General features: G+C 46.1%; 3 protein-coding genes across 8 annotated transcripts; 1 reads left to right on the top strand and 2 right to left on the bottom strand.

Annotated features, from left to right (window-relative positions):
• Positions 1-25,701: 25,701 nt before the first annotated feature.
• On the bottom strand, positions 25,702-62,205 carry Lemd1 (LEM domain containing 1). 4 transcript variants are annotated; one of them, XM_021636408.2, is made up of 7 exons: positions 62,066-62,205; positions 57,796-57,915; positions 57,142-57,264; positions 54,003-54,073; positions 46,355-46,438; positions 28,830-28,906; positions 25,702-27,454 (listed from the first exon to the last, which is right to left on the bottom strand). In XM_021636408.2, exons 2-7 carry the CDS (start codon positions 57,875-57,877, stop codon positions 27,220-27,222), a joined length of 672 nt encoding a protein of 223 aa, XP_021492083.1. In that variant the 5' UTR covers positions 57,878-57,915; positions 62,066-62,205; the 3' UTR covers positions 25,702-27,219. The 4 variants fall into 4 exon arrangements, with proteins under 4 accessions (XP_021492083.1, XP_060220247.1, XP_060220246.1 ...); XM_060364264.1 differs by lacking the exon at positions 62,066-62,205 and adding an exon at positions 60,705-60,785; XM_060364263.1 differs by lacking the exon at positions 62,066-62,205 and adding an exon at positions 59,012-59,135.
• On the top strand, positions 39,428-39,923 carry LOC110548249 (proteasome maturation protein-like). Its single transcript, XM_021636344.1, is given in 2 exon segments — positions 39,428-39,490; positions 39,492-39,923. Coding segments are annotated over 2 exon segments (495 nt in total).
• Positions 62,206-76,782: 14,577 nt separating the features above from the next.
• Positions 76,783-89,637, bottom strand: Blacat1 (BLACAT1 overlapping LEMD1 locus). 3 transcript variants are annotated; one of them, XM_060364267.1, is made up of 2 exons: positions 89,538-89,637; positions 76,783-76,926 (listed from the first exon to the last, which is right to left on the bottom strand). In XM_060364267.1, exon 2 carries the CDS (start codon positions 76,889-76,891, stop codon positions 76,790-76,792), a length of 102 nt encoding a protein of 33 aa, XP_060220250.1. In that variant the 5' UTR covers positions 76,892-76,926; positions 89,538-89,637; the 3' UTR covers positions 76,783-76,789. The 3 variants fall into 3 exon arrangements, with proteins under 3 accessions (XP_060220250.1, XP_060220251.1, XP_060220249.1); XM_060364268.1 differs by lacking the exon at positions 89,538-89,637 and adding an exon at positions 80,591-82,351; XM_060364266.1 differs by lacking the exon at positions 89,538-89,637 and adding an exon at positions 79,911-80,583.
• Between the last annotated feature and the right edge of the window lie 28,177 nt (positions 89,638-117,814).

Genomic DNA, 117,814 nt, shown 5'->3' with positions numbered 1-117,814 from the left:
AGAGGAAGGGGTAGGGGGGCGATGCATCATTGACAGGCTGTACGTGGGCTGTGCGAGCCTAAAAATAGATGGGCATCCAGAAAGGTGAGCAGCAGGCTGGAGTGTGGGTGGATCAAAAGGTCTGCCTCTCTTCATTAGCGGGCACTCCCAGGCCAGGCAGGTGTGCAGCTGAGGGATTTGAGGAAGCCCAAGGGACCTGAATTGCTCCTCAGATGGAGAGAGAGCAAGGCTAGAGCACGGGGTTTCCTGCTCAGAGCCTGTGAGTCCTCTGTCCTTATCCTGAATGTTGCTTAGATAGGATCGGAGTCACCCCTCTTCATGGCTGGTGTTCTAGACACTATCATCGAAGATCCTGCGTGTTCTTTGTTCCTCTAAAGTTCTAGTTCCCACCGCTTCTTTCCTTGGGTGATATCCCTTCCCCACAGTCCCAACCTCAGTTGAGAACCTAACATTCTTAGAGGTTGCTTAGCACAATTTCCCCACACCATGGTGGCCAGCACCCAGCGAACAAGGACTTGGTCTGTGCTGGCCTGGGACCATACAGCAGTCTTTATAGGAAAAAGAAACAAATGATGTTTCAGGATATATGAAAATGATATGACATTCACGTTTCTATAAATACAGTCATAAGTTATGTTGGAACATGGCCCCACATGTTATCTGCCATAGCCTTCTCACTACAACAATGTGAGGAAATCTAGCGGCATGAGGGCACACAGGCAGAAAATATTTCCCCTCTGGCCTTTTATGAACCTTCTCCTCACCCTCAGCTATTTTAAGGGGACATGAGTGATGCCCCTTTCTTCCTGACAACTTGTCCTACACTTACCTCATGGTAAGCTGGCACTTAAAAGGGGCAGCAGAAGGCTAATGAGCAGTGCCAGTGCTCATTGTTGGTCACTTACTGCCCATGGACACCCTTTCTCGTTGTCACATAATTTTCACAACAGTCTTGAAAGAAATAAATACTAGCTGCCTCATTTCCATGAGGAAGGCATGGTGACAAAGCAGGAACTCACCCTCACTCGAAGCCCCTTAGAAGAATGCCCTGGGGCTGAAGGTATAGCTTGCTGGCACAGCATGTGCAAGGCCTTGAGCACCAAAAACATCTTTGAAAAGAGCATCCTGGGCTGGCGGGATGGCTCAGCAGATAAAAGTGTTTGCCTGGCAGTCCTGATCACCTAATTTATATCCCTGGGACCCACACAGAGGAAGAAGAGACCTGGACAACTCCTGTAAGCTATCTTCTGACTTTCACATACGTGCAAAGATCAGTGTGCATGCATGTGGGGTGTGTGTGTGTGTGTGTGTGTGTGTGTGTGTGTGTGTGTGTGTGTGTTGAAGGGGGAGACAGAACACCCTAAATTTCAAGCCAGGTGTACCTGACTAGTGCCTATGTCTTCTCCAGGCCACCAATCGAAGATGACCTCCTTCAGGTAGACAACCGCCTGAACAGACATGGGAATAGGAATTTCGGTGCTGGGGACAAGGCCCTGCCCCAAACCCCTCAGCCTCAAAGCCTGGTGCTGAGGTGAGAGAAGTATAGGTCGCAGGTAGCAAAGTCAGTAGCAGTGACATAAGTGACAATTCTGATCAGCACCCTGCCTCCAGCCTGCTTCTTTACCCTCTGAGACTCCCCTTACTTATCAGCAGTCTTCTGGGAAGATTAATTTGCATGTAAATAGGAAAGGCCAGGAAGAGTCAGACTAGAGTTTGGGTGCTGATAAGAAATTCATTCCTCTTTAAATATTAAGGCACTTCCGTTCATCCCGGGGTCAGGGAAGGCACCAGGGATGTTTGGGATATCTGAGTGAAGCTTTTGGAGCTGTTGATGGCAAAGTATTTTCAGCTGCTCATCAGCAGAGGGCAGAGGGGTGTTCATGTATGCTGGACTTGAGGTCTTGATAGCCCAGCTCAACTCAGAAAGAACAGCAACAATCCTGGAGAAAAACTGGAAAGTGGCCAGTAGGGTAGATGTCTTCAGATTGCCAATTTTTCAAGTTGTTTAAAGATAACCCAAAGCAGGCTCCCAGCCATCTCTTTCATCACTTGCCCAAGTCTGGCAGTCAGTGGGCACAGGAGGAATATTTGCTGCATGAATGAGTAGAGTCAATTAATAAGTTATGAAGGAGCTCATTGGCCCTCTTCTGGAAGGAGGCAGGCGTTGTTCCCAATAGTTTATCTGAGTCTTCCTGTTTCTGCCTCTCTGTTTCTTCCAAAGCTTTGCAAACACCATGCTAAAACTTCTTGGTCTTGAAGAATAGTGCTTTGGCATTTAACAAACAACTTAACAGTCTCACATCTGCATGCTGTGTTTGATAATTGCAGTTACAGCTGGGAGGTGAGTCTGGTTTTATTACACCCCATTCAAAAGTAAGAACACAAAAACAGAGAGGTGAAGAGATGAGCCTTGTGACACCAGGTTCACTGTGAAACTCAGCGAGGATCCAAACTCTGCTCTTGATTGTCACACTCCCCCTTGTCCCTGTCCTGGGCTGGTTAGTAACATCTTGCCTTGAAACTGGCCCTGGCCTTCAAGTGCAGAGTACCCAAATGATGCAGGGAGCCCAAAGTACAGCTGAGCTTCCTGCCAGGCTTCATGCTGATGGTGGTCAAGGCCTTTCCATTTCATGGCTGTGTGCTGGGTCTCACATGCTCATCCCTGCTTGCTAAAAACCTCTTGTACCTTTCAGTGCTCAGCCCAAATACCACCTTCTCAAGGCTGGTGTGAGCCCTACAGACAAGAGTAATCTTTCCCGAGTTTCTCTGGGATGTGGCCTGGGACTGGTAAGGGTGTAAAGAGCCTCTCACAGTAATAACTACCCCTGATATTCAGGGCACCATGAGAAAACTTTTTATAGTCTATATAATTTTGCATTCATAAGAACCCTAGAATAAGTATATTCTACTTAATCTCCTAGTGCATATTCATGGTAGTGAATAAGTGTATATTACTCATTGTATGTAAAGAGCTGGCCCCAAATACTGTGAGTAACTTAGCTGGTAAGCTAGGCCCTGTTATTACTGCCATCCTACAGATGCAGAAATGGAGTCCTCCAGAGGGAAAACAACTTGCTTCTAGGTCCCAGAGCTAGAATGGTGTGTGAAATCCAGTTCATCTGGCCCAGAGTCTATATACCTGTCTATCTGGATGACCAGCAGTGGCACATTTAGGGCAGGAACCATGTGATGTGTCCGTCATTCTTATCAAGCATACCCCTTTCAAGCTTAGGCCAGCACCTACACATAGTAGGTTATCCAAAAGGTGAGCTGAATTGGACCAGAAACCTGTTCCGAATGTTGGCTGTTTGCTGTTGAGTCTGCACAATGATCTTTGGATGCAGTTAGTGGGTTAAAGCCAGAGAGGGTGCACACTGGAGCAGAAATGACAATCTTGTAGGGCCCCCGAAGATCCTTACTCCTTCCTGCCCGATGCCAGCCACCTGGCCTGGGTTCTCCTCTGCTCACTAACACCACCTCCCATCTCTGCCAGCAGCAGGCTCTCAGCATGCCAGGGTATGCCTGTGCACAAATGGCTGAGGGGCAAAGGACATCCGGAGCCCACTGTAGAAGAAGGGAGGGGCTGAAAAGGGTCTCCTGAGTGAGCTGGCTCACAGTCTTGCTCCTACTGTGGTGTGAGCAGGGTCCCCTGGGTTTTCTCTGCCAATAAACAATCTCCTACTGCAGTTTCCCTCTGATGACCTGAGAAGGGGCCATGCATGCCCCACATGTGCCCCTTGGGACAAGAGGGAACCCCTTGGGCCCAGCCCCATTCAAACAGCTGAGTGTCTCTCTCTGAGCCCAGCTGCCAGGGTGTGCTCTGCAGAGATGGCGAAGGGGTGGACATGCTCACACAGACAGTAACGGCAGTGGAAACTAACAACAAAGACAGGGAGCTAGGCTCCTCAGCAGATACAAAAAATGCAGGAAGAAAGAAGGGGCTATCTTCAGTAACGCTGCCAGCGAGTCAATGTCTCTGTCTCAATGCTAATCCAGCAAGGACCATTCTCCTCATCTCATGAGACTGAGGGGAAGGTGTTGCTTGTGTCTTTGTGTTCTGTGTACATATGGTCATCAGTGGTGAGTAAATGTGAAAAGACTAGATTCATCCTTAAAGTGGCAGTTTCACCAGGTCAAACTGAACTTTACAGAGCAATGGGCTACCTATTGAGCTTCTGCCTTCTGGTCCAGTGCAGCTCAGGGATGTCAGGGGGTCTCAGAACAGAAGGCCAGTTCCTCATGTTCTGCCCAGTTCACGAACCTCAAAAGACCAGGAATAAACAGACTCCGCTGTAAATACATGAGGTTCTTTTTATTGTAAATTTCAAGCTGCAGCTTGGGCCTACACAGCCCCACCGCCAAAGCGGTGGGAGCTGAGCGCCCTGTGCCCAGGTTAGTTGGGTGATTTAAAGATTCTGGTCCATCCCAGCATGCCCAAGGCAGGGGTGATTCCTACCTGGCAAGCATCTATTGATCAAAATTCTACATTTTTAATCGATTGGCTATAGGAAGGTTCCCAGACCATTAATGACCAGGTGTCCCTCCCTAGGGGGATGGTCCAGTTTCCTAGCAACTGTATCTCTAAGTGGGTGGGGAAAGAATGCAGTGAGGTGGCTCTTCCCCTTACAGTACCTACTTCAGGTCTTAATAATAGCTGTTAATTTATCTTTCGGTCTCTCACTCAGTGGGTGAGCTCCTTTTCTGTTTGCTTGTTTTTCGAGACAGGGTTTCTCTGTGTAGCCCTGGCTGTCCTGGAACTTGCTCTGAAGAGCAGGCTGGACTTGAACTGAGAGATCTGCCTACCTCTGCATCCTGAGTGCTGGAATTAAAGGTGTGCTCAGCTTCAACAGGTTGCTCCTTAAGCCTGCTTTTTCTACAAAAGACTTTAGAGTAGATGAACACAGCTAACTTGAGAGTGGGGCAGATGGCCATGCCTTCTGAGTGTGAGCCAGAGCCACACACTCCATTTTGGCCAAATTGTGACAATTTCAGCAACTAATTGGTTTCTAAATTAGTTTATAGATCCTTGATGCCCTGCCCTGTGGGCCTCCAAGTAATATCCACACAGGAAAGACATTTATGGGCCACCTGACATCCTTTAACAACTCACTGGCCAAAGGGAGACTTTTCAATCTCCCTCTCTGCCCTGTAACTGCCCAGCTTGTACATGGCTGGCCGCTGATTCTTACAAGGCTCCCTCTGTGGGAGCTTCCCAAATAAAAGCCTGTGGTGTCTGAAGTCACCTGTTTTTTCTTCTCACTGACCTTTCACCGAAGACTTTTAGTTCTGTTTCAGGGGATTTCTTTTTTTCCCTCTCTCTCTCTCTCTCTCTCTCTCTCTCTCTCGCTCTCTCTCTCTCTCGCTCTCTCTCTGGAGTGAATCTCTGAGGAGAAAAAAAGGTCAGGGAGAGAAAAAACCTGCACGCTGGAAATCCCTCTCCAACTAACTGATTGGTATGATGGCGGGAAGTTTTCCTCTGTGAAAGGGACCAGAGGAGTTCATGAAATGACATGACTAAGCTCTCTGACCAGGTAGGTTTAGAGTGTTTGCCATCTTTATGGCTGTGGTCCTTAACCCTTTCTTTCCCCAATTTCTGTAGCTATAAACTGATCAGGTCTCCCAACGGCACTGAACAGGAGGCTTCCTTAAGCAATTGTATTTGATGGGCTAGTGGTCACAGGGCATATGTCAAAACCATCTGATATTTATTCAAGCCTTTATTGTATGTACATTATGGCTCAGTGTATCTTTACAGTGCTGCAGATGGGACTCAATGCCCCGTGAGTGCTAGGCAAGCACTCTAACACTGAAAATACCCCGGCCTCTCCATCCTGATTTTTAAAAAAGGTAAGTTTATGTAACTAAGTAAATCAGCCCTACAGCATAGGAGCATTTGTTCCTTTCTTAGTCCCTGGTTTTCTGCCTAGGAAGAGAGGAAAGAGAATGCAATTCTAGGAGCAGAGAGGACATATGGTCACAAGCTGTGTTGATTTCACAAGCAATGGACCTCCTATGGAGACTCGGGCATTCTGGATGTTTCCTGGGCTTGCCCACTGGCCTGTCTGCTGCGGTGGGGGTGCCTGTGTAAGTGAGTTGCCTGCATCAGCCTCCCTCTAACATCATAATGCGCAGTGTGAGACTGACCTGCAGGATAGTTGCTGCTTGTCCCAGAAGACCTTTCCTCACTGTTGTGTCTACCACCACTACCCCTTTGTCTCTCAGCCTTCCTGCTGAGCTATGGTTTAGTCCCTGAGCAGAGTGGGCTGGTGGCTATTGGTCACAGACTGTCACTCTTAATGAAGCGCTGGCCCAGAGAGACAAGCCTAGAGAGACAACCGTCTATCACAGCGGCCCCAGGACGATCCGTGAGCTGCATGTTGGAAATGCCTAACAAGGATGGGCGACAGCTCAATTAAAGAGAAGTGTGTGTGCATGTGTGAGGGTGTGCATGAGCACTTACACACTGGAGGCCGGAGTGTAAGAATCAACTAAATCAAGTAAAACTGCTCCCAGAGGACTGGCCAGAAGCCAACAGCCTGCATGAATGTCAGCTTCCTGGGAGACATTAGAGGTTTGACTCTTGCTGCCAAGTGGCCCCCAAACCTGGGAAAGCTTGCAGGTTGCCATTTGTCTCATTCTATGGAATGATGAATATAAATTTAATAAGCCATGTATGAGGATAATTTTAACTCAATTTGGGACTATCTGATTTAATAAAAATAGTTCAGGGTGCCAGCCTTTTAGCTTTATTTGAGGGTATAAGATTTAATACCCTCAAATATTTTTTTGAGAGGGGCAGGGATGGAGGTCGGGGACAGGGCTCTCAACTATCACACACAAGGCCCTAAGATGGACAACCCCTTTTCTCCAAACTCCTTCCCCCACAGCTCTGGAGAAAAAGATGACAGGGCATGAGGCTAAGCCTTTTCCTTCACTTTCTCATTTTAATAGACTCTCATCTTTTTGTCCAGAGAAAGATTAAGGTTGTCTGTCTTTCTCCTAAATTGGAAGATTTCAGATCAAGACTCTTAAAAGCCAACAAAGGTGATGATGTTTCCAACGTGGCTTCCTTTCAGAATTCCTTCCCTCAGCTCCAAAGATGCTCCCATCTAGAAACAGGGAAGAGAAGGGGATGGGCTGAAGCTGTGACAATCAAGCCACTAAGACAACTGCCGCTTGGGTCTAGAGAGATGGTGGGCAGTTCACAACAGCTGAAAGCTCCAGCTCTGAGGGATCTGAAGCTCCCTTTCGTCCTCTTCAAGCATCTGCACACACACGCATACACACACGAATACACACACACATACAGGAGCATGCATATAAACAGATGAAAATAAAATAAATCTTTAGGATAACTGCAGCTCTGATCACAATTCCCCTATAACATCACAATGGTGAGCTGTCTAATGCTCAGCTCAGAACCTTTGCAGTAAGAACTAAGTGGCTGGTGCTTGGGGACAAAATAAAATCGATTCCAGCTGAAACTCAAAGGGTTGGAGCCAGGCTAAAATGCAAACACAGAGAGGTGGGGTGACAAGACACGGAGAGATAGGCAAGTGGGCTCTGCTGTGTGGGGGGTACTGATTAGTGCAGCGCAGGTTTCAGGGCTCCTTTCTCCCCCAAATCACAAGAGGCCAGAGTAGACATAAAGAACAAGGCTGGAGCTGACATCTTGCCTAATTTAAACTCTGCTCACAAAGAAGCCAGAGAACAGAGGGAGGGGTGGAAATCAAGTAAGTAAATGTCAACCCTTACAGTTGATCAGAAGCCATTAGCCAGGCAGAGGATCCAATTAGAAACCATTGAATTAGCACAGTGCAAGAGGAACGGAACAGGATCGGGCACAGCAGGGGAGGAACAGCGAAAGTGATCAATAGAGGATTACCATAGGACGTGCAAACGACAGGAGCTAGCAGATGCCTTCCACATAAGGAAGCATCCAGGGAACACATCCTTCTTGGCCTCTCAGATCCCGACTCAGGGAGCGAGACCATCCTGTGGACTATTTCGGAAGAGGTTTCTCCCTTTTGTTTTAACCCATAGGCAAATGGGCTGCTTTCAGCCACACGGTGGGTAGAGTGTTGGGAATCAATCAGACCGCACTGAGAAGGGAGTGACCAGTGCTGGGAGGTTTCATTCTGTTTTCCCTGTGAAGCTACTCAAATAGGTTGGAAATACCTCCGATCACAAGGTTGAGTCACACAGGGACTAATAATTATTTAATTTTGTATACAGTACTTGCCAAGGCTAAGCCTTTTCTTTCACTTTCTCATTTTAATAGACTCTCATCTTTTTGTCCAGAGAAAGATTAAGATTGTCTGTCTTTCTCCTAAATTGGAAGATTTCAGATCAAGACTCTTAAAAGCCAACTCATTTGCCTGTGATTGCCATATGCTCCTGATCCCAGATGTGGGACATAATATAATGGAAAAGAAAATGAAAGTCGCTCAAACTCAAGACAGTCAGGGCCCAGGGGCTCAACCTGAGACACACCCCTGACACTAGACACCCCTGCTATACTCACAGACAGGGGCCTAGCATAGCTGTCCTCTGAGAAGCTCTACCCAGCACCAGATCGAAACAGATGCTGAGACTCACAGCCAAACACTGGGCAAAGCATAGGGAGTCTTGTGGAAAAGTGGGGGGAAGGATGGAAGGACCTGGAGGGGACAGGAGTCCCACAAGAAGACCAACAGAGCCAACTAACCAGGACCCAGAAGGGCTTGCAGAGACTCAAGCACCCAGCCAAGGAACATGCATGGACTGGAACTAGGCCCCTACACAGATGAAGCTGACAGGCAGCTCAAGCTTTAAGTGGGCTTACTAGTAAGGGGAGCAGGGGCTGTCTCCAACGGAGACTCTATTGCCTGTTTTTTGATCACTTCCCCTTCGCAGGGCTGCCTGGCCAGACCAAACGGGAAGAGGATGCACTCAGTTCTGATGAGCTGAGGTGGGTTGGTGGGGAAGGCTCCCCTTTTTTAAGGAATAGGGGAGGGGGAGAGGAAGTAAGGGAGGGGAACAGGCTAACATCTTCCTGACTTTGAATTAGACAATGGTTTCTTAGCTATGAACTCAAAGCACAAGCAACAAAAGAAAAATTAGATATATTGCTGAATATGTCAGCCTAAATAATAACTAGAGAGGAATTCTGAGAAAAGCAATGATATGTATTTACATACTGGCAGAGTTACAATAGGAATGTGTGGCCATAGTAAACTATGGGCATAATGTAGGGATATGAGGCAACAAGTATTTAGAGTGAAAGATGAAAATGCTACCTGGACAGGAAGTGAACTGGTCTAGGAGATCAGAGGCAGAAGTCGGCTCAGCTCATTGAAAGTGGGGCTGTCCCCATGTTCTGTCAAGAGGAAGCAGTGAAAATTGTTGTGCTCTTAAAGAACATTAAAGATATGCTTTCTTGCAGAAATCTGTGCATACATGTAAACAAAGAGCATGTGAATTCAAACAACTATTTTCTGAGTCTCATAACCTCCATACTCCAGTTTCATTTGGATATCACAAGAATGATTTCATCTTTAAATCCTTAACTTTTACACATCTCACTACTTTATTTCATTTTGTTGCCTGATAATATTTCAGTTTATTCCTGTTTTGTTTATCCACTCATCAGTTAATAGACAGGGTTTCTCTTTGGATGACAGCTCTGCCTGCTGAAAGTGAAAAATTGTACACTTTAAGTGGTCAAATTGTATGGCATATGAATCAGCCATCCCATTAACGTCATCTTTAAAAGAAAAGCAAGCCAGGTGCAATGTTGTACAGTCACAGCGGGGCCAGCCTGGGCAACAAAGCAAGGCCCTATCTCAAAAATCAAATAATAGCTGGACTTGGTGGCAGACGCCTTTAATCCTGGCACTTGGAAGGCAGAGGCAAGCAGATCTCTGTGTGTTCAAGGCCAGCCTGGTCTACATAGCAAGCTCCAGGCGAGCCAAGGTTATACAATAAGGCTACGTCTCAACATAGATAGATAGATAGATAGATAGATAGATAGATAGATAGATAGATAGATAGATAGATAAGGTTTTGTTGTTTTTGTTGTTGTTGTTGTTGTTTTTGAAAGAATGAAGGCTGTAACATTATCTAGATAGAAGCCTGTATCCTCACTTAATAACAAACCAACCTTCTGATTCTAATTTTCTCATATATAAAATCAGTATTATTGTAATGCCTGTTTCACAAAATTGCTGAGAGGAGTAAATGAAATAATCCATGTGAAGTACTTAGCATAACGCCAGGCATATTGCAAGTTCTTTTTCTTTTAAAAGATTTATTTATTTATAATTTATATAGCATTCTGCTTACATGTGTGCCTGCTCACCAGAAGAGGGTACCAGATCTCATTATAGATGGTTATAAGCCATGATGTAGTTGCTAGGAACTGAACTCAGGACCTATTGGAAGAATAGCCTGTGCTCTTAACCTCTGAGCCATCTCTCCAGCCTCCATATTTCAAGTTCTTAGTTGAGGTTGCTTACACTACTGAGGTTGGACAAGTTTCAGCTTTTGCATGTAATCACAGACCATCCTTACTTCTAGCACCTTCAGTTACACAGGAGAGCTTCTGGACTTGTAAATGAGCAAGTACATAGTGTTTCCAGAAATACACCTGTCAGATGTACAAACACATGCTTCAGAGTGCCAAACCCCAGGCAGAAACTCTAACATCCTTGGAGCTCCGTGGAACACTCAGTAGCGGTATAGGTACAAAGACTCTATTTTTCTGGTAAATGTCCATGAAGATGTTTGGGTAGAAGTGTAACTTACTTCAGGCTTTGTAGTCTGGATCAGAGCAGCCAGGAGGTGTCAGGGTTTCTACCACTTCTACTTTGTTTTTTCTTCTTCTGTTTAAATGTGACCGTGGAAGCTCAATACTTATATTTACATAGGCAGCTCAGGCCGAGCAAGCACAGCTCCTTGTGAACCTGTGAGAAGACTTGGTAACCTGGTTGGATTGGAAGTTAATGTGAAAAGCTAACAGAAGAGGAGATCATAAGTAATGGCCTTCACAGTTTCCATTTCTTCTGCTAGTCCCCATCTTTTATTGATTGGTTGGTTGGTTGATTGATTGACTGAGTGATTGATTAGTTGGGAATCTCATATCATGTACCATGCTCACCTCCCAGTCCTCCCATGTGGGTCCCCTCCCTTGTGACTCCCTTCAAAAAGAAAAAAAAATCCATTTTGTGTTGTCCATATGCACACTGGAGGAGCATGGTCAAACTTCCAGTGGCCAGCCCCACAAGGGAAGGTGAGTTTTCTCTACTTGCACCACCAGAAGCCATCAGCTGCGGAGAGACTTTTGGTTGCCTGCGAGAGGCAGAGCCAGCTCTCCTGGCCCATGGCCATCAATACAGCTTAAAGTGGCAGCCCAGATCACAGACATCCACCTGGCCTTTGGTGGTAACATGGACCCCAGGTACCAACAAGTGCCCTGGCTGTATCTGGACCACTGACACACTCATGATCCTCAGCTGCTGCATGGGCCATGGGCCTCAACATGGCCTCAGGTGGCTACCCATGCAGCTCACATCAGCATGGCTCCCCCTGTAGCAAAGCCAGAGGACATCACCAAGGCATCAGGTGCACAGATGAGATCAGCACCACAGATCTCATAGGTCCACATGGATTTCAGGTTTTGTTGGGGCCTGGGGCAGCAGCATGGACCACAGATACCAACATGAGCTCTGGTTGACATCACAGACCATGGTGGTCCTTCAAGGAGGTCCAATCCAGAAAGTGGACCCTTCCTCACCTCGGATCTCTGGGTTGCCCAGACCCAGGGCGATCCTACAGCTGGGTGGCATGTTCAGGAGCTGAGCCTGTGTCTGCATAAGCTCAGGCTGGTGTACACCACCCTGCTTACAATGCAGTGTCGACTGCAATGACAGTGTCGACTGTAGCCCCCTCTCTCAGCTCTCACGGCCATTGTGTCTCCTGTTCCACTTCTCTCCACAGTGCACACACCACTCCATTTTTTTTCTGTCTTTCCCACCTCTCCATAACATATTTGTTCATCACAGTGGTGCCCACTGCCCTGCACCGAGTATGGGGGTGGGCTCTCGGTGTCTTCTGTACCTGGTCTTTTATTTTTTTGCAGTGGGGATCTTACTATGTAGCTCAGGCTGTCCTCAACTGGTGATTCTGTTGCCTCAGTTATCCAAGTGCTGGAATGACAGGCAAGTACCTCCATGCCCCGCCTCTGAATCCTTATGTCAGTTTAAGTGAGAAAAGACAAGCACAGAGAATACAAGCAAGCAAAGGAGCCTGACACTCAGAGAGGGGGAGTCCCAGTGCTGAGAATAATTTCAGGGAGCTGGGGAAGCAGAAGAAAGAGTATCTTTATGAGTTAAAATTTAAATAATAATTGCTTATTATTATTAACAGTTTCAACTCTTAAATACCCATTCTAAACATATCTTCTATGAACAAAATCCAGGACAGGGAGATATTTTAATCTGTGTTGTACAGATGAGCAAGTGAAAGCCCACAGCAACATTCTCAAAATCACAGAGGTAAAAAATGGCAACAGCAGAGCTGGAGCTGGAGTCAGATAGAAGGCTTCCACAGTTATGTTTGGCCTGGCTCACCAATGAAAAAAACCCCTTGAGGTCATGGTCTCTCCTGCTCTCTGGGCCCAGTTATATGAAATCTGTTCATCCTTGCTAGAGCAGAATTCATTGCTGACCTTGGTGGCACACTGCTGCCTGTGTCCTTCATATCCCAGATATGCTGATGCAATCAGTCTGGGGTGCAGCGTAGGCATCAGAGAGCATATCAAAGGGCTCCAGATGGATGACCCTCTAAGGCAACCAGGCTTTGGGACAAGGACAGTGTGGCAGTGCCCTGATGACCTCTGTTCTAACCAGTGCCTGGAAGCCTGAGAGGAGAGACTACCTCTGGTGGGCTTGGGCCAGACCAGATCTTCCTGGGAGCTGGACCTTGAAGTCATAGAAGGAAGACTCCCATAGCAAGCTTGAGGTAGCCCAGAGGAGCCTCTTGAATGCTGGGCCTTGTATCAGATGGATAAGGCGGACAAACCTGGACTCCAAGCAAGCCACCCCAGGGCTACAGATTGTTGGGCCAGTTTGTTTGTGACCCAAATGTACCCGTGTATCAATTTCTAGATTTAAACTTCAAAGGCTTAAAGCTGGCCCTGCCTGGTGGCAGCTGATCAAGTATTTGTAACGTCCTCATTTGGCTTTTGTCTGGCCTTCAACAGGAAAGGACATCTGAGAACACAGGATAAAAGAAAAAAATATTACAGGAGAGTAACAGATAGGCACTGCAAAGACAAACATTTGTGTGGCCTTTTCCTTGTGGTTTACTGTTTCTTATTGTCCTTAAACTTTGTATTACTAAATAATCTTGACCACTAGATTACGTAGAAAGAAAGCAAATTTTTAAAAATATTATTTTATGTGTGTTTTTCCTGCATATATGTCTGTGAGCCATTTATGTAGTTGGTGACCATCAAAGGCCAAAGGCCAAAAGAGCACTGGATTACCTGGAACTGTATTTACTGACAGTTGTGAAGCACATGTGGGGGTTATAGCTTAGTCTTGCTTCCTGTCCTTTGTCCGGCCCTCTCTTCCTGTACCCCTGAGATGTGAGAGGGAGAAGAGCCCTGCCATATATCCCTGCTGCCATGTTGTACCGCACCTCTTCAACTGTGCATGAATCAAAGCAGATCCAGACTCTTGTAAATTTGTTCTTACCATGTATTTGGTCACAGTAACCAATACAGATGTTTATGTCTCTGTTCACCAGCCATTTCCTGAACGCTGGATAAAGCAGTGGCTGGTCATTATACCCCATCTCCTAGGAGAGAGCATGGTACTGCATGTCCTCCATTAATGGGAACAGGATGGAATACAATTGAGGAAAATTGTTGCAGCATCTGAAGCAACAAACTGGAGCTATGAAAAAAAAAATTGCCAGCTGTGAGGTAGCACTAGGTAAATGGCCATGCTGGACCACAGAGGTGTAAGTCAGAGCTCAGTAAAAGCAAGCCACAACCTTCCCACCACTGCAGGGGTGTGGTGGTTTGCATGAAAATAGCCCCCATAGGCTCCTAAGGAGCGGCACTATTAGAAGGTGTGGCCTTGTTGGAGTGGGTGTGGTCTTGTTAGAGGAATGTGTCACATTCTAATCCTGCTGTCTCTGGATCAAGATGCAGAACTCTAACTCTTCCTCCAGTACAATTTCTGCCCACAAGCCAGCCACCATGTGATAATGGACTAAACCTCTGAAAATACTAGCCAGCCCCAATTAAATGTTTTGTTTTGTTTTGTTTTTAAGAGTTGCCTCTGGTCATGATTTCTCTTCACAGCAATAGAGCACTGACTAAGACAAGGGGTGACAAAAAGGCAGATCTGTTCATCTGAGTAACTTGTCCCCACATTGAGAGTGCATAACATATTTAAAGGGAACCTCCGACAGTTTCTTATGTGCATGGTTTCTTATGTGCAGGAGTTACACACTGTCACTGATGATTAGACCGTTAGAAGCCTAGCCTGGGGGGAAGTCCAGGTTTCTTCTTTCTGCTCCCAGGTTGGGGAAAGCCTACAGCTGACTGATAGATGATTAAAGACATGTTCCCAACGCTGTTCATGTGGCCTGCTTTTTCAAGTAATGTCTCTTATCCGGAGAGCTGCTAACAAATGCACACTGCTGCCTATGTCCTTTCACCAAGCAGGCTTATGAGGGAAACACAATACAGGCAACCTCTGGAATCAACATGCTGCCACCACACAAATAAAGGGAAATCCCCTCCCCTGGGAACTCTCCACTGAGATGTAGTCATCACACTTGTCAAAAATGAAGGAAGGGATCTTGCCTGACTTCTGAATTTGGTAGTGTGGACAGAAACGGGATATGGTGAGGCAAGCAAATGAGGCATTGAATGTCATGAACAAACAGCAAAGGATTTTCCTCCATGAGGAAATACTAGAAAAGAATACTGTTTAGTAGAAGTCTTGTGAAAATTAGTTTGGGGCTAGAAAATGCACACAAGCAACCCAGGATTCTGGTGGTCTCTACTGGAACAAGCAGGGCTGAGGCCACAGTGCCAAGTAAGTCAGCCCTGACCATTCTGGCACATTCTGGTTAGACAGTATAGAAAACAGGGCTGAAGGGCTTGCCCAGGTACAGTTTGTCTGTGTGTGTGTGTGTGTGTGTGTGTGTGTGTGTGTGTCTGTGTGTGTCTGTGTGTATCTGTGTATGTGTGTGTGTCTCTGTGTGGGGGGTGGGGGTGTATGGCCATGTGTGGAAGTCAGAAGACAACTTGTAAGAGTTGGTCCTTTCCTTCCCCCATGGGGGTCATGGGGATTAAACTCAGGTGGTCAGGCTTGGCAGCCTTTTTCCCCTGAGTTATCTTACCCTGTTTTAGGAGGTGCTGGGGCTCAAACCCAAGGCTTTGTATATGCTAGACAAGCAGACTGAGTTATAAAACTCAGCCTTCTTTTTGCTTAAAAAATTTTTTTTAATTTTTTTTGTTTTGTTTTTTTTTGTTTTATGCATGTGGGTGTCTTGCCTGAGTACATGTGTGAGCATCCATGTGTGCATGGTGCCCACAGAGTTCAGAAGAGAGCACCAGATCCCCTGGAGCCTGGAGTTGGGGATGGTTGAGAGCTACCACATGGTGCTGGGAACCAAACCTAGGTCCTCTGCAGGAGCCACAAGGGCTCTCAACCTTTGAGCCATCTCTCCAGCACCTTCTTTTTATTGTTTTGAGACAAGATCTCACTGAATCGCCCAGCGTGGCCCTGAACCTGTGAGTCTTCTGTCTCAACCTCCTGAGCAATTACAGGCCACCATCACCAGGCTCGGAGTTTCTTTTTAAATTTTGAGTTAATTGTCAATTTAAAAAAAGTCAAAATTGAAGCTTGGCACAGTGGCACACTCTTTTGATTTCAGCACTCAGGGAGGCAGAGGCAGGAAGATCTCTGTGAATTCAAGCTTATCCAGGTCTACAAAGTGAGTTCAGGACAACCAAGGAGACAAAAACCCTGTCTCAGAGGAGGAACAAAAGAAAAGAAAAAAGAAAAATTCAAAACTAAGAATTTGTATTTTATATAAATATCCCCAAAATTCTTTGTCTCTTGAAAAAAAAAAAAAAAACTATGTTCATTCCTGCACAGAACATACTGTTGAGGCTGGACTTTCTGCTTCCTCTAGAGTCACGTGTGTGCACTGCTTTGACTCAGGTTAGGTCTCATGTTCATGGACTCACAACATGTGGGTCCTCTTGTGACCGGCACTTTTCACCCATCATAGCCTCTCCCAAGTTTATCATGAGCTCGGTGTCACCTTTGAGAACCCGGGGCTCGTCCTGCACATAACAAAGCCCCTTCTTCCCACAAGAAGAGGGTGCAGTGAGGACTGGCACCTGGATCCCTAGATTCCCTGTCCAGAGCAGGCTGCCCCGCCTTGCACTCTTCGGACTCCGTAGAAAGGTCTTTGCTCTTCAGCAGTGTGCTCCCAAAAACAAAATCACCCTTGCTCACAAACATACCCAATGCCCTTCTCCCTGTGTCCCCATTTGAGGGTCTGCCCAACATTCCTCTTGTGAAAGGGAGCTAACCTCCAGTAAGAACAGTAATGGTTATGAATAAGCCGTTCCTAAGACACGTTCCTCCTGTCCCCTCCAAAGAGAATTTTAAGAACCACTCTCTAGGAACTGAAGCTGTCACACGAACCCTTGTTGCCAGGCAATGGAGAGCAACGTCGTCATCCACTCCTATGCCTGCTGAGTACCTAAAATACTTCTCCAGGGCTCTCTAGACATTGATGCATTAGCCTGGGCTGCATTAAGGTGACCCCGTGTGCAGGAACAATCTTAGGAGCTGTCTTTATGTCTTTCTTGTTGAGGAGCAGCAATGCCCCTGCTCTACTTTCTGCTCATGCACAAAGGACCGAGGAGGAACCAGCCCTGTGCTGTGTGCCCATCGGCAGGGAAGCCCCAGAGGACCCTCTTCACAGCTGCTTCTCTTACTCAGGCAGTGTTGCTCCACACAGACTGGTGGCTTTTCTTTCACTTGAGTATCTGTGGGGATCCTTCCTCCCAGACATGGAGGAGGGCTTACATGGTGTGTGTGTATGTGTGTGTGTACATGCAGGGATGTTCATGTTGGGGGTACACATCCCTCTGGATGTGTGTGTGTGTGAGTTTGTGTACATTTGTGTGAGGTATGCACTCCTGTGTGTACATGTGTGTACATGTGTCTGTGAACATGAGTGGGATATACATTCTTGTGTGTTTATGCGTGTGTGCATGTCTGTGTATATGTGTAAGTGTGTGCATGAAGATGTCAGAGGTTAGCCTGAGATGTATTTCTGTATTGCTTCTCAATCTCATGCTTTTGAGTCAGGGTCTCTCACTGAACCTGGAGCTGTTTGGCTAGACTAGCTGACCAGTGAGGCCCTGGGATCCCCTATCCCCTCATGCCCCAGTCCTGGAGTTACCAGTGGGCCCCACCACAACCAGCTTTTTATGTGGATGCTGGGACTTGGAACTCAGGTCCTCACGCTGGCACAGGAAGCATTTCACCTTACCCCCAAGGCGTCTCCCCACCCCGGCACATTTTTATTGTAGTCTTGGGATAAGGTCTGGCTTCAGAAAAAAATGAAGTTTAATTTTACTTCAGTTCCTCGAATCCTTTTTTTAGTTGCATTTTCTTTTCTTACAGTTGCTGGGATGGAAGCAAGCACCTTCACAAGCTCGGCAACACTCCGCCACCGAACCAATGCCCAGCCACTTAATAAGAGTTCCCTTTAGGAGGCTGGGGGGCTGCAGGTAGGGAAGGAAGAGGAGGAAGATTAAAAGAAAGACAGCCAGCGCTGCAAACACAAATAACCCTCTTAATTTTGAGACTCACCAGCAACCTCTATAGATCTGGACAATGTGGTCTGACGTGTCTCTATTTATGACTGGCAACAAAAATAACTTGGTTCTTTACTAATTATTTTGAGGGTGGCAGCACAGCATTTCTGTGAATGTCAAAAGAAAAGAAAAAAAAAAACAAAAATAGAGCCTTTAGGAATTTCTTCCATCTGCCAGCCTGCATGCACACTGGGTGAGTAGAGTCGGAAACAGCACACGCTGTGTAGAACAGGCCCCTCTGCTCTACGTGAAGGGCTCCTGCGTGACAGGCAATGACCTGGATTCTGCCGCTTCAGCCACTATTTCCTGCACCTGTTAACAATCATGGAAATCACTCTAACTGGGTGGCAGTTATGGCCCTGAGATAGGCAGTATCTGTGACCTTTAAAGACGTGAGCACAACCAAGGCCCTGGGGATAACAGCCTGCCCTAAGCTGAGGCTGCAGGGTACAGGCTACCAGAATACTCTTGCAAGCCATTTGCTCATTTAGAAACTTCTCTTCGAAGGAGCAAAAAAGAGGCAAGGTCTAGGTCATCATTTTGTGATTTCAAATGTCTATTTGGGTTGGAAAGTGCTCAGAAGGAAACAGGCATTTTCTGGAGTGAGTGTGGAGCTAGGTGTGAAAAGAGATGAGAGACCATCGAGACAGTGCTCCACCCCAGGAGCCCAAGGTTTGCAAGGAGACAATGGGGCAGTCAGAACTGGGAAAATAAGACCTTTCCATATTCGGGAGTTTGCTCTGAACAAGGAGAGAAGAAACTCTCGTGCTGCTTTTTTTCCTATTACTGAGAACAACCAGGGAGAAGGCCTGCCTTGGTATTTGATTTGGCCAAAGCTCAGAATCTCAATGCCATGGCTTCTTCAGGGTCACTGCGAAGCTGAAGTTGAGACTGGGGGTGCAGCAGGTATAGCTCTCTGGAAGCAAGGGGCACTGAAGTCCTACAGGTGTGCGTTAGGGAAGGGGACAGAGTTAAAAACACAGAGTGTTCAGGTCAGAAGCAGGAGGAAGCTTGGTGTGTTGTGTTGTTTGAGGTGAGGTAAATGCTTCTTTCTTACAGGGCTCCACCCGGAATCTGTGACACTGTGCACCCTCAGAAGGGCTAGATGCGACTGTGCAGAATCACTCTGAAAGTAATGTCCTCCAGAAGATCCCCAGGACAGGAAATTGAGGCTGGTGGCTGCTATGAATGCAGGAGGGGACTTTTCCTCTGCCCAGAATTCTGGGCATGACTTCTTTAGCATCTCATGTATGGTTCTCCCCACCACCACAATATTTGAATTTTTCTTTTCCTTTCAAAATATCAAGCAAATTAACAACTTCCACAAGGATAGCTGACACTGTTACAGTGTAGAGACAGGATGCCTGTGGAGGGAGTGGCATTCCCTGCATCAGCCTGGTGGCACCCAGGATGAAGAACGTGGATTCTAGGGTACCAATCTGCCTTATACTTACGCAGTTCTCCCACTCACTAGGGAAAACAGAGCCTGAAAAAGAGGATTAGAAAAGATGTGGGCACTTTGTAAATATCTGAGACAGGGTCATTCTTAGCATTCTCTAAGCTGGGGGGTGGGTGATACGTGTGCGCTCCCATTCATGCGCTCAACTGCAACACTGTTTCCTGCTGGCCCTGGGGTCCCTGGATCTGCCTCCTGCCTGCTCACCGCTAGTTGTCACAGCCACTGGACAGAATCCCTTGAGGCCTCACTTCCAATATGCTGAGTGAGCAGTTTCCGGACCCTGGCATTGTCCGGGGTGGAGGGCACATCTGACCCGCACTCCCCAAATCCCTCAGACTTTCAGCTACGCTCCTGGGGTTGCCCCCCCATCTGTCTCAGGGGTGGCAGTGGAAACTAACATGAAGACAACCAGAGAGGGGGAGACACTGTAACCTAGGTGGCCTTGAGTTCACTGCAATCCTCCTGTCTCTGCACTTGGGTTCTCAGACTATAACTGTAAGCTACTGCACCTGGTACTGTTGATCCTAGGAAGTGCTTCTTTTATGCTTTGGCAAGTCCCAACTTACTCTAATGTAGACCACGATGACCTTCAGAACTCTGTGATCTGAATCTTTCCTTCCTTGGTAGCAACATCACTCACTACTCCTTCACTCTTTTCCCTCCAAACCCTCAGGCACCATTGCATCCCTGGCAGGGCTACAGCAAAGCTGCCCTGTGCCGGGCTGGCTTTTCTTGTAGCCTCACCCACTTCCACCCCCTTCTTTGAACAGACTTTTGCCTTAGCCATGACATCATTTTCTCCAAGAAGTTCCCACACCCAGTGTCTGTGATGACTACCCCCAGGACAGACAGCCTATGCCATTGTCCAAAGACATTACTCAGCATCTGTAACTGTCTCTTGACTGCTCCATCCCAGCACCACACTATGTTCCTTGAGAGCAGGGACTGTGTCTGCTGTTGATTTTATTTGTCACTCAATCACAAGAGTACAGAAGTGTAGAGTACTTGCTGAATTTGTATCTATTAGGTGTCCTGCACAGACAGACTCTTCCCCCCGCCCACCCTCACCCCCGCACGGAAGCTAGTCTCAGCTTACTCAGGCTCCTGAGAGACTTATCCCCAACCTGCCTCTATCGTGAGTCCTGTCAGTGTCTATTAGAGGTAGGAAAAACCCAGAGAGTCTTTCTCTTCTGTCACAAACCATGCCTCTTCTGACACCTGATAAATGAGTTTCCTCCCCACATACCAAGTAGTTCTGATGCCACACTCCCCAGAAGACACGAGTTTAGTTCTGACACTCTCTCCCTGGAGAGAGGAAAAGATCCCACAGGTGAGGGCTCAGTCTGAGTACAACCTCTTCAGACAACCGGTAGTACAACCTGTGCTGACCTATTTGGCTCGGTAGCAAGGATTCGCACGGTGCTTTTGCTGACTCCTCACTTGGGCCTTCAGGTGGCCTATAGGAAACTAAAAGCAGGTTAAGAGCTTGGCATCTCTGCCTCCATTTTGCACCTGTCTTCTTTGTTCTGGCTATTTCTGTTCTGCAGTCACCTTAGGTTCCCAGAACAACAGGTCTGAGAAGCATCTGTGATTGGAGTGGACTGGAGTGGAGTCTACCTCCAGGTAGCATGGCTTTCTTCTTTCAACAATGCCCGCTTGACCAATTCTGAGATAATCATCATCCAGACTAAGGCTGATGTTTCTGTCTTATCCCTCTATGCTGATTTAAATCCCTTCACCATCACTTCTCATTTGTTTTTTGTTTGTTTGTTTTTTCTTTATAGATAAGGGTCTTACTCTGTGGCTGTGGCTGGCTTAGAACTTGCACCAATTATTTCCTTTTAGGCAAGTGGCTGAACCTGATTTTGGGGGACCTCAGGACAGTGGGTTAAGGTGAGGTGGGGTCTGAGCTGCTGCTGGTTATTGATGCAACCCTTGAGTGACAAATCATGAAACTAGGTTGTGTGCTTGTGTGCACTTCCTTTCAACTGATTCCAGGATTCTGATCTGTAAGAGCCAACTGGCAGGCACACACACACACACACACACACATACACACTCACATGCTGGCAGTTTCTTAGGGGTGTTTCCCTCATTGAGTATGCATAGGTGTTGTATGGATTCTTTATTTATTTATTTATTATTTATACAACATTCTGCCTGCGACAGAAGAGGACACCAGATCTCACTATAGATGGTTATGAGCCACCATGTGGTTGCTGGGAATTGAACTCAGGACGTTTGGAAGAACAGCCAGTGTTCTTAACCTCTGAGCCATCTCTCCAGCCCATGCAAATCCTTTTTATTCCTTGTCCAGTGTTGTTCTCCTTTGTCTGTGTAATATAGAGGCTGTTAAAGCCAAGAGCTCTTTTCTTCAGTCTCCCTGGACACTCTGGATTAAACATATAATACGGAGCTGCAGCTATCCCTTGATGCCTTGCCTTAAATGCTAGTCTGATAGGCTGAGCAGAGCTTGTTGCAGGAGTAGTGAGGCATCAAGTCAATGCCTGTGCCAAGTCAGTCTTCCTCCTCTTCTTTCTCCAAGACAGGGTTTCTCTGTGTAGCCTTGGCTGTCCTGGAACTTCCTCTGTAGACCAGATTGGCCTAACTCAGAGATCCTCCTGCCTCTTCCTCCCAAGTGCTGAGATTAAAGGTGTGCACCAACATGCTAGGCTTACACTTCTTTTAAAATTTATTTTTTTATGTGTACTGGTGTTTTGCCTGCTTGTGTATCTGTACACCATACATCTGTACACATGCATGTGGTGTCCATAGAGACCAGAGAATGGTGTCATATCTGAAACTGGAGTTGCAAACAGTTGTGAGCCACCATGTGGGTGCTGGAAGTCAAACCCAAGTCCTCTGGAAGATTGGCCAGTGCTCTAACCACTGAGTCAGCTCCTCAGCTCCTCTTTTCTATGTCTCACTTTATGGTCATAGACCAGCTGCAGCAACTCAATGAGACCAAGTGTCCCTCAATATTTTCAGTAATATAGTTATTTTCAAATGCACTTTTAATTTTTCAAGATTTATTTATGTGCATGTGTGTTTTGCCTGCATGAATGTCTGTATGCCGTGCATGTGCAGTGCCTGCAGGGGTAATGAAAGAGTGTTGGATCTCCTTGGGGCTGAAGTTACATATGTTTGTTAACCACCATGCATGCTGGGTATCAAACCCCAGACCTCTGCTAGGGCCCAGGTTAAACTGTGGAAAGCCATGGACACCTGAAGAGTTATTGTTTCACATTGCGAGAGGCAAGGTGAGGTCAATCTCTCATGTCCTCTTTCATAGAAGCAGTCTCTTATCTGTGCCTGGCTGGGACCACCTCTGTTCAGGATGCCATGAGACCACAGGAGTCAGGGACACTGCCTAGGTGATGGACTAACTAGTCATCCCTGTCATTTTGATTGGCACATGGATTGGTATATTTATTTATCTTATTATTTATCCTTCTCAGGTCTCTGATCACTTTGACGGCTAGGCTAAGCTTATGGTAACTTTGCAGCTAAAGAGCAGACAATTAGATCCACTGTTAGCTCACTGGCCAATTCATTAGTTAGCTAGAAATACTAGGTACTAGATCTCTTATTTAGAAAGAAAAACAGGTTTGCCCTGCCTCACAGGATTCATGTTAGTTGCCTGTGTCTTATGGTAAATAGCTAAATAAAAAGATATAAAGTTTATGTAGGGTCTGGGAATATAGGGGTTTAGGTTATAAAAAAATCTAGAGTGTCATTTGGTATGAAAAAATGTTTCAGGGTTGATAAATGCAAAAGATTGGAGCATTGACTGCTTATTATTCAGTCACCAGCTTGAGATTTTAATTTCCTTTGGTTGTCTTCTGGAGATAGGCTTAAATGTCCTTTTCATCATGTTAAACATCTATTTAATGTATATATCTGACCCAAAGTCACAGCTTTTAGTATGGTATTCTTAATATCTGCCATTTCTGGGGTAGACTTTGACAAAGCAATATCTTAAACCTCTTTCTTCTAGTTGCTTTGTTAAGGAAAGTCCAAGCATCCAGGGTTTAACAATAAATCCATGAATGCATTTCTGCCTAACTTTCCAGTGTAAACATGGAGATGAGGGCTAAAAGTAGATGCTAAGTGTACGAGAAATGGCCAAGCTCCATTGGTGGCTGATTACCAACAGCTATGCCCACAGAAGAAGTGTTAAAGTTCCAGACCTCGGACACACTTATGTTGTTTATAAAAGCTATAAAACAAACAGCTAAGTGATACTCATTCAGTGGGATGCAGTTTTACCTGTTACTCTCAGAATGTTATATTAGATTTGCTGAATATATATTTCCTTTTGTGTACCAAAAAAAAAATTCATATGAGTTTCAGGATGTGACCTGGATCTGGCATAGCTCAAAAGGATTGCAGATGAGATTTTCCCTGATCTTTCCCATTTAATAGACAAATTTTAACTTCTGTCTCCAGTCTGAATTTGTCTCAGCAGATTTTCACCTGTTTAACTCTGTTCCGGGATCAGCTATGGACTGCAAGCTGAAATCTGGACTTCCTGGAAATTGACATGGTTTCTCCCTGCCTCTTAGGGTGGGTCAACTAACCATGCTTGGGACTGCCCCATTGCCCAGCCTTTGACTGGCATTTCAGCCTCCCTAGCCCCTGATGTCAATGGTCCAATTGTCAGAACTGAAGAAACTCCAGAAGATGGATCTTTGTGCAAATCCCACCTAGCAGACTGAAATGCTAAGTCAAAAGGGGCTGGCTCCTTGACATTAGCTATTATCTTGGGCACCTGCTTAGCTGAAACGAGAACTAGTATTGCAGAAACTGGACTAAAAGCCTAGAGAGACACTAGAGACAAAGGATAATAGTTCTCTTTGGCTTACTACCCCTATATCCACCCTAAAGGAACCACTACTCATTTTGATTTTTATCTTTGGGCCTTGTATTTTAAATTGCTTGAGGATCTCATGAAAAAATGTTTGGGAGCAATACACTAATGGTACTCAGATCCCATTATAAAAAAGTAAATCTATAGGATACAAGGGGTCATATCTGGAAGACCCAAGATTGGGTCTTCAAATGATCATGGAAAAAGGGGAAATGAGAGACCAAAAGATTAAAAATCAGCAGTTATTAAAGTTTAAGGCCTGAACTAAGGCTAGCTGGGTGGAGAAGTCCAGTAATGCCCTGAGGGGAGGAGCCGCCTTACTGCATTCTTTCCCCACCCACTATATTCCTACAGTTGCTAGGAAACTGGCCCATCCCCCCAGGGAGGGACACCAGATCATTAATGGTCTGGGGACCTTCCTATAGCCAGTCAATTCAAAATGTAGCATTTTGACCAATAGATGCTTTGGCAGGAATCACCCCTGCCTTAGACATGCTGGGAGGGACCAGAATCTTTAAATCACTCAACTAATCTGAGCACGAGGCGCTCAGCTCTCTCTGCTTTGGCGGTGGGGGGTGTGGGCCCAAGCTGCAGCTTGTAATTTACAATAAAAAGAACCTCATGTATTTACAGCAGAGCCTGTTTATTCCTGATCTTTTGGGGTTTGCAAACTGGGCAGAACAGGACCCTCTTCTGATCCACTCAAAGAGCCCATTCACTCATAGGCATCTCACCTCTAGGAGGAGCCAATGTCTGGGTCTGAGTAATCCTAGCTACACCTGAGGTCCAGTTGCTGAATGACCCTCTGGTTGTCTGGCTCCCAAATGTTGTTCTAACAAAGGCAAGTAGCCTCAGTTATCCATCCTGATGGCGATGGCAGCTGTGGACAACTAAAGGAGCAGCTGAAAGTTCAACAGAGACCAAGAAAAAAAGGAGGGGAGGGGAGTGGAAGAGAGATGACAAGAAAGTAGAGAGCTGACAAAAACTGTAAAACTGTGAAGGAGGGGCTGGAGAGATGGCTTAGAGGTTAAGAGCACTGGCTGCTCTTCCAGAGGACCCAGGTTCAGTTCCCAGAACACATGGCAGCTCAAAACTATAATTCTTGTTCCAAGGGATCTGACATCCTCACACAGACATATATGCATAAGATAAAAACAAAATATTTAAAAAAAAAAGCTGTGAAGGAGTCAGAGAGGAAAACCTGCAGTCTTCAACTACAAGGGTTCCAGAGAACTGCCTCCAAGGGTCTTAGATTGGGCCGAAACGCTGGCTGCTGCTCTAAGCCAAGGGACCTGATGCTTGAGGCTGGCATATCAGTTGCTCCTTCCACCTGCTGCTGGAGGAGACATACGTTTTAGAGGTTAGCATCTGAACAGCTTTCTTCCCATCTACCCAAGATCCCTCTCCAGGCAGAGCAAAAGTTGTTAGCTAATCCATGACAATAATATTTTCTACAGCTGGTTTCGTTTGAATAAGATTTAATTTACTTGCTTTAAACAATATTACATATTTTAAACTCTAGACTTTTTATGAGAATAAAACTGTTTAGGCAAGCCCTAACAGAATATTGTGATCCCTGCAATACACACAGTCTGTACAGTATGCAATATTTTTGTGGGGATGTATGCTGATTATTTTTTGTCAATTTTACACAAAGAAGAATCATCTGTGAAACAGGAACCTTAGCTGAGGAATCGCCTCCATCGGAGTGGCTGTGGGCATGTCTGTGGGACATTTTCTTAGTTAGCAATTGATGCAAGAGGGTTCAGCACAGTGTGGACAGCACCACCCCTATGCAGATGGTCCTGGGTTAAGTAAGCAAGCAGACTGAGCAAGCCCTGGCAAGGCAGTGAGCAGCACTCTTCCATGGTCTCTGCTTCAGTTCCTGCTTCCATGTTCCTGCTTGAGTTCCTGCCCTGACTTCCCTCAGTAATGGATTGTGCTGGGGAAGGGGGCAGGGATGGGAACCAAATTAACCCTTTCTTCCCCAATGTGTTTTTGGTCAGTGTTTTATCACAGCAGTAGAAAACACACTTAAGACAGAAGGCAGCATCTCACTATGTTGCCCAGGCTGACTTAGAACCCCTGGGCTCCTGAGATCTCCTGCCTCCGTTCCCCTAGTAGTGAGACTGCATGCACACACTCTACATTAAAAATTTTGCAATCTATTTTCAATAACTCACAGGAAACCTACAAGGTTCCTGAGGCCCTTCTCTCTGTTCATAGACCAATAAACAACAGCAGGAGAGAAGGGACTCTCTCATGGAGCTTCCTGCACATTGTACAGGAGCTGCAGAAGCCAGCCTTCCTGAGTCCTCACCTGTGCTGGGAAAAGGACTCCCTTTTTGTCAATAATCACAAGAAACTCCGTTCGCCGAGTTAGACTGGATTCCTAGCTGTGTGTGTGTGTGTGTGTGTGTGTGTGTGTGTTTGTGTCCTCTGTGCCCTCTCTGGGATAAACAGACCTTTTTGTACGTATCACAGAGCGCCAACAGAAAACAGAGAAATCAAAGCTGGATTGCAGCTGAGGAGAAACAGGTTTATGCTATATCAAGGTCACTGTCATCACCATGCCAAACTGGAAATTTCACCACTGTCTGGACATTTGGACACATTTTATTAAGAATATAATTTTCTCTTTGTTTTTATGCTCTGTAGTAGCACATGGTCTCAGTCATAACAATGTGAAGCCTTTTTGTCTGGCAAGAGGAAACAGGGGAGGGAGGCCCAGGCAGTTTCTTTTACAGAAGAGCTCGCTGATTTATTAGCACCTGTAATGATGGTTTACTTGACGTACAGACCATCATGCACCTAGCATGCTGCCTGGTTCTGCCCTTGCTCCTCCACCTGGCTTAACTCAGATACAGCCATGAGAGCTAGCATATGCAGGGAGATGCTGCCTGGCTGTAGCCATGGCCCTTCTGCAGAGATCTGCGTTTCCAGCTAAAGGTCCGGGATGCTGCACATGCTGCTTTGCTCCTAAAGGATTTAACCCAAGAGCGGCTTCTTTTCCACAGTTATGTAGACAAACAACACGATGATGAAAATGCCAAGGATGGCCAGCTTCAAGCTCCATGGGAAGCTAGTCTGTAGGTTCTGGCATAGGAAGCTGTTCCAGGGGTTCTGGTATAGGAAGCTGCTCTTGGGGCTCTTGTCCTCTTGGCAGTAGTCCTCTTTGGCAACACACCTACACTTGATCTTCGGGCATGGTCTTGCAGCATACCTGTGGAGACATATCAGAGGCTCTTAAGATCGTAATCGGCTGTTTCCTGATCACCTCTTAGGGCAAATGTGTGCAACTCGGAGGCCCATGGGAGCAGCCCTAGACCCACTGAGAATCTATGTTAAGGAACATAACTATAAACCCATGGTGTGGTCAGGGCATGGGAGGGCTCTCGGTGCTACAGAATATTTCCTTCCACTGTTACCTGCCTCTGAAATACTAAGTGCTGGCAAAGTCTGGCTCCAGGTTTCTGAGTCCCCTTTGGAAAGCTGTATAAGTTTTGGTGGTAGAGCTGAGGCCCTGTGCTTGTCTCTGCACAGGCTCATCACTGCCTTCCTGGGGGATGTGGAAGTGCTTTACATCCCCCTTAACATCGGCATTTGAAAGAGTAGGAGGGTTTAGAGCTCAGTGGAAGCTGAACCATCTGGGTGACCTTTGACCTAATGACTCCACTACTCTAATCCTGTGAGACTAATTAAACTCTCCTCAGAAGTCAGAGAACGTTAGCCATGGAAGGCAAAAGGATCATAGGTTCAAAGTCATCCTTAAGGGCTGGAGAGATGGCCCAGAGGTCCTGAGTTCACTTCCCAGCAACCACATGATGATAGCTCACAACCATCTATAATGAGATCTAGTGCCCTCTTCTGACATAGAATGTACGTGCAGATAGAGCACTCATATACATAAAAATAAATGACAAATAAACATTAAAAGAAACAAACAAACAACACAAAGTCATCCTTAGCTAAAAAGCAAATTCAAGGCACCCAGGGTTATATATGACCCTGTCTTAAACAGGGTCAAAAAAAAAAAAGTTATGGAATTTTCTAGAACATTAGAAAGATTGTTGTTTGACTGAGTCATAGATTGGTATTTGGAGATTGAACCTAGGGCCTCATGCTCCACACTTTAAACTCTGCTTCTATGCAGTGAAATCACCTATTATCTGGCTTTTATCAAAGCCACGTCCCTTTTAAAAGATGAACTCTTATCCAGTTTCCAAACCACAAACAGTATCGAATCTTTCCAGATGACCACAAATGAGGATATGGGTTCTGGTCTGGGCTCCTAGAGACTTTAGCATCTGCTCTACATCCCCTGCCTTCCAATACCTGTCTTCTTATCTCCAAAAACGAATGACAAGATACAGACTTTGGCTATGAAATTTTCTGGTCTCACAAATATGTCTTCTTTCCAGTAGGTTCTCTTCAGGTTCAAGCCCTTCACAGACATCTGAATAATGATTTTACCTCCAATAATGTCTTTGTCTTTTTACACTACATAAGGTTTTACTTGAGACTGGGTATGTACTTTGGAGAACTCTTGGCTAGTATGCCCAAGGCCCTAAGACACAAGAACACCAGGCAGGGTTTACCTGACTCCCTTTGTGGGTTTCTGGCTCAGGCAGCAGGTGTCTACGACTCTTCTTTCACCAGGAGAAGCCTTGGGTCTCTGACATAAGCAGAAAGAAAATGCCAACAAGGATTTATTTGCAATGTCTTGTAATCTGGCTTTCGCTGCAGGGGGATCACACCAGGCACTTTAATATTCGTTGTGTTTGTATTTGTCTTTCCTTGGTGGTCAGCGAAAGCGTCCAGGACCATGAAGTGATGTTTTACTTCAGTGGCTCACGGAGGACAACAGACATGAGGGGGACTAGACTCACATGGTGAAAACAGCAATCTGTTACTAATCATTAATTCCATTTTCTGTCTTTTTATTATTTTTCTAATTTGTGGCTTGGCAATTGTTTTCTTTTTTCTTTCTTCCACTTTAAAAAATGTGGGGTGGGGGTGGGGGCTGAAGTGATGGCTCTTCCAGAGGTTCTGAGTTCAATTCCCAGCAACCACATGGTGGCTCACAACCATCTATACTGGAATCTGATGCTCTTCTGGCATCTAAGTGATCTACAGATAGATCACATTTACATGTAATTTAATTTATATATGTATTTTTTTTAAAGTGTGTGTGTAGGGTAGCAAAGCAGATGCTGAAGCTAATAGCCAAACTTTAGGCAGAGTGCAGGGAATCTTATGAAAGAAGGGGGAGACAAAAAGACCTGGAGGGGACAGACTCCATAAGGAGAGCAACAGAGCCAAAAAAAGTATACAACATCATGTGTGTGCCTTGCCCAAGGAGGCTAAAAGAAGGTGTTAGATCCCCTGGAACTACAGACAGTTGTGAGCCACCATGTGGGTGCTGGGAACTGAACCCAGGTTCCCTGGAAGAGAAGTGCTCTTAAACACAGAGCCATCTCTGCAATCTAATTTGTTGTGTTCTGCAGATACTGAGACCATCACACTATCCAAGCCACAGACCACTAAGCACGGAAGGATGCTGTGGAAGCACTCCATTAATTGGATATTAGTCAGTTGGCTCTCATGGGACTATATCCTGTTTCTCTTGTCCCCCTTGAATCCTGGGACTTGAGCAAGAGTAGGCCTTCCACCACCATTGTGCTGTTCGAGGCATGGGGCAAACAGTCAGTTACTGACTGAAGAGGGAGACTGGCTGCCTCAAAAAAACAATAGCTCAAGGCCAACCAAGGGGACATCTAACCACAAGACCAAGAGGCTGGGTGTGTGGAACATGGGACAATAGAGGGGACACTGGCATCTTAAGGTTACCAGAACAAAATGCCTTGGTCTCTGAATGTTGTCATGATCCTCACTTGAGCACCTAAGTCTGGTGACTAGGCTGTCACAGATCCATCAACAGATCTAAGAACTCTGGCCTGGTAGGAAAAGAAGGTATGACCACCCTACCTAGTTCTGAACACAGCCATGTGGCTGCAGTCATATGCCCTTCCTTCTCTGTCCTTCCCAGAGAGAAGCTCTCACTAGTGGCCTGGATGCCCAAACAGGGCCTGAAGCTGTGCCCTCTCCCCTCGTGGGCCTGCTGGTAGGTCCAGCCAGACCTCCTAAGCAAAGGTTCTCAGGCACAGTACTCCTCCAAAGCTCCCACAGCCCTGCATGCTCAGCAAGAGGTATTTTGTGCTGTTCCCAATGGTGCTGGAGAATCTTTTTATTGTGTAAGTTCTATTTAAAAGCCTTTGATTAAGATAAAAATTTAAAAATACACAAAAGTAGACAATAATGTAAAGAGCCTCTGCACATCTATCACATATATCACTTTTTCTCCTGAGGTTAGAAATAGGAATGTTAAATAAAGCGCTTAAGATAGAAGTCTATTGCAAAATAAAATTACAGGATTTCACGGCTCTTAGGCAATCAAATACTCCCTCCTTTCTCTTCCTGTCCTAAGTCGTGTTAGCTCCTTTATTCCTTTCCTTCCCATTTTGTTGAGATGACATCTTGCAGTGGTGCCCAGGATGGCCTGAATCCCTGGACTCAAGCCATCCTTGTACCTTAACATCTCCTGACAAGCTGGGCTGCAGATGTGGAACACCATACTTGCCTGGCCTAGTTTTTGTTTTGAGACAGGGTCTCTCTGTGTAGCCCTGGGTGTCCTGGAACTTGCCATGTAGACCAGGCTGGTCTCAAATTTAGAGATCCTGCCTCTAACTCCTGGTCTATCTTGTTTTTTTTAATAAATTGTTTCTATATATTGTTTATACATACATATGTATGTATATATCACAGAGTTCTTGTATAGCATATGTGAACAGTGGACTTTTTTTCTAATACAGAGTAATTATGGCCTGTCCATTTGACTGTGTAGCCATCACAACAACTACTAAACTACTAATAATGTTAGAAAGCTGTATCTCAGGAAAAGGGTCACCAATATGTCACCTGGTGACAGTAGAAAATCTTATACAAACAACAATGACAGCTGTGCATACTCTGGATCATCATAAAGATAAACCTAGAAAGAAACAACAACAAAAAAAAAAAAACAAAACAAAACCAGATTTTGCAACAGTTGGTGTCTGTAGCTGACTTATATTTCATCTTTTTTTTATTTTTATTTTTTTACTTTTTGATAAAGGGTTTCTCTGTGTAGCCCTAGAATTCACTTTGTAGACCAGACTGGTCTTGAACATGGAGATCTGCCTGCTTCTGTGTCCCAAGTGCTGAGATTAAAGGCACATGCCACCACTACCACCAAACTTTATATTTCATTTTTAAAAAATTCCTTTTAGTGTTATACTTTGATCTCCAACATAAATACCATTTACAGTGTAACAGAAATATACTGGAGTTCATTACAATAATGACTGAGCTGGGGTATACACCCTGGGGAGAGAGTGTCCTTGCTTCCTTTTCACCTTTTCTCATTTGAGAAGAGAACCCACCGCATATCCGTAGCTGGCCTGGAACACATTCTGTAGAGCAGGCTGGCCTCAGACTCATCTACTGCTACAACTAAAGAATCTATAACATGATCAGAACTTAGTACCTGGGCATAGTGGTGCACACTTGGGATGGTAGCGCATGAGAATCTGAGGCAAGAGGATCCCTTCAAATTTCAGACTAGACCAGACTACATATGGAGACTTTTTTTCTTTTCTTTTTTCTTTTTCTTTATTTCTTTCTTTTTCTTTTTTTTTTTTTTTTTTTTTTTTTTGACAGTATTTCTCTAAGTAGCCCTGGCTGTCCTAGAACTTGCTCTATGAGTTCCAGGTTCCAGGCTAGCCTAGAACTCACAGATACCCATCTACCTCTGCCTCTGAGCTAGGATTAAAGATGTGAGCCACAACCTTGCTGGAGATCTTAGTAAAACAGAATAATTAAAAAAAAAAAAGGTGTAGAGCAGAAGGAGTGTGCAGTCTCCCTTGCTCCTTCACTCTCTTCGTTACATGCCTGCATGCAAGTCAGAGAATCCTCTTTCTCAGTAGACTAGAGCTGACCATGGCTGCCATGATCAATACAAGAAGTCAGAGATGTACCAATACAATAACCCACATGCTCTCTCTGCATAATACTAGCTATGGAAATAAACTCAGTCTCAAAACTAGCCTATGAGAAAGGAGCTTCTACAAAGCTTGTTCATAGATGAGGAAACAGAAGCGTGGAGCATGTCAGCAGCTTGCTCTGGTGAGGGGACAGTGCTAGAAGGCAATGCTAGGAGGCAGCCCAAGATGTGAGTCCTTGCTCAGCACCAGACAGTACGTCACTGCGGCTCCATTAAGCACTTAGAAACAGTATGTTCTGAACACCTATTATCTTGGGCATGCAGTGCACCTCAATTCCCTGAGTTCTTTAAGATCCCAGGAACTAATTATGGACACTAATTTGCAGATGGAGAAATAGAAACTCAAGACGTTAACTGATTTGCTCTAATACAGTCAATAAAGGACTAGTTAAGTTTGGTTTTGTTCTTTTTTTTTTTTCTTCTTCTTCTTTTTTTTTTTTTTTCTTTTCTGTTTTTGCTTTCGTGGCACTGAAGATAGCTCTGAACATGATGGGAAAACTTTCTGACTGAGCTCAGCAGCCAAGCTCTGATACTTAACATCTTAAACCCAGATATTATGGCTTCACACCTTTAAAGATATTTTTTCTTGTTAGGAAAATTTGTCATTGAAAACATGTCAAATATTTCTTAAAACTTTCCATTAATTAATACATTATCAAATCATTATTTTACTGTGAAAGCAATATTTGCAGTCATTAGTTCCATTCCTAGGCATTTCTGGAATAGCTTTTTTCTTAAGACTCTTCCAGGTGGATTATTTTAGAGTAATTCCGCCTACTTAAGAATATATTGACTCTGAAAGTGGATTGTATATGAGATACTGAGTTACACTGTTATATTCTAATTAACTACAAAACATTGGGCTACCATCTAGGGCCAGAATAAACAACAATCACCGTGCAATCTCATTAAGTCATTTTGCAACTAAGAGCCACATTTGGGGCTGGAGAGATGACTTAGTGGTTAAGAGTAGGAACTGAGAGATGGACAGGAAGAGGAAGGAGGAGGAGGCCAGGATGTGTTCACCTGGAGAAAACATCACATGGGCAGAGGAAGGACTCCAATAATGGCATGAAAAGGCCCAGATGGAGAATATAAGCAAGTACCATGGGATTACGGATGAAAGGTGGGTTACCATGATGGGAGGTCAGGGTCCTTCCTGCCCTCCTAGATTGGTATGCCCTGGAGAATGGTGGCATGCCTGCCCAACTCAGCACCAGAAGTCACAATCCTAACCCTAGCTCAACTCAATGCACAACAGGAAACAAAGAGCCTTCAGTGGATCCTTTGTGGTTAAAATCACAAATCACAAAGGAAGACAACGTTTGTTTTTTCTATCAGAAGAGTTGAGCAGCTGTCTTGTAAAGGAGGCCCACATATGACCTCTTTCGGGTACTTGGGTATTGCAAAAAGTATACTTTCTGCTACAACATGATGTCATTGTGGTTAGCCTGTCTTGCTTGGCTCTCAAGATCTCCTTGGGTACTTGAAATTGTACTAGTACTACATAATCTGCTACAAAAGATTCATTTTTGGGTTTGTAGGAGGCTCTCAAGGGATCTCATGAGTTCCTGATATTGTACTACATTTCCTACTACAAAAGATTCATTGTGGGTAGCCCAACCCATCCTATCCTTCCTAATAAGGTTAATAAATATCACCTGGGTTGCATGAATTACAGTTACAGACCCTATACTGCACTCAGTGCGGTACAAGGTGGCTGATCTTCAGGGAACCCAGGATGCTGACTGGAAGGATCTGGTGTTCACGATGAATCACAGTCTCTTCTTCTTGGACATTTCTCCCTTCAGGCTGAGACTCCTTTGGTTCTCCAATACCAGGCTTTGGGAGACTATGGGCCATTGTGGTCACCACAGGAATGTTAGCAGCTGCATCTCTCTGGCTGTGCTCAGAGAGAATTGGGAACCAGAGATTACCAAGTGAGCAGGAACCACTGAGGCTCTATGAAGAGGATTCATGCCAAGGGCACAGCAGCCATCCTGAAGAACACAGGGACGAAAAGGTCCCCACAGGTTCCCCAGCAGGAAGAGACATCATCATTTACTAACATCATCAGAGACTACAGACTGCTGGGGCCACTGCAAAACCCTGCAAAGGGTGATCAGACTTGAAGCAGGCATTCTCAGGGATCATAGGCTCCAGTTTCCTTCCCCAGGCCATGGATGGATCCACTTGCCTCTGTCTACCAAGTGCCAAGCTTTGAACTGTGTGCCACAGTGCCTGGCTAGGAAGAACTCATTTTTATCAGGGACATAGTCACTGTCCTCTACCACATGTCTAGAAAATACTGAATAAATTGTTAAGACATCTGAAGCAGCTGGCAGTTCTCTTCTTTGGGAATCAGACTACTTGACAATAATGGAAGGGAGGTAAAGGACTGGAGGGGAGGTGTTGGCCAGCAGAGTGAGGAAAGGAGGGAAAGACAGAATAGTAGAAACTGAGTAAAGTGTTTGCAGGGTGGTGACACATCGGGGGAGGCCATGGTGCTGTGATTATCATGGAGCATGCCCACAAAACAGACCCCCAATCAGAAAGCTTGGATGGCTCAGTGGGGAAAGGCTTTTGCCACTAAGCCTGACTATGTGAGTTCCATTGCTGCAATCCACATGGTGGAAGGGGGAGTGGATTTCCCAGTGTTGAGGAGCTTACATGAACCATGCCAAAAAGTTAGTAAATGTAAAATGAAAGAAAAGAAAAGAAAAAAAAGTAGGAACTGAGAGGCCACCTGCTGCTATGCAGCACAGACAGGAAGGGTGGTGTTTCTGCAATGAACAAGTATGTGGTAGAGAGACAGGAGAAAAAGAGAAGCAGAAAGATTTGTGCACTGTGAAGTGAGGGTGGTGAGAGAAAAACCTGATGTGAGTAGTCTGCACTCTAACCTGAGGCCGTGTGGATGTCCCTGGACTGGGCTGCCTCCTGGGGCTATGTTGATGTCAAAGGCTGTACAGAGCTAGCACTGCCTCTCACTGGCTACAGAAGGCAGGAAAGCTGGCCATATCCTTCACCTAAGCAGTCAGCTGAGCTAGCTCTGGTGTGGGTGTCAAAGAGCTGACTGGATGAGAAACCTGGTCGGGCCTTTGCCAGCTGCCACAGGCAGGAGAGTTGGCCCCACCCCTTGCCTAGGCAAAGTAGAAGAGCTGGCCCTGGCATGGAGCAGGAGAGTGAGCAGGCTGGCCAGCACAGCTACCATGCAGGCCTAGGTCCAGGGGTTTAGCTGGACCCATCCCAACATCCACCCCATCTTTGAACTGCTGGAGCATATGAAGGGTCCAGTCCTGCAGATCTCTATGTCACAGGGCAACAATAGGATATCCGAGAAGAGCCTCAGTGAGGACCCAGTACTGATGGTGTAAGCAGAAGCCAGAGGCCCCGAACCAGACCAATGACTCATTGCAATGAACATCGGCAAGGAAAGTTGTATGGGCAAAAGTGTATGCTGTATGACACACTGCAACACACCATTGCTTCCATGGTGAGATTTTTGTTATTGTGGTTCTTTTCTTTTCTTTGGAGGGGAAGTTTCAAGGACAGAGAATGAATATGGAGAGAAGGAGAGATGAGTGAAATTGTGGTGCATGATGTGAAATTCACAAAAAAAAAAAAAAAAAAAAAAAAAAAAGAACTGCTCTACCGGAAGGCTAGGCTTTGATTCCTAGCACCCATGTTACAGCTATTTGAAACTAGCTCTAGGGGAGCCAAAGTCCCTAGTCTCCATGGGCACCACATGTACAACCCTCTCATGCCCCTGCACATACTTAAAAATAAAAATAACTCTCAAAAATAAAAGAATTATACTTGATTTTTTTTTTTTTGGTTGATACTGAATCTCGCTATGTGGTTCTGGCCATCCTGAAACTAGTCCAGGCTGGCCCCGTGTTTACCCACTTGCCTCTGCCTCCTTCATGCCATCACACCCAGATTACACTTGATTAAAAAAAAGTCTCCCTTGACTAGAGCCATCACTAAATGTCTACAGAGAAGCACATTGTTGCATTTTCAAATGCTTATTATACCTGGGATAGAAAGCTAACCAGAATCTCATGGGCTGACACCTCCAGTTACAGAAATGAAGAAAGGAGATGGACAAATGTCTGCCCTTCTTTGTTCCTGTTTTTTTTTTTTGGGGGGTGGAGGACTTCTTGCCCTTGGACTTGGGAGAGTCAGGGTGCTTTAGGACTTGAACATGGCAGTCTCCCCAGCTAAAACATGACACACTCCCTAGCCATTCTAATTCACTAATTGTGTGTGTGTGTGTGTGTGTGTGTGTGTGTGTGTTTGCATGTAGAACTGACTTTTCCACAGATGATGTAGTAAGCCTGAGGTTATGACCAGTTCTCAGGGAGAACAACAAAACACCCCTCTAGTTTAAAGCACTATAAACTGGGTTAATCCCAATCTGGCAGTGGTGGTGCACACTTTTAATCCCAGCCCTGGAGAGGCACAGGCATGCAGATCTCTGTGAAATGAGCCAGCCTGCTCTACTTAGTAAATTCCAGGGCAGCCAGAACTACATTATGAGCCCCTGTCTCAAATAAACAATAACAACAAAAACAAAACAAAAAAAAAAAAGGGTCAATCCCAAATCCCTTCTTCACTTAAATGATTTTAGCAAAAGTTCTCATAATAACATCACACTTGTACTTTACTGTTTTTTCCCTGAGTCTTTTAAAAAGCAAGTTCCATTGAGAACATAAAATCGAGCTTGTAATGGCAGCATTTGGGAGGTGGAGGCAAAAGGATGAGTTCAAAGAGCCAACCCATAGCAAAACTGATGCCAGCCAGGGCTACACAAGACTCTTCTACCAAAAACAAACCAAACAAAAACAAAAACAAACAAACAAACAAACAAAACAAGGTCTGGAGAGATTGGTCAGTGGTTAAAGTACCCAATTTGATTCCTAGCACCCATGTCAGAACCTACATAGAGGCCCACAACCATCTGTAACTCCAGTCTCAGGGGATCTGATGCCTGTTTTGGCCTTTGCCGGCACAAGGCATTATATATGCACAGGGTACACAGAGTACATACAACCAAAACATCCATGCACATAATAAAAACAACAACCACAACAAGGCGGAGAGATGGCTTGGCAGTTAAGAGCATGTATTGCTTTTCCACAGAATACAAGTTCAGGTCCCAGCACCTAGGCTGGGCAGCTCACAAACAGCCTGTAACTCCAGCTCCAAGGAATTCCTCTTCTGGATTCCACGGGTACCACATACACAAACACATGAATAAAAAAGCTAAGGGAACAAAACAAAGCCACCTATACTGGCATTCTTTTAACTTAAATAGTGATTTAAATTAATTTAAAATCTTTAAAAATAACTGCACTGCCTCAGCATGAAATCCCAATGAACATCACCTTTCAAGGTGATTCTGATGAGGACTGCCTTAGCTTGACCAAAACTCATGCCCCAAGGCAAAATAGCAGGATCATCAGGACCAAGAAAAGAGTGCTCACAGCTCTCATTTCTATTCAATATCGTAATAAAGAGGTCTTTGCCAGAGCAGTGAAGAGAAATAGAAGTTCAAGGTGAAAAACTAGATTACAGAAGAATCTACAGAAAAATAAATTAGGTAGATGGATGGATAGATAGATAGACAGATAGATAGAGAACTAGAGAGATGGCTTATCAGTTACTAGCACTGGCTCCTCTCCTGATGACCCAGGTTCAATTCCTAGAATCCACATGGAATCACACAATTGCCTGTAAACCCGGTTCCAGGGAAGCCACTACTCCCTTGTGGCCTCTGTGGGCATCGAGAGTGCACACGGTACACATAAATACATGCAGGCTGCCTTAGTTAGGGTTTCAACTGTTGTAATGAAATACCAGAAAGAAGCAAAAGCAATTTGTGGAGGGTTTATTTCAGCCTACACTTCCAGATAACAATTTGTTGCTGAGGGAAGTCAGGGAAGGAACTCAAGAAGGGCAGGAACTTAAAAGTCAGGAACTTGTGCAGAGGCTATGGAGGGGTACTGTTTACTGGTTTGTTCCTATGGTCTGCTTAGGCTGTTTTCTTAGCAAGCCGAGGACCACTGGCCCAGGCTGGGCCACCCCACATCATCACTAATTAAGAAAATGCTCTAAACGCTTGCCTGTACCCTGATCTTTCTGTTTTGTTTTTTGAGACAAGATTTCTCTATGTAGCCCTGGCTGTCCTGGAATTCACTCTGTAGACCAGGCTGGCCTCAAACTCACATAGATCCACCAGCCCCTGCCTCTAAGTGCTGGGATTAAAGGTGTGTGTCGCCATCACCTGGTCTCTATAGCCTGATCTAATGGAGGCATTTTCTCATTTGAGATTCCTCTATCTCACATGACTACAGCTTGGGTCAAGTTGACATAAAAATTAGTCAGCATGCAACCAAAACACTCATACACACAAAATAATAAAAAAATTAAAAATTAAAATTACAAAGAGTTCAGCTTTACAAGATCAATTAGCTTTACTTCCATACATCCACAAGGAACAATTCAAAAATTGTTATTTAAAAATATTATTCTCAGCAAGGCCTGGTGGCACAAGGCTGCCATTTCATCTGTATTGAAGTTTGAGTCAGAAGCATAGAAAAGCCAAAGCCTGAGTGAGCAAAATGGTTTGGTGGGCAAAGGCACTGACTCAGGTCATGAATTCAATCTCCAGGACCCACATGGTAGGGAGTAATGGACTCCCACAAGTTGTCCTCTGACCTCCACATGCACGCCACCATACATATCCACAAACATACCCACACATCAATTAATTGATTAATTTAAAAGATTTTTTTAAAAATTAAAGAAAGTTTAAAACCTGCTTGGATGACAGCAAGTTGAATGCCAGCCTGATGACTTGATGAGACCCAGTCTCAAAACAAAATGAGATAAGTGGGCAGATAGAGCTCAGTTGGTAGAGTTTTCTCCTGAAATGCATTCAAAAGCCTGTAATCCTAGCAACTCTGGAGATGGAGGCAGGTGGAGCAGAAGTTGAAGGCTATCCTCGGTACACACTGAGTTCAAGTCCACTCTGAATTACATGAGATCCTCTCTTCATCAATAACAACAAAAAAGTAGAAGGAAGTTTCCAAGATGAACGCCAGAGGCCTCAGGTTGCTGCTGAAGGGCAACATTCCAGTTACAGAGAGAGCCCTGGGCTAGTGGGTCTTTCAGGAGCCATGATCTGCTCCAGAAAGGATTTTGTTGTGTGAAAAATGGACTCTTGCCCAGTCACCATTTTGAATTACCAGAAAAAACAAACAAACAAACAAAAACAAAACAAAACAAACAAACAAAAACTTTTCAGTTCAACCAAGACAAGATGAACTTCTCCAGCACAAGAGGCCTCCAGGCTCTGTTTGCTCCCCTAAAGTTGCAGATGGAATTCAAGGCAGTGCAGCAGGTTCAGCGTCTTCTATTTCTTCCAGGCTCACACCTCTCACTGGATATTTTTAGGGGCAATGATGAGACCATTGGTTTTGAGGATGTTCTTAACAATCCATCCCAAAGTGAGCTGATGGGCGAGCCACACTTGGTGGGCTTGCTGTACTCCACGACTCTGCGCAGGGATGACAGGAGTGCTTCGTAGATACCTCCGCCGAAATATGATGTACGCAGCATTAAAGTTCTGACAAGATTGCCTGGTCATGTGGAAGTGTTTGGGGTCTTTAATTTTGGGTTGGGAGTTGGTTGAAAGCCTAGAGGTGGTTTCTAAGCGTTTAGGTTACACCAAGGCCCAACTTCTAAAAACATGTTTTTTTGTAAATGTTACAGACGCCACAACTTTCTCTTCTTCCTATAAACTTAATTTTAAATACCCCTCTCAAAAATTGGAAAGCTGAGGCCACAGCATGTAACTCACTGGCACAATGGCCATCTTGACTTCCCATGGCCACAGGTTCAATCCACAATACCATAAAAAATAAATAAATAAATAAATAAATAAATAAATAAATAAATAAAAATAAAAAGATACTGTTCAGCAACAAAAATTAATAGTTAACCTAGTAATGAAACTAGCCAGAGAGAAAGCATGACTTCTAGTGAGAAAATTATAAAATCTTACTGAAGGACATTAATATAAACTATACTACATGGGAAAATGTTAAAATACTCGCTAAGAATAACCAAGTAAGGCTGGAGAGCTGACTCAGTGGCTAGGCATTTGCTGTATAAGCATTAGGACAAGGTTCAGATCCGGGAATCCATGTAACAAGCCAGGCGTGGTCCCACACACGCCTGTATCCACAGGAGACAGAGACAGGAGGATTGCTGGGGCTTGCTGGCCTTCCACCTAGCCAAAAGAACTCAAACTCCAGGTTCAGGGAGAGACCTTACTTCAAAGAAACAAGGCAGGAATCAGTAGAGGAGGGTATCTGGCACCCTGCCCTCTGTGTGTGACCTGTGCACATACACCACACTCCCACACACGTACAATATAAATCAATAAGTAAGAATATTTTTTTTAAATGTAGCAAGCAACCAGATGTGATGGTGCATGCTGTAATCCTAGTACTTGGGAGGCAGAGCAGGTGGGTCAATAGTTCAAGGCCAGCTTTGTCTGTATAGCAAGTTCAAAGCCATCCTGAGTTAGTAAGACCCTGTGTCCTCAAAACCAGAAACTCATGTAGTAGTTTCTGATGAGTTTCTTGATGGTGCATGCCTGTAATCCCAGAACTCTGGAAGTGGAAGCAGGATAGCATTAAGACAGCCAGTTTAGTCTACATATTCAGATATCATCTCAGAAAACCAAAAGGAAGCTTCTTGGCTTGGACCTGGCATAATGGCTCATGAAAAGAAGGGACATTCTGCCATCAATGAGATGGTGACCCAAGAATATCCATGGAGTAGGCTTCCAGAAGTGTGCCCTCCTGGGCACTGAAGAAATCTAGTAATATTCCATGAAAGATACAGGGTTTCCAAATGGTACATTCATACCAGGCCCAGCAAAGCTGTCTGGGACAAAGAAATAAAGAATGTCTCATATATACCTGTGTGCATTCATACAGAAAACATCACAAGGATGAAGGTTCACCAGACAAGCTCTACACTGTGGTAACCTGCTACCATGGCCAAAAATCTGTATGCAGTCAATGTGTTTGAAAACTAACTCTGGGTGTCAAAGTTATAAACCTGTGTGGGCATTCAAACTATCTATGGAAAATTGACGTGTGATAGGCACAACACTACAGATGGACTGTTCCATGGTAGGGTAGATGGATGTCTTGGCCAGGGATAGGCCACATCTCCACATCTGCTGATATGAAAAGACATACGAAAGTCCTTCTGGAGAAAAGCCATTGGAAGGGAGACCACAGGAGCAGAGTGCTGACAGTCCTGTGGGCCTCTTTATCTCAAATATCCAGAAGAGCATGCTGGATAAATCCTCACCTTAGAGACGGCAATTGATGCAGTTCTCCCAAAGGGTCCTCAGAAAAGCCATGAGGAAAAGGACAGCCTAGTAAGAGAAAACTTTCTGATAGTTTTGGCTGGCCTCACCCCAGCCAAACAGCTCACAAGTCACAGTGAACAGAGCCTGAAATGTCACACGTGTGTGTGGGACCATCTGTGCACGCACACACACACATACATGCACACACACTCCAGGTGTCATCAGTGTTGAATCTGGACTTTACCCACATCTGGCAGTCCTCAAGGAGTCAGAAAGGTCTGCCAAGACAGAAGATTTATACGAGACTCAGAGTCAGCCAGGCAGGTGGCTCAGCAGAGAATTGAGAGCTTCTGGCATGGGCTACAGAGCCCTGTAAACACTGACTAAATAACCATCAGCACCAAGATGGTATAGACACCACAATTATCTCACCAGGGGTTTAAAGCAGCCATCATAATGTGCTTCGCTGAACATTTCCAAGACAAATAGAAAGACTGCAGAGAAACAGAACATATGAAAAAACAGCCAGGTATAGATTCTAGAAATGAATTAAAAGAAAAGAAAGCCTCTCACTAGATGAATCAACGAATTCCAAGACAGAAAAAGAAATCACCCCACAACAGAGTGAGAAACGTTGGTGGGGTCTCAGAGTCATAGGGAGCCTTAAGAAAATCTCTAACACTTGTCTCTTCCAAATCCCTGAAAGAGAAGGACGGAGTGAGACTGAAAGAAGCATTTGAAGAAATAATGGCTGAAAACAGCCCAAACTTGATAAATGACATTTAGATTTAAGAGGCTGAGGAAATCACAGAGGGGAGATGCCTAGAGAAATCCAGGCAAGAATCAGCATGTGCTGTCTGAAGACTTCTGCCTCAAAGGGTATCATGGAGAAGGGGAAGTGGCAGATTTGAGGGTGAGAAAGGGTACTCAAGAGTCATATTCTGACAAAGATTCACAGTACGTAAATAGTATTGACATCCCAACAATATAAGAAGAAAATCCCCTTTTAAAGATGAGCAAAGGATTTGGAAAGACTCTTTCTTTGGAAGAAAGAAAATATTCAGTATTTGGAAGATACTGAAACAGACAATTAGTCCATGAAGATACACTCAATATTACAAGTGTCCTTGTTTTTTTTTTTTTTTAATGTATTTAATTTTGTTTTATGTGTGAAGATGTCAGACCCCTTGGAATTGGCAGTACAGACAGTTGTGAGCTGCCATGTGGGTGCCTGGGAATTGAACCCGGGTCTTTTTGCAGAGGAGACAGTGTTCTTAACTACTGAGCCATCTCTCCAGCTCCCCTTGTGGTTTTTGATTCATTTGTTTTGTTTGATTCATTTGTTTTGTCATAAGGGAAATTTAAATCAAATGACCTTATCACTAGGAGATATATCTCTCTCCTGTATATATGTATATATAAAAACAGAGGAATTGGTAGAGTATTTACCTAGCATACACAAAATTAGGTTCATTCCAAAACAAGGCATGGTGGCACACATCTGTAATCCCAGCACTCAGGGATGGCGATAGGAGGTTCAGAAGTTTAAGGTCATCCAAAGCTATACAGTCAGGAAAAGGCTAGTCTTGGTTACTTGAAACTCTGTCTTTAAATGCAAGCAAACAGAAAACAAGACGAGAAAAGAGGGATTGGGTGTGATGGCACACACCTGCAATACCAACACTTGGGAGGCTGAGGCAGAAAATTTTCATGAGTTTGAGGCTAGCCTGTCTCTAATACAAAACAAATGAATCAAAAACCACAAGGGCACTCAAAGGATAAGAGGAGAAAAGATAGAAGGAAAGGAAACAGATATTATCAACATACAATGTACTAATTTATGGAAATATCACAACAAATCCCGAGAAAGTGAACAATTAACACCTGCTGCTAATTATAATATGAACAACAGAAAAGAAAATGACAAGTGTTGGCAAAGAAGTGGGGTCATCCATAGCTCACACGTTGCTGGTGGGAATGTGAACTAAGGCAGCAGCTAGAGAAAGGAGCTTGGAGACTCCTCTGAGATTTAAACATACAATTACCATGTGACCCAGCAAGTCCCCTGCCAGGTCCCAGTGCACTGCAGTCAAATGCTCAAACACTTGAGCAAGAAAGGTCATAGCAGCACAATTTGCAATGGCCCAACAGAATATTCCAAGCAAGCAGGTGCAGAGGGAAATACATGTAGCAGTGGACGGATCTCAGAAATCCTGTATAAAGTTTTAAAATGTCACACACTGAAAGGTTCAATTTATATGAAATATCCAGAAGAGCTAAAGCCACCAAAACAAAAGGCAGGTTGTAGCCACAACATGGGCAGGAAGAAGCCAGGGGCACGGGCTTCACTGTGGGGGGTATTTTAACTCAGGGTGTTGGTTGCACATTCTGAATGCATTCACTGCCTATGAACTATGAACTGTAAAGCATCTGATTTTGTGTTGTTTGAGTTTCATCATAATAAAACATTCCTGTTTGGGGGTTGATGTTGGGGAGATGTTCTTTGAGTGTCTTAGTTACTTTTCCATAGCATTTATTTGGGGCTTACAAAAGGGTTAACTCATGACCACTGTGGCAGGAAGCATGGCAGCAGGCAGGGATGGCACTGCAACAGTAGCTGAGATCCACATCTTGATCCAAAAACACAAGGCATAGAGAAAAGCTGGGAATGGCATGGGCTTTTGAAACCTCAAAGCCTGTCTCCAGTAACAGGCTTCACCCAACAAGGCCACACCTCTTGATCATTTTCAAACAGTTTGGCCAAGTGGAAATCAAAGTACTCAAACATATGAACCTATGGGAGCCTCATTGAAACCACAACAGTGGGCAAAGCATGAGGGCCTAAGTCCAGATCCCTAGCGCCTGTGTAAAAAGCCAGGTGCAGAGAGCAGAGGAAAAGCAGATCCCTGGAGCTCCCTGAGAGCTGCTGTGGACAAATGGTGAGCCCTAGGTTTAGTAAGACCCTGTCTCAAAAAACAAAGGCCCAGGGGGCTAGAGAGATGGCTCAGGGGACTGACTGACTGTTCTTCCAAAGATCCTGAGTTCAATTCCCAGCAACCACCAGGTGGCTCACAACCATCTGTAATAAGATCTGGTGCCCCCTTCTGGCATATAGGCATACATACAGACACACTGTATGAATAATAAATGTTAAAAAAAAAGGCCCAGAATAACTGAGAAAAACAAAACAAAAAACAAAAACAACATCAACCTCTATCTCTGTCTCTCTCTCTCTCCCCACTTCCTTCCCCCAATACCATCTATAAAAAAAATGGGTAAAATTGCATGAGAAGTATATAGGCATTCTTTTTGGAAACTTTCAACAGATTTTCAGTAATCTCAAAACAAAAACATATTTTAAAGGCAAGCAAAGAATGAAAACATGAACCAAAACAAACACAGGGTATTGATACATCCATCATTAACAAATGACTGGTATCCACAATATCAAAGTCACACCTCTAAACGAATAAGGTAAACAATCTAATAAAAATAGGCAAAAGACATGAACAGGCATTTCATAAATTAAAAAATACAAATGGCCAATTATGATGAGGAATAAATGCCCAATCTTATCAGTAATTAATAAGAGAAATTCCAGTTACAATCATGAATAATATGTCCCACCACCACACTAATAAAAACTAAATCTAGCTGGGGTCGGGGGAGGGTCATGTAGCAGGTCTTTAATTGCAGCAAGTACGAGACAGAGGCAGGTGGATCTCTGTGAGTTCAAGGCCAGCCTGGTCTATAGAGCTAGTTCCCAGGATAGCCAGAGCTACATAGAAAAACCCTGTCTCAAAAAACTAAAAATTAAATTAAATCTAACAATGCTAAATTTCGAAGATTTAGAATAGTTATTGGCTTGTTTTGAGATAAGGTCTCGTTATGTAGCCCTGGCTTGTCCTTGAACAAGCTGCAGGGATGAGGCCATCCCTTCGTCCCAAGAACTAGGATTGAGGGCATGTGCAACTTTTTTACTCTCCATGTAGACAAATTCTGTCCACTTATTTGCATACGTTAGCTGTGTTCACCTGTGTACAATAAGCCTTGCTGTGTAATTGGAACCATCCACTAATCAAAGGACTCAATCATTGGAAAGAGACATTTGCCATCCAGTAATGTCACAAGTCCTCCTGTAATGTCTTAAAACAGACACCAGGGGGAGCAATTTCATCACTAAGGCCATCTTTACTCCCCTTGGTCACTTAATAAAAACTGGATGGAAATTGGAAACAGAAATTCTACTTTCAGTTTTTCTTCTAGCTTTCTATGTGTTCTTGGGCACATCATCTCCTTCCTGTACATTTCCTCATCTATAAGAAGAGCCAAGAAGCTTTTCAGGGAGGAAATTCCATGATCAATAATTATCTTCAATAAATCACATCCCGGCTCATGAGTTATGATGAATGGTGTCTAGTGCTCGTGAAACTGTCCTCATGAATGCCCTATGGGAAGGACAGCAAGAAATCCCTTTCAATAAAATGAAGATAGATGTATGTTCTCAGAAAGGAAAACACAGTAAAGTCAGCATGGCAATGGTCCTAGAAGGGAAGAAAAACACACTTTCTAAACCATGTGTTCCTAAAGAAGAAGATACTCAATTTTAGGAACATAAATGAATTTACCCTTATTGGCATCTTCCAGTTTCTACACTCAGAGTTTGGCTTCCTTGTGTCTGCCTGCTGCCGTTTCATTTCAGGAACTGGTTTCTATTACATAGAAAGAAATCAACAGGTTAGCAGGGAGCTCACGACACACTGTAGGTCACACCAAATCTTTCCTGGGAGGCCAGTGTTTTTAAGGTAAGATGCTGATGTTAAATCCCATTCCTTGCCAAGACTGCAGCTAACTCCCATTAGCATATATCAAAGGTAAGAGGGCTCAGTAAGTATTTATAGAATATGCAATTTACACTTCCCTTTAACCCAGCTAGGGCATACAGCTCCTGTTGAAAATAAGGATGTTTTAAAGTTAATTAACAAACTATTATAGTGATGTTTAACATCAGGTCTTCTAGAACCTGTACATGCTACTTGATCCACACACTTAATTGAAGCCATTTAATACACATTCTTTTGTCTCATTGGGTCTTCTGATAGCAGCATTTAAACCTGTGTGTGCTATTTGAAGACCTACAAGGTAGCTTATAAAGCAAAATAGACATTACGACACAGAGAATAAAAATCCTATTAAAGTGTTAACACTTCAATGTTAGAATAACCTAAGAATTGGAAGATTTTTCTCCCATGTAGCCATGTACCCTGTACATTAAGAAAGTGAACAGAGGGGACATGGACACAGGGTGTGAGCAAAAGAATGAAACAGCAAGTCTGTAGGAGGACTCTGAGTGCCTGGAGTTGAGGGATTAGAGCAGGGGGGCTGGGTATGGTATGCATTCTGAAAGCCAAGAAAGGGACAGCGGGGGGAGGGCCACAGGGAGTTGCTGACATGTGCAGAGGTCAAGAAGGCAGCAAGAGGTTATCCAGAGAAGGTAGCCACTGTGACTCAGAGACTATTCAAAAAAAAAAAATAGAAAATTGGGCAAAAATATAAATATATTGATGATAATGGAATCCACAATTAGAAGCTAATGGAATTCAGGTTAGAGAAGTAAACCACCTAGGGGAATTGTTAGAAAGAACAGGCCAATGAAATGATGATTGCAGTTGGAGTACAATATTAATTTCAGACACACCTATATCAATAATCAGAGACAAATCTGTTTGAACATAAATGTATGCATTATATACAAAATAATACATTTGTGCATTATGGACAGTCAAGAAAGAGATACTTCCTCAATTTTGGCTTCTAAGCACCACCATGTAGGCCTACAATGTCTGAAGTAAAGGGACTTACAGGACAGAGAAAGAGCAAAGTAAGGCTAAAAATGTCTTCTGAGCCAGAAACTAAGAAATGATATAGACTTGCCAAAGGCATACCATATCCATCTTCACAAGGCTGTCTCTGGCCAAATCCAGTATAATCTAAGTATTAAAATGCTACTAAGAAGGCTAAAGATGCAGCTCAGTGGAGAGTGCCTGTTTAACATGCCGGAGGTCAGTCCCTAGCAGGGATTTGAGTATACACACATTTAGTAAACTACCTGTCTCAGGTAGTTTCCATCGTTGTGATGAAACACCATGGCCAAAAGCAAGCTGGGGAGGGGATTATTTTGCTTATACTTTGAGGTAACAGTCCATCGCAGAGAAAAGTCAGGACTGGAACTCAAACAGAGCAGGAACCTGGAGGCAAGAGCTGACACAGAGGCCATGAAAGGGTGCTGCTTACTGGCTTTCTCCCCATGGCTTGCTCAGCCTGCTTTTTTATAGAACCCAAGACCACCAGCCCAGTGGTGGCACCACTCACAATGGGCTGGACCCCCCTCCACCAATCACTAAGAAAATATTCCTACCGGCCTGATCTTATGGAGCTTCCCCAATCTCAGATGACTTTAATTTGTGTCAAATTAACATAAAATTATCCAACAACACTATCCCTGAGATCTGTAAGCCATTCTCACAAATTATCAGGCCGAAGAAAGGGGTCATAGAAATTCAAATAGCTGGTCCATCAGAAGCCATCAGAAGCCAAGGATTGGGATTGGCACCCACAATGAAGCAGTTTGAGAGACTGAGCTCTCAACTTGTGGCTTCTGATGCTAACTCTGGGTAGCTATCAAAATTGAATTGGATTGTCCATGTCTGCTAAAAAAATTGGAACATAGGTGTGTATCTAATACACACAGGAGCACAAGCTTGGAACACATTTGGTGTCAGTAATAGTCTACAATAAAAGTAGGGCATACTAACACAACAGAATGAAAGCATTGATCTCTAAAACTGGCCAAGGCATGAGTTATAAGGAGAGACTAAGACATTGCTGTGCCAGGATAAAGGACACTGAAGAGACCAGACAACTAGATGTGACGGGTGTTTCTGGAATGGTGGTAGACCAGAAAGCAAAAGGATGCTTTGAGACAGTAGTTGAAGTGTGGTAGAGTATGTGCATTGGAGGTGGGACTGGCCCTGGGTGGCCTTCTGGAGTGTTATAGGGTCATTCATTTGCAAGTCAATAGAGGGCGTACCTGAGAGCTTCTTGTCCACATTTTGCTCTCACAACCCTCCACACAGAAAAAATGATACATGTAAACAAATGACTGTGGTAAAATAAATAAATAAATAAAGTTCTCTATGCTACTATTGCCACTCTGTAGCTGAAAAATTACTGTAAAGTAATTTAATGTTTAAAATGTTCAAAGAAATAGAAAAAGATAAGGTAAAGAAGGAGGAGTCATCAGGGAGTACGAAAGCCTTTCCCGTTGTTGTTTTATTTTTTGAGTCAAGAGTCTCATTATGTCCCTCAAGCTAACCTGAAACTTGGAGTGCTTCTGACACATGTCTTGAATGCTAGGTTTACAGGTGTGTGTCACCATACCCTGCTTATACACACTGGACTTTTGAAAGTTCAGCCTGCTTAAGTTGCATTCAGAAAACAGTCTTTAATTGTGTCTGAGTATTTTTTTTATATAAATATGCCTCGAGGCCCTCTGATAAGTCACACTCTGTATCACTCCGAGCTCAGTACTGAAGATCTTATTTCCATTACCTTATTTTCTTCCCTAACTGTGTTATTATGTATGCAGATAATTAATGTGCTTTTTATAGAACAATCCAGCTAACAAAAACAACAGCCCCTATTTGTAGCTAAGTATCTTTTATTAGATGGCATAACTACTCTGCCCCACACCACATCCACAGTCTGATTTATATCCTTGAGCTCAACCTCCCCAACTCACTATAAGGCAGGGGCCATTATTAACCTACTTTCAGGTGGTGAGCTCAGACACAGAAAGGCTGGGGTTTAGCCAGGTGAGGGGCAGAGCTGGGATTGAGCCCTAGCAGTGTGTCTCTAGCGCCCATATTTTTGTTACGTCTTTTTGTATCTAGAGCACATCTTAAAGTGTTTTCATAGCTAGGCACCTTTTAATCCCAGCACTCAGGAGGCAGAGGCAAGTGGATCTCTGTGAGTTCAAAGCCTGCCTAATCTACGTAGCTAATTCCAGGCCAAACAGGAATTATATAGTGAGATGCTGTCTCAAAACCAAAAAGGTTTCTTCAGGGTAGAAACTATGCCTCTCTCTTCACCCACATTCTTCCTCAAGCAGGTTTAAGACATCTTACACTCAGAAGCGACATTTAGCTGATAGGCTGAGCCTGGCTGGAAGCTTTGTCTGATGGTATTCTGAACTGTTGTCCACTGGCTGTGACCTAAGCACTGTCTTTCCAAGATGTAAAGTCTAAGAGATGAAGCATCTGGTGGGGGAATAGGAAATCAGAGAAAGAGACCATCTACCTCCCGGTGGGACCAAGGCTCCTTCCAAAAAGGCTAGCGGGGACCAGGAAGTCCCTCTTCGTATGCCTGGAGTTGAACTGAACTCAGAGCAAAGATGAAGCTTTTATGTTCAACATTTCACAACCTAGAGAGAAAGCTTGTGGGCAAAGGGTTAGGGGAGGGTGACTGGAAAAGCACATTCCTAGGCATGGGACAATGTGAAAAGCTTGGAGTGGAATATTTAGGAAAAGTGACAAATGAGAGGAAACTCCCCCTCCCCTACTAGGCTGGAGACCAGGAGCCACTGAGGCTCTGGCCACAAACAGCAGGTATTCTCTGGGTACAAACAAGGAAACCTCAGAGGCTCTATCTTACACACACACACACACACACACACACACACACACACACACACACACAAAGAGACAGAGACAGAGATGGAGACACCGAGACACAGAAAGATATGGAGACAGAGAAAGACCCCCCCCACCAGCTTGCCAGCTGCTCTCTGGCTTTTGGCTACAGCATCCTTCTCAAGATGAGGTGCACACACACAAATACTTCAGTCCTTGGAACTAACCCCAAACCCAGATGACCATATGTCCTCTTGTGACTTAGACAGACCTACCTTATTCTTTTGTTTTGTTTTGAGACAGGGTTTCTCTGTGTAGCCTTGGCTGTCCTAGACTCACTTTGTAGAGCAGGCTGACTTCAAACTTATAGATATGCCTGCCTCTGCCTCCCTGAGGGCTGGGATCAAAGGCATGCGCCACCACATCCAGCCAGTCCTGCTTTATTCTTGTTATCCCAGTCTCCCTAACTAGTAACCCCCATTCATTCTTCATACTGTTTGGGCTGATAAACCACACAGGCACCTTACTCAAATCCTACTTTATACAAGATGCCAGTGGAGGATCTTACCTCTCAAGTGCAAATCTCTCTGAAGGAGGAGACAGGGAGTCTGAGTTGTATATATATATGTGCAAACCTAGCTCTCAACATTAGAAATGAGCCATTACTGCCAACTTACACAGGGATCAGGTTAGCTTGTCCTCTTTGCTAGGTACTGAGCTGCACTTTGCTAGCCCAGATCTGGCTTTTAAAAAAAAAATAATAATTTATTTATTTTTATTTTATGTGCATTAGTGTTTTACCTGCATGTATGTCTGTGGGTGTCAGATCCTGGAGTTACAGACAGTTCTGAGCCACCATGTGAGTGCTAGGAATTGAACCTGGGTCCTCTGGAAGGACAGCCAGTGCTCTTAACTGCTGAGCCATCTTTCCAGCCCACTGATCTGGTTTTTTTGAGTGGTCTTAATAACTACATCAGCAGACTATGTAGGTGGTTTAACAAAATCCACATTCATAATCTTAAGTAGGGTGTGGAAGCTGACACAGTCCAAGCTTCTAGATAGCTTTACTTCACTAGGGACTCCCTAAAATGAAAGAAGAGTATCTGAACAAATGAGAACCCTCCCTTCCAAGGCACCGACAAGACTATTTGGTGCAGACCAAATTCTGTATGTAACAAATGATAAACACCCTTTCTGCTGCCTTTACATGGAAACCTAAATGCCTTATTTTCATTTACTTCCAGATTTAAAGTGGAACAGATGTCATGGGGCCCTTTGAAGAATCAAAATGGCTTATATAAAATCCTTCACATTGAAAGATTCTGTACCATCCCAAACTTTCTATTTAATTCTATTGCCAGTTGAAAATATCAATGTGGCTTTGTCTCAGGTTTATGTAAAGCAAAGACTGCAGGCTGCTGCTTCCAGTCTTAAATGTTTTTAAGTATGAAGGTTACTTTTTCTACTGTAACCATCTTTGTAAGAGCTAGACAAAAGGGTTTTTTGAGGAACTGGGCTTAGTGAATAGAAAGGATTCCTTTAGTGTGCCTTTAGAAGACTTTTTTAAAAAATCCTTTTAGAAAATGCTGTGCTCGTTCAGAATCACTTCATCAAATATGAGCTGGTTTTGAAAGGGAGGCTGCAATCACCGTGTTTACCTGGGGTTTCTTTTCACTTATTTAAATTCTTCAGGTAGTCTAAATACTAGATTCCAAATGCAACTAACCTATTTGTTGCTAAAACTGTGTGATAAGGCTTAGGGAGATATACTTTAGGCTCCTGTCAGGTGCAGGCTCCTGTGATAGTTCGGCTAATGACTCGGGTAAAGTGTCATTTCAAAGAGATTCACATGAGTGGCCTTTGAAGCATTTCTTAGAAAAATCACAGGATTTTAATGGGGGGGGTGGGGGGTAGCCAGGCATGAGAAGAATGAAAAGAACTCCAGGCACAAGGACCAGCTGGCAAGGAGGCTCAGGAGATGCTGTGGGAAATATACCAGGTACAACCACTGGGTGAAAAGGGGTGAAAGATTTAGGAAGTGCCCAAGCGCGAGCCCTGGTACTGACTAAGCCTCTCCTGAGAGATCTACTCTGGGACTGGGGAAAGTCAGGGGCAGAAACCAATTTGGAAGATTTTGCGGTTGGTCAAAATAAAACAATGACAATACAAGTGGAGGTGGGATAGCAGTGAGAAGAGAGGTTTCTGCTGGGTGGAGGCTGAGAATGGGACCCAGGCTTGCATCTGCTAGTCAAGTGTCCACTGCTGAGTTACATCCTCAGCCTCTACTTTTTTGGTTGGTTGGCTGCTCATTTGAGAGAGGGTCTTGCTATTTAGCCTAGGCTGGTATGGAATTCACCATCCTCCTGCCTCAGCCCCCTGAGTACTGAGGTTAAAAAGGTACAAATCACTTGGCCCTACCCAGAAAAGATTTTTACAATACATAATTCTAATCTCTAGAGTTTGAAAACCTTTATGTTTTTCATAAAGACGTGGCTCTTCCACAAGAGGTCTGAGCTGGGACAGTGATGGTTAGCAGAGGCCCCACCTGTGTTGCTGGATGGGGATGTTACTTGTTTGCTCTGATGTCTGTCCTGTGCACAGTAGCAGGGGAATGCCATGTAGCAAGGTATAAATGTATCCCTCCAATGTACAAAATACTCATGACTGTGAGGGGGTCATTTGTTGAGTGGATGCAGGTAGTGAAGGGATGGTTAGAGACTGAAGGAATACATTAACTTGACACAGGCCTGTGCCTGAGGAGGATCTTGGAGGAGTTATCACAGGAGGAGGTGACAGGAGAAGCCACATGAAAAAAGTAGAGGAGAGGGCTAGAGCTATAGGTCTCAAGCAAGAGGACATTTAGAGAGCAAGGCAATAGTTAGAAAAAAAATCCTTGGAGTGGCAGAGCAGAGAAGGAAAATAAAAAGAGAGCGGTACCAGGGAACAACTCAAAATTGTATCCTGAGTACTGGTTCCTTCCTGCACTTGGTACTGGTAGGGCAAGCTTGCCTTTCCTTGACACCCTTTGGCAGGCAAAACCCGTTAGATACAGCTATACCAGCTGATTTCCCCAAAGTATGACACAAATGAGCAGTGGGCAGGGACCCTAAACCAGCCAGGTGTCTCCTGAGGGAGCCCTGTCACAGGCCTGGCCTCCAGGCACACCGTGGTGGGGGTGGTAGCCACACCTCAAAGTCTGGCTGGCAGAGGGAAGAGATTAGAGGCTTACACGGTTATTCTGTGTTCATAGTGGGCCTAGAACCAGGTTCAGTCTGTGAATGTTGAGGGGATGGTGGAGGATAAGTGTGAAGCTGACAGGGCCTATGGTGACTCTCTCACTATGGGGCACAGGGGACATTGCTAGTCTGGGTCCTTGACTAGAACACAAAGATAATTTTAAAAGGGAAGGGTTTTTTTGTTTTGTTTTTTGTTTGTTTGTTTGTTTGTTTTTCACTAAAAGATCAGGTTTGGTTGGGAGTTTGGGACTCTAACAGAATGTAGTGAGTTTTTCTTTACATATCTGAAAATGCTAATTTTTGTGTTTAACATAGGTGTAGTAAGATTCATGCATTAGAACTATACATACGTTTTTGCATTCCTTGCCTTTGTCTTTTGAGAATTTGATATTTCCTTTCAAAATTATATTTACTGATGGATCTGGGGAAACAAGAAGAAAACAGGCCATGAGAACATACAAGGCAGCAGAAGAAATGAACACCAAGTGTTTTGGGTTTTTTTTTTGTTTGTTTTGTTGTTGTTGTTTTCCTCAGTCATGGGGTGCTTTCACTAGGGGAAGAAAATTCATAGTGCCCTTTATAGAGAAAAGAGACTTTCCTTCTGGAGCTTTAGTGAGACACTCAGGCCTCCTGGGGGACGCGGCTGGCTGTTATGTTTGCATGCCTTTGACAGACATAAGTTAGCAGGCTGCCCTCTGGGAGGCTGTTTTCAGTGTAGCAAGGGGTCCCTGCAAAAGAGCTGTGAGCCTTGTGTGTCCCTGAATGCCAGGACAGGAAGGAATTTCTGCCTCCTATCTAAAAAGAGTACCAGAAGAAGGGACAGCCAGTGGCTTTCTGAGTGGCAGAAGGCAACCCAAAGTGACACTTGGGGATGTGAGGAGGGCTCTGCTGATGTGCATTTGGCCCAGTTACTCCTGGAGGCATTTTGTTTTTCTTTTGATGTTTTACCTCCCAGCTGAGGCCCTCCCGCCTCAGCCTCCCTAGTAATAGTAGGTTTCCCTTGGTTTCTCTCTCTCTCTCTAACTCAGATATAGGTCAGATTAGGCCAGAATAAATGCAGATAAAGAAGGCATATTTATTAGGTGCTGTTCCCATGTGGGTACATTAGTCCCAAAGAATTGGGCTGAGTAAGTCGCTCCAGGGCTAGTGCAAGAACATGTTATAGACTGTAGGCAAAGGGTGATGATGAGTCAGCCATAAACTGGGTCTGTGCCCAAGGATGGTCAAGAGCTGAGCACTTAGGAGGCATCAGAGGAGGAGGTTTGACAGCTGAAAAGAATGCAGAACTGGGCTCGGGGTTCCAACCAAATACCTAGTGATGGATTACAGACATGTTCTACCCGTTAGGCTAATGTGGGCATTTCAGGTGAGATATCTGAAATGTCTGAGAAAGGTTGGTGGCCAGGTGTGCAGCACTCACATGTATTTGCATGACTGGTGAGGCTGAGGCAGGAGGATCACTACAAGTCCAAGACCACCCTGATATATATAATGAATTCCAGACCTGCTTGGGCTACACAGGAAAAAAATAAAATAAAATAAAACCTATCTCCTATCCTCCCCCTCAAAAACAAAAGAGGCTAGACAAAACAGTGAGTGAACATGAGGAAAAAACTAATCGCTGGTTGTTTGTGAGGCCTGATGAACTTCCTGTCCTTGCTCGTCACCCTAGTCCCATCCCTAGTCCCATCCCTCGCCCCAGTAGGTGTTTTTATGACCTGCTAGGTCCAGGCTGACTCTTCAAAGGATGATCCCACATAAACTGGGTTCAACCCTCTATTCCAAAATGCTAGAAGGCTTCGGATGACAACCTTGACATTGAATACACAATTCAGGCCTCCCCTGAAGAACAGTTTTGTGATTGGAGTAGGGACTAGTAGTTGATAATCCAGGATTTCAGGCAAGTGTGAGGTGAAGCTGACACCGCTCTGACCTGGAAGTTGAGATTTGCTAGATGAAGTTAAAACAATTAAGTTCAGCAATGGAAAGCAACTTTCTTCAGGACCAGCAGAAACATACCTTTGCAAAGGCTTGTGTCCCTAGAAGTGCAGGAGCAGGGGGAAGTCTTCGGCTGGAACTGGCTTGAGCTGACCAAAGACTGGCTCTGTGGCTTTGGCCTCGTGGGTAGCCCTGAACAGTTTCTAGGAATGGGACTAGCTCCCTGAGCTTCTTCCCAGGGGAGGGAACGGAGAAGACCCCGGCCACTTGTCTGGGTACGTATACCGGCCAGTGGGGTCTATCCCTAAATCCTGCTATCATTTCCAAATGAGCTGGCTGTGCCCATTGGGGAAATCTCTGTGTCCATTCAGTATCAAGATTTTTTTTTTCCTAGAGAGCACTTGCCCTGTTTAATTGAACTGTTAATAAGTATGGGAAATTGTCCTTTATATAGCTCACTCATGGTCCAAAATACAATATGTTCATCAAGTATAGGCTATGACGCTCTTCAGAAGCAGTCCTGAGTTCCAGTCTCACCTATGGCACTGTTCGTGTGTGTGTGTGTGTGTGTGTGTGTGTGAGTGCACGCGCATACCAGGTGGTCCTCAGGGCCTTGTCACACTAGGCATGTGCCCTGCATCTAGCTACACTTTTAGCCCTACCAGTTCTGCCCCTTTTACCCTCAAAAGTATATTGAACTCCTGCTCTGTGTGCTGGACAGCGAGTGATGGTGTTCTGGCTCTTCATGGCACATTCTCAATGTATGCTCTTCCCATAGGGCCTCCCCAGTGATGAGTTGGGCTGGTCATTCTAGCTCTCTACTTTAGCTAAGTGTTGTGAGGATTAAAGGGCTCGGTGTACAACCTGTCCAGAAGACATGGGTGGCTCACACTGGGTCTGTCTCCCTGCCTCACAGGGGCTTCCTAGGAAATGTTTATGGGATAGAATGTGGGGCTTCTCCAACTCTATCCTCAAACAGCTCTGGGGACAGAGATAACTGTGGGTGTAGGATTTATGCTGTTTTATACAGTAGTGTGCCTGCTGGGGCCAAGGCCACTGGAAGCAAAGCCAAGATATCCCAGGGACAGCAGCTTTCTGACAGCAGCAGTTGTGTGTGAGAAATTCAGGGAAATGCAAGCTGATTCATCCTTATTTCTGTGTGTGAAATCACCTAATCCAAAGAAAATTATAGTGAGATGTATCAGTTTAAGGCAAAGCAGGGGCTGGAGACCTCACAGGAGGCTGGAACCTTGACTATAGGAGCTAAGTTTGAGGAATCCACACACACCATCTGACTCTAGTGTGGTAAAGGATGTGCACACTGGCCAGCCTTTCTCCCAACATCTTACCCCGCTGGGTCTTTGGTGTGAATAGAGTCATTGCTGTTCAGATTATATTGCAGCCCAAGGGCTTATTTTGTAGGCTCTGTGAGCAAAAAAAGGCCACATGGCTATTTCACAGGTCAGCATGCACACCATTTAAGTAAGTCATGCTGGACAGGGTATTAATAAATGTGAAGCTGCCATCTGGCAGCACAACAGACGACGGTACCTTCATAGTCATTGCTGTCCTCAGATCCACGAAGCTTTCTTGGTCTCTTCTTGACAGGTGGTTCACAGGGAGGTGAGACCAACAATTGCACTAACTTTTTTTCGTACATTTTTCTGGTGGAAGCTGAGAAACAACATGGAGAATTAAACCATGCTATGTTGTATACACAGGGTTCAACCCAGACCTCTCTTCTAGGACCTTACATTATTGACTAATTATGGCTTTTAACCATGAGACAGCCCCCACAGCCACCATTATACAAACAGGTAATGTCTACAGATTATCAGTAACCAAGTACTGGGTATGTCTGAGAGCAAAGGGGACAAAGTTGTGTGTGAGGAAAAGAGATAATGAAAATATAGGACACATACAAAAACCCACAAGAGCTAATATAATAAATAATTGGATTTTTAGCATTGGAAAAAATATAGAAACCGCCAATCTCCCTCCCTGGGACCTGTATTTCCCAGTGTGTGAGGACATGGTACTGTCTGTTACATCTTCCCTCCCTCCATATGCTTCTGTTTTCTTTTTTATATTTTCAATGGCTTTTACTGCATATGTTTCTTCTACTTTTCTTCTTTAAGCTTTGGAAGTAGTTTATAAGCAACAAATGAGGCCCGCCCCACCTCCCAGTATTAACTGTAGGCATACGTAGTATTGGGCCAGGTGTAAATCCAAGCTTTGTAAGTTGCTTGTGCAGTTCATAGTCACTCAGACACTGTACATCCACCATAGTGATAGAAACTTGGCCTCTTTTCTGACAGCGGACTCCTTGAAGCAGGAAGACATAAAATTCATTAAGACAATGTTACAAATAAATGCTACAGCTAGACTCACAAGGGCACCCCTCTGTTCCACAGGCACTAAGGCACACATGGCCACTTCTGCTCTCTGCCAGAGAGTCCTGCTGGGACTCTGGTGGCATTGGTGCAAACCCTGGGAAGCTTCCACTCTTGCCACTGATCCTTGTCTTAAGGATCAGTGATTTCTAACTTTTCTACTCAAGAAAACTTACCTGGGTAAAATTTGCAAAACATTTCCATGACTGCCCTGGAAGACAAACCACTAATTGAATATGAAAGAGATGAGAAAGATTTGTTTTCAGGGAGCTAGAAAAGTTATTTATCACTATCCCTTTCATGAGTCTGCTGGAGTTCCAGGCAGGATTACAGGCTGTAGTAGCTTTCACACATAGTTTAACACCAAGCATAATGAAATGGAGCTTTTAAAGGATTTACATTTTTTAATTGTTTTTATTTTGTGATGTACGCATACACACAGGTATATGTTTGGGCGGGTACACAGCATGAGTACGGAAGTCAGAGGACAGCTTGTGGAATGAGTTCTCACCCCCCACATTGCGGGTGGACAGCCTTTACCTACTGAGCTGTGTTGCCAGCCTAATGGTGGTTTTTAATTAGCTACCAGAAAACACTGTGGTTGATGAACTGGCATTTGGAAAAAGCCAACACTTAATTCTTAACACAGATTGAGTTATATAGATTTGTGAAGTCTTGGGCTGTCTAAACCTGTACAGCCTTAAAGCAATTAGCCTTATCCCCTTTGTTTCTTGAGTTCCACTTCTAACAACAACCCATCACCCACTCAGTGAAGTCAGGAAAGGCAGAGTCACTCATTTGTGGAGGCTTTTCGAAGGCTTTTTGCCATGCAGGACTTACTGCCCCTCATTTATAACAGGTCTCAAGTATTTTTAATACTGTGATATTAAAGGAAGCAAGCTAAGCGCTTAGCATGGGGCAATCTAGCCCCATTTTTAAGAAACGACTTTGCTTTTCTTTTGTTCTCAATCAGTGTCCAATTAGAAAGCACATCATAAACAAAACTAGAAAAAGCCAGGAATTGTGACCTGTGACAGAGCGCTCAGGGTCGCTTGCTTGGGCGATTTGTGCTTCAAACTATGCTTCTTGTTGCAGTCTTGGTTAACAGTAACTTCCTCCTTCTCCATGTGTTTGGGAAACTGGACCAGCCTTTCCAGAGAACAGTCTAATGCCAGAGAGTAAAGGGCACTGTGGCACAAGAGCTCAGGGCAGGTTTTTGCTGCTTTTTTTTTTCTTGGTGGTAGTAGAGGCACACTTCGGTAGATCCATCGACATTTATTATAGGGAACAGCTGTCTGTTGTTTCCCCAGTTTCCCAAAAATAACCTTCCAAAGAGCTCTCATCAATTTCAAGTGACATTAGACAATTGCCTAGAGGGAACACACATATGGAAGACAAATATTCAAATGGAATCCAACTGGGTGATTAATCCACTCACCCCTTCACATGTTTTACCCCTTCACATGGCTGTCTGAAGGCTGTGCAATCAGGCTGGTTACTTAAGCTGGGTGAAGATCACCCAAGGGTTACCATGGATGACTGCTCCTTCTCTGCCTGTCAGATATTATGGTAATCATAATACTGACAGTGTGACATCAGCAGCATGCCCCCACCCCAAGCAACATTGATGGGAAAATTAGATAGTGGATTTGAGCTAACTTCAAACAGAAGGAGGCACTGGCCAGCTTCAGAGGTAGAGTATCAAGGTGAAAATTTGAAAAGGCTGGAAGAAGTCACCATTGTGCACAGGGGGTGAGGAGCTGCAGGTGACTAAAGGGTGCCAAGAAACGGGGAGGAGAAAAGAAGCCAAACAAATGCCAGCATCAAGGTCACCAACAAAGACCCACAGGGGAATAGGAACATGGATCCACATTGGATTGGATCCACATGAAGGATTCTTCTATCAAGAAAATAAGAATTGTTCCAGTGGTGTTTGGCGCAATGTGGAGTGGTGAGGGTAGCCACGTCGCACGCCTTTGATCCCAGAGGCAGAGGCAGATGGATCTCTGTGAGTTTAAGGCCAGCCTGGTCTACAGAGTGAGTTCCAGGACAGCCAAGGCTACGCAGATAGAAACGCTGTCCCAAAAAAAACAAAAAGCAAAAACAAAACAAAAGAATTATCAGGGGCTAGTAAGATGGGTCAGCAGGTAGCTCAGTGAGTAAAGATACTTCTTGTCACTAAGCTTGAGATCCATTCCGAGGACTCACAAGATACAAAGAACCAACACTCAAAAGTTATTCTCCTCCAACCTCCCTACCCACACTGTGGCATGCAAGTGTCCACACATGCACATACAACAGATAAATGCTTGTTTGTTTTTTGTTTTTGTTTTTTAATTAAAAGAAAGAAAAGAAGAATCAGGATGGAGGACAAATCCTAACCATACAGGAGACTCATGGTTTGGGCCTCTTTAAAGCACGTTCATGTCTCATTCCATTCTCTGGATACCGGCAACACAACTGAGATATATATTATCATTACTTTGTAAAACGTAGATCTTATTTTAGCTTTATTTTAAGGAAATATCCGTCATACTAGTAGCTGGAGTCTTTCAAAAAAAAAAAAAAACTGCTGTGATTTTCAAAACAATTATGCAAGACAAAATGTAAGTGAGAGAAAACATGGTGTGTTCATTAAACAGGGGAAGGGGAGCCTTCTGAAACGCTCTAAAGGAAACAAGAGGCGGCCTGCCTAAGGTCAACCCCAGCTTTATCCCTTACCATCTGTAGGTGATGAGTCCCTGCTTTATCTGCAGTGGCGATGACAGCAGGAACTCTTCACATGCAACTGACAAGAGGCCTGGAATTAAAATACATGAAGCACTTGGCACCCAGTAAATCCTACATGTTCTATTAGTGAGCCCTGGCCTCCGAATGTCTCCTCCCCCAGAGCCTCCATCCCACTTACACTTCCTATGTACTCCTATAACTTCAGCCTTGCAGGCTCTGGGAGAGTGGAGCGCCTTGGGGTGGATGACTATGGAGGCTGTCTGAGTGCTACCAGGCTCTGACTCCAAAGTTTCGAATAGAGCACCAGTTTCCAAACATATAATGTGATCATTTATCAACATCCAAACACTGGTTTCACCAGACAAAGACTTAGAAAATTGACATGTTTGTTTCCATCAAAGCAAATAAATGATAGGCTTGCCTTATTAGGCTGTGGAAGCATTTTGTTTACATGGCCCGGAATTGCTTTCAACAGAAATCAGCCAGCAGGTGGAATCGCTTCCATTTTAAACAGTGAGACTGTTAGAATGAGACGGGCATTTTTTGAGATAGTTTCTTGGTCAAACCCCTGGAATTTGAAACCAGCAGGGTTAAGAAATTATCATCTCAGACGACGTTGGCCACAATGTGTGGGCTGAGCTCCCTGTTCGGTGTTTGTCTTCAGACAGACCATTCTGTATGAACTCTCCTCTGGAAGCTCCCCTCGTGCATATGCATGGTGCTATTGTCAGCATTGTTCCGTCTGAGAATTCCTGTGCCCTGTGAAATCCTGGCACATTCGGCGTCAGTGTGCTCAGCCTTTCTGTCAGGCTTATCTGTGTGGTCCTGGGCATCAGCTTGTTGTTTTTATTCTCTCCATAGCTGAGAAGACATTCTATCCCATTCTTGAGGCAAGTTTAATTGCCAATCGACTAGGTATTCAATATGATAAGGTATCTAAATCCTGAGAGTTTCCTCCTTTCATTAAAATGTAGATCCAATTTCTCTTCCTTTAATGCCACATGCTGTTATTAAACCAAAATAATGGAAATAGTAAAAGCCAGATGCCACTTCAGTCTCAGATTTGAGATGGGGCACAATTTCCTCTCCTTAAGCTTAATCTGCCAGTTATTTACTAACCCCATCCTTCGGAAGAATACGCTATTTAAATGTAAATGCAATTTACATAGGAAAGCAGATAGGAGATCCCCAGTTTCAATTGCCAACAACCATTTGCAAAAGGGGAAATCAGCCAAAGCAAAGACCAGCAGCTGTCAGTCTCAGGTTGAGTCATTCACCATCTCAGCTCTGCTCCCAAAGCCACCTGCCACAGAGATTCAGCTACAAGGCAAAGGGGTTACAACAGCCCTTACCTTGGGTATTTCAAGCTGAATTAGCCACTCCTCCAGGGATGCTGGGTGAGTTTGGGATTTGATGAGCAAAGCCTGTTGCCATCACTTTTGAAGGCCAGAACTGAAGCATTTCTTCAGTTATCAACCATTCCATATAGTAGAACCGGCATGACACTTGCCTTAAATCAAGGAAAAGAAAAGGAGACTTAAAAAAGAAAAAAAAAAAAAAAAAAAAAGCAAGAAGAGCTCAGTATCTCTGTTAAGAGAGAGGGGAAAAATACAGATCATTAAAAGAAAATAAGGTAAGTGCCAATAGGAAAGCCCTTAAGTGTCATTCTGGCCGAGACTTCCAGAAACAGTGTGCTTTGTAACAATGGGCCCTGGTGACAGCCAGGAGGGTGGTGAGTGAGAAGAAAAAAACAGTCAGACTGGAGGGGGGGGGCGGGCAACTTCGGGAGACCTGGGCTAAATGAAGGAGCTTTAATTTTTAGGCACATTTAGAGGTTTCTAAGTGGGATGTGGCTCTAATGTCCCATTTAGATTAAATAGGGGTTGACAATGAGTGAAGGCTGAGTGGGTAAAAAAGGTCTAGAAGCTACTTGAGGGGACATTATGGTCAGCTTAGAAAAGGGTGACCCGGGACAGGACACCTGAAGGGAGGTCTCTTCTGCTCTCTTGGATAGGTGCCACCTGTTGCTACCCCTTGTCTCAGAATGAGCCATTCCCAGTGTGGGGAATGGCTCTACACTTCAGAGGTGAGTTTGCACAAGTCTGCTCAACCTTGATTATGCCCTACTTGAAAGCAGCAATGGGTAACCCATGTCTCTCCTATTTGGCTCTGGGATTAATTACACCTTCTAGACAAATTTGCCTTCCTAATTAATCTTTCTTAGGCTAATATTAAAATTAACTAATAGTCTTGGAGCCCATGCCAACCGGGCAAGGAAGAGGACCAGAGGAGAGCAGGAGGAAGGACTGATGCCACTGAAATTCACCTTGGATCAACACAGATGTTCAGGAGATGCTGGCAGGGGCCTCTGTGGTTACAGACTCCTGCCTTTAAGCAGCAGAAGCATCTGGAATCATGGTGTGCCTGAAGGTGAGATGAGAGTAAGGCAGTTTCTGCTCCCAGGGAGCCACCTGTACCAATGAAACAATTTAAAATATGGCTGACCACAATGGTGAAGGCCAGAAGGGGACTTCCATTAAGACACATGGGGAGGGTATGAAACAAAAGAGAAAGCCACTTAACAGCCACTGGATAAACACAACAGCAAGTACACTTTTAACAAAGCCTGTACTGGGGTTACAGAGACAAGGCAAATTAATAACACTTGCTGCTCTTTCAGAGAACTGGGTTTGCCTCCCAGCACCAACACAGAGACTCAAAAACATCTGTAACTTCAGTCTCAGGGAATTCAAAGTTCAATTCTGACCTCCAAGGGCACCAGGAAAAACAAATGGACATTAAATAAAAACTTTTTTTTTTTTTTTTGAGACAGGGTTGATCTGCGCAGTCTTGGCTGTCCTGACTTGCTTTGTAAACCAGGCTGGCCTCAAATTCATAGAGATCCACCTGCCTCTACCTCCCTAAGTACTGGGATTCAGGCATGTGCCACCATGCCCAGCTAAATAAATATGTCTTAAAGGTGTCCAGAGGAAGCTGCACAAACCATTCAGACACCAGTTTCAGTCGTATATAGATGGTTTATTGAACCGCACACCTCAAGATCAGAGAGACAGAGGTGGACTCAGAAGCCAAACCATGACATTGAGTGTTTCTCAGAGTTAGCTTATAAAGGCAAAAACCGAAATTAGCTCATATAGGGATGTGGACGGTAGAACAGGGTTGTCAGTTCTGACTCAAGTTATTTTTGTTAACTAGACAACTAGTTCTAGCTAACCTTGAAACTGTGCCTGGCAGCTGGAGCCAGCTGTGGTTTATGATTGGGGAATTTCTAGGAACAAGACCATAGAGTTTCTCATTGAACATAAACATGGTTTATAGTCACCGTGACCTTGTACAAATATTCTTTCATGTCAGCAAGGAGCTGAGATGATGTGGCTGGTAGGCCTAAAACAAAAATGGCTATAGTTATGCCAAAAGGAGCAGGCATCAACAAAAGCATGCCTTTTTTTTTTCTTTCAGTAAATCAAATCAGTAAATTCTTCTAACATGAAACCAGATGTGAGCTTCCCTAGTGATTTTTCTTTTCTTTTTTTCTCTTTTGGTTGATTTTAGTTAGTTAGTTTGTTTGTTCTGTTTGGTTTTCAAGACAGGGTTTCTCTGTGTGGCCCTAGCTGTCCTGAAACTCCCTCTGTAGACCAGGCTGGCCTAGAACTCAGAGATCCACCTGCCTCTGCCTCCCAAGTGCTGGGATTAAAGGTGTGTACAGCTATACCCTGCTTTCTTCTAGTGTTTTTGAAGCTGAGTTTACTAACTGAAGTTGTCAGATATGATGGAATGGCAGTGGGTTCACAGAGGAGCAGTGCCCGCAACTCCACTGTCACTGCTTTGCAAGCTGGGCTCAACAACAACAAAAAGGCTTCTTTTGAATATATTTTTATTAATTCTTTGAGAATATCATGAGAACATGCAAGGCTTTTGATCATGTTCACCCCTAACTCCTCCTAGATCCTCTATCCTAGCCCCTCCACTCCTTCCTTCTTACCTGCCCCCCCTTTTTAACCCACTGAGTCTAATGTGTGCTGCCTGTATATTCACAAGGGTAGGGTCCACTAGAGCATGGTTGACATATCAGGGGTCACACTTCTTTTTTCCTTAACTTTATTTTATGTGCATTAGTGTGGAGTTGTCAGATCCCTTGGAATGGGCATTACAAACAGCTGTGAGCTGCCATGTGAGTGCTGGGAATTGAACCTGGGTCCTTTGGAAGAGTGGACAGTGCTCTTAACCACTGAGCCATCTCTCCAGCCCGGGGCCACACTCTTAAAGAAAACTGACTCTACCCCAAAAGTCATCTGCTGTGAACAGCTCCTCAGCGAAGGGTGGGACCTCTTGAGCCTGTCCCCCTCTCTGTTGGAATGTTGATCAGCTTAATCTTCTGCAGGCAACCGCAGCTGCTGGGAGTTTATAAGTGGTCCCCTCCTGCCTAGAACACATTTTTCTTCTGGTCCTCCCCAGCCTCTGTCTCTCTCCGTCTTTCCACCTCCTCTTCCACAATGGACCCTGAGCTCTGGGAGAAGGGTGCATGATAGCGATGTTCCACTGTGGCAGAGCACTCCATAGACACTCGAACACTTTCAGTTGTAAGTGCACAAAGATATCATCAACCTCAGATATCATTCATTCCTCAGGTGTCCACCTTGCTTTTGATTTTGTTTTGTTTTCATGTAGCTCTAGCTGTCCTAGAACTCTAGGACTCTAACTGTCCAAGACTAAGCCTGCTTCAAATCTACAAAGATGGGCCTGCCTCTGCCTCCCAAGCACTGGGATTACAGGTGAGCATCACCACATCTGGATGTTTTGTTTTCTATTTCTATGTGAGTCTCTTTTGTTTTTGTTTGGGTCTCTTATTAGCTCACTGAATATGCTAGGGTGGCTGGCCAATGAACCCCAGAATTTCTATATCCCTAGCACCGGGATTACAACCACACACATGTACCACCACCCCATTTTTAGAATGTGGATTCTGGGGATCAAACTCAGTTCCTATCTTTTCAATCCTCTTATTAGGCAGGGTCTCACACTGTAGCCCAGACTAGCCTGAAAATCACAATCTAGCTCAGTTGCTTTCAAGCTCACGACAGTCTTCTCTTTCTTGTGTATGTTTATGGGAGTGGGGGAGGCTGTGTTTGTGTGTGCATGTATTCATATGAGGGTGTGCACACGTAAGTGCAGGCATATGTGTATATGTGTGTAGAGGTCAGCAGATGCTGCCAGGGGTTTTCTGGGGATTCTGAGAAAGAGTGTCAGAAGTCATATCTTGTCACATTATTTATTTATTTTTATTTGTGTATGTGTGTGTGAATGTTTTGTCTGCATGCTTCCCATAGAGGCCAGAAGAGGATGTTTGGGATGGTTGCACACTACCATGAAGTGCTGGGAGCCAAACCCAGGCCCTCTGCAAGAGTGTAAAGCATGAAGCTATCTCTCTAGCCCCTCTTGACTTTATTTTTCGAGACAGGGTTTCTCTGGGTAGTCCTGGCTGTCCTGAAACTCACTCTGTACACCAGGCTGGCCTCAAATTCACTTTTTTTCTTTTTTTGTAAATAGTCTCTCCCTGAATCTAGAGGTCAACAATTCAGCCAGACTGGATGGCCAATGGGGTCCAAGAATCCTCTTGTCTAGGCCTCCCCAGTGCTGGGACATCAGACACAAGCAGCTTCACATTGGTGCTGGGGATTCAAACTCAGGTTCTTACACTTGCACAGCCTTCTGCCAAGCCTTGCTTCATTTATTTTGTTTATGGTGCTTTGTCTATATGTATATCTTGCCAGAAGAAGCCATTAAATCATCTGCAATGGAGTTACAGACAGTTGAGTGGCCATACAGGTTCTGAGACTCAAACCCTGGTCTCTCCAGCTCCCTACTTTGTTTTTTTGAGACAGGGTATCACTAAATAGCCCAGGCTGTCCTGAACTTCTTGATTATCTTGTTCAACCACCTTAGTGCTGCAACTGTAGTCAGGTGCTATCATGCTGGCCTTTATTATTGTGGTGGTGGTTGTTGTTGTTTTGTTTTCCAAGACAGGGTTTCACTGTCTGTGAAACCCAGGCCTGACTGTCCTGGAACTCCCTCTGTAGCGCAGGCTGGCCTTGAACTCTAAGATCCCACTGTCTTTGCCTCCTGAGTGTTGGGATTAAAGGCATACACCACCACCACCCAGCAACATGCTGGCATTTTTTTAAGGACAGATTTTATGAGGAAGAAGTCCACTGAAGTGTCCCCTGCCATTCTGTGGCACTGCTCATGCTGCTGCCCTATTACATCAAGAGGACAAAAATGCAAAGAATTAGAGGAAATAGGCTTTTGCTGGGAGGCTATGTGTAGGCCTGGGCTAGACAGAAGTCTAGCGTCAGAACATCTGTTCCAACTCATTCTGTGACCTGCATAGCAAACAGGTTTATTAGAAGAAGAAGAAGAAAAAAAAAAGTGGCCTGTAAAGATAGTTGGAATGTGGAAGGTTAAAGAGGCAGAGACCCCACAACCCAACCCAAATGGGAGATCAGTGGCAAGAAGTGCCTGTCCCAGGAATCGGCTCCTGTGTTCTCTTAGCCTGCTTTCTAGCTACTAACTGTCCTTGCTGCACCTTGCTCCAGAAGGACATTTTTCTCAGCTGTCTATTTTGGTGTTTGTTGGGGGAGGGGGCATTTGGGGTCATTGTCTGAAAATGAATCCTGGACAGCAGGAGTCTGCTGCTCTCGCTCCTCTGCCCGTCATCTGTCATGGAGCCAGAACAGCCTGCAGCTAGGCCTCGGACTGCCTAATGAAGACAGAGGTGGCTCTGACTGTGCACAGGTGTCGCTTCCCTCTTAATGGAGGTGACATTCCGAAGCACTACTCATTGCAGAGCAGACATTGGACAGGGCTGGGACACATATTGATGGCAGCAGGGCCAGCCAGCGTCTGTCTCAAATCCCATTGCCCCTGAACAGTGAGCGAGAGAGACAAGCACCCTGAGAGTGTCAAATCCACAGGCCCCTCTCTTTGTAGAGAAAAATGAATTCTCAACAGGCCTGACCTTGAGGAGCAAGTCATTCTTTCTGCTGCTTGCTGACCCAAGGTTCCTTAGCCTCAGGCTCACCCGGTGCTGGCCAGCCCATATAGAATTCTTCAGCTTGTGCCCTCCTAGGAAGGGCTAATAAGGCCAGTGGTGGTGGGGTATGTCTGGTCCTCAACTTCAGGCTTCAATATAGAGGCTCTGATGGCTTTCTTGGACGTGTTTATGGACCCACGTTGTACCTAGGAGAGTAGGGCTGCAGAAAACTTACAGGTGGGGGTGCTGTCAGGGACCAGGGCCACTTGGACAAGAACAGAGGAAGTGAAAACTGGACAGTTTCCTCTTGTCCTTGCAGACATTAGGACAGGAACAGCCTGCTCACCACATTGGAAACACAGGAACTGAGTGTCCGCAGCTCCCAGAGCCAAGAGCAAAGTGGCGAAAAGAAGAGCAGGTACATGGCAAGCACACTCCCCTCCAAACCCGGGACGCCACCCTTCCTTGGTATGAGGCTCTGCGCACGCGCATTAGGTCGCCCCCGCACAGCTTGGTTTTAAACTCGTGGCAGACGGAACTCGACTTAAAAATAACTATTTTGACAGTTGCGATGTAAATATGTTAGTGACGCGTGGGGCTGTTTTTCCTTCGAGCTTTCCCCATCCCCCGGGCCAATCCTAGCCCACGTTCCGCTGAGGCGGAGATGACGAGAGCGCCTCCTGAAGGACACTCAGCGCACTGCAGCGGAAAAATTCCCTTTCAACATACCACAGCGCACCACCTTGTGGTTGGGGGCAAATGTATTTATCTACTATGTCTTGTCTATTACCCTACCAAAAGAAGTTGTCTAGCTACTTCCTTTTTTGTTGTTTTGAGATGAATCTTGCTATTTATCACAGGCTGCCCTTGAATTCACAGTACTTGTGTATCAGCCTTCCCAATGGGATTAACAGATGTGCACAGCCATTCCCATACCTGAATACCTACCTGTCTTGCTGTCTTCAGTTCTGTTTGACTTGTACTTACTGAGTCTCTGCTCTACACTCAGCACTGCTGCAGTGGAACCTGTGAGAGACGCCAAGGACACACCGGCCATTTGTGATTCCAATTCTCAGTTACCGTATCTTGAACACCTACCTGCCCGGGGCCAGGCACTAAACTAGAAAAGCACCTGAGCATGTTCCCTGGTCTAATCCTCACAGAAACTCAAGTCTGCCTTCTACAGGTGGCTAGCAGAGGGGTGGGGCATGGAGTGACTTCAGCAGAACACTGACATGGGAGCCTGGGTCTAGTCTTGTCCCCATAACCCATCTTGTGAAGGCAAGTCACCCTTTCTGCAGATAGGAACTGAGGTCTAGCTGGCCACAGTGCTTCATCTAAGATAAAGCCACGACTATCAAGGACATTTTGAGAGTGACAACCTGCTCTTTCTCCCTTTCTTTCCACAGACAATAGGAGGAAAAGAGGGAAAAGTGGGTGATAGTCTTGCAATTTGCAAACTGTCTCTTATAAAGAAGGGTAAGTGAAAGAAAGGAAGAAGGGCTGGAGAGTAAGCAAGTGTGTATTGGAGTATTTGTGGTCCAGCCAGGTACAGTTCTGAGACACAGCATGTTTGTGCTCAGAGCCCATGATTGAGTGTGGCCTATACCTCCTGCCCCTACCAGACATGTTCTATGCCCTTACCTTTATTTTTTGTTTATGGATATTTGTCTATGCCTATTTGTCCTATGAGCCCTATGTACATGCATGTGTCTGAGGAAGCCAGAAGGTGTTGGATCCCCTGGAACTGGAGTTACAAGCAGTTGTAAGCTGCCTTATGTAGGGAGGGAACTGAACCCAGATCCTCTGCAGGAGCCGCAAGTGCTCTTAACCACTATGCCACCTCCCCAGCTCTGTTCTTATGTTCTTGCTTTCCTTTCCTAGCGAAACCTGTTCCCAAGAGAGTGAATCTCTGATGCACTCACTAGCACTATGGAATAAATGCCTGTTAGTCACTCAGCATTCACCTCCCTCCAGGATCCTAACCCCATGTGATCAGAGCTCTATGTCAAAGCAGTAACGAGATGCCAGGAGTGAGACTTTGGTAGAGGACAGAAACTTGGGAACCATAAGACCATACAGACCATAAGACCATAAGACCCACAGCCTGATGGCAAGACCATGGTGGATTTTGCCTCTGCATACAGCCACCAAGGCTCAGCTCTGAGTCCATGGCCTCTGGGAAGTCTTTCCTGGCTCTCAAGCCCTGGAGCACTTTGCTTGAACTCTGCCTAGAGGATCTTGGATTCCTTGAGCCTTGTCATGTTGCTTTTTGTCATCCTGTGAGTTCCTAAGGAGTGGGGGCACTGGCTGACTTCCTGTTTGGCTCCGCAGAACTCTGCTCAGGGTCAGGACTCAATGACTTAATGAGCTCAGTGGACAATAGCACACATTCCTTCAAGCTAAAAGCCTGAAAGTGCAGATACAGACAGCAGAAGGGCTGGGACAGGCATCCAAGCTGGCTCCTGAACCACAGGTACAGGATGTCGCCTGTCCCAGGCAAGCCTGTGAACACTTTGTGCCAGGTGTTAAGGAAGCTCAGCTGGGAGAAGAGAGCCACCCTGGCCACAAGCAGTCAGTCCACCGCTATCTATATAAACTGCACATCACTGATATGTTCTTATTCTTTCCATGGTGAAATGAGCTAATTCAAAACAAGTTAAGGTATATAAGTGCAGGTTTATTGGGGGAAGCCCTCAGTGGGTTCACTGGTCTCAAAGAATAGGGCCAGAGAAGTTGCCATGCAGGGGGAGACAGGAAAATGCCTGCACAGAGAGGAAAAAAAAAGGGGGGGGAACCAAAATGTCTGCATTAGTGAAGCCCAGCCCCTGGGCTGGAAAGTTCAGGGTAGAGGGTAGGTATGTCAGCCACACCCTGTACAGGTAGGGACTGAGGGACCCTAGGAGAACCTTGAAGCCAGGTCTGCTTTGGGTCAAAAGGCACCTTAGCTGCTTGTCCCAGGTCTGAAGCTCAGCAACCACCTGTAATCCTCAACCTTCAGGAAGCTCAACCAGGAGGATCAAATGTTTGAGGTCAGCCCGGGCAAAAGAATGAGTCCCAGGAGCTGGAGAGATGGTTCAGTGGTTAAGAGCACTGCCTGTTCTTCCAAAGGACCCGGGTTCAATTCTGAGCGCCCACATGGCAGCTCACAACTGTCTGTAATGCCAATTCCAAGGGATTTGAGACATTCACACTAATGCACATTAAATAAATAAATAAAAATCTTCAAAACTCAGTATTAAAAAAAAAAAAGAGAGAGAATGTGTCCCCCAGCTGGCCTGAGAAATAGAGAAATAGGGTCTGGAAACCCTAGTTAATCAGTTCATGTGCAGCTGCTACATGACCTGCCTTAAACAATTCTTACTCACAGGAGGCTGACAGCTCAGGCTCTCTGTCCTTTCTCTGGGCCCCCATTTCTTCACAATAAGTAGAATCTCTGCACTGCCCTCTCAACCCAAGTGGAGCCAAGATGGAATATTTATTTTTTAGAGCTCTACTGATATATAATTCATACCACCTGGTAATCTTTGTTCCAAATGTGACTCCATCTTTCTTTCCTTGTAAGACAATCGTGCATCCGGTCAATAGTTCCAAGTAAAGATCTTTATTTTATATTAAAGTAGCTGTACGTCATGATGAAATCATAGTGCAGTTCTAAACCATTGCCCTTTTCCAGCACCAGCCAGTTTGACCCACTAGTTCCCTGAGATGCTAGGAGGCAGGCTTTTCCTCAGTTTAGAGCACAAATGGGGCTCAGAGTACCAGGGCCTTAGGTATCCCCCAGGCCTCATCACCTGTAGTACACACTCCTGACTACCCAGCTCCATCTCCCTCTCAGATCAGTGGGAACACGTTTGGCTTCTGCTGCAGCATATTATTGTGTGAAATCAACATGGATGCCCCACATGCCTTGACAACATAATTCACTTGCTGCAAAGGGACGTAATAAAGTGTGTTTATTACAGCAATTATCAGAGCAGAATCTGCCAGCATGCTTTTTGGTGTCGACCAAAAAAGTGCTTACTCCAGATGCATAGATTTCGGAAATTGTGCAACTAGAGCCAGAATAAAACCAACGAGGCTTAGTAAATGGGTCTCAGTCACCCTAGGAAAATGAACCATTCAGGAGTCAAGTCAGCTGAAGCAGAGGTTAACAAGATGTAGATTGCTGTCTGCTGGGTTAAGATCTGTTTCCAGGTTCAAGGTGTTGGGGGATATACATAGAATGTATCCAATAATCCAGCCACCCCACATGCTGAGTTCATATCTCACTGATCAACATAGAAGCAAATAGATGGAGACCATTAGCACCAGTATTCTCAGAGATTTCCTGGTACTGTGGTGGAATTCAGGACATAGGAAGACAAAGGCAGGGCCATGGAGAAAGGGCAGAAGGAACAGCTGAGAATGCCTTTCACTAAAAGCTGCCTTCCAAGAACATAATTATGCTAGAGATGCAGCTCAGCAGGAAAGCATTTGTCTAGTAGTTCTGAAGCCTTGGGCTTCATCCCCAGCACCTTGCAGGGGTATGGAGGCGGCAATTCTTCAAGCTCCTGAAGGGAATATGGCTAAATTGGAGGGAGTCTGCTTTCTAGCCTGAGGAAGACATGCTGTCTTGCTACGGGAGTAGGATGGTTAGACCAAGTCGTAAGTGCGTTTGTCCTAGCTCTTTGGTAGAGAGATAGAAGGGAAGTAGTTTAAATTCAACAGCAACACCAAGTTATCTGACTGCTAGCCAGCCAAGCAGAGCTCTTCAGATACTGCTTATGCCAACAGGACAACCTGCAGAACATTGGGCATTCCCGAGAGGCAGCAGTGCACATCTTGGCTCACTGGGGAGACAGCCTGAGCAGTAGATCCTTTCCACTTTCTCTACAGCAGTTACTCGGGTTGATCATAGTTCTGACCTCTCAGAAAACACAAAACTGACTAAGCCAGCAAACCAGGGCCCTCTGGTTAAGGGAGGTCTTAAATGTGTGCACCTTTTCCCTCATTATTCCTTTCCTTCCTCAGGGCTCTATGAGAAGGGATGAGGGCAGAAGGCAGCTGGGCTCTCTGGAACAGAGAAAGTCAGAGCTTTGCGCATCATGAACAACAGGATAAAAATAGCAGCGTTGCCATGGCAAGGGAGGCTGGGAGAGTCCTGAGGATATGTCTAGGTCCTGCCATCTCCCCTGTTGGCATTCCTTCCACCCCCTCAGATGGAATACAGGAATGAACTGAGGGAGAAGGCTGCCCCAGCAGGGAAGGGAGCTGACCAGAAGCCCACTAGGAACACCCTTGAATTTCAGACCCTGGGTGTTTCTGCGGGGACCCAGACTAGCCAAGTTACAGGGGTCTGACTTCTGAAATGTTTTCTTTGGTATACAGCTGCTCTGGGCAGCTTCCTTGTGGATAGTGTGCTCTCTGCCCTTCCTCGTGAAAAGTCAAGGTTTGTGCTTCCTCTTCATCTGATGTTCTGATGGGTTCTCACAGCAATCTAGAGAAGGGGCCTAGGCAGCAACCCTAGCAGAGTGGGCACAGACTACTCCTGAGCTGGCCCCGGGGACCAGCAATTTGTTCTGACAAGCGAAGCATCCTGGTCTTAGATTGTTTATATCACATATTGTATGTTGAAGGTTTGTTTGTGCTGGGAACAGGAGATGGTGGTGATTATCTAGCATTGTTCCTCATTGTGTACTGAAGATATAGCAGGCTCATTTCTAGAAAAGGCTGTGGTTCTTGAGATGCTGTCAGCCCAATCACTTGCTAGGCATAACCGCAACGTTCAGGATGAAAGATGGACTTCCTAGAGCAGCAACTAGGACACTGCCGAACACAGCAGTCCAGACTTTCCCAGCGAGGCCTGTCTTTGAGCTTGGGAAATTCCAAGTTTCAACCATGTCTGGCTAAATCCAATACAAGGTACCCTTCATGCCAGTGAGAGAGGGCAGGTGTGGGACTCATCCCTGGGAGGGAGGAAGCAGCTTCTGCTGTCAGAAGTCAGTGAAGAAGGAATGCCAGGGGAAGAGGAAAGCTGTACTACCCCACACAGAAAGCACTGATGCTTCCCACCCACACACTGCTGTGCAAATCCCACCTGAGGAATGGAGGAGGATGGCTCCATCATCTTAGAGATGGGCAATGGGCAGCTGCACAAAGTGAACCCAAGCAGGAGTTAGGCCCTTCTGAATCTGTTCAGCAACTGTGCCATAGAAGAGCAGAAAGATGGCAGCTGTCATGGCTTAGACAGGGACCAGAGTCAGAGTGAAGGCCACAGACTTACTCCCTTTAGCTAGAAGGGAGAAGTGTCCCAGCCCTCAGTAGAGGAACATTCTAGAAGCTCTACCTAGGGCTTTCTTTCATACTCCATCAACTTCTCAGATCTGCCTGTTACTCCAGCCCACCTCTTCCCCATGCTGTCCTCAGAACACATCCCCTGGAGGAATAGAGAACCTGATATCCCACAAAGACCTGGACTCAGAGGCCATCAGTGCAATCCCCTTTATAGCTGAAGAAACTAGTCCCAGAAATAAGGCCTGATTCACCCAAGGTCATAAGATCATTGGCTCTCAAACCGCGCTAAGACTCCAGAAGACCTGCTCCTGGCTCAGGACTTCTTGCATCTCATATGCTTATTTCAGTTAAATTATTGCTTTTTATTTTCTTCTAAAAATTAATGATTTCTCTATATTTCTGTGGATTCATATATTACATTCAAAATGCCAGCCTCCCTTAGGAGTGGAGAAAGGATATGACATTCTAATTATCTATCTTCAACCTAAGACAAGAAGCCCTTGGGGGATCCTGGGCCAGGGTCTTAGAAGACACTCAAATCCCAAGGACCCCAAGAGGTGGAATTCCTATCTAAGTAGGGAACGCAGAGCCCCACTCTCTAAGGATGAGTGCTGTGCTGCAAGAATGGAAGGTGTGCACATCCGCCTCACCCTAAGAGCACAGGGCCACCTCAGCAGAGTCTAAAAAGACCTTGGGCTGGCCTTTGCTCCTGCAGAGTGAAGGGAACTTTAAACAGAAAATACAAAAATTGACTGAACCCAGCCAGGAGCAGAATTAGGAACAGGTTTCCAGCTGCTTCCCAGATGCTGAGAGGAACAGACCCCCATCTCCCTGAGGAAACAGTCAAAATAAAATAAGTGTATGTTTGCAAGCTGCTACTATACTGCCTCCTGCGTCTACTGCAGCGGGTCTACTACACCTTATTCTGAATGAAGGGAGCAAGGACAACGGGTCTGCAAGAAGGTGTGGGGGGGAGCTACACTCAAAAAATCTTGAACCACACTGTTCCTAAAGCTGGGGCTCAAGATATCCAGTGTCTCTACCAAACCAAGGGCACTCTTGTGAGGGAAACAGCTCTCTGCCAACTCCTGGAGCTGTCTCCCAGCCAGAGGCTGTGAAGTGAGCACAAGAGAGCTACCCATCCCAGACCTCCATCCTCTGACCTGTCCTCTGGGTGAGCCTATGTGGTTGGGACGTAACACCCAAAGCCTGCCTCTTGCCTCTTAGCAATGTGGATATGATTTCATCCTCCAGTTCCAGAGAGGCTTCTCTGATTGCAGCTTTAAAGACAGGTTTCAGCTAGCAACACTCAGGCAGGGTTCTCTTGGCTTCTGTAGCATAGTATCCCCAAAAAGCTTTTCTGCCATCTCTGCCTCACCCAAGGCCTCCACCATCTAAGTCGACAAAGAAACTGGAAAGTTTGTTTTATTCCTTGTAACACCACTGGCCTTTACTGCAGAAGCTTGCTATTTCCCTGAGGGAAGGATTTGTTTATGAGTCTTTGAATATAAAAGAAAGTAACAAACAGAAGGTGGTTCAGGTGGGAAGGCAGAAGCAAAAAGCCAGTGGAGAATAGAGAAGCCTCTTGGGCTGGGCTCTACCAAGACAACCTTGATCCCAGCAAATCTGCAGAAAGCCCAAGAAATACCCTTGACCAGGATTAACAGCCTGTGTTAATCCTCGGAGGGGCCCTCACTGAGTTCAGACCTTCCACAATCTTGGAGACTGACCTCCTGCCAGGACTTTATCTGTTCTGTCCCTGGTAGTGGGAATGTGACTCCCTTCTGTATAGAAGTGTTAGTTCCAGTGAGGAGGGTGGCAGGCTATCGAACCAGAAACTGCATAAAGGTTCTTTTCTGCTAATAGTTTGTTCTTAATTCCCAGCTCTACCTCTAGCACCCAAGAGATCCAGGCACAATAATAAAGGGAGGGAAGGAGAGTGAAGGAAGGAGAAAGGAAAGAGGGGGAAGAAAAATGCTTTTTCATTTGCTTCTGAACTCCTAGAAATGGGCAAGAGGTTGACAGCAGGCTGGGAAGATTATGCCCACATAATGCCCTCTCCAGTTTCCCAAAGAGAGGAGGGACCAAGGTGGGAGAAATGAAAATAATGTGGGAGTGGTGTGGCCTAGCTGGGGACAGTCCCTGAGGGGCTTAGTGCCTGGGGAAAGGCCTCCCCATACCTGTGTGTTGTCAAGGAAATAAGGGCTTCATAGAACTGGTAGGTCAGGGCTAGAACTGAGGGAAGACTGACCTGTGACACACAGAAGAGCCACTCACTATCTGACCTCTCAAATGTCTTAACTGTGCCCTCTGCCTCAGTCCTGGCCCATGAGGATGCAAGGAAGGGGCTCAGACCCTGAGGCTCCATCTTGTGCTTGATGGGTACATCAAACCCTCCAAGGTTTGCAAGAGCAGCTACTTTGCTTCCTCTCTCAAGGCCCCATAAGCTTGATGGGAGGGTTAACCTGAGAAGAGCCTAGGAGCCTCATTCCTTGCTCCCAGGGAGGCTGCCCAGTCTCCAGAAGGCAAGTGGCAGATCCTGGGAATCCTCTTGTGTAGCCGAGATCTCTCTCCAGGAGCACAAAAGATTGGAAGCTAATATGGATGGGCACAAGAAGGCTTAAGAGGCCAACATCCTCAAATTCGTCAGGTGCCAGTTAAGTGAAGGTGGAAGATACATGCACTGAGCTCCACAGCAGTGAGCAGCCTCAGGATCCACTGGGAGTTGACAAGGGGGCCCTGTTTCTGCTCACACCGCCGTTTCCCGCTCTCTGTGAACTTCTTCCTTCTTCCTCTTCATCTTGCAGAAGCCGTGAAGACCACAGAAACAGGCGAAAGTGAACTGGGGCATGCCCTGGACCAGGTGGGGGAATGCTCACCAGATATCTGTAGGGAAAGGCAGGGTAGAAGAATGGGAGAAAAGCAAGAGAGAGAAGCAAGCTGGGGTTATCATTCTCAGAACCCTCAGATCTCCCTGAGGCTGCTGCCTGTTGAGGGAAGGAGTTCCATCACAAATCCACAGCTTTTCATTTTCTGTGTGGAACTGATATCACCCCTAAGAGAAAGTCCAGCTGCTACCTGTGATGTCCCAAGCCTTCTGTTTCACCTCATCCCCACACAGCTGCAGCTGGGGGACAGGAAGTGAGCAAGCCTAAAACAATCCCTAGACATGTCATTTCATGCAGGTTCCAGAATCAGGTGTGGGTGGCTTGTTCACTTGATTCTCCAGGTCACACATCCAACATCCACACATCCAGATGAAGGACCACAGACTGAAGGGGCCTCTACTTAGACATCTGGAATGGAGTCTCAGAGTCTGTCCTTCCCTAACAATCCCAAGCTGTCTGAAACACTTAAGGAACTCTATAATGGACAAACACAAGGTAGCATACAACTCCTCTAATGCTGGCCTGGTCACATAGAAAACAGACTATGAGGAGGGGGCCTTTGGCCAACAGGATTTGTATTTAGCTCCTGCACTGCATAAAGGGCCAGGAAGATGTGCACCCCTCCCCCAACCCCAGGTGAGGCCCAATGAGAGAAGGACGGTGGTCTGGCTAGGGCAGAGAGTTTGGAACAATGAAGCACAAGGCATGCCCTATCTCCAGCAGAAATGACAGTTGGTGCCACACCCCACTCAAGGCACACCTGTGATGTGGCTCCCCGGTGGCCTGAAGAACCTGGTATGACCCAAGTGATGACTGTTTGGACAGGCCCTGAGGAACTCCCTCAGGATAAATGTCCGATGTGCTTTTCCTGCACCGCTGAATGTCTGCTAAGGAGCTGGTCCCATCAGGATCCACCCCCAGTTCCTGGTAATACATCCAATCACTGTAATTAATAGGGAGACTGCATTTCCACTGACCAGCTGGATGGGCAGGAGGCCCAGCTTGAGTCAGCATGGGTAGAAAGGCAGGCTGCTATTTAATAACCTGCTTTCCAGCACCACTTACACACCCACTCTGGTGGAATATATATAGTGAGCAGAGAGCAGTCTCTGGGATATATATAGATAAAACCGAGACACAACTACTATATTTCTAGATCTATCTACCACAGCAATCTCTGTATCCCTCTCACGACAAACCTGGCGTAGGGTGGCGTCCATGCTAGGGCCTATTCTTGACTCTGAAGTGGGCTTACGGTCATCTTGGGAAGTAGCTATATCTCTCTGGACCTTCCGTTCCTTTTTTTCTGTATACCAGGACGTGGGCCAAGGTCTGACATTTAGAGACCATGTATTCCCTTAGGAATACATGGGTACTGAGAGCCCTAGCTGGATCCAGAAGAGAGGGAGAGCTGGTGGAGTCCTTTGTCATCAGTAACTGTAATGCACACACTCCATGCTGGGGTGTATGTGAAGGTACATCCAGAAAGTATACTCAAGTCGCCAGGAGGAAAAACAGCAATGGTCACCATGACAAAGGGTACCACAAGGCTGCCTGGGGGAAGAAACCTGCTTTTGGCAAGAGATTATCCTATCCCGGCCCTACACCAAGGACTAGTCTCGAAGGCTCTTAGACACAGGACAGGTACCAAGAGCCTCTTTCCTCCTCACCCTCCTTCCCCTTGATGTCTGATCCTGCCAGTCCTTAGGGGATAAGCTTCCTAGCCTCCCTCTTGGAGAAAGTTGGGGCAGGTGTAGGAGGAACCAGGGTTCATCTGGTACAGAAAAGAAGCATTGAAAGAAGTTCCTCAGGAGCTGGGCTGCTACAAGGCTGCTTAGTGAGAATCCTGAGTCCTTTGCTGCCAAAGGCATCAAGAACAAGGCAGCGAACCACCAGTTCTTGACTCTCAAGTTCTCCGGCTGCTTGTCACCCTGCTAGGGGTTTCATACAGGGTTCAACTCCAAACCCTGGAAGCCTAGGCACAAAGACCACTGGACCCAGTCCCCAAAGCAGGAAAGGCACTGGGCAGAGAATTCCATGTCACTGTGCCTGAGTAGCCTCATTTCTTCTCTCCAGAGGCCCCACCAACAGGGACCTGAGAGCACTGCTGCTAAATCCCTGCAACAGTGGTTGTGCTCTAGCACTTCCCTTCCCTGGCTGCATCCTCCACACTTGGCAACCTGGGCTGGAGGCCTCCTGGAGATGTCAGATCCCAAGACCTCTCTGCTGGGTCATATAGACCTGGAATATTCCCCTCATCTCTGCTTCAGTAGGAGTCCCCAGCCTGGACTCACTTAAGCCACTGTTCAAGACTGGGTAAGGAATGGAAAAACAGCACTTGAAAACTCCAAAGGAAGGGGCTGGTACTGCCAATGCTCCTATTGTCCGCCCCAACCTGGCTCTTTCCAGCTCAGTACGGGATGGTCTGGGGTCTAATGGCCAAGATGTCCCTCTGCCAAGCCCCTTCATGGGAACCATGCAGAAGAGATGATAAGCCACAGAACATCTCTCCTGGCACCACCTACAGATTCCCAGCCTCACTTCTCACCCCTGCCTGTTCTTGGCCTTTGCCCCACATTCCCTCGCTTAGCCACTTTCCTCTGACCCTCCTACCTCAAGGCAAAGTTAGGGAGCAGGGAGAACCTGAACACAGAGGAACCAAGGAGGAAGCCAGGGTTTCAGGCTGTTAGACCTCAAATTCCTCAGTATCTCTTTTGGCAATGTCCTACATCCAGGTGGCTGGTAAGGGGACATAAGAGACTCAAGTATTGGGACAAGCCAGGAATCTCTGACAATTGTTTCTCCTACCCCAAACCCCTCACATCCTAAAGCAAGAGCTAAGGCACTTCCAGCAAGACCCACCCCAGGTAACCAGAAATGACTCTGGGAGGAGGGGTGCCCTCAGTCCTGGGGAAACAATGCAGAACCCCCCCTCCCTGCGCCCTCCGCACCCGAGCCTCAGTAATTAAAATATGAATTCACCTTCCCTCCCTGAGCCAGTCATCCCTGCAAAGGGAAGCAGCTGCAGCTTAGGAGACCGGATTTGGGGATTAGCTCGGGCGGTGCAGCAGACACATCAGGAGAAAGAATTCAAAAGGAAGGGGGTGAACTGGGTTTTCTCCCACTTCCTCCCTCTCCCTTCCCCAGCCATCTCTGAGCTTCACACCCACCCCTTCCTCCAAAGCCTGGCCTCCAGGTTTCTGGGAACTGTAGTCTGTCAGGCAGTGTTGATAAACAGGCAGACCTGGGGTGGGTGGTGGCACAAACTACAGATCCCAGGACCTCTTTCCAGGGCTGCCATCCACCAAGCTGGACATAGGGCACTTGTCTGGAGAAGCCTGTGTTCTCCTTGGAAGTTAACCCCTTCTTGGATTGTTAGAGAAGGAGCTCCCGTGGCCCTGGAAGCCAAGGCCTCTCTGCCTTCCATGGCCTGTAGAGGCTGCAGTACCTGACCTGCAGGGACAGCCATCCCTCATAGTTTCTGTCTTGTCTACCTATTGAGAAAGAATAAAAACCCCCTTCTCAAGACTACAAAGACAGCTAAGAATTTAACAGGGGTTCTGAGGGACTTAAGGGGCACAGTATCTGGGAGCAAGGGTCAGCATAACAATACTCTTAAGTAACGTCTTTGCACCCGCAGCAGGGGCTCCGCAGAGGCTTACCACTGACTCCCGGCAGGGGAGGAGGAGCCAGGAACCTGATGCAGAAGGTGTGTCCCCTAGAAAGAGGGAACCAGCCAGCAATCTTTCCTATCTTCTTTGCATTTAAAAGTGAAGTTTAGCAATCAAATTCCATTTCCACTAGAAATGGACAAATACCATCAGAGAAATACCGCCCGGTTCTCAAGTGTAGTTAAAAATGGACCCGCCTCTCTAGGGAAGCCTCATGCTGGGTCGAGCGGATGACTGTAGGAGACTTAGTTTGCTCAGTTATGATATTTTTGGTTTCAGCTGTCTGCAGGCAGGGACAGGACAGACGCAGGGCTGCTCTGTGAATCCTCAGGGAAAGAGGGCATGAGGCCAGCTTGCCTATTCAGAGGATTAACAATTACGGGAGATACGCCATTGCGGATCTTTTTCAAGCCAGCCCCACCCATAGTGGCAAGGCACAAAGGCTGCAAAGGAGGCCCAAGGTTGTAATCCTGGGGTGGCGCCCAACCCCCAGCCCCAGGCTAGAGGGGAAACTATCCCCCTTTCCCCTAGCTTACCATTCTTTCCCTTAATATTACTATGCAGTCCTAAGTGTCTCGCTAGAGCTTCACAAGAGGGAGAATCTGTGAAGCCCCACTTCTTGTCCCCACTTCCCAGATGCTGAGACCTTCTTGGACAAACTGTGAAAGAGGATCCTGAGGCAGAGGGCAGGAGGTGACTTTTCTGCTTTAACTTTCCAATTAGGAAACTGGCAGCAGAGAGAAGCAAGACAGGAAGTTCCTAGAACAACAGAAAAACCAAAACAAAACAGCCAGCTCAGGAGCCTCCAGGGAGGAGGCTGGGACAAGGGCTAGCTAACCCTAAGTCTTTCCACAATCTAAGCCTAGCCAGCAGGGAAAGTAGACTGATTCAGCCACTGCAAAACTCCATCTGGTTTGGGCTTTGCTTCTGTTGTTCTGATTTACCCTTCTGCCCACACTGGGTAAAGAAAATCATTCTTAGCTAAAGAATGATGGGACTGGGTAAAATTCAAAGCCAGGCACCCCCTGGAGACCTCCAGGGAAGAAGCACTCATAGGCACAGTACCACCCAGATTCTGTATTCCCAACACACTGGTTTGATTCCCGTAAGTTCCAGTATGGAATAAGACCATGGGTAGATTCTGCCATCCGACCACCTGGGTTCACATCCCAGCTCTGCTCCCTAGCCGTAGCACTGGGCCAGCTTCCCAGTTCCCTTGTGCTTTAGATTTCCTATAAATAAAACAGGCTAATAATATATAGGGCTGTCGTGGAGACCAAACAGGTTAACATAGGCAAGTAGGGTAGGGCTGTGGTATGCACTGCACACTTGGTGGATTGCTGACTGGGGAAAGGAAGGCTCTATCTAAATAAGACAAGGGGAGTAATCTGCCTTTTGATTCTCAACAACACTGTGTCGTGCTCCTTCAGTGGTCTATGTTAGACAGCTGGAATGGGGAGGCCACTGTAAGGTGGGGTGATTCCCTTGCCATTCCAACCAGACTGCCTGCTTCATTTCCATCTGTGCAGTTTCCCAGGATGTCAGGGATGGAGTCCGGCAGTTATCACAGAGTGAGACTAGAACCAAGTTGGTGGAAGAAGCAGGGAATGCTGGAATCCCAGCAGGAGACAGCAGAAAAGGCAATACCTTCCAGGAATCTAGCAGAGGGGGGAGGTAAGAGCTAAAAGCTAGGAACTCTGGGCTCCAGAGTGGTACCCTGAGGAGATATGGCTTTCCCAGTTTTCCTCTGGAACTACCTCCACCACCACCACCACCACCATCATCACCACCACCACCTCCACCACCTCCGCCATCACCACCACCACCACCACGACCACCAGTGTAGCTCCCATTCCAGTCTCAAGAGGCCGAAGTGTCTGGAAAAGAGCAGCTCAGGATTTCAAGCTGGGCAGTGGGAGGGGAAATAAGACTATGACCAAGAAGCAGAGTATATCTGGTCAAAGAGGAAAGACCCAAGCCTTTGGGGGCTGATATCAGCTCCCACATCACTACTAAGCCAGGCCTCAATAAAGAGGAAAACAACTCCTTAGTGGCTCACCCACTAGGCTCACCAGCTTAACCCTTCAGAATGAAGGGACCAGATCCAGAGAGAAGTGATATGGCCAAGATCACACAGCCTAGCCCCAAATCTATAGTTACAGTTATGCCAGCCCTCCCTCTGGCGCCCCCTGTGGCTGGTCCTTAGGGAAGTTCAGGAGCGCAGGAGCTTGCCCCTCACTGTAGCCCATGGCTTTTAGCCCTACATGAGTTCGGAACAGCAATCACATAGGAATGAAAAGCCATAGGCCACAGCAGAGCTAAGGGGTCCAGTGGCAGGAATCTCAAAAGAAAAAAAAAAAAAGCAGGAAACTGGGGACTCTCACACCGCCCTTTCCCCCACCTTGCCTTCCTGGGAGCCCAAGTCCCCTCCCCCACAAATTGCATTCTCTCACCATCCCTCACCACCTGGTGGGCCCCAAGAATACTAAAGCTAAGGCAGTAATGAGTTTTCAGTCTATCCCTTCAAAGGCCCCACACAATGGCCCTCACGGTGGGTATGGGGAGGTGCAGCTTCCTGGCCATAAAAAGGACCTCCTCAGATTCCTCTAATTAGCATCCAGCTCCTCCCAGGTCCCTAACTACCCTCTCCCCTAGCAAATAAGGGCAATCTTTTCAAGATGTCCAGGCCCCACAGTGGGCTCCTTTTTTTAAGGCTTAATTAATCCTATCCACGACAGCGACATTGTGCTTTGTTCAGAAGAGGAGTAAGTGTTGAGCTATGCCCCAGTTTTGGGTACCTCAAGCTTTCCAAACTGTCACAGAGAGTTGCACCATTGTCTAAATCAGTGGTTCTCAACCTGCCCGACACTTCAACACCTTAATAATACAGCACCTCATTTCGTGGTGACCCCCAACCACAAAATTTTTTTGTTGCTACTTTATAACTGTAATTTTGCTACTGTTATGAATCGCAGTGTAAATATCTGATATGAGACTGCCGAATAGGTTGTGACCCACAGGTTGTGGACCGCTGCTCCAGACCTCACTAGTAGTTTGAGAAGGGGCCTGCTGGGTTGGAATCCCCACCATCTGAGGGCAGCCAGCTCTGTGCAGTCATATCTTTCGTCAGAGTCTCAGGATCCTGAGAAAAGTATGTTCATTTCCTCTCCCACTGTGGGTTAGCTGTAGGAATCTGTCATGGAAGAGTGGGGTCCCAAAGGCACCTTCTTACCTACAACCAGGAAAATCTCGGGGACTCAGACCTCCAAACTCAATCTGGACCTCTCTCTCCCAGGGACCACCAATGGGAGGGGTCCAAATCAGAACCTACCTCTTTCAAGAAGTAGCTAGCACCCTGCTTTAGTCCTACCCCCAACCTGTGCCTAGAGGCATGGTGAGGCAACCCTCTGAACTCCCAGTGAGCACCAGCAGTATAACACACACACACACACACACACACACACACACACACACACGACTCATCCTACCTTAACTTCACCCAGTTTCACACTCCTCAGCTCTGTCCTTTTCACTGACCCCATAAACCCAGCCCTGAGATCTACAGAAAGCTGTGTGCTCCAGGCCAAAGGACTACAGTCCCCTCCAGGGACAGTGGCCAGGGGCCTGGGGTGGCAGGTTCACCAGGTGACAACCCAATCTCTCCCACCCACCCCCACAGCTCCCTTTATAATTCCAGAAGATCCACTTCCTGCCTCCCAGGCAGCCACTCACTCCTCTGCTCACTCCAAGCTCCAGACCTCCTCCCTCCTCCACCCACTCTTGGCTAGGCCTAGCTGTACCCAGCTTGCCTTGACTCTCAGATGACCTGCCTTTCCCCCTACCAGGCTGGTGGGGGTGGGTGGTCAGCAGGCAGGCAGTCAGGTGTCCCTTCAATTCTGACTTGGGCCTGAGGTAACAAAGGTCTCATTGAGCCTCTGGTTGTCTGGTTGGTGAAGCTCAAACCTCTTGTATCTACTTGCTTTTGATCTCACTCCTTCTGAACTAGCCAAGTATTACTTACCTCCCCTGCAGGGATATTGGTGTGGAGGAGCTGTTTGGTCCCCTCCCTCCACTCCCATCTCCTTTTTTTTTCCTTCCTTCCCCTGCTACTCATCTCCAGCTTTTAAAAAATGCTTTAATTTTTGGCTGGAGACCCGGAGGCAGTTCCCTGCAGCCCTCTCCTCTTCTCCCCCTCCCTCAAACCCTCTTTCCACCATTCCCCTGCCCCAGAAACCAAAGGTCAGCACTGGCTAATCCAGTCCCTTCTTCAGACAGCTCAAATGTGGCCTCCAATTCCTAGAATATGTCCTGATTGCCAGACCCAGAACACCCGACAAGTCCCAAGAAAGCTCTAGAATGGGGGGGGGGGGGGAGAGGAGAGTTCCCCGAATCTATTTCTGGGACCAGAGACCTGGTGGGGCTGGGGCTGGAAGTGGTAGTAACAGCCTTTTGGTTTCTGGCTCAGGCAAAGCTGGACCTCACTTGAAACATAGAAAAGGGGGGGGGGGGGAGCAAGTCAAATAGGTCCCATCTCCTTTAGCCAGAAAAATCCTGCTTCCTCAAACTTGCTTTCTCTATCCCCAAGGCAGTACAAGGCCCAAGGCCTCAACCTTTCACAAAGGTGCCGTGTCCACTATCCCTTCCCTCTGAGTTCACTCCTAAGCCTACAGCTCTGCTAGTGGTGGGAGCCTGAGCCCATGTAGCCAAACGCTCGTTCCCTGTACATCGAGGCTGCTGCCGCAATACAGGGCCACCGGATTGTCTCCTTGTCCTGCCTCATCACATCCTCAGGTCTGTCTCTCCAAAATTCTAAGAATTTGCAGGGTAAATAACTCAAGAGCCCAAACCAGAACTGACGAGAAGGCTTAGCTTTAAAGCTGTTTGCCACCAAGCTCATGCCTTGAGTTTGCTCTTCAGGTTGTCCTCTGACCTCCACATATGCACTATGAATCATATGCCCATACACATACATGCTCACAAAATAAATAAATGTAATTTTAAAAAAGAGCTCTATACCTGCATCCCGTCTCCAGTGCCTTAGGCAGAGAGTGCCTGGGCTCTGTGGAGCCCTCAGGTGTTCCATTCAGCTAAGCCCAGGATTTGGGAGAGTTCTGTTCTGACAGAGGCCCCATTCTTCCTGTTGCTGGCTCTCATTGTCCCTCATGACTTCACACATTCTTGGGCCTCTAATGAGAAGCTGAGACTGCCATCAGCTCTGCTCTGCTCTGCCCTTGCCAGCATAACCCTGTGGCAGGTGCTGGGAGAGAGCAGGCAGGGGCCAAAAAAAAAAAAAAAGGGAGTAAAGAAAAAGGAGGTGAGAGCCGAGGGCAGGGAACAGGATGGTAGAGGTAGAATGACAGTGAGAGAAACTGAAGGGGGATGAACATGAAAGGACATGGAAATGCTAGAACATCTTCCACAGATAAAAAGAGCCTATCTTTTTAGAGTAGAAACTCATGCATGCACTGATGCCTATTAATTATATCCAGTATGTCAGCACTATAGTTACAGCTAAGAGAACTGAGGCTTTCCTGCCCCCCCCCCTCTTTTTTTCACTGGAGAGCTCTGTGATAAAGGAAGAGTATAAAGGGAGAGGGGGAAAGAGAAGAGCATATAAAAGTACAGTATGCTGACAAGCTGAGGGAAACAGAAAAATGAGAGTGCCTGTGTGGACTGAGGAAGGAAGAGAATCCAGTTTACAGGCCTAAAATGTCCCGGGCCTTCAGCCATTCCTAAGGAGCCCTCTGCTTGTTGGAAAAGCAGACACTGAGAGAGGGTGAGGTATCCTTTCTTCAACTCTGCACAAACTGGAGAACCCAGGTCTAACTAGAATTGACACCTGTGTCCCTGGAAAAGTACTAGCTTTTTAGGGATTCCTTCTTATAACACTTTCCTTAAAGGGCTTCAGGCTACATCTGGGTCTTGGAATTAACAATGGTTCAAATTAAAGACAAGCCAAGCAGAGCAAGCCCCCCAAAGGAGAGGTGGGGACGTGCCAATAAACATCAGCTCTCCACAAGAGAGAAGGGCCAGGAGCAGTGTTCCCAGAGACAGCCAACACATGTGCACAACTATTTTCTAGATCTACACAGGACACCCAGTGGACCGATAAATGGAATGCTTGTGTGGAGGTCTTCCATCACTTCAGTTAATCAACCTATGGTTCCATCAAGATTCATGGTCCACAAGGGAAGTAGCTCTCAGAGGGTCTTTTCAACCTATGTGCCTTCTGGGGGTACTTTGATTTCAGAAGAGCTGTTTCAGCCCATGGTGGTAGAGCAATGGGACATTGGGAAGACACTAAGGTACTTGCTCTTACTAGCCTGTGTGCTTATAGGTCCTAGGCTTGGGGATGTGATGAGGAGCAGGGTGGCAATATGGTTCCACCCACCGTGGTGGGAGGTGCTGCTGCTGCAGGTTCAAAGGAGCCTCAAGGAAATGCAATCTGTTGCTTCTGCTCCAAATAGACCTCCCAATTTGGAACTGTGTTTGGGATGGATCTGTGAGTACATCCTTCTGCATTCTTGTATACCCAGGCCCAGGACTGACCCAGACTGTTAGGTCTTGAAGGACCTGCAGGCTCCCATATACTGTCCTCCAGACCAGAACCAGATCAGCAATGGGCTCGCCACAGAGGACAGGCTGGCCTCCCTCTCTCTAGGCCACTAGGTAGCGGTCTCCATGCTTTGTGTCTGCCACGTACACCCTCCTCTTCTACCCCAGAGCATGAACAGCTCAGGTTCTTATTTAACAGCTTGAGAGACCCCCCCGGAGGTGAATGCTGCTCCATTGAACAGGAAACCACAAAGAAGTCAGGCATGAATTTGCCCAGGAGCTTTCTCCAGTTGCCCTTTCCTGAACATTTCCAAGCAAACAGAGGCAGCTTCTAACATGGCAGCACGTTGGGCTCTTGGAGAAAAAGGGAGAAGAGTAGGAGGAGGCCACTGCAGACTGATAACAGCCTTAGGTGAATCAGAGTAAAGAAGCCAGGAGGAAACAGCAAGGATTGAAGCTGAGAGACAGGTCTCCAGCCTTGGTACCACCAGCCCTGTAAGCCCCACTAAGCCTGTTGGCTGGGTTTTAGGAGGAAGAGGACAAGGAACTTATAACACCAGAGTTTGAGCTCCCCAAGCACAGGACCCAGGCTACAATTTTGACTCTCAGTAAACCGTGCTGTTAAAGAAAAACATGATAACGGGGCACTGGCACATTTGCTTGCAGTTTGCCTGAGAATATCATAAATAATATCAAAAGGTTCTCATGTCTACCTAGGCTGCCCTTTCACCCATGTCTCCTAACCCTCAAAAGATGATGGGAGGCATGGGGACAGCTACCCCTTTAATGGACGTGCATCAAGCACCACACACAATGGGTCAAACACAATACAAGACCCTGGGATAAGACTCGTGCTGGCAGTCCAGTGGGGGACAAGCCACCGTTCACGACCGTAAGTCAGAGCTGCCTGAGGTCTCCATCCATCAGTCTTATGACATGACTCCAAGGGACAGGCTGGATATGGCCACACCCACCTTCAGGTCTCTGTGTCCTCATCAAGTCTTTAGGAGAATGGCCCCAATTCTGAAGCCTGCCTGCCTCCTGGATGATCGTATCTGTGTCTGTATGGCAAGAGGGTAGAAGGAGGGGGAGGTGCTCAGTAACCCCTTGGAGGAAGCCTTGTCTGGCGTCTGAGGTAGCTAAGTATAAGAGCCTGTGTCTGTCACAGCCCTGATGAGACTGGACAATCTGAAAAGAACTGTTTCCAGCCTTCTGCCTGAGCAGGGGCACCCTTGAAGATTTAAGTAGACAAACTGGCACCATGCGGACTTCTTGGAGGACAATTCCTCTCACAATGGGGAACCCAGTCACCAGGCAGCTGACTTCCCTTGCTGTGTTAGCCCTGAACTAAATTGTTCCCAAGCAGAGGAAAGCACCTTTGGAAATTCACCAGGGAAGATTGGATCAGACCAGAGGAAACAATCTGCTAATGAAGACTGAGGCCTGAACACGGATGTTTCCAAAGGGAGGCTGTAGAATGTTGGTTGGGAAGGACTCTCCCTCTGCCCCCCAGGCGCCCTCTCCTGACCAGCTCTGGAGAGGCAGGGGCCTTCCTTTAGGGGCACTCTCTCCGTGTTCAGGGACCCTTTTTCAGGAAAGGGAGTATCTGTTCTCGCCAAGGCAGCCTTGCCGGGCCTCTTAACCCGGCCAGGGATCCTCCTCGTGGGTGGCCTCTCTGCGGCCCATGTTAGGTATGCAAGGGGAAAGGGGGTGGGAGGAAGCTCAGGCTTAGAGGCCCTATCAGACCCCAAAGCCACAATGATTGGAAAGGATTGGAGGGAGAATGAAGTAGCTGGTATCCCCCTCCTTCCGGGTACATGTTTGTCTCACATTCGCTGGAGTTGGTGGTTTTGCACTGGACATGGCTCCTCCCAGCCTCCTGCCCTAGGGCTTTCAGGACCTCTCTCTGCTCCTGGGGTACCAAACACCGCTGCTTCTCCCTTCTATGTGCCAAACAAACGCACAGGTGCCACAAAGTCCTGGTCCCTGCCTCAGTTACGGCCTCTTCTTTATCGCATTCCAGCACGCAGAGGAGAGGGGGAAGCACCCAAAGTAGCTTTCGCTCAGCCAGTAGAGGTAGACTCAAGCTTTAGAAAGCGAGCTCCCTCACATTCCCTCCTGAAACCTACTAGCTGTGAAATCCTTTAGAAGGAACAAAGGCAATGGAGCCTGGGTAGGGGGCTTCCTTTTTGCCTAGCCTGGGCAGTGGTTGGCGCGGCAGCGGGTCAGATCTGGCTTTCAAGTGAGCCTGCCGGAGCTGGAGGGCTCCCTGCTCAACCCAAAGCGGAGACGCCAGTCTTCGGCGGTTCCCGGCCCCCAACCCGGCCCACAGAGGGGTCGCCGACTCCCAGCACTTTCTGCCTGTTTTCCGCTCAGTACTCACAGTTCGGATGCTGAGCCGGCTCCTCTCTTGTACTCACTTCCTTTGTCTCCCTCTTTCCCTCTCCAACCTCTCTCTTCCCTCCTCGTCTGATTCTCGGCTGTAAGCTTCCAGCGGAGAAAAATAATTATTCTTCTCAATGGGTTCGCACGGGGCGTGCGCGCGTACACACACACACACGCACATTGCACGGGTACCCAATCAATGCACAAATCTTCGGGGTCCCTTTAACCTCTGCGGATGACTCCAGGAGTTAATTATGAAGCCTATTTCAGCATGGCATAAATATGCATTAAGGGATGAAATGACAAGCGACGCGCTGAACTTCAGGGAACTGGCATTTAGACAGACTTCATCTCGCCCCCGCCCCTCTCCCGCTCGCTCCCCGGCCCCATAAACCATCGCCAAAGCCTCGCGCCCTCCGGGGCCCTCCCGAACTCCCCGCACCTTCGGCGCCCCCTGCGGCGGGGCAGACCCTCGCGGGCCGCTCCCTCCAGCCCGCTTCCCGCAGCCCGCCTGGTCCCGACCCGGGTGGGGCTTCCATCAGAGAGCAGCGGTGAGCTGCGTCCCGGGAAGAGCGGGAGCGGGCCGGCTACCTGGCCGCACGCTCGAGTTCTGCGCGGGCGAGAAAGACCGCGAAGCGGGTCCTCTCCCTGCCCGCGCGGCCGCCTCGCGCCTTCGGGTCCCGACCCGCACACACACGCGCGCGCACACTCACACGCACCGCCTGCCGCGCATCGACACTCCCGCGCGCGCTCACGCCCGCTCACACTCAGGCTGTAACAAAGGAAGGGGCCAGCGCTGCCTTACTTTTCTTCCGCTTCTCTTTTGCGGGCCCCTAGCCCCGGGCCGGCGTCCGGCCCACCCGCCCTCCACGCCCCCCGACGGCGGCGGGCGGCCGGCAAGCCGGAGCAGCGCGGCGCAGCGACAACTTTGCGCCCGGCGGGCAGGAAACAAAAGCTGCGGCGCTGCCGGAGGCCGCGCGGCCAAGGTGTGCTCGCTAATTGTCAGGAAATGTGTGTGTGCGCGGCCCGAGCCCGCGGGCGGGGGAGGGGTGGCCGCGGGAGCGGGAGAGAGGACGAGGGGACCACCCCACCCCCAACCCACGCCAATCGCCCGCGCCGGGCACCCGAACCGGGATTAGAGAATAAATTATCTGCTGTCTTCTCATTGGGCCGCGGTTTAGGACGCCGTCGGCGGCGCCGGGCTGGGAGCTCGCCCAGCTCTTTGCATTCACTGCACAGCTCAGGCTCGCCTCCCTTCGCGGGGGCTGAGAGCCCAGGGCTGTGCTCCAGACACCAGAGGACACCAGCCGTCTGGCCACGCTGCCCCTCCTCCGACCTAGTCTGACCCCCGGTCCCTTCCCAATCTGGCTTGTGTCTTGGGGACAGGAGAATGGGGGCGGGAGGGAGACCTTGGGGATTTAGAGCTCGGTATCTCTCCTCTCTCCCTTCATAGCCCCTCCTCCGAAGGAGAAAGGATTGGGTAGCTGGAGACCAACACCTGAGCCTCACCCATCACAATCAGAGAGGACTTGGAGGGATCGCTTCAGTGACCTGGGTCCTGGCCTCCCTCAGGGCAACAATGAGAAAGACGGAGAAAGAAAGGTTACTGTCTTTCCTCCAGCCGGTTCAGCTCCAACGCAGGCTGGCTGCACACTTCCTGGGCCTGCCTTTGACCCTCCAGGGAAGAGAATTTGAAACTGCTTGTGTGGGAAAATGCCTTCTAACAGTTCCTTACCAAGAACCCGCTCATTTATTTAGCAAGCAACATCCAGGACCATCCTGTTTGGTGCCACCAACTAAAGTAGGAAGAGGAGGCAAAGCCCAGACTGGGAGGTCTGAGCCCCAAAGCATGAAATGATTCCTTTCACTTCAGTCAACAAACTGATTTAGCATGCCTTACATGCCAGGCTCTGAGGCAAACATCGAAGATACACTGGTGCCCAGTCCCCTGGATCACACAATCTAGTGGCAAGATGGCCACTAGTGTGATGGCCATTAGGGTGTGTGTGTGAAATGAGGAGCCCAGAAAGGTTTTTCTGAGAAAGGGAGAGCTAAAGGATGAAAAGATGAGATGAGAAAGGAAAAGAGAGCTCTAAGCAGAGAGATTTCTAGGTCCATGGGCTGCTGGTCACTTCTCATTTAAAGGCAACCAAATGTTTACATTAAAAACAGGACGAACAGAGGGAGGGAGGCCTAGGGAAATTAAAAGTGTTCCTTAAGAGTTGGTCATCAGGTTCTGCAAACTAACACCCAGAGGCTCACTCCTGTATTGACATCTTTCTCAACAGCTCATATCCAACTGCTGTAACTGTGCCTGATGGAGGCTTGCTAATCCAGACATCCCCGAGGCTGACAGGACGTCATCCTGGGACACTGGGCCATCATGTGGGAGAAACTACCATGTGCTGGCCTGGACCCCTTTCCATGAGGTGGGCTAGTTTGCTTGCTCAGTACTTCTACTGCCCTTGTGGACTCTCCCAACAGTCCTGTGACTAAGTTTCTGTCCTGCAGATAAATGAGAAATGGAGTCAACAAGAGAGAATGGCGTGCCTGGTCCCACAAATGGGTTCAGTTCACAAGCAGAGTTTGTGGCTTTCTGCCTACTCTGTACTAACACTCAGTTTCCCTTCCTGTCAGTGAGCCTGAGGAGGACATGGGCTAAAGAATTCTCTGCCAGGCTGGAGAGATGGCTCAGAGGTTAAGAACACTCACTGTTCTTCCAAAGGTCCTGAGTTCAATTCCCAGAACCACATGGTGGCTCACAACCATCTATAGTGAGATCTGGTGTGCAGGCAGAATGTTGTAGAAATAAAGAAATCTTTTAAAAAATTAAAATAAAATAATAAAAAAAAATCCTCTGCCTCTGCCAGAGCCTTCAGCACCAGGGACAGGGCTCTGCACACCCTTTCTCACCTCAGCTGGGCTGCCCTGAGTCTACTTTGCCCAGAGAGAAAGGGGATAATTCAAGGATATAAGTTGCTGGGGCACTGAGTGAACTTTGGACTTTGGATTTGCCGCTATGACCACATGCTCTTCCCTTAGCCTCTCTGAGCCATAGTTCATTCCTTCATCTGCCAAATGGTACTCACAATATGTGGAAGTTCCCATGAAGACTGAAGTTTTAACATGTGCAGAGTATCTGTGGAAAAACACACAAGCCATTGACTGGGAACAATAGTGACTTCTGGGAAGAACTGGGCAGGGGCAGTGCCTACATTTTATGGCTTTTTGTTTAGTAGTTGCAAGCCTGTGCCTGCATTACCTGTGCAAATAAATAATGAAACATTTTATGAGATAGTAAAACAATACAACAACAACACTTCATGCACTGTTGTTGAACTGGGTGGGGTTTTGTAGTTTGAAATACCAAGGGGTGCTGCTGAAGAAAATCACTGTCTCTTTTAGAAAGTGAATGATGCCTGGGGGTTTGCCCACAACCCAAGCACTGGTACAGATGGTGAATCAGCTATCATATTTTCTAGAACCTTGGTGGTTCAAACCCTGGGTCACAGAGGGGGACAGTATCTGCAGGGTGTGCTGCTCTATCGGGAGAGCTAAATCCCACCTGAAAACAGGAGAGTCAGGGTGAGACAGGATGAGAGGTCTGCTCCTCCTCAGCCCCACAAGTGGGGCCTTGTGTCCAGAGAGGATGGGTGGGAAGCATTTGGGTCTGGAAACTAGAACTGTGCCAGTTTCCTGCCTGGCAGCCTGTGGCCCCCAGAAAAGCTGAGAGCAGCAGGTGCAAACCTAAAGAGGGAGGGCACCTTCTCCGTTACCTGTAGGGACTGAGTCCTGGGCCAGGACAGGGCAGCCATTCATCAGCCAGCACAAAGAAACACTCTCTCAGCCACATGAAGACCAGGCCAGGTCACCGCAGACATGGGGGCATAACATCACTGGGAACCTTAGAGGCTTTTTAGAAGAAAGCTTTGGATCTGTAACTAGTGGTGTTGGGGGAGGGGTTGGAATAGGAAGGAAGCATCCTGGAGAAGAACAAGCCTCTCATGGTCCCAAGGAGGAGGGCAGATATGAAGGGAGAAGACTAGAAAAATAGAAATTAAAACATGTACAATGGATCTGGGACAATGGCTTAGAGGATGAAGGCACTTGCTAGACATTCTTGAGGACCTGAGTTCAAGTCCTAGAACCATGTAAAAAGGCAGGTATGGCAAGGGCCACCTGTTACCCCAATACTGTAGAGACAACATGGTTGCTGGGGCATGTTGGCTGCCAGCCTAGCTCTGAGTTCAATGAGAGACTCCATCTAAAGCTAACAAGGTAGAGCAATAAAGCAGGTCATCCAACATCCTCTCTGGTCTCATTGCACACATGGGTATGCATACCTGCACACACACACACACACACACACACACACTGGGCATATAATACAGAGAGAGAGAGAGAGAGAGTTCAGGAGGCTGAGGAGATGACTTGGTGGGTAAATCACAAGGACCTGAGTTTAGATCCTCAGCATCCACATTTTAAAAGGTCAGGAGAAGGATGGGTTGTACCCTGTTCTCAGATGCAGCAAGTCCTAGGGGACTTGCTGAATAGCCATAGCCATGCAATCTAGCCAATCAGTGAGTTCAGTGAGTTTGGTGAGCTCCATGTTTGGTGAAGAGATCCTGTTTCAAAAAACTAAAGTGAAGAGCTATAGAGGAAGCTACCCGACATTGACCCCTGGCCTCTCTACATGTGTATGTTGGACACATACACACCAAGTAGAATAACCCTTCCATAAAAATGTGATACAGCACTGTAACTGCAGGTAGCATTTGAGAGATGAGAGCAGGAAGATCATGAATTCTAGGCCTAGGCTACACAATGAGACCCTATCAAAAAAAAAAAAAAAGTTGGGGGAAAAGGATTGGGAGTGTATGTTCTACTTTAATCCCAGCACTCAGGAGGCAAAGGCAGGCAGATCTCTGTGAGTTTTAGGCCAGCCTAGGCCAGGGCAGGCAGGGACTACACACTGAGACCCTGTCTCAAACAAATAAATAAAAGTCAAAGGCCTAGGCAGGTCTCAAATAAATATATATGTTAACAGACAGATGAATGAAAGAGTCAGCAGCTTAGGGCTACCTTCCAAAGTAAAGTAAACATCTTCTTTCTTAGCAAGTTTCCAAAAAAAAAAAAAAAAAAAAGGCCTGAGTTGAGGCTGGGTTGTTTTAGCAAGGGCCAGGGGCTGCTCAGAAGACAGGGAGGTATTATAGTTTCCACACTGAGCAAATCATTTTTTTCCTCTCCTGTACACCTTGTCCTAATTAAGGCAAAATCCAGCCAGAACCCCAGCCTTCAATCAGTCTTGAAAACATTTGTGACTTTCATGGAAGGGACAAAGTACATTTTTTTTCCATGTTAGGCAGTCAGAGGTACTTAGGAATTATTGTCATCCACAGGATTCTGTGAAGTCACTATATTCTCAACCCATGGCTAGGACCTGTTCCAAAAGCAATACCAAGGCCTTACCTGTCTGTAAAACATAAGTATCTATATACAGCCCACAACTTAATCAATAAATACACCATGCACCTGCCATAGCTCTTGACTAAAGGTACAAAAATTAGTTCCATTCAACTTTTTGAACGAAGTCCTCAGGCTTCATACCTGCCAAATAACCTTGGACTTTTATTCATTCCCTAGGTTAAACCCAGGCTGAACCACTTTCATAAACCCTGGCTGTAGCTTTAACTGACCAGCCACCTTGCTCAGCAAGTGTCAGGAGAAGACCCACCACCTCTCTTGTCACAGTCCTATCCTTTCCCACATTCACACTCCACAATCACACTCTAAAACCTGCATACCTCTCCACCACAGCTGCTGATCAAGCCCCATCCCCTGCTTCTCAATTCTTCCTAATGTGTTTTCTAGAACTGTCCTTAAACTCTGGCTTTATCATTTCCTTTTCTGTCCTGCCATGCTGACCCCTGCCTGACCACCAAAGACACTCCTCCCATAGGTAGGGCTCAAGTGTGGAAAACAGTGAGGTAGGTGGAGCCATTTGCAGACCTCCTCCTGCAGAAACTCCAGAATCTTGCATGGGAGTACATTAGACACCTGCTTTGCTGCCATCTTGGCCATTCATCATATAACCAGAAGTTTGTTGATGTCTAGGAACACCATTCTCTACATTTTCAAAACTGTCCTTTCCAGGCATCTGTCACTGATTCTGTCATTGTTCCCTGTTACCTTTCTTGGATGTGTTTCCTGTAATTATCTTTCATCTCACAGGGATCTAACTCATGGAAAAAACTTGATGTCTGCCACACCCTATCTAAGACCCTCCCTGCGCCAGCTAGGGCTCTGTGACTCCTACAGGTCTTCCCTAACAGACTCATTGTCCTTTTATGCATTTTTTTCTTTCATTGACTTGCTGGAAAAAGTTCCACTTTTTGTTAAACCCAGACAGCGTCTCAACTTTCATCTGTACTAAAGGAAGTTGTACCATCACTCTCTGAGTGGCTGGCTGATGGACTAGCCTGACTCCATCTTAAGATTAAAAGCAATCATGTAACAAGGTCAAAAAAAAATGAACCTGTTTTCTGTAAAACTTAGATTTGACCAGGTCTTAACTCATTTTTCTGGAATTTAATGTTCCATACCCTATACCCTGATAAGATAAAATGTTCTGTCTTCAGCCAAGTTCTTACATATCCAAAATTCTGGAAATACCCTAACCACTGAAAACCCCCTAATCTTGCATTTTGAGGGGGCTACATAAACCCCACCTTCTCCTGTGTTTGATGTTATTTTCTCAAACCCCACTTTAGGGAGATAGCCCTGTCTGACAGAAAATAAATCCAATAAAATGAAACAAGCTTGCTTAGTTTAACCAGAGAATTTGGATAAAGGTCTTTACTCGTATTCAGTGAGATTCACAATTGGAGGCTCCTGGTGAGATGGTGAGATCAAGATCCCAATCCAAATTCTGGAGCCAGACCTCCACTCACAGACTCAGGGACTGGAATGCTATCTCAGGAGGTGGTATGCATCTTGAAGATGTCCCAAGGCTTCAAGGCGTACTTTTGCTTGCTGGATCTTTGGAGTGAACTGCCACACTAAAAAGATAACAGCATGCACCTGTCTGAGAAGGCTGCCACTGGTAAGTCGTAGAAGACATCTCCTTTTGCGACTTCTGGTACTGTTTCTGTTGGGTCCTGTCTGGGAGGCAAAGAGGTACCTGAAGAGGTACACAAACTATCCAGAGCACTAGCAAGATGCTGCACTGTCCATCTGGTTTTTCATTTGTTTATTGTTGATTTGTTTTTGTGTTTGTTTTTTCATCTGGTTCTTGGTCCCCTATGTTTTGCTCTGTGTTATGTTTGTCTCCTGCCCAGAGCATTAGTGAAAAGTCTGTCTGCCTGCCTGGTGCTTGGGGTACTAAGAACGGAAATGGAAATCTGTCAAGCCAAGCTAAATGTGTGAGTGAAAAGTGGCCACCACTTGTTTTGTTTTTGACTGGTCTCTTTTGATTATGTGAATGTTCTGTGTTCTATGTTTACTGGTTTTGTTTTTGCTGACCCTATCCCTTGAATGTGTTGTGTTCTGTGTTTACTGGTTTCTTCCTTCCTTCTTCCCTTCCTTCCTTCCTTCTTTTCTTTTTCCTTTTTTCTATATCTGTTTCATTAAAACTTCTGTGGAGGAGCACTGCCCTGCCTCAGGTGCCTGAAAACTTTTGCTTTGCTTTCTTTTCCTCAGTCTGCTGCTAGGTGCTGACTGGGATAAAATGCCAGTGGCAGGCAGAAAGCAGAGCAGCAGAAAGCACTCTAGGGCCACAACAATGCAGAGAAAAAACAAAACAAAACAAAAATCCTGCAGCCCAAAAAGGGGGAAGGAGGAGAAGACCAACCACCAGCTTGTGGGAGGGAGCAGCTTTGGCTGTTTGCCATGGCTTCTCTGTCGTGAGTTGCTCCCCCTGATCACTGAATTCAATTCTTAGATATGGATAATATTGAAATACTGTATTGCACTGTTCTGCTTTATTGAAAAGCTGCCTCTGGAGTTGGGTTATGGCACCCCATTCTCTAGAGCCAAGTATACATATTTAAAAGTTTCCTGTCTGTCCTGTGACAGGGGAGCCACCTGATTTTGTGACGATAGAGTACAAAACAAAACAACAAAAAGACTATTTGTTTCATTTGACTTTCTAAGACTTTTGCTAAAATGTAAATTTATCTCAAAATTTATAAAGCTGTTATATAAACTCTTTGTACCTCTACTATTTTCTTTCTTGGGTATGGTTAAAGATTGATAAAGTCTATACAAAAAGTTAATTTAAACTTATAACAAAAGGGTTAATAACTAAAATCTACACATGGGTAATTTTAATTTACTACAACATGCTGTATATATGACTTGGATTCAACTCTTATTTGAAAAATTTGGGAAATAACACATGGGAAATAAAGCTTTAAATAAAAACCTTTAATAATTTTTATTCCTCAATAAAAGTAACAAACATTAAGTTTTATTTACTATGGTCAATAACTATTTGCTCTTAAAAAGAAACTAAATAACAGGTCATCTGGATGTCAACTTTATCTCAAATGTCATGGATTGAGCCAACATACTTATGGCCTTAAATGGCCTCAAGTTCATTGAGTCTATATTTGTCAAACCAAAGATGTTGTCACTTGATATATGCAAAAACTCTTGTAATAATTTTGTCAATTCTAGGACTAAACAAACAAACAAACAAAATCCATTTTAAAAAAAGTCAAGACAACATTGCTGACAAAAGCAAAACCAAAATAAGAGAGTAGATTAAAACAAAACAAAACAAAAACATTTTTCATGGAAAAAGAAAAACCAGCCCAGACCACTTCTTGGCTTAGTGCTCTTGCCTCTCTGGCCAGATTTTGATGCCAACCTAACAGTCACTATCAGGGACTAGCATCCCTAGCTGGGTCTTCCGATTAAATTATAACTTAGAAGGACCAGCAGAGGTTTAAAGTTATGATAGTATCTGGCCAGGGTTTTGGACAGGCAAAGATAGTAAAATTTTTTTATCATTCTATAAACAAACAAACAAAAAGAGTTAGGGGCACAACTATGCTCACAAAAACTTTATATATATATATTTTTTTTTTAATTTTTTTTTTTTTTTTTTGGTAAAGCACATAGGTCCAGCTGAGTCTCAGCTGTGGGACCCTCCTGTTAAGGTCAAAGTCTGGTATTTCTGGATAGTCTCTGAGCTCAGTATAAGATGACAGACTCCCTTTCTCAGCTGGGTTTCCTCTCTGCCTGATCATGGTTCTTCTAAGGCCAGTCACAAAGCCCTCAGGGAGATTATAAACCCAACACTTCCCTGATGAGAAACCTGTTCTGCAAGTATCTGAGGATTCCTGGAAACACCCATCCTATGCTAACAGTCATCTTGGCTTTCAATGACCTTTGACCGTACCTGAAGTTCTTCTCCCACCCATAGGATAATTAAGTACTGTGTTCTCCCTCTTATGATAGAACTGTGTTACTGTATGTAAATCAAGTATCCCTGCCCCCCCTTAGCCCCAGAAAATCAAACACATTCACCCTCAAACCCCCTCCCACTGTCCAAAGTTTATGTTTCTGTTCCACATGGGCCAGCGTCATCTGTTTCACCATTTATTTATTCTGGAGAAGGACAGGTACCCCTCCTCCCTGAAGTATTCATCACTGGACCAGGGCTTGGCTGCTGGTCAGTCAGCCACATGCTGCTTGCTGGTCACCGAGAGCTTCTGCCATTCATGGGCCAGTCAGCTCAGATTGCTGCCGCATTCTATCAATCGACACTCCGCCTACCACAGGGCCGTATGTGGGACCAAGCAGCTGGCTGTTTCCGAAGCTATCATTTTGCCCACCTGGACAAAACTGGGCTCCCGCTCTGCCTCTCTTGGTTTTGGAGCTCTGAACAAGCCTTCCTTACCGGCTGCTGCTAGGGAAGTAGCCATCAACTTGCCCAGACCGGGCCTTCATTGCCACCTGTCTTGGAGCCCTGCGCTCCTCTGACCCTGCACTTCACCCTTTTCAGGACCTGCACTTCACCCTTTTCAGGACCTGCACTTCACCCTTTTCTGGACCTTGAAGGTTTCAAGCTTGACAGCTGAGCTTCCCCAGAGTACACAACAAAGCCCAGGCTCCCTCAGGATGCTCCCTTCCACCTAGCAAGTTTCTTCCTCCATCCCATGGGCTACTTCCTCTTTGTTATTTTTACAAAGATATTAAAAAAGAGGCCTTTTGTCACTAGACATTGCCAGAATATTAGGTGAAATCTCTGCTAGGTAGCTTTAGATATCTACAAACGTTCATGAGATTTCATCACCAGAAAAGCCAATGTAGATCTTAAAAGGGCCTTGTAAAAGCAGGCTCCTAAACTAGGGTCAAGATAAAAGTGGCAAGAAAGGGCTTCAACGCAAACCAGTAGGAATATGATGGATAAAAAACAAGAGGAGAATGAAACTGAGAGGGAATGGAGATTTAAAAGGCTGGCCCCACAGGGAGCTCTAGAGCAAAGATGGCATCTTAAGGTTTGTCTTGCCTTGAAACAAAGATGGTGACTTTGGTGAGGTGCACAAGCCTGTTACTGGCTCCACAGGGAGGTATGATACATGGAAGCTCAGACATTTTGATGTGCAGGTGTTGTTATTGGTAGCAAACTGTGCAAAAGCTGAGGCCTGGGTTTTACTGCTAGGTGTAGGTGGGGCATCAGTAGCTACTGTGTTTTCTATTAAATTATCCTGGGCCTATAGCACACCCAGTCTAAAATTCCCGATGCAAGTTCAATGTTTTGTTTCTAAGGGCTACTGTTAAAATGAAAATGCCAATCAGTTTAGAAATAAGTTTGATTCCTAATCTTATAAAAACTAACTTGTTTTAAAAAATTAAGACATGCAAGTTAACAATCACCTTGTAAATGAACACATTCTTTAATGTGCTCATAACTATCCTTATAGTCATGCTAAGTACAAATGTAATTCATTTACAGAGATAAGCCTTATTTAGATTTCTGTATAATTTTTCTAGATTAAGCCTCAAACCAAGTGTTGTGCCTGAATCTCGATACCCCAAAAGACCACCACCAGGAGCCAAGTCTGTTGCAAACCTCATGAGGATCTTTTTATTATAAATCATCACAAACTGCAGCTTGGGCTCACACCTGCCACTGCAGGTGTGAGAGCCGAGAGCCCCGTGCTCAGGTTAGTTGGGTGATTTAAAGATTCTGGTCCCTCCCAGCATGCCCAAGGCAGGGGTGATTCCTGCCTGGCAAGCATCTATTGGTCAAAATGCTGCATTTTGACTGATTAGCTATAGGAAGGTTCCCAAACCATTAATGATCTGGTGTTCCTCACTAGGGGGATGGGTCAGTTTCCTAACAACTGTATCTCTACTGAGTGGGGAAAGAATGCAGTAAGGCTGGTTCTTCCCCTCAGGGAATTACTGGAACCTCACCCAGCTAGTTCAGGCCTTAAACTTTAATAATAACTGCTGATTTTTAATCTTTTGGTCTCTCACAAGCCATCTCTCTAGTCCCCCATATATTGTTTTTTTGAGACAGGGTTTTGCTGTGTAGCCTTGGCTGTCCTGGACTAGTCTTGAACTCATAGCAATCCATGTGCCTCTGCCTCCCTGAGTGCTGAGAATAAAGGCCTGTGCCACCACACCCAGCAAAATCAGGTGTATTTAATAAATGGCCCTAAACACTTTTCAGAGATCTGCTGAGTGTAGCATTTAAAATGTTTAATGGAGTCAGGCAGCGGCAGGGCACACCTTTAATTCCAGCACTTGGGAGGCAGAGGCAGGCAGATCTCTGTGAGTTCCAGGACAGCCAGGGCTACACACAGAAACCCTGTCTTGAAAAGCTAAAAATTAATAGAAATAAAGAAGGTTCTAAATGTCTGTTAAGTTATGAGGTTTCTAAAAAAATATTCTAAGGCAAATACAAATTATAAAGGTGTGAGGTTATATAAGCTTAAATAAGTTATGAAGGTCTAAAAATGTAAATACAAGTTAGAAAGGTCTAAGGAAATAATTTTAGATAAGTTTTACTTTAATGAAAAATGTTTCAGATTTCCTTTCTTTCTCTGCTATTGTTATACTAAGATTTTAAAGTTCCGAGTTTTAACATTGACCCCTGAAGTTCTGAGAAGCTGGTAAAGCACTGACCATCACTGATGATCATTATGATCAGTCATCAGCTCAAGATTTTAAATTTACGTTGTTTGTCTTCTAAATATAGACTTCAAAATGCTTCTCATCATGCTAAATACATCTTTGTCCAATCTGTGACCAGTCCTCTGGACAGAAAAAGAAAAAAGAATGTTCATTGGGCTGGAGAGATGGCTCAGAGGTTAAGAGTGCTGGCTGCTCTTCCAGAGGTCCTGAGCTCAGTTCCCAGCAACCACACGGTGGCTCATCTATAATGAGATCTAGTGCCCTCTTCTGGCTTTCAGGCAGAACACTGTATATGTAATAAAATAAATAAATTAAAAAAAAAAAGAATGTTCATGCTTTTTAACCCAAAGCCATAGCTTTTACTCAATGAGTCTATTCCTGCTGTTTTACAGACTACCTGTTAGCTGCTTTTTCTATAATGTAGATTTCTGTACAGATTATAAAAATGATAATGTTAATTTATCTTTTTAAAATAAATTTAGAGATTCATATAAACTTCAAGGAATCACAACCTGAATCCACCAGTCACAGGTCAAACGGACTCCAGATCGGTATTCCTGTCATGTCAATCAACAATCTAAGCTTTCCTTCCTGTTGCCTACTCCTAAAGGGGAAGCTCCAAATATGACAATCCTTCAAGTTTCTTCACTTTCATTTCTGTTCCTAGTCTACATCTGCCCGGCCAGATTTCTACTTGGCTGACAAAAAACATCCAGGAATCAGCTACGAATTACAAATGTTCCAAAGATGATCTACACCACACCAGCCCCAGGTAGTCCAGCATAACCCCAGAGACCTGGACTTGCTGAATTGCTCCCTGTCTCTTCAGCTGGATCAGCAAACCAGATGCTTGTGATGAATGCCCCACAGCCTGAATCCCCTTCCAGCCTTTAACTAACATCTCAGCCTTTAGACAAGACCATCCTAATTTCAGCTGAGAAGCAGTTGAGAAAATGTTGCCCCTTATCCTCAACAAAGACCGAGTGTTAGATCCAAAGGAAACTTTCTGGCAAAGAGGACGAAATGGCTGCATATGATGGCTATTGGCATACCAGACTCCCTCAGAAAGGTACCTGTTAAAACCAAATAGAACAAGTTCTATCAACACATTAGCTAAAATATTTCTACAATATTTTAGGCACTCTACCTGGTCTACACAGAACAAAGAGGATAGCATTAAGAAAAATTTATACTTTCTTTGCTAACCAATCAAACATGCATAATTAGAGAGCCCCTAGCCATGATACAAATTTGGTCCCTCACTAAGTGAAAAAGTGCTAAAATACTTGCTCCTCCACGCCCCCTTGCTGGTACTATCAGTCCATACAACAGTTAGAAATGACTGTTCCCTACCAAAATTTTGAAAGGGACACATAAGATAAGGGGGAAATAATGGACCAACCTGACTCCATCTTAAGATTAAAAGCCACCTTGTTACAAGGTCAACATATAAGTTCATTCCTATTTTCTGTAAAACTTGGATTTGACAGGGTGTTGGCCCATTTTCTGGAATTTGACGTGTTCCATATCCTATACTCTAACCTCCACCCTGATAAAAATAAGATGTTCTGACAAATAATTTAAAAATTATCAGCCAAGTTTCTACTTAACCAAAATTCCTCTGGAACTGCCCCCCCAACCTTTCAAAACAGGTTTGGGGGACTATATAAACTCCACTACCTCCTGTGTTTGATACTATTTTCTCAAACCCTGCTTTAGGGAGATAGGCTTTTCTCACAGAAAATAAAGCTTGATTAATTTGACCAAAGTATTTGGGTAAAGGTCTTTACTCTCATTTAGTAAGATTAACAGGTTTCATTCTGAACCCAGCATTTTAGATGTTAAAAAACACTGAACCTTCCCTCGAGAACCTTCTTTTTTTGTGTGTGTGCGATTTATTTATTTACTATATATACAGTGTTCTGCCTGCATGTATGCCTGCATACCAGAAGAGGGCACCAGATCTCATTATAGATAGTTGTGAGCCACTGTGTGGTTGCTGGAAATTGAACTCAGGACCTCTGGAAGAACAGCCAGTGTTCTTAATCTCTGAGCTATCTCTCCAGCCTCTGTCAGCTTTCTATATTTCCTGAGAGTATTGCTCTTCTTTTCCAAGGACTGATTCCTCCTTTGTCCATCACCACTCCCTCTTCAAGTGTCCCTTCACAAGACTGCCTCATACAAAAAGGCACTTCCTCACCTTCCCACCACAAAATCCCCTCCTGACAGATCTGCATTTGCCACATCCTTACAGTTATGAAAAACGAAGGCTCTGGTCCTGTCTGAGGCTGATCCCCATTGTGTCCTGGACCCTTCTGTTTCCACTTCTCCCAAGACTTTGTATCTGCAGCTATCTCCTGTGCACCTGAGGCATCAGACTCTCCTTCAACCAGAGGTCACTGGAACTGGTGGAAAACTATGCCTTCAGCTTTTCCACCTTTAAAAGCTACCTTCTGGGTGCTAGAGAGATGGCTTAACAGTTAAAAGTACATATCAGTCTTGCAGAGGACCCCAGTTTGGCTCCCAGCACCCACACTGTGGCTAACTCCAGTTCCAAAAGATCCAAGACTTTTTCTTTCTTTTCTTTTGTTTTGTTTTTGTGTGGGTTTTTGTTGTGGTTGTTTTTTGATTTTGTTTTTGAGACAAGGTTTCTCTGTGTAGTCTTGGCTGCCCTGGACTCACTTTGTAGACCAGGCTGCCCTTGAACTCACATGGATCTGCCTGCCTCTACCTCCCTGAGTGCTGGGATTACAGGCATGTACCACCATGCCAGGAAGTTTCCCTATTCTTATGAGAATGTTTAACACATACTAGGTCAGGACCACTGAGCCCAAAATTCATTTCAGTACATCCAACAAGGACCTTAGTTTCTCTCTTTCTCTCTCTCTTCCTTCTCTGCCCCTCCACCCACCCTTGACCCTCTATTACTGACAGGGTCTCTTGTAACCCTGGCTGGCCTTGAACTCCTTGTGTATTCAAGGATGACTTTGAACTTCTAGTTTTCCTTCTTTACCTCCCACATACTGAGACTACAGGCATGTATCACTATGCCTAGTTCATGTATTGCCAAGGATGAAATCCAAGACCTCATGTATGCTAGACAAACACTCTTAGCAACTGAGCTACACACTTAACTGCTTTATTGCTAAGTAAAGTCACATTCACTGTTATTGGGGGTTAGGACTCCAACACATCTTTCCGGGGAACCCATAACCACAATCTACTATATGTCTCTAACTTAGCATGTCTGTATTAGAATCCCTGATTTCTACACCCTTGCCTCTAGCCCATTCCTCTCCCAGCTTCCCTATCTCATTTAATAATGCCATCAGCTCTGATCAAACCACTGGAGAACATTCTGATTTCTTTCCTTCACCCTTCATAGCCAGTCTATCAATAAGAGCTGATCCCCAAATCCAGCCCCCCACCTTCCATACCCACAGAGTCCAGAAACGTCTTTTACCTGAGCTGCTGCAGTCCCTCACTGTTCTCCTTCTTCCATCCACCTCCCTTGCTTGTTATAAAGCATAAATTAGATCACAGCCCTCCCACTGTTTAATGCTTTCTGAAGAGTTCTTACTGGAATTAGAATAAAACCCAAGCTTCTTAACTGGGTTTATGAGGTTTTACATGGCCTGACCCTCTCTTCTCATTTCCTACACTTCCCCCGGTCCCCAGCTGCCCAGCCTTGGTTCCCTGGAATACTCCAAGTTGTTCCTGACAAAAGGACTTCATGTTTTCTGTTTCTTTTGCCTGAAGCACCTTTCTCTTCATAGCTCATTCCAGTCATGTCTCCAGAATTACCCCTTGGGAAGAGCCCCCCCTCCATGTTCACAGTATTGGCTACCCCATTACTCTATCTCATTACATACACAGCCTTACCTGAGATCACTTCATCTGGTGCTTTCTGTGCTAACACTATGACTCTTCTAATAATGTATTGGACGCTTCTAATAATGTATCTGCCTTTATCCCCCTTGATTCCAGCTCCCATTTCAAAGCCAGTGTGTAATCAGGGTTCTGTAATGTGTATTAAGCAAATTATCCCAGGCAATGTACTGGGGACCTAGCAATAAGCAAGCAACAAAAATTGGTTTATTTTGCATAAGCATAACAACGACCATTCCTTGTCACATGTCAGAGAGAAAACTATCTGCTAAGCCACCTCTCAACCATGGTGTCTCTAAGGGTGACATCTCCCTGTCCCAGAACTGCAGAAGCATTTTCAGATCTGTACCCATCCCTGCCACTTCCTGCCTCCCCATTGCAGGAAATGATCTTGCTTCCTGTTTCACAGAGAAAAGTAGAGCCTGGACCAGGAACCAGGCCCCAGCCTCCTGTCCCCTACCCCCCCCCACCTTATTCTTCTTGCTGGACCATCTGGTAAGAGTGGACATGTCTGCCTTAGTACCAAATCTGGGTCCATCCCTGACCTAGGATTAATTTTTCCTTTGACGCTTGGTTTCCTCGTCTATAAAAAGGCAGAGCATCCTCTATAAAAATGAAAACACCATCTGCATTGGGTTGTCCTGAGAAACAAATAAGGCATCCTCCATCACATGCCTGTCTTTTCACAGACACTCAGTGGTCATTTCACCAGCACACAGCCTGATTGACAGAGAAGAGACTGAAACCAGTCCAACCTATTTACATCTGACAAGGCGCCTTCCCTGTGTGAGGACAAACCTCAAAACAAACCTCACATCTTGGACTCTAGTCCCAGGGTTCCCAGCACTGCTATAAAGGGCTAATAGAAAGACAATCTAATATTTTAATAATGTCACATTAATTTAATTAAGATTTTTCTTCCATCTGACAGTTTGTCCCTTCTGTCTACATATTGAGTATCCTGTATCTTCAGAAGTGACTGAAATGTGCTTTTCCTTACCTAAAAAGAATGCTAGCTATGTAAGCAAGCTCCTTTTTTTTCCTACTGGACAATGATCTTGGGTATTCTGGACAGGCTGTCCCTGCCTGGTTGGGCAGGGCTCAGAATTCCCATAACAGAGAGACAAAGGTGATGACTTCCTGGAGGTCAGAGATTCACAGAAAGTAAGCCCTGCCCCCACTCTCTATTGCAATAGCACAGATTGACAGAGCCTCTTCAACTACCAGGATGGGCTTCCTCTTCTGTGTCCGGCTAAAAGTAGTTGGTTTCTACTTTTCTGAGTTGCTCCCAGAAAGCCCATGGCGAATGTTCTGGATTTGAAAGAAGATAAAATACGGTCAGCACACTGGCCCTGGTTTTTTATCTGGGTCTGTCCATGCAACTGAACCCCGCATGTGACCACCTAGCTGTCCTAAGTGTGCTGGAAAACTGGCCAGATGGCTGAATCTCTGCTAAGGATTCGGCAGATCAGCAGGGAGCTCTGAAGGCACAGGCTGGAGGCTAGGCCCCTAACACTGGTCGCTGGAGAGGAGCAAGGAGTGCCTGGATGAATCGATGAGGGGTGGCCGAAGGGACTGGGTTTTGTCATTTGCACAGTAAAGGGACTGGATCATGCTTGCTTACTCATTTATCTGCTTGTTTATTCATTCATTTGTTTTTCAAGACAGGGTTTCTCTGTGTAGCCCTGGCTGTCCTGGAACTCTCTCTGTAGACCAGGCTGGCCTCTATCTTAGAGATCCACCAGCCTCTGCCTCTGTCTCCCAAAGGGATTAAAGGTGTGCACCACCACTGCCCTGGCTGGATTGTTTTTTCTTCATAGAATTCCGTGTCCTCTTTTCAACTAAGTTCAAACATGGCCACGCAGGAACAGAAGGTGCCAGGGCAGGAAAGCATAAGTAGGCTCAGAGAAGCCAAAGGGGCGAAGAGAAGGACAGCACATGGCTGAGGGGACCACTCACCTCAAGGCTGCCAGGAGTCAGGAAGACAGAAAGGGCCAAGGGCAAGACACCCTTCAAATGATCTTCTGTCATCCTGGCCCCAACGCTTGCTTCCTGCCACCTCTCAGAATTGCCACCAAAGTTTGAATCCATCAGTGATTAGTGAACAGATTAGGTCAGAGCCCTCATTAGCCAATCACCTGTCAATGAGTAGACCCACCAGTTGGGAACCAACCTTTCAACACATGATCATTTTGGAGGACGATTCATTTCCAAGCCACAATAGGCCATCAGGAAAGAAAAGCACCCCAAGATCCCCCAGCTCAATGACTGATCTCAGCATGGTTTTCCCTTTACTGAGCATATTTGCTGGGAAGCTTAATAAAGAGTGGAGTCTGTTCCTACCTCTTAAGCCATCATCCTTAGGGTGAATTCCTAGAAATTTAGTTTATTGCCAGGGTAGGCAAGTAATACCCTGTACAGGTGGCCTGGGTGACAATGAGAAACGCCATTCTGTTTTCTGACATCTTTCCATATCCTTTCTGAGTACCTTTACACACCTGTAGGAGCAATTAGCCCCACTCATGAATTCTGCATGTGGTGCTGACTTTCACCCACATCTCTCCCTTTCTTCTCCAAAGCCCTTTGGACCTGGGACGTAATTACAATATCTGGCCCATTTTAATGAAGGCAGAAAGTATTCTACTTTGTATGCTGCTTCTCTGGGGTGGGAGAAGGCTGGGAGGGTGAAGCAGGAGGAAGGGCTTCAGGAGAGGAGAGAGTGAGAAGCCCTCCTGGCATTTCCGGCGAGAGTCTCAGCTCACACACATTTCTCACGGATTCAATGCCCTACCACAGCAGCCACAGCAGCCATGTGCTTTAGAAACACTGGTGCCTGAATGCTGTGCCCACTTGGCTTTGAAAATGAAGTTGACATCATGTCAGCCACAGTAAATCAGTATTTCCATCTCACACAGCTCATTCAGCTGGGAGTTCACAGACCGGAAGACAGATATACTTTCTCCTTTTACTTCTCTTCTTATTCCCTTGACTTGCGCCTAGTGTACCGCACTTACCTAGAACTGTGATTGTAATGAGCACAGCTAAACCACTGAGAAAGCAAAGAACATTCCCCAAGCTGCATGACAATTACTTCAAAGATATTAAGACTTGAAAATTACTGTGTGGTAATGTTGGTAAGGTGGGGGTTGTAGAGATGGCTCTGTGGACCATCTGGATACTCTTCCAGAGACCTAGAGTTTGATGCTCAGCACCCACATGATGGCTCACAACCGTCTGTAATTCCAGTCCCAGGGGATCTGACACTTTCTTGTCTGTCTCTGGGCACTGCACACACATGATACACATACAAAACTCAGGCACACACCATACACATAAAATAATAACTTTTTTTATACTGGTAAGGTGATCTAGGTGACCAAAGACAAAGCACTAGATATTGGCTCAGCTCTCCTTGGCTTCTGAATCTCTTATTTATTTATTTATTTACTTATTTATTTATTTATTTTGTACATTGATTCCAAATTCCATAACAAATGAGAAGAGGGTCCAGAGTGAGAGGTACTTCCCGGTGGGTGAACCACAGACTGTTTTCTGCCATGCTCTAAAGAATACTAACGATTTAAAGAAATATGGTTCTGCTGACAGTTGTCGGAGTTGAGCCAGGCCTGTGACCCCAGAGACTTCAGGAACCAGAGGCAAGAAGACCATCTATTAGCTTGAGGACAGCCTACTGTCTATAGTGAGTTCCAGCCCAGGAAAGCCACACAGCATGGCTCTGCCTCAACTAATAATAAGAATGATTGTCTTTTGTTTTCAAAACAGAGTCTCACTATGTACATCTAGCTGTCCTGGAACTTACTGTGTAGATCAGGCTGGCCTTGAACTCACAGAGATCTACCTGCCTCTACCTCCCAAGTGCTGGGACTAAAGGTGTGCATCATTAAGCCCTACAATAAGAATGATTGCCAAAGCTCAAAGCTGTACACAATACAAGACTGCTCAAGGCCACATAAATACGGGAATCTCAGTGTTTGGGTTTATGTTTTAAAACTGACTTTCTAAAAACAACCCAATTTTCCACCAATGGACTGATGGGTAACAAAATATATCATAATCTTACGGTAGAATATTTTTCAGATAGACAAAATAATAATAATAATAATAATAATATATTATCATGTATTAAAACATAAGTGAACTTTTAAAATATCTTACTAAATATGCAAAGTTAGAAATGAAGTTAAAAATACATTGTGGTAACATCACACCACAATATCCTGTCACTCAGCTTTCCCTTCCTAACAAATTCCTGAGTGAACTTGCCTCTTGGCCCTGCTCTGTTTGCTATGGAGAATAACTAGTATGGTGGAGCGCAGGGGTGGGGAGGAGGGACCGTGCAAGTCTGCTCATTTCATAGGAAGGAATCGAGAGAAAACCAAACACTTGGTGTGTCACACTCCCCTTCAAGGAAAAGCTATTGTACTTCAAAGATACCCCACTAGGTCCCACTGCCTACTGTGTACCCTGGGCTGACCTGGACTCACTATGTAGGCCAGGCTGGCATTGAATTTGTAGAATTCGTGTCTGCTTCCCAAATGCTGAAATTAGTGGTGTGTGCCACTGTGCTCCACCTTGATCGGGGCCACTCAGGATACAAGCCATAGCCACTGTAAATGTACTAATGCCACTCACAGTAAATATTAGGAACATTTTGCTACAATACAAAAAGAAGGAAAGAGGGCCCTGGGTGGTCCAGCCATAAAGAGCTGTTCTTAGAGAATGGGTCCCAGCACCCACCCGCTGACTCAGAACTCTCTAAAACTCTAAAACCAGAGATTCCGTGCCCTCCTCTGGCTTCGGAGGGCTCTTCACATTTGTGGTGTATGTACATGCATACCGCAGAGAAGCACTCATACATATAAAAAATATCAGACAGACAGAAGACTAGGACAGTGAGGCACATTGGTAATGCTAGTACTTGGGAGGCATAGGCAAGAGAATTGCTACAAGATCATGGCCAGCATTATCTACACAGGATATTTAATTTTGTTTTTATCCCACTAGAACCCACCACCTGGGACTAATTTTTCTTTATAAGACAGGAGGCTGGCCTGGAACTCACTATGTAGTCCAGGCTGGCATTGAATTTGCAGAAAGCAAGGAAAGGGCTCAGTTGGTAGAGTACCTGGCAAACAAACCAAGGCATGCTTGGCGATGCGTGCCTAAAACCCCAGCACTTAGAAAATGGAATTGAGAAGTTTAAAAACTCAAGATCATCCTGGACTTCAAGAGACCTGTCCTTAAAAACCAAATGATAGAAAGAAAAGAAGGGGAAAACCAAAACCACAAAAGGTAAATGAATAAGGAGAAAATGAAATTCCAGGCTCTTTCCTCCTTGTTTATAGGCTGCCACCACACAGGAACAGTCAATAAACTGCTTGACAGGTGTAAGAATTGGCTTGTCAGAGAATAGCCAGCACTTAAGGTCCCTCAGAGAAACAGCACAGGGCTCTTCCTGCGGTGTCTGGAAACTCTGAGGTGGGTCCTGCCTCAGGGAAGGGGCAGGACCTCATCCTGGGGAAGCTGGGCAGACAGGAGAGGAAAGGGAGGCTGGCTGAGGAGATAGCAGGGGAGCAACCTGAAGCTGGGGCAGCTGGTGAGCTGAGATGCCAGAGGAGAGGGCATGGCAGGCACTTGGCAAGCCCTCCCCACCCACCCTACCCTAAGTTGTGACTCTCCTCCCCATGGGGAGCTGGCAGGGTTGGCCTGGGATCATCTGTCTTCATTATGCCATCCCTACCAGCTCTGTCACTTCTCGCCAGAAAACTCATCAATATTCCCCAGTGGTTGTCAGCCCTAAGGCCTTTCCTTGCCTCTCCCCTTCCCCTCCTCCCTTTCTTTTCTCCCTCTGTTTCCTGCCCTTCTTCCTTCTCTCTCCTCTCCTCTTCCATCTCCTCTTCCTGCCATTTCTTTCCTTCCACCTCCTCTCTCTCCTCCTTCCCTTCTCTTCTTCCTCCCCTCCCTATTCCTCTTCTCATTCCTTCCTCTTTTCCCTCCCCTTCCCCTCCTCGTCCTCTGTTTTCCCTTTTCCTACACACACACACACACACACACACACACACACACACACACACACCCCTTCCCCCACAAGGCTGTGCCTGGATCAGCTCAGAAGCACAACCTGGTCCTCTACTCTGAGATGCCTGTTTCCTTCCACCTCTGGAGATTCAGTTATGGCTTTCCCTCTGCTACAGGGGCCCTGCTAGAAAGGAAAGGGACATGTTTTCTGGAGGGGAGACAAAGGCTTCTCCGGACACTGCGTGACAGCTCTCCAGAAAGAGTCTGCTGGTGTACAGGCTTACTTTTTATCCCTCTCACCCTTCACCTACCACCCCCTGAGGGCCAGCTCCGGGCAGGTGTGCAGCCCTGAGGCATACACAGTGCCTAAAACAACAGAGCTGTATCAGGCAGGAGAGCAGGGTGCTAGTGTGGCCTGGGGGCCTAACAGGCTAACTAAAAGTTGCGGCCTAGATTTCCAAGGTTTTTGAAATCCAACAGCAAGAATAAAAATATAAACTAAATCAATCATATCTACAAGCAGATGGCTGGTTACCTTTAGAACAAAACCTGAACAATTGCTTGTCATGATGGCCTGTACCTGTAATCCAAGCACTTAGGAGGCTGAGGCAGGGAATAGCTGTGAATTTGCAGCCAACCAAGGCTCCATAGTTAGATATTGTCTCAAAAACAAAACAACAAATGAACAAATCAAGAAAAGGGTTCCCCAATCTAACTCAGTTTGTCCCCAATGTTGGGATCTGTAAGCAGGCATCTCTACCGCTAACCCCAAGGGACCTGACAAACCTGATATCAGGCATCTGTGAAGCCACCTATGGACCACCTGGAACCACATGCTTTGGGTCACCTTATAAGAGAACTCGAAGCTCCTCCTCTTTCTCTTTTTCTCTCCTGCCTCGTCCAGAGAAGGTTCTGCGACCTCTTTCCCTAATAAACCTCCCACGTGGAACCGGTCGTGAGGCGTGATTTGTGAACTGGCGTGTAACTCTCATCCCACACGATTTCTCACACCCAACCCAGCTGAGGGCCAGCCTTCAGCTCTGCTCTCTCCTCTCTCCTCTGCCTCAGGGGCTCAAATTTCCAGGGACTCACAAATCTGTTCTGCAGGTCTGTTCTGTTTTGATCTTGCTGTTTCCACTGCCTGGCTTTTAAAAGTAGGCACACAGGGCTCCCAGCAGCCTATGGCTCACTAGAGTCTCTGCTGACATCCCTCTTACCTGGAAGATGTCAAGGATACCTAGTATGAACTCATGTGGCTTGCCACTCTGTCTTCTGCACATCTACCAGCTTGCTTTTTTTTTTTTTTTTTTTTTTTTTGAAGCAGTAGCCCAAGCTAACTTGGAATTCACTATACAGCCAAGGGGAGCTTTGAACTCCTGAGTCTCCTACCCCTGACTCCTAAGTGCTGGAGTTACAGATGTGTGCCACCATACCTCCACAGCCCCTGTTTTTTTTCCCATGCTGCTGCCTGACTTTACAGCCCATATGTTTGTAACTCTCTCAGGAGAATGTAAACCCCACATCAGAAAAACCTCGGGTTCTGCCATATTGTGGATTCTGAAGGGGCCCACTCCCCCTTGACTATCCACAGTGCATCAGGCTTGCATCCCTCTGCATGCAGTGGTACCTCTCTGCCTGGCAGGTTTCTCTTCAGAGCCTGCATTCTTGCCTGTGCATCTAGCAAAAGAGAATTAGCAGAAATTAACACGCACACTCAGATGCTCCCAGCCAGGGCTGCTGGAGTTGGGGGTACATTGTGCCCATCGCCTGATTGCTTCTGAAATGTGAGTTCCCTGTGCTGGCTTCAGAGTCACTTAGCCTGGTGTTTCTATGACTCAATAACCATTAATGGTTGGGAGCTGGCCTTCCCTTCTCCTTTCTCTACTCCACTACTTGTATTCTGGGATCACTTCTTAAATAAAATTCTGCAAAGAAAACTTTACCTTAGCAAAGGCATGTTGACACACTCTGTAATCCCAGTGCTAGGAAGACAGACAGGAGGATTGAGAGTTCCAGGGAAAACTGGGAGATACAACAAGACCTTTTCTCAAAAACAAGACCCAAAATAAACCCCAAGCAAACCAGCCAATCAAGAAACCTTACCTGGCTTGCAGTGCCTCATCCATGGCTGATGGAAAAGCACAGTGAGGCTGATGGTTGGAAAGCAGTTTGGTAACAGGTTGTGGGTGCATGCCTTTAATCCCAGCACTCAGGAGGCAGAGGCAGGCAGGTCTCTGAGTTCAAGGCCAGCCTGGTCTACAGAGTGAATTCAGAACAGCCAGTGCTGCACAGAAAAAGCTTGTCTCAAAAAACTGAAATAGATAGCTAGATACATAGATAGATAGATGGATGGATAAGGAAAGTTTAGTAATTTTCTTTAAAATGTTAAACATGGAGTTAGTGTAAGACCCAGAACTTCCACTTCCAGCTGGAAAACACACGTTTAAACAAGCACTTGTACACACATGTTCACAGAAGCAGAATGTGCAGTGGCCAAATAGTGGAGGCTCAGGGGCTGACTGTCTGGTCACCCCCCCCCCCAGGGGCAGCGGCCTGGCCAGGCTGCAGAGGAGGACAGTGCAGCCACTCCTGATGAGACCTGATAGGCTAGGGTCAGAGGGAAGGGAGGAGGACCTCCCCTATCATTGGGACTCGGGGAGGGGCATGGGAGAAGAAGAGGGAGGGAGGGTGGGATTGGGAGAGGATAGGGAGGAGGCTACAGCTGGGATCCAAAGTGAATAAACTGTAATTAATAAAAATAAAATAAAAATTAAAAAAAGTAGAAACAATGCCCATTAGCTTATGAATGGGGGAACAAAATGTGTACATTGATAGAACATCAGTTAGTCCTGAAAATGAATGAAAGGTGAATGCACACCCGTCAGCTTCTTCTGAGTATTGTTTGGTCTGAGAAGCCCCTCCTATGAGTGTCTGCCCTTGAGGTCCCTCTGTCCCTTCTTCAGCCCCATATCCCACACCTGGGTTTAAAACAAAAACATAGTCACATAACATAACTGGGTTTTTAAAGAAATCAAAATTCTCACTACAGTACCCATTGCCCATACTTAACTGGCAGGCTGCCTGTCTGAGCAGGGCTCTGTGGATAACCTTTTGCTGTCCCTGGTCCAGAAGCTTGGTGGTGGGCCAGGCAATCCTCTAGGCTGGCCCCTCTCTCCTTCCCAGGGCACCTGCTTCAGAAGATGCACCTACCCTGCCTTTCCCTGCCATATGGTAAGGCATGGCCCCTGCCAGCTCCCTGTGACTAGCAGAGGGCCATGCCCACTCCTGGGCAGCCAGGGTGCTCTTTCCTCACCCGGCACTCACACCAACCATTTGAAATCGGTCAACAAGTATTTTGGTCCTGTCTGCTCTGAGTGAAGCTTCATGCTTTTCCCTGGGGCTTGAAGACAATCAAAGTTAGTCAAATCCTAACGCTCCAGAACCTTGAGACAGGAAGACAAGTCCCATAGCACACAAAGTAGTAAAAGCAAAGGTGGGCTTCACAAAATATAGAGCTCGCCACATGCAGGCACTACTGGGCATTGCTGCAGCTCAGAAAGGTTAGGAGGTTTCTTCAAGGCCACACAGCTAATAAAGGGTTAAAGTCTACTGAAATCCAGGCTATCTGGCTGCAGGGCCAAGATTTTTTAAATGTTTGATCTGTTCTAGATGAACATGGAGGAGAGGCACAGAGACAGATGTCACAGCCGTCTGGGGGGCAACTGGATGATGGCTGGAACGTGGGTTTTTCTTTTTAGATGCCTTGATCAGCTCTAGCCTGGCTCTGAACACTCATAACTGGAAGGGCCTGTTAGCCTTGCACTGCTGGAGTACTGCAGGACAGAAAGGAGTGTTGCCACAGGGATGAATACAGAGACTATCTTAGGCAATGGTATCACCACTGAGTGGCAGACAGCCCACTGGCCTGCCCTGTCAAGGTTCTGGGCTCCACAACCGCTTGGACTGTGGTATGCACAGCGCAGCTTCCTTGCCTGATACTTGTCTCTCATGACCTTTACACTCCTTGGGTCCAGCACTGCACAAGAGTGAGTCTTCTTCAATTCCCTCTGTCTTGTATCTAGTGCTATGCCCAGCTCCCAACAATGATGCAGTAGAGTTAGGGAGTAAGACTGGGGCATGACTCTCTGAAGAGGCTGTGGGTTCCAGGGCCGGAAGTGACTGACTTTGGGGACGATAACAACATAAACATTACTGTGACATTGTTGAGATTCCTAGCACTCACATAAAAGCAGGGCATGGCCATGCGGAAGAAAGAAGCAGGCAGATCCTGAGGCTTTGCTACCAGGTAGAGAAAAAGACACCCAAAGTTGATGCCTGGTGTTACACACTCATGGCACACCTGCACACACATGTGCCCGAGCACTCACATACTCACAAAGTTTCTGAAGGATAGGTTGGATGGGTGAAGAAGAGTGAATGGATGAACCTGAACCCCACAGGAAGCTAGTCTGGAAGCTATCACCCATCTCTGGGCTCTGGGCTGGTGTAACTGAGCCTTGGAATAGATCCTGGATCTTTCTCCAGCCCAGAAAACTGTTGAATGACAGCGGCATCTGTCCCAAAGATCCCAAGAAAACCCCATGGCCCTCAAAAAGTTAGAGCCAGCAGCCTCTGGCCACACCAGATTGGCTCTCCTTTCCTTTTGCCCACCCCACTGTTGGCCACTCTGCACAGAAGCCCCAGGGCATCCCTGAGTTCCTTTCTGCTTGTTCCTCACTGCCTCCTTAGTGCCCTGAGCAATGGAGTGGGTACAGAGCTTGGAAAGTGCAGAGATGCTGCAAGCATGCCTGGACTATAGCTTACAAAGTCCTCTAGTGCTGGCAGCCGCTGTGGCTGCAAGTGCACACTAGACTGAGAGCTCCGGGGTCTGCCCACAGCAGCAGCGCTCAGTCTTGCAGGGGAGGCCAAGAAGAATGAGATGGTCACTGACCAGGGAAGCACGGGGAGGGGAGAGGGACACCATGATGGGGGAGCAGTGTGAATGAGCAAAGAGGAGACAGAACATGCTGGTCCACTGAGGTGGATGTGACCGGGGAGGAAGAAGAGGACTGAGCACTGAGCAGAGGGGAAGCAGGAGAGGAAATCAAGGCGGAGCTAGGCAATCACAAGGCAGGTCTGATCTAGTTTGTTGAGTTCTGATTTCACTGAGGAGGGATGGCAACAGAGAGACTTTGCTTTCTCTAGATACAAAGTAAGCTTGCTCAGCTATGAATTTGCAGGGTAATTTAAACCTACAATGTCTGGTTTTAGCTTCTAACCCCACACTGTGCTACCTAGGTAGGCAAAAGGCAAAGTACAGAAAGAATCTCTTTAGCAGTGCCAAGGAGCTTCCAGCCACCCCCCAGAGACAGGATCTGTTACAGAAGGCAGGAGGCCATTGCTGCAGGCAGGCAGGAGGGAGGCAAAGGGAGCTGCTGGAAGAGCGAGGGGTGGATTTGAGAAAGCTGAGAGGTAAACTTGGCAAACTGTGTATCTGGCAGGGAGTGCAAAGCAGGAAAGAGGAAGGTGTGAGGGAGATTTGCCTGTTCCTGGCAGGGTGCTCAGGGGAGGGTGTGCCACAGGCCAGCCAGGCTGTGGGAACAGAGGAAGGTCTTCAGGAGGTCAGTGGGTTCAGACTGGGACATGTTTACCTGGGAGGTGCCTATGGGACACCAAGATAGAGATGCTACCTCATGCCCCCTGTACCTCCCTCCCTGTCCCGTTTCCCCCCCAGGTCCCCTGTTCCCCCACAGCGGAGCCACTGTTTCTTAAAGAAGCCTGGATCCCCAGGCTTTGCTCATCTGGTTATGGGGCCCTCCCCCTGCAGTATGTGCTCCTTCTGAAGGGGCAGGACAGGCCCTTCACCAGTTCCTCCCAGCCCTCTGAGCTCTGCAGATGGTGGAATGCAATGTTCCAAGGCTTTTCCTGAAGCAGCGGGATGTAATCTCCTTTTATGTGACAAGATCATGGTGTGTGACTTTCACCCCAGAAGTGAACCTGCACCAAACTGAAGGAGACTCTGGCAGTCTGCACCAGAAGTTGCAAGTTGACCCACTAAGATTTTCCAGAGGGCACTCGCATGTCCGGGGGGGGGGGGGGGGCAGGGAGGATGCTGGGAATATGGAGCCGGGATGTAACAGGCAGAACTTTGGACCAGGGAGGGGCTTTCTCTGAGAACAGATAGCCTAGATTCTCCTG

This window comes from Meriones unguiculatus, chromosome 11, assembly GCF_030254825.1.
Source record: "Meriones unguiculatus strain TT.TT164.6M chromosome 11, Bangor_MerUng_6.1, whole genome shotgun sequence".
NCBI classification, from domain to species: Eukaryota; Metazoa; Chordata; class Mammalia; order Rodentia; family Muridae; genus Meriones; species Meriones unguiculatus.
This window is presented reverse-complemented; position numbering and strand designations above follow the sequence as displayed.

Excerpts from the sequence above, each read along its gene's own strand:
- Blacat1 (XM_060364267.1), bottom strand. The coding sequence starts at position 76,891 with ATGCCCCAGTTCACTTTCGCCTGTTTCTGTGGTCTTCACGGCTTCTGC.
- Lemd1 (XM_021636408.2), bottom strand. The coding sequence starts at position 57,877 with ATGGTGGATGTACAGTGTCTGAGTGACTATGAACTGCACAAGCAACTT. Across the intron at positions 57,265-57,795 it reads TACACCTGGCCCAATACTAC|CTTCCACCAGAAAAATGTAC; the intron begins GTATGCCTACAG and ends GTTGTTTCTCAG. Across the intron at positions 46,439-54,002 it reads AAGGCAAGGAATGCAAAAAC|AAACCAGTTCCTGAAATGAA; the intron begins GTATGTATAGTT and ends TCTATGTAATAG.